At 45.7% G+C, this 144179-nt stretch overlaps 6 protein-coding genes across 6 annotated transcripts in view; 4 read left to right on the top strand and 2 right to left on the bottom strand.

Moving 5' to 3' along the window:
* LOC149461838 (uncharacterized) overlaps nucleotides 1-9959 on the bottom strand; it is an 11904-nt gene extending 1945 nt beyond the window's left edge. The window contains exons 1-2 of the mRNA XM_089677652.1: nucleotides 9429-9959; nucleotides 1-89 (exon numbers count right to left, since the gene is read on the bottom strand). The exon at nucleotides 1-89 is cut by the window's left edge and continues 1945 nt beyond it. Coding sequence (XP_089533778.1) covers nucleotides 1-89; nucleotides 9429-9922 — 583 coding nt within the window. The 5' untranslated portion in view covers nucleotides 9923-9959. The remainder of the gene's footprint in view (nucleotides 90-9428) is intronic.
* Nucleotides 9960-35872: 25913 nt separating this feature from the next.
* On the top strand, nucleotides 35873-41942 carry LOC149461837 (uncharacterized). The gene has a single exon (XM_089677716.1). The coding sequence runs from the start codon at nucleotides 35873-35875 to the stop codon at nucleotides 36767-36769; it is 897 nt and encodes a 298-aa protein (XP_089533842.1). The 3' UTR covers nucleotides 36770-41942.
* Nucleotides 41943-52486: 10544 nt separating this feature from the next.
* LOC149461836 (endogenous murine leukemia virus Env polyprotein from Emv-2 locus-like) lies at nucleotides 52487-56185 on the top strand. Its single transcript, XM_089677630.1, has 2 exons — nucleotides 52487-52955; nucleotides 53242-56185. Exon 2 carries the CDS (start codon nucleotides 53405-53407, stop codon nucleotides 54827-54829), a length of 1425 nt encoding a protein of 474 aa, XP_089533756.1. The 5' UTR covers nucleotides 52487-52955; nucleotides 53242-53404; the 3' UTR covers nucleotides 54830-56185.
* Nucleotides 56186-64633: 8448 nt separating this feature from the next.
* LOC149461835 (uncharacterized) lies at nucleotides 64634-102548 on the top strand. Its single transcript, XM_089677715.1, has 2 exons — nucleotides 64634-65679; nucleotides 101481-102548. Exons 1-2 carry the CDS (start codon nucleotides 64634-64636, stop codon nucleotides 102085-102087), a joined length of 1653 nt encoding a protein of 550 aa, XP_089533841.1. The 3' UTR covers nucleotides 102088-102548.
* An 8416-nt stretch (nucleotides 102549-110964) lies between these two features.
* Nucleotides 110965-113478, bottom strand: LOC149461834 (uncharacterized). Its single transcript, XM_089677632.1, has one exon. It carries the CDS (start codon nucleotides 112749-112751, stop codon nucleotides 111519-111521), a length of 1233 nt encoding a protein of 410 aa, XP_089533758.1. The 5' UTR covers nucleotides 112752-113478; the 3' UTR covers nucleotides 110965-111518.
* A 2124-nt stretch (nucleotides 113479-115602) lies between these two features.
* On the top strand, nucleotides 115603-133108 carry LOC149461833 (uncharacterized). Its single transcript, XM_089677714.1, has 4 exons — nucleotides 115603-115720; nucleotides 125540-125637; nucleotides 125717-125927; nucleotides 128411-133108. Exons 1-4 carry the CDS (start codon nucleotides 115603-115605, stop codon nucleotides 129313-129315), a joined length of 1332 nt encoding a protein of 443 aa, XP_089533840.1. The 3' UTR covers nucleotides 129316-133108.
* Nucleotides 133109-144179: the final 11071 nt, after the last annotated feature.

Here is a 144179-nt window from a genome sequence, read left to right as displayed (position 1 = left end):
CCTTATGTGAAAAACATTTCCCGCACTCAGGACAAGAATATGGTTTTTCCCCCGTGTGAGATCTTTTATGAATATTTAGATGGGATTTAAAATGGAAATCCTTCTCGCACTCAGTACAGGAGAACCTCTTCCCTGTTGGAAGGCCAGCCCGGTCCCGCACAGTCTGAGGTTCTTCAGGATACGAGGAATCCGATGGTCCATCTACACTGGGTGGTGCCGGATGGACATTGGAGGGAGCCGGGTTTTCTCCTGGACTATACTGTGTGATGTCCTCATCTTCTACTTTCCAGTCTGGAGACAAAGTGAGACAATCCTCGGAGGTTTTCCTCATCTCCCGGCCATGGACTAAAATACAAAGACGATTACTAGACAGGAGCTGATTGGTTCCCCCAAACCAGGACTCCGCCCACATCAGGCAGCTTGGTCTCTGAGGAGCTTACAATTCCACCCTCAAGGGAACTAGGAAATGGCTCCTCTGATCTCCTACCAGGTCATTTCTTTATTCATGGACCTTAGTCAGAGAGTGAGGAAACAACCAGAACTGTCTTTTATAGGAGGGACAGTGATGAGGGGATTATAGGACGAGGGTCCCCACCCCCTCTATCACTCATCGCCATCTTCCCAACACAAGAAGTACATAGTGTGGGGGTCAGCAGTATGTAATATACAATATAAATTATACAGTGTAAGGGTCAGGACTCATAATATTGGTATTCAGTAATCAGTGGAAGATTAAATGTTTACTGTAGACAAGTTGCAGAGATCCCACACCGCTGCCTCCCATCTCCTGAGACTGCACTCAGTGACTTGGGTCTGAGACTATACAGACATATCCCTCCACCCGGCACAGCCAGGAAAGAACCCTGGGAGAATTGATCTGTCAGAGATATTACTAGACCCGGGCATGGGGATAAAGATACAAGACTCACACCCCAGGTGTCTAGGTCTAGTAACACTTATGGTGAAAATCAACATTTTTCTGCCAGCTGAACCCCAGAACCTCCATAAATCCAGTCTAGATACATAAATTGTGTCTGCAGCACAGAGAAGGAAGATTATCCGAGAGAAATCCAGGAATACAGGACGGGGAACACAGCTCAGGAAAGTGACCAGGGGATTACAGGCTGATATCACCCAGTCCCCGCCCTACTCTGGACCAATCAGTGAGCAGTATGGGTGGAGGAATGGATTTAGTGTTCATGACCCACCTGTGCTGATCTCTGTAGGAGTGTCCTCCTCTATAAATGTCCCCGTTATTCCATCCTCCTCCATAGACTGCTGATCATCCCTCACATACGCCTCTTCTTCTTCTGCTTTCACCTCAAATTCTATATCGATTGGATCTCCACTCTAAATCAAGGAAATGAGAGAAAATATCATCTGTATAATATCAGCTCACATTAAATATTCAAACATCTTCTCTACAAGTCCATGTTCTAGATGCTCCATCCCACCAACCTTGTAATAGTGAGGGATGGTGTGACCTTCCTGTGTGGAATCCCGGGAATACAGAGGACGGAGACATCTCTCTGGTGGGTTCCTGGTATTTGGTGGCTCCATCATATCCTTGTGTCCTTCTGAAAACTCCTCCATCACTCCATACTCCTCATCCTCCTCTTTATACTCTTCTTTAACATCAATATTATCATCCCCGAGGATTCCACTCTAAACATTCAAAAAGAAATTCAATGTAACAAACACCCTTGAGGAACAATCACTAATAGTTATGATTTATACACATCTACCTGATGATGGTGAGGGATGGTGTGACCTTCCTGTGTGGAATCCCGGGAATACAGAGGACGGGGACATCTCTCTGGTGGGTTCCCATGACTGGATCCATCTGTAGGAAACACACACACTGACTGAATCCATTGTTTCTATGTGTTTATCAGATGATGGGGGATCTAGGTGGATCCTCCGTACTGCTCTCTCCTTTACAATAAAGTCTCCTCTTACCCGGTGATGTGAGGGGCGGCTGATTGTCCATCATGACGTCCTTGTAGAGATCCTTGTGTCCTTCTAAATACTCCCACTCCTCCATGGAGAAATAGACAGTGACACCCTGACACCTTATAGGAACCTGACACACACAATGATACAGTCACCATCCAGACACATCCCTTGTCTGTTACTGGAGAATGTCCCAGAATTCCCGGCACCGCTCACCTCTCCTGTCAGCAGCTCAGTGATCTCTCTGGTGACTTCTAGAATCTTCTTCTTCTTTCTCTCTTCTATCAGGGAGGGAGGTGGAGGCAATGTGATGTCATATGATCTCCAGACTTCACAGGAGGAAAACTCTACATCTGAACACAAAGAGTCACATCAAATGATATTCCCAGAATCCTCCTCACCTCTCCATTCAGGTCTCCATTTTATTAAAGCCCCACTTCAGGCTGAGGTATAATTCCCCCCCACAGGACCCCCACACTACGCAGGGTATAGGCTTGTTGCAGCATTCTGATGTCATTACATACAACGCAGGGCCAACAGTCCCACTTTACATGTGAGGATACCAAGGGGCCCCCACATCCTAAGAGCATCAGAAAAAATCAGATGGAGGGACATTGGGGGGAGGAGCTGTGAGGTCAGTGTGATGTCATAGGATTCTCTGCCTCTGGATGGAGGGACATTGAGGGGGAGGAGATGTGAGGTCAGTGTGATGTCATAGGATTCTCTGACTCTGGATGGAGGGACATTGGGAGGAGGAGCTGTGAGGTCAGTGTGATGTCATAGGATTCTCTGATGGAGGGACATTGGGAGGAGGAGCTGTGAGGTCAGTGTGATGTCATAGGATTCTCTGACTCCGGTTGGAGGGTAATTGGGAGGAGAAGCTGTGAGGTCAGTGTGATGTCATACGATTCTCTGACTCTGGATGGAGGGACATTGGGAGGAGGGGCTGTGAGGTCAGTGTGATGTCATAGGATTCCCTGACTCTTGTTGGAGGGACATTGGGAGGAGGAGCTGTGAGGTCAGTGTGATGTCATAGGATTCTCTGACTCTGGATGGAAGGACATTGGGGGGAGGAGGAGCTGTGAGGTCAGTGTGATGTCATAGGACATATAGACTCTGGATGGAGGGACATTTGGATGGGGAGATTTGAGGGGTCCTCTATATGAGACTCTCATGAAAACCAAATCATTGTTCCTGGGTGCGTCCTACCTCTCCTAAACTGAAGAGTGAACTTTGACCTTTACCATCCAGAAATCTGTCCGGAATCTGTGGAAGTAAGCTGTCATGTGATCAGGTGACGTGCGGAGGAACGGAGTGTAAATAGCAGACCATTGTCTCCACAGCCCCTAATGGTGGGGATGGATTTGGCGGCGTGCTGGTGCCAAGTTTCCTCCCCCCAGGGTCACTGCAGGTGTGGAGAAAAGCTGTGTAAGAGGATATGGAGGAGAGATGAGGAGGAGATCCAGGAATCAGGAGAAAGGTCAGGGCAAGCAACAGACGAGCGCATCCAAGAGACCAAGCCGGGGTCACTACACAGAAAATCAATCCAAGGAAACAACAGGCAGGACGAGGAATAGCAAGAAGGAGCTGAGAGACAAATGAGAATATTGCTCAGCCAATGGGAGATGATCTCAGCATGACTTCCATCATGAAGGAGATGAGGGGGAGGGGAGGAAGTCACTGAAGGTGACCATAGATCCATGAAAATTCAGCTGGTTCAGCAGGGATCGCTCACATTTCCATCCATGTGTGGCCACTGCCGGATAAAAGCCACTCCCCCAGCGGCTGCAGCCAATAGCTTCAGTGCTGATCCGTGTATTCTGAGAGCGGAGGAGTCCCCCCATTGTCAGAATACAAGAGTGCAGCGGGGAGGATTCCCCCCTCCACCTCCAATGTGTGGATGGGGGAATCGCTTCTGTTTTTATGGTCATCCCGCTGGCTGAACGATAAAACTGAACCATGTAGGCCAGCTTTGGGGGCAAATATATTATCATCAACTCCTCCCCCTGAAGGGGTTCATCTACGTATTACCTTCTCTGCCGCCAGATCCAGGTATGTGGACTCTCTGCGTCCTCCTTACTCATGTTTCCCCTGGAACTCCTGTCTGTACCTGACATCACTTCCTGTCTGTACCTGACATCACTTCCTGTCTGTCTTCCATAGAGACTTCCTGTCTGGGTAGAAGTGAGATCCCCACCTTGTGGAGCTCAGAGGATCTGCAGCCCCGAGAAGCGTCCGGTAGTGTGACCCCGGCCTTGTGCTGGGTGTGTATGGACTGTAGATCCTTATAGAGGGGTCACCTCCACTCCCACCAAGGGGGACAGAAATATATGACTCCTCGGGGGAGGGGTTTTGGCCCCTTTGATTTTGCAGTAACATTGATTGCAGATATAGTCCTGTAGAACATCTGGTATATGGACACAAAGCCCCCAGCCCAGAGTAAAGGGTGGAGAGTGATTGAAGTAGATGCAAAGTGGAAGCGGTGGACTTGCAGAGAACACTATACTGAGCACACAATATTGTCTGTCTCCATGGATTTGCACAGGATTTGAGATGATTTCCTATAGCAGCAAATCTGATGAGATGAATGAAGTGGGTGTAAAGTGGAAGCAGTGGATGTGCAGAGAATAGGATTTGGAGCCCCGAGCTCTTTATCTCTGAATGTCTCCACATATTTGTAGTGTATTTGTGATGATTTCTGTGCACACACAATAGGACAGCGCTGTGACACATAATGCTCTTCTAGATGACAGGGAATCCTTCCCTTTGTTACAGCAGCAGTCCGCTAGAAGGTTTTTGTAGGTTTGGAGTTGTTACACATAGCGCGGGTTTTATCCATTTATACTGATGACATCATTGCCCAAATCTGGGGGTCACCAGCCATTTCCACCCTTTACTCCCAGCTGGGGTTATTATTATTATTATACAGGATTTATGGCACCAACAGTCTGTGCAGCGCTGTACAATATAAGGGGGGCGGTACAATTACAATACATTTCAGTACAGAAGGAATAGGAGGGCCCGGCTCGTGGAGCTTACAATATGAAGGAAGGGGGAGGGGATACAAAAGGTGATAGCTGCGGGGGATGATCTGGTGGAGGTGATTCAAGTACAGTTCTTAGGTGGAGGTGGGGTAGGCTTCCCTGAATAAGTGAGTTTTCAAAGATCAACTAAAGGCAGAGAGGGTGAGGGGCCGACCATACATACAGTGGTAGGGAGTTCCAGAGGATGGGAGAGGCTCTGGAGAAGTCCTGGAGTTGAGTGTAGGAGGAGGTGACAAGGGAGCTAGAGAGCAAGATATCTTGGGAGGAGAGGAGCCAGTGATATCTGTGGATGAGGTCGGTGATGTAGCTAGGGGCAGTGTTATGGATGGCTTTGTAAGCTGTGGTTAGTAATTTGAATTTTATATGTTGGGTTAGTGGAAGACAATGAAGGGATTGGCAGAGAGGGGTGGAGAACACTGAGCAGAGGCCAGTGAAGGGATTGGCAGAGAGGGGCAGCAGTCACTGATCGGTTGGTAAGGTGTATGAGTCTAGCAGCAGTCGCTGATCGGTCGGTAAGGTGTATGAGTCTAGCAGCAGTCGCTGATCGGTTGGTAAGGTGTATGAGTCTAGCGGCAGTCGCTGATCGGTCGGTAAGGTGTATGAGTCTAGCAGCAGTCGCTGATCGGTCGGTAAGGTGTATGAGTCTAGCGGCAGTCGCTGATCGGTCGGTAAGGTGTATGAGTCTAGCAGCAGTCGCTGATCGGTCGGTAAGGTGTATGAGTCTAGCGGCAGTCGCTGATCGGTTGGTAAGGTGTATGAGTCTAGCAGCAGTCTCTGATCGGTCGGTAAGGTGTATGAGTCTAGCAGCAGTCACTGATCGGTTGGTAAGGTGTACGATTCGAGCAGCAGTCGCTGATCGGTTGGTAAGGTGTATGAGTCTAGCAGCAGTCGCTGATCGGTTGGTAAGGTGTATGAGTCTAGCAGCAGTCGCTGATCGGTCGGTAAGGTGTATGAGTCTAGCAGCAGTCGCTGATCGGTCGGTAAGGTGTATGAGTCTAGCAGCAGTCGCTGATCGGTCGGTAAGGTGTATGAGTCTAGCAGCAGTCGCTGATCGGTTGGTAAGGTGTATGAGTCTAGCAGCAGTCGCTGATCGGTTGGTAAGGTGTATGAGTCTAGCGGCAGTCACTGATCGGTTGGTAAGGTGTATGAGTCTAGCAGCAGTCGCTGATCGGTTGGTAAGGTGTATGAGTCTAGCAGCAGTCGCTGATCGGTTGGTAAGGTGTATGAGTCTAGCAGCAGTCGCTGATCGGTTGGTAAGGTGTATGAGTCTAGCGGCAGTCACTGATCGGTTGGTAAGGTGTATGAGTCTAGCAGCAGTCGCTGATCGGTTGGTAAGGTGTATGAGTCTAGCAGCAGTCGCTGATCGGTTGGTAAGGTGTATGAGTCTAGCAGCAGCATTTATAATAGACTGAAGGGGGATAGCCTGTGTAACGGTAGACCAGTGAGGAGGGAGTTGCAGTAATGGAGGCGGGATATAACCAAGGCGTGGATAAGTTGTTTTGTGGTGTCATTGGTCAGGAAGGAGCGGATTTAGGAAGTGTTTCGGGGATTGAGGTGGCAGGATTTAGCCAGTGATTGGATGTGGGGCCCAAAGGAGAGGTCAGAGTCTAGGATTACGCCTAGCACCCTGACATGAGGGGAAGGACCAATGGCAGTGCTGTTGATCTTGATGGTAAAGTCATGAGTGCGGGATCGGGGGGAGGTAATATTACAGCTCAGTTTTGGAAAGATTGAGTCTAAGGTAGTGATGTGACATCCATGCTGATATGTCGCTCAGTAGATTTGTGATACGGGAGGGGGTGAGCTGGGGAGTGGAGACATAGATCTGGGTGTCATCAGCATAGAGGTGGTATTGGAAGCCATGAGAGGTTATCAGTTGGCCCAGGGAGGAGGTATAGAGAGAGAAAAGGAGGGGCCCAAGGACAGAACCTCGGGGTACCGCAACGGAAAGAGGATCGGAGGAGGAGGAGTTGTATGTGACACTAAAAGTGTGCTGAGAAAGGTAAGAGGAGAACCAGGAGAGAGCAGAGTCATGGAGGCCAATGGAGTGGAGTGTACTGAGGAGGAGCGGGTGGTGCACTGTGTCAATCTATAGTCACTCGATTCTGAAGAACAGCTTTACGGGTTCCTTGGAGGTTGAGCAACAGTTCCTGCAAAGCCATAGAAGTATGATTCAGACTTTTATCCATACTACATGCTAAACCATTAACAGTTCTACTAACATTTATAGGGAACGTTGATCCCGGGAATATCCGATTGTATCTCCGGGGATCAGGGAGGAATTTTTTCCCCTGCAGGAGCAGATTGGATCGTGCTTTGCTGGGTTTTTAGCTTCCTTTGTATCAACTGTGGGTGTCGGATTATAACTTTTTTTTGTTAATGGTTGAACTGGATGGACTTTTGTCTTTTTTCAGCCAGACTAACTATGTAACTATGTTCCTGTGTTATATAATGGTAATGCTGGTCCTCCTACAATAGATCCAACTAAACTAGTGTATTCAGCTTTGGAAAGCAGTGTGATGTCTGATATACAATCTTCTGATCCAATCTCGGTCCTCCTTCTTGATCTTAGATCCTTCTCCATAGCTTTAGGATGCTCAGGCAATATCATACTCAGACGGCTCCAAGTACAAGGCCCTCCAGTAATATTCCTGGAATATATGAATATGTGGGATTTCCACAAGAAAACAACCATCCTAAAGGTAGTGTGACCTGTGACTGTGGCTGGGCTGTGATAGAACATGATGACAGCTCATTGGGTTATGTACTGAACTACATGTTCTATTAGACGTACAGAAAATCCTGTCCTGAGGAGATCGGGTTGTGTGATGTGGGCCATATGGAAATCTGAGATCCCAACACCGGGGAATCCCTTCAGAATCACATGTCATATTGTAACACATCTCCTGGGGGAACATTCAACGTTTTCATACCAGTCATATATTCCCAGCCTTTATATGGACCTGGACAGTTCTGACAGTCCTCATACAATGACATAGATGGTCCATCATCCATTCTTACATCAGTATCATTAGTCATTACTCTGAAAATGTCCAACAAAACTGAGGGTGGGGTGGGAATGGCCATCAAACATGTAACTAAATGATCGGCAGCATCTCTGACAGATGGAAATTGGGAACATTCATCACTCTCCTTGCCATATAAACCCAGACATTCTGATTGCTTTAACAGTTCACGTGGATGTCTGTGTGGGGGCAAGGGTCAGTCTTATGGGGCTGCAACATCCCCCCTGGTAAGGTGACCCCCATGTTGTGGACATGTGGCCTGGTATGGATCAGGAGGGGGGACACACTACAGCCCCCCCCTCTGCACTCTGTATGGTGGGCTGTATATGATATACTGCTGACCCCCGCACTATGCGCCGTTATTGAAGGGTGTGAGGTGTCACCGAGGAGCAATGTTCTATATTGAAGTTTGCCGTCATTGCACCGACACACACAATAGTTTTTCTTCAATAAATGTTTTATTATAATTTTACATTTAACAAGATTGAAGCATAAAAATCAGGAAATAGTAAAGGAAGGAATCCGATTGGTCAGGAAGATCCCTTGTCTGGAATGTGGGGGCGGAGTCATTATTGGTGTACAATACAATACACAACGTGTTCCATTATTATAACAAAGTAACAAACTAATCTTCAGGTCCAAAATTAGCATTTTAACATTTGTGCAGAAACAGCTCTGGCAGTGAGAGGGTTAATGTGGGCTAGATGGGACCACTCTGCTGGGGTGACATTAGAGCTCCCCCTAGCTGCAGCCTGGTAATAACATTGCTGGGAGGTCTATTCATTTCTCTGCTCCATACTTCCCGTCTTTATAGAAACGTCTCCTGACATTTGGGGGTCTATTCATAGAATGTTTGTATAGCAATTCCCTCAGTGAGAGTTCATGTCCATTCCTCCTGTGTGAATGGGGGAACCAATGTTATTAGGATCACATCTGAGCTGCTGGAATGTCTTCCATTGATGGAAAATACATTGAAAACTTCTTCTCCTGATATCAATGGCCGACCCGGTCCCACACTTCATCCATGTCTTTGGGGACCTCTGATCTCCTTATGAACTGTTTCTTCCATGATGAAGATCAGCCATGGAGTATATCTGAGGTGTATATCAGGGTGTGCTTCTTCTCCACATGAGAGCTGGGATGTCCAGCAACATTCATCTAGAAGACATTTCCCGCACTCAAGGCACTAATACACCTCCAGGGTTGTGTGGGACCTCTGATGTACAGGAAGACAGGACTTCAGTGAGGAACATTTCCCTCTCAGGGCAGGAAAGTGGCTTCTTCCTGTGTGACATCTCTGATGAATGCAAAGATTTGACTTCACTGAAAAACATTTCCCGCACTCAAGACAGGAACACAGATCTCTTCCATGTGAGATCTCTGATGTCTGTTAAGATTGGACTTCTGTGAAAAACATTTCCCGCACTCATGACAGGAATACGGCTTTTCCCCCGTGTGAGATCTCTGATGACTGGAAAGATGAGACTTCTGTGAAAAACATTTCCCACACTCTGGACAGGAATATGGCTTCTCCCCCATGTGATATCTCTGATGTTTGTAAAGATCGTACTTTCGTGAAAAGCATTTCCCGCACTCAAGACAGGAATACGGCTTCTCTCCTGTGTGAGTTATTTTATGCACATTAAGATGGGATTTAAAATGGAAACCCTTCCCGCACTCAGGACAGGAGAAGCTCTTCCCTGTTGGAAGGCCGGCCCGGTCCCGCACAGTCTGAGGTTCCTCAGGATACAAGGAATCCGATGGTCCATCTATACTGGGTGGTGCCGGATGGACATTGGAGGGAGCCGGGTTTTCTCCTGGACTATACTGTGTGATGTCCTCATCTTCTACTTTCCAGTCTGGAGACAAAGTGAGACAATCCTCGGAGGTTTTCCTCATCTCCCGGCCATGGACTAAAAGACAAAGACAAAGAGGATTACTAGACAGGAGCTGACTGGTTCCCCCAAACCAGGACTCCGCCCACATCAGGCAGCTTGATCTCTGAGGAGCTTACAATTCCACCCTCAAGGGAACTAGGAAATGGCTCCTCTGATCTCCTACCAGGTCATTTCTTTATTCATGGGCCTTAGTCAGAGAGTGAGGAAACAACCAGAACTGTCTTTTATAGGAGGGACAGTGATGAGGGGATTATAGGACGAGGGTCCCCACCCCCTCTATCACTCATCGCCATCTTCCCAACACAAGAAGTACTGCACTTCCTTATTTACTCCATGATTTAGTCATGAAGAACAGCGGGGCTGAGCCCCACCAGAGGTCAGAGAGTGAGGATGGGGCGAGAACAACCAAGATGAAGACTGGACTGACCCTGAAGACCACCATCATTGGGGTATTGACTCCTCCCTCATTATCACTTTCTGTTTAAGGGTCCAAAGTTGGAGGATGTTATCACATTACTATCACCATGTAAAAGTCTGTGCTCCAATCACATCATCCGAAATAAAATGTCCAGCTGGGAGGAAATAGGTGTAACATGACAGAATCCATATTATGTGTATATATAGCAGTGGGGGGAGGGGGAGAGCAGAAGTCTGGAGTATGAAATGTATAACATACAGTATATAGTGCAGGGTCAGGAGTATGTATTGTACAACATAGAGTATATAGTGCAGGGGTCAGGAGTATGTAATGTACAACATAGAGTATATAGTGCAGGGGTCAGGAGTATGTAATGTACAACATAGAGTATATAGTGCAGGGGTCAGGAGTATGTAATGTACAACATAGAGTATATAGTGCAGGGGTCAGGAGTATGTAATGTACAATGTAGAGTATATAGTGCAGGGGTCAGGAGTATGTAATGTACAACATAGAGTATATAGTGCAGGGGTCAGGAGTATGTAATGTACAACAGAGTATATAGTGCAGGGGTCAGGAGTATGTAATGTACAATGTAGAGTATATAGTGCAGGGGTCAGGAGTATGTAATGTACAACATAGAGTATATAGTGCAGGGGTCAGGAGTATGTAATGTACAACATAGAGTATATAGTGCAGGGGTCAGGAGTATGTAATGTACAACATAGAGTATATAGTGCAGGGGTCAGGAGTATGTAATGTACAACAGAGTATATAGTGCAGGGGTCAGAAGTATGTAATGTACAATGTAGAGTATATAGTGCAGGGGTCAGGAGTATGTAATGTACAACATAGAGTATATAGTGCAGGGGTCAGGAGTATGTAATGTACAACAGAGTATATAGTGCAGGGGTCAGGAGTATGTAATGTACAATGTAGAGTATATAGTGCAGGGGTCAGGAGTATGTAATGTACAACATAGAGTATATAGTGCAGGGGTCAGGAGTATGTAATGTACAACATAGAGTATATAGTGCAGGGGTCAGGAGTATGTAATGTACAACATAGAGTATATAGTGCAGGGGTCAGGAGTATGTAATGTACAACAGAGTATATAGTGCAGGGGTCAGGAGTATGTAATGTACAATGTAGAGTATATAGTGCAGGGGTCAGGAGTATGTAATGTACAACATAGAGTATATAGTGCAGGGGTCAGGAGTATGTAATGTACAATGTAGAGTATATAGTGCAGGGGTCAGGAGTATGTAATGTACAACATAGAGTATATAGTGCAGGGGTCAGGAGTATGTAATGTACAACAGAGTATATAGTGCAGGGGTTAGGAGTATGTAATGTACAACATAGAGTATATAGTGCAGGGGTCAGGAGTATGTAATGTACAACATAGAGTATATTGTGTATTTAGTGTTCATGACCCACCTGTGCTGATCTCTGTAGGAGTGTCCTCCTCTATAAATGTCCCCGTTATTCCATCCTCCTCCATAGACTGCTGATCATCCCTCACATACGCCTCTTCTTCTTCTGCTTTTATCTCAACTTTTATATTTATCAGATCTTCACCCTAAACCAAGAAAATTAGAAATTTCACATAATATATAAATATAAGCTAACATGAAAAATACAAATATTATCTCCACAAGTCCATGTTCTAGATTCTCCATCCCACCTACCTTGTAATAGTGAGGGATGGTGTGACCTTCCTGTGTGGAATCCCGGGAATACAGAGGACGGGGACATCTCTCTGGTGGGTTCCTGTATCTGGATGACTCCACCATGGTGTCCTGGTACAGATCTTTGTGTTCTCATAGAAGCTCTGACTCCTCCATCCCCCCATCCTCATCCTCCTCCTCTTTCATCTCTCCTTTAACCTCAACTTTAGGATCTCTCAGGTTTCCACTCTGAATATATAATAAAAATGCCATCAATGGTAACAATGCAGATAATGTACAGATCCTAATGATACTATCAGTGATTGGAGAATGTCCCAGAATTCCCAGCACCGCTCACCTCTCCTGTCAGCAGCTCCATCATTTTCTTGGTGACTTCTAGAATCTTCTGCATGTTGTGTCTCTCAGGGTTTAGGGAGTCACATGGAGGCACTGTGATGGTCATATGATCACCTGACTTCAGAAGAGGAAATCTCTGTATTGAGGAACCAATAGGAATATCATGTTAGACTCCCAGAATCCTCCTCACCTCTCCGGTCAGGTCTGTGTTTATTAATAGAGATGAGAGTGATGTCATGTGACCTCCCAGAATCCTCCTCACCTCTCCGGTCAGGTCTGTGTTTTATTAATAGAGATGAGAGTGATGTCATGTGACCTCCCAGAATCCTCCTCACCTTTCCGGTCAGCTCTGTGGTTTATTAATAGAGATGAGAGTGATGTCATGTGACCTCCCAGAATCCTCCTCACCTCTCCGGTCAGGTCTGTGTTTATTAATAGAGATCAGAGTGATGTCATGTGACCTCCCAGAATCCTCCTCACCTCTCCGGTCAGGTCTGTGTTTTATTAATAGAGATAAGAGTGATGTCATGTGACCTCCCAGAATCCTCCTCACCTCTCCGGTCAGCAGGTAGATGATCTCCAGGGTGAGGTTTAGTATCTTCTCAGTCATGTGACTCCGGTCCTCCTCCATCCTCATTGGTGCCATCATGTGATCTATACAGGTCTCCTTGTAGACGGATAACTTTGGGAAATGAAAGTAAGAATGATTTGGATGGTATTGGTCACACAATAATAGGATGTGGATGTGAGGGGGGAATAGGAGGGTTGGTGGACATTGAAGAACTACTCCCCCCATGGGAAGACATTTAGTTTGGGCTGTTTAGTGTTTACTACAATTTTGGGGTCCGGGGCCCCTTTTCTCTGTTGGGTTTGTTTGGTCTCTGAACTGGTTTTGATGAGTATTAGATCTGCAGACAAGGAATGATAAATCTGATCCTTCCTATGACTAGTTTGCTCTGAGGCAGTGCTGTGAGGTCAATGTCGGCTCATCATGCAGGGATGGTCACTTTACATCACCCGACGCCCGGGACATGTAGTTCTGGGGGCCGGGCAAGTATTGTGTTTAACCTTTATCCCTGCTGAGGGCAAGCCGCAGGGCTCTCCTTTCAGGTGCCAGCCTCTGCCACCCCGTGTGTGTGAACCTCTCCTGTACCTACTATGCTTCTCTGGCTCTGCTTGCCCATCTGTGGGCACAGTTCAGCGGGTGTCGGAGGGTAGAGGGGACAGATGTCAGGGCTCTGTCCTCAACAGAGGTGTTAGGAGACCTGGCACCCCTGCCAATACCTTGCATGGCCGCAGAAGTTCACATCGGCTCAAATTTGGTGGCAAATGGCCTTTATAAGGAAACCCTGCACTACTCTCAGGTTCTGATTGATCTCTGGCTGCCCAGTACCTTGTTCCTGTTCCACTGTGAATTGTGATTTCCTGTTCCTGTGCTACTGTGATCTGTGATTTCCTGTTACCGACTTGGCTTGCTCCTGGACCTGTCTTCTCTGCTTAAACCCTGACCTGACCTCGGCTGGCTAACGGATATTTTCTCTTGCTCCTCTGTGTATGACCTCGGCTATCCCATCTGACTACATCTGTTCTGATCTCCACCCGGTACTGGATCTTGGCTTTGAACCGGCTATCCAGTAATCCTGTTCCCCGGAAGGGCTTTCATACCTCACACAGGCGCCACCTGTCTGCAGACCTCATCTCAGTGCATCAGCTGTGCTCCTGGGTGGACCACCAACAAGCACTCCTATAGGCGACCTGTGCCACTTTGGTCCTGATTCCTGCTGTCCCACTCTCAGGGGAGTCTGGAACTTAGCCACAAGGGAAGCCCTCTCTCCATTGGCGTCTCTCACCAGGTACGTGACAGTATCAACCAGCCATTATGTCTGAGGCAGAGAGAGGTGCTTCCGCATTAGAAGCCCTGTGCCAACAGATGACGGCACTTACGCAAGCGGTCAAGGACCTGCAGGAACGATATTTTCAGCTGGAGGGACGTCTTCATTTGCTCACTACCACTGCACCTTCTGCAGACCAGAATCCATTGCCTAGTCCTATCTCTATAGTGGCACCAGCCAGTTCGCCTTCCACTGTTACACCCACTTTGGTACTACCCAGGGTTACCATTCCGGAATGCTTCATGGGGACCGATGTAAATTCTGAGCCTTCAAGAATGCTTGATAGTTGTATTTCGCACTGCAACCCAGGACCTTCTCACTTGAGGCAGTTAAAGTGGGGTTCATCATTTCTGTCATATCTGACGAACCGCAATAATGGGCACACAGCTTACTGGAACAAAAGAACCAGCACTAAACTCAGTGATCACATTCTTTGAAGCCATGGCAGCTCTTTATGATGACCCCCAGAGGACCTCTACTGCTGAATCCACCCTTCATGCTCTACAACAAGGCCGACGGCATGTGGAGGACTACATTGTGAAATTCTGCAAATGGTCCGCCAATACCGGGTTGAATGACGCAGCCCTAAAATACCAGTTCCATCTAGGTCTGTCTGAGTCCCTCAAGGACGAATTAGCTAGGGTGGAAGCTCCCTCCTCCTTGGAGAACCTTATTCAACTCGCTACCCAATTGGATTGACGGCTACGGGAGAGATGTTCTAAATGTACCCAGACGTTTTGCCAAGGGTTCTGCCAAGGGTTCCAAGACCAGTGGATTCTGTCTCTATTTCTCTGCCTATCGGCACTCCTGAAGTAGAACCCATGCTAATTGGCCTTCTCCGACCTGCCTTAACTCCAGAGGAAAGATTACGCGGACGGCAAGGCAACCTATGCCTTTACTGCGGGGCTGTCATGGATCCACACCGCACACACATGCCCACACACAGTGCAATTGCGTACAGATTGGCAATGAACTTAAACCGAGCATATATAGACACTGTAATACAATAATCTCTCCGGAGATATGAGCCGGAGCTTAACCACTTGCCTACCAGGCACTTATACCCCCTTCCTTACCAGGCCAATTTTCAGCTTTCAGCGCTGCTGCACTTTGATTGACAATTGCGCGGTCATGCAACATTTTACCCATATGAAATTTTGATCATTTTTTTCTCACAAATAGAGCTTTCTTTTGGTGGTATTTAATCGCCACTGGGCGCTTTACTTTTTGTGCTATAAATTAAAAAATGTGCAAAAAATTTGAAAAAAAAAAAAGTTTATTTGTTTCTTTTATAAAATTTTTCAAACAGGTATTTTTTCTCCTTCACTGATTTGCGTTGATGAGGCAGCACTGATGGGCACTGATAGGCGGCACTGATGGGCACTGATAGGCAGCACTAAAGGGCACTGATAGGCAGTACTAATGAGGTGGCACGGATAGGCGGCACTGATAGACAGCACTAATTAGGGGTCACGGATAGGCGGCACTGATATGCAGCACTGATAGGCGGCACTGATGATGGGTACTGATAGACGGCACTGACTGGCATCACTTCTGGGCACTGACTGGCAGCACTGACTGGCACAACCCCTGGGCACTGACTGGTGGCACTGACTGGCAGCACTGCTGGGCTGCACTGGTGGGTGGCACTGGTGGGCAGCACTGGTGGGTGGGCAGAGGTGGGTGGCACTGGTGGGCACAGGTGGGTGGCACTGGTGGGCACAGGTGGGTGGGCACAGGTGGGTGGCACTGCTGGGCACATGTAGGTGGCACTTCTGGGCACAGGTAGGTGGCACTGCAGAGTGGCACAGGTGGGTGCACTGCTGGGCACAGGTGGGGGCACTGCTGGGCACAGGTGGGGGCACTGCTGGGAATGGGTGGGCGGGGCTAGTGGGCGCACTGCTGGGCGGAACTTGCGGGTGTCACTGCTGGGCACCAATCATCAGGGCACTGATCATCAGTGCCCTGATGATCGGTGCCGATCCCCGCTCTGACAACTGCCGGTTCTCGGCAGTACTTTCCTCACGATCTGACAGCGTGAGGAAAGTGCAGCCGAGAACCGGCACTTGCATTTCCCTGTGATCAGCGTGTCATTGGACACCGCTGATCACGTGGTAAAAGGCCGGTGGGATCGGCCTTTCACCACATCACGTGATCAGCTGTGTCCGTAGGACACAGCGATCACGGAGATCGCCGGGTGCGCGCCCCCTGGGGCGCGCAGGAGAGCGCGTTCTGGGAGGACGTCATATGACGTCCACTCAGAACTGGCCGGCCGCGGTGAAGCCGTCATTCGGCTATGCGCGGTCGGCAAGAGGTTAAGTACCCAGAAGTCACTTATTAATTTTATGATTTAATATCCCGAAAGTGGGCAGTGCATAAAATATGTACAAAGTCTAAAAATTTTCAAATAATACAGAACATACAAAAAGACACACAATTGGCTATTCACTATAACATTAAAGGGAAAAAAAACAGAAATAAAACTTTTACCAAGAGTTATCCTGTGAATGGAGCAAGTCAGAGAAAGTCTGCGATTCACCAGTCAAATAGAACCGGCTCCATACGAATCACACCGTCCATATCTCAGGGTCCTCAATTTATTGAAATATGGACATAGGCTGGACATTGGCCCTTGGCCAATCAACCTTGGGGGGGGTATTCCTGTACTAGCCCACAGGACATTCTGGGTACTGAAGTGCCTAAAGTTGATTGGACCAGGAATGGTTTGAATCACCAAGTCAGGGATAGAATTTCCGACACCAGCACATCAATCCGATCGTGACAGTACCAATCTGTTCAGCTGTTGCAATCAGGCACCATATAACCGTTTTCTGTGTTTCTCTGGGATTCTACAGAGGCTGCAAATACAGTTTTACATGCAGATTTTGCTTACAGTGTGTCCAATCAGAAGAAAGTATTTTCATCTCTCTGCAACTAATATTGAATCTTTTATGAGAGATTAAATATATTCCTCTGATCTGTGGATATAAATCACAGCTAGCAGACAAAGCGGAGCCCTCTCCTGGTCTCCTGCTTTTTCCCAAAGCCGAAATGGCTGGAGCTCTTCTTTTAGTTTTCAAGAAGGTGGCAATCTCTGGCTACATAGGTGACAACGTTTTATTGACATCTAGGTGTCACCTCTAGCCTTTGAGCTGCTCTGTCCTTTTAGATGCTAATTGGTGAACATATGTCTCTGACTGAATACTGAACACTTATCTTTAATAACATGGACTGAAACTAAATTTACAATGACATATTTCTACTGATCACATCTCAACTACTTGAATCTTACATTTATGTCATGGGGCCATGGGCCATTTCTTACACAACTGCCCAGTGCAACCAAGTAAGTCCAGCCAGCCTCATCCTTCATATATCCAGTTATCCGGAACCTTGACCACCTATGTCATTCTACCCATGTCATTACAGGTGGCTGAAAAGGAAGTCAAGTTGTGGGCAATCATTGATTCGGGAGCTTGTAGTTGTTTCTTGGACATCCACCTTGCCCAGAACCTAGGTATTCCTCTTTGTCCTAAAACACAAAGGCTTGATGTACTCCTAGCAGATGGCACCACTCCTAGCTCAGGACCCATTATCCAAGAAACCATTCCCATCCTAGCCACAACTGACTCTGTCCATCAGGAATTCATTTGCTTCAACGTCCTGAGATCTCCCATGTTTCCAGCCATCCTAGAAATACCTTGGTTGCAAGCTCACAATCCACAAATCAACTGGCTCAAGAAAGAAGTCACCTTCCCATCAAATTACTGCCTTCAGCACTGCGGCACTCCCACACCCACCAATTTCCCTGTGTACCTCTCAGTTCAGCCTACATCAGATACCAGTCAATCTGTTCCCCCTGCCTACCACCATTTCCTTGATGTATTTGATAAAGAGAAAGCTGACACTTTACCATCTCATTGATCACATGATTGCCCTATTGAGCTGCTTCCAGGGGCAGAAATACCCTTTGGGCAAAGCCTCCCACTATCCGAAATAGAACTGGAAGCTCTCCAGCAATATATTGATGAGAACCTTGCCAAAGGATTCATCCATCCCTCTTCCTCACCTGCCAGGGCAGGTATTTTTTTCATTGAAAAAAAGGATCAGTCTCTCCGTCCCTGTACCGATTATAGGGAACTCAACAAGATCACCATTAAAAATTGGTACCCACTCCCTCTTGCTCCTAAGTCATTTCAGAGGTTTCGGACAGCCCGAGTGTTCACCAAGCTAGATTTATGAGGAGCCTACAATTTAGTTCAGATTAGGGAGGGCAATGGGTGGAAGACCAGTTTCAGAACACGCTTTGGGCACTTTGAGTACCTAGTGATGTCGTTTGGATTGTGCAACTCCCCTGCAACATTCCAACACTTTGTGGATGATATCTTCAGGGAATATCTCAGTCTCTTCTTGATCGTCTACCTGGATGATATCCTGATTTTCTCCAACTCATTGGAACTCCACTGAGACCATGTTAAAAGGGTACTGACTACACTGAGGATGCATGGTGTGTATGCTAAGGTGGGAAAGTGCGAATTTGAGAAGAAGTCCATCCAGGTCCTTGGGCTCATAATCTCTACTGAAGGAATCTCTATGGATCCTCAGAAAATCTAAGCCATATTGGATTGGCCTGCACCTAGTGACAAAAAAGTGGTCCAAAGATTTGTGGGCTTTGCCAACATTTATCGGAAGTTCATCAAGGGCTTCTCAACCATTATAGCCCCCATTTCCCAACTCACTCGCCAGCATGCATGTTTTCTCTGGAGCCAGGAAGCACAGACAGCCTTTGAGCAGTTAAAAAAGCAGTTCACTTCTGCTCCTGTATTACAACACCCAGAGCCAACACTTCCCTTCATCCTGGAGGTGGACGCATAGGAATTGGCTGCAGGAGCCAAGGCCCAAAACCTCTGCTCCATCCGGTAGCTTTTTGCTCTAAGAAACTAAGCCAAGCTGAAAGGCACTACGATGTAGGCAACAGGGAACGTTTGGCGATCAAAATGGCATTCAAAGAATGGAGGTACCTTTTGGAAGGAGCTAGTCACCCAATCATGATCTTCACAAATCATAATTATCTAGAATATTTAAGATCTGCCAAGCGCCTAAGATTACGGCAAGCTAGATAGACCCAATATTTCTCCAGGTTCAATTTTCACATCACCTACCAACCAGGATCCAAGAACAGGAAGGCAAATGCTCTATCACGTATGTTCCTGGATTCAGTTTAAACTTTGCCTCCTGATACCATCCTGTCGGCCCAACATTTTTGTTGAACCAGCCCAGTCTGAAGCTTTTGAGTGAACAGGCATCTGCATTGTGCGCCGAACCTGAGCAGAACTCATTAAGAAGGCTGGACGGCTTTCTGTGGTACCAGGATAAGATCTTTGTACCCCATGAGGTAAGATCCCAAGTTTTCAAGACATTCCATGACCATCAACTGGCTGGTCACTTTGGAGCCCGAAAAAGAATGGATATGGTCCAGCAATCGTTTTGGTGGCCCAACTTAAGTCAGGACTGCAGAACTTATGTAAAATCCTGCACAGTATGTCTACATAGCAAGGGAGACAAAGCCAAGGCATGGAGGTTGCTGTGGCCCCTATCCATTCCTAATCGTCCCTGGGAACAATGGACTTTATTGTAGACTTGCCATCTTCTGAGGGGTTTACTACCATCCTAGTAGTGATATATTGGCTATCCAAGATGACCCATTTTCTGCCAATGATAGGAACTCCGTTGGCGCTTGAGACAGCACATGTCTTTATTAAGGAAATTGTTAAGCTACACGAACTGCCCAGCAATATCGTGTCAGACCGAGGGGTTCAATTTACCTCCAGGTTCTGGAGAGCCTTATGTAAAACCCTGAAAGTGGAACTCTGCCTATCATTGGCCTACCACCCTCAAAGTAATGGGCAAACTGAACAAACTAACCAAACGTTGGAACAATATCTACAATGTTTCTCCGCCTTTTCCCAGGATGACTGGACATCTCTACTCCCATTAGCATAATTTGCATACAATAATTCCGTCCATTCCACTACGAATCAGTCGCAATTTTGGGCCAATTACGGGTTCCACCCTTCTTGCCTGCCGGATACCATACTCAAAACCTCGGTACCTGCAGTTCAGGACAGGATCAGCAGGATACAGGACAACTATTGAGCTCTCCAGGAATCCATACAAAGATTGCAAACTGACTACAAAAGATACTATGACAAGAAACGGAGGGGAAATCCTTCTCTGAAGGTTGGAGACTAGATTGAAGATTGGTTATCAACAGCCAACCTAAAACTTCCTTGCCCATCGTGGAAGTTAAGACCAAGATACATTGGGCCCTTTCAGATCAAACGAGTAATCAATCCAGTGGCATATGAGCTATCTCTTCCCGAATCATATGGGATTCCCCCAGTCTTCCATGTTTTTATGCTCAAGCCGGCAGTTCATGATCCATTTCTGGGAAGAGTGGAACCTCCTCCACCGCCAATAACAGTTGGGGAGGATGCAAAATACGAGATAGAATCAATCCTGGACTGCAAGAAGTGAGGAAGGCAGATCCGGTACTTGATCACATGGAAGGGGTAACTCCTGAAGAAGGCTCCTGGGAACCAAAGACAACATACATGCCCCCAGACTTCTCCAGGAGTTCTACTCCAAATATCCAGACAAGATGGCCCAAGTAGGCATCCGGAGGCTGCCCTTTAGGGGGGGGCACTGTCAGGGCTCTGTCCTTGGCAGAGGTGTTAGGTGACCTGACACCCCTGCCAGTACCTTGCATGGCCGCAGAAGTTAACATCGGCTCAAATTTGGCAGCAAACAGACTTTATAAGGAAGCCCTGCACTACTCTCTGGCTCCCCAGTATCTTGTTCCTGTACTACTGTGATCTGTGATTTTGTCAGGGATCCCGGCCGCTCAGCGTCGCGCGCATGCGCAGATCGCCGACTCTTCCTGGCCGGCGAATACAGAGATCGCGGCGGCGGCCGCGCATGCGCAGTAGCAATCGCGGCCGCACCAATGGAAACTCAGGGCGCCCTATTTAAATCTGCCCTGTGCATTTCCAAAGTGCCGCAAGGTCTTGTTCCTGTTCCTGTGTTCCTGCTAGTACGTTTCCTTGTTGCCAAACTCTGCCTGTTCTGATTACGCTGACCCTCTCCTGCTCTGACCCCGGCTCGTTCCTGACCATCCCTCTGCCTGACCCTCTGTACCACGCTGCCCGCTACCTGCTGAACCTGGCTTGTGACCCCGACCATTCTCCGCTTGCTCCCTCTGTACCACGCTGCCCGCACGATACCGACCCGGCTAGTCTGACCTCGCTCACTCCTAGCAGTCGTCCATCCATCCCGCTCGGATCGGGATCTGTCATCCCATCCATCCCACTCGGATCAGGGTCGGTCATCCCCTTCACAGCAGACTCATCCCGGGCCCATACCCTCAGCGGGACCCCTCTGCCACCGCCGGGGGTGCCCAGGGACGCGACCTGGTTCCAGTCTTGCAAGTCCATCCCCACCATCAGGGGCTCTGGTGAAAAGGCAGACTGGGACTTAGACTCCGCGTCCTGGGAAACCCCGTGCCGTGGACCACTAGAGATCCCGTTGGGCGGAGCCTGACAGTACCTTTGCGGCCATGACTGAGTCTGGAAGGGGAACTCTCCCCCTGGATGATCTGTGCCAACACATTGCCACCCTCACAGAGGGGGTTAGGCTCCTCCAGGAGGGCTATACAGAATTAGGTGACCGTATGCAGATCTTAGCCACCCCTACCGGGCAGGCTAAAGAGCGCCCTGGGGAAACACTAGTTCTGACATCTGCACCGGAGCCCCGAGTTCCCTTACCGGAACATTTTTTCGGGGATCGAGGTAGATTCAGGAGGTTTCGTATTTCCTGCCAGTTATACTTCGACCTCCAGCCTCGAACGTTCTCATCAGAAACCATAAGGGTCGGGTTCATTATTTCTTTATTACAAGAGGAACCCCAAGCCTGGGCCCACCGACTACTAGAGAACCGAGACCCTCAGTTAGGTTCAGTAACAGCATTTTTTAAAGCAATGGCGCTCTTATGACGACCCAGATACGGCCGCGACGGCCGAAATGTCCCTACGTACCCTAAGGCAAGGTAATCGGGCAGTGGAGGAATACGCTGCCGAATTCAGGCGTTGGGGTGGTGACACCAAATGGAATGAGGCGGCCCTGTCTCACCAATTTCGCATGGGGTTAACCGAACCACTGAAGGATGAGCTGGCCCGAGTTGACATGCCCGAAACTCTTGAGGGCCTAATAACCTTATCTATCCAGATTGACCGCCGGTTGCGGGAACGTAGGAGGGAAAGGTCCAGCCAAGAGCAGAGATCAGCCAGGCGACTTCCAGTCCAGACCAAGTCTCCACGGGTCAACCGGAACCAGGAATTCACGGATACGTCAAATCTCAGGTCAGCAGGAGGGGTTCGGTCTCCACTAACGTCTGAGGAGCGCCAGAGGCGTCAGGTAAACCGGCTTTGTTTTTATTGTGGGGAGGCGGGCCATATAGTACATACCTGCCCTGCCAAGAGGAGGAGGTTTCCTGCGATATTTTCCACAGTTACTCCTAAGGATAGGAACAACACCAGTTATCTAGCAGTATCTATCTCCTTGCAGCTGCCAGGGAGAACTGTGGTAACTACCGCAATTATAGACTCTGGAGCATGTAGTTGCTTCATAGATCTGGATTTCGCAGCTCAGCAGCAGATTCCTTTACAGTCAAAGGAGACGGGGTTAAATATCTTCTTAGCTGACGGGTCCCAAATTAGGTCAGGGGTAGTGGACCGTGAAACTCCACCTATTTTTACTACGTGGCCAACCATCACCAGGAGCTTCTCCGCCTGGATGCCATCGCATCCCCCCTGTTTCCGGTGATTTTGGGCCTCCCTTGGTTACAAGCCCATGACCCGCAGATTAATTGGAAGTCTGGCTCAGTTCACTTCACGTCATCCTATTGCCAGCAGCATTGCCTCCCTAGTGCGTCTCCAGCACCGCAGGCTTTGCTCTGTCTGGATATGGAGGCAGAATTGGCTCAAGCCATTCCTTTAGCCTACCATAGTTATTTAGATGTATTCAGTAAGCGGGGGGCAGAGGTCCTGCCCCCGCACCGAACATATGACTGCCCGATCGATTTGCTCCCAGGCTCGGAGATACCTTTTGGGCGAATATTTCCGTTAACTGAACGGGAATTAGGGGTTCTAAAGGAGTATATTGACGAGAGTCTCCGCAAGGGGTTTATTCGGCCCTCCACTTCGCCAGCTGGGGCTGGTATCTTTTTTGTGGAAAAAAAAGACAAATCCCTACGACCCTGTGTAGACTACCGAGACCTGAACAAAGTAACTGTCAAGAATCGTTACCCGCTACCTCTAGTCCCTGAGCTCTTTCAGAGATTAAAGTCAGCTTCTATCTTTACTAAACTGGACCTGAGGGGAGCATACAATCTAGTCCGCATCAGAGAGGGGGATGAGTGGAAAACAGCATTCCGCACTAGATTCGGGCATTTTGAATACTTGGTCATGCCCTTCGGCCTATGCAACGCGCCCGCCACTTTCCAACACTTCATTAATGATGTATTTAGGGACTATCTGGACATCTTTGTTGTCGTATACCTAGACGACATCTTGATCTTTTCCCCATCCTTAGAGGTCCATAGGGGGCATGTGAGGTACGTTTTGGAACGACTCCGCCAACACGGTCTATATGCTAAGGCAGACAAGTGCTGCTTTGAGCAGCATAGCATTTCCTTTTTGGGTCTGACCATTTCCACTACAGGTATAGCCATGGATCCCCAAAAGGTGTCAGCTATCTTAGATTGGCCCATACCCACTGACAAGAAGGCGGTCCAACGGTTCATAGGCTTCGCAAACTTCTATAGAAAGTTCATTAAGAACTTTTCAGGCTTAGTTTCCCCGATTACTCAGTTAACCAGACAGGGGGTCTGTTTCCAGTGGACACCAGAAGCGCAGGAAGCGTTTACGACTTTAAAAAGGTTATTCACTGAGGCCCCTATCCTGAGCCATCCTGACTCATCTATGTCCTATATCCTGGAGGTGGATGCGTCTGAAAACGCAGTGGGGGCGATTTTGTCGCAGAGGAAGGGCATTAAAGAGCTCATGCACCCGGTGGCCTTTTTCTCTAGAAAACTGACTTCCGCAGAAAGGAATTACGATATTGGGGACCGGGAGCTTCTAGCAATCAAGGTGGCACTAGAGGAATGGAGGTATTTATTAGAAGGGGCGGTACACCCAATATTGATATTCACAGATCACAAAAACCTGGAATATTTGAGGACAGCAAAGCGCTTGAGACCACGTCAGGCTAGGTGGGCACTTTTTTTTTCACGATTTGCTTTTCACATTACCTATAGACCAGGATCAAAGAATACTAAGCCCGACGCGCTTTCCCGTATGTTCGGGGACCCTGAAGAGACGCCCCGACCTGACACAATCTTGTCCTCAGGGAACTTTTTGATCCTACAATCTGAGCTCAGCTCCAAACTGCAGACCGCATCCATAGGCATGCCAGGCACACCCGGTATTTCCTTACTGAATCGGGAGGGGCTTCTTTGGAAAGAAGGCCAGATTGTAGTTCCCGAGGAGACCCGTACTTTGGTACTTGGATACTGCCACGACCACCCGTTAGCGGGACATTTTGGAATACGCAAGACCCTGGAACTATTGCAACGCACCTTTTGGTGGCCCACTATGGCCAGGGATTGCGAGAAATATGTTAAGACTTGCACCGTGTGTCAGAGGAATAAAACTACCAGAAACAAGGCCTGGGGCCTATTACGCCCACTACCAATACCTGACAGACCTTGGAGCATGATCTCCGTTGACTTTATTGTAGAGCTTCCACCCTCCCAGGAACACACAGCAATCTTTGTGATTGTAGACCGGTTATCCAAGATGGCTCATTTTGTACCCTTAAAGGACACACCGACAGCCCATGAGATCGCACAGGTTTTTATCAGGGAGGTGGTGAGACTCCACGGAATCCCCAAGGATATTGTGTCAGATAGGGGGGTTCAGTTTACGTCTAGATTTTGGAAAGCTCTATGTGAGACGCTTGGAATTAAACTGTCATTGTCCTCTGCATATCACCCACAAACAAATGGCCAGACAGAACGAACAAATCAGACACTTGAGCAGTACCTCAGATGCTACACTACCTTCCTCCAAGACGACTGGTTGACCCTCCTGCCGCTAGCGGAGTTCGCCTATAATAACGCGAGTCATTCTGCTACAGGCCAGGCTCCTTTTTTCACAAATTATGGGTTCCACCCCACTTTTTTACCGGATTTGATTCCGGAAGTCACGGTCCCGGCCATGCAGGACATCCTGGACTTTTTATCCTCTAATAGCAAATTGCTCCAAGAGGCGATGGCAAAGGCCCAGGAGAGCAATAAGAGGGCTTTTGATAAAAAAAGAAGAGGGGAGTTGAGTTTGCGGCCGGAGGACCAGGTTTGGTTGTCCACCACAAATTTAAAGATGTCCTGCCCATCGAAGAAATTAGCTCCCAAATTCCTGGGCCCATTTCGGGTCAAACGCAGGATCAATGAGGTAGCATACGAGCTCACACTGCCTGAATCTATGAAGATTCATCCGGTCTTCCACGTATCTCTACTGAAACCAGCAACTCCAGACCCTTTCCCGGATCGAAGGTCTAAACCACCGGAGGCAGTAAACGTGGATGGGGAGGAGGAATTTGAAGTTGAGGCTATCCTGGATTGTAGGAAAAGGGGAGGCCAGACTCAGTTTCTGGTGAAATGGAAAGGGTATGGGGCGGAAGAAAATTCGTGGGAGCCAGCCCAAAATGTGCACGCCCCAAGACTTGTGCAGAAATTTTTTCGGAACCAGGCAGTAGGAAGGGGTCGGTTGGGCATCCGGAGGCTGCCCGTAGGAGGGGGGCAATGTCAGGGATCCCGGCCGCTCAGCGTCACGCGCATGCGCAGATCGCCGACTCTTCCTGGCCGGCGAATACAGAGATCGCGGCCGCGCATGCGTAGTAGCAATAGTGGCCGCACCAATGGAAACTCAGGGCGCCCTATTTAAATCTGCCCTGTGGATTTCCAAAGTGCCGCAAGGTCTTGTTCCTGTTCCTGTGTTCCTGCTAGTACGTTTCCTTGTTGCCAAACTCTGCCTGTTCTGATTACGCTGACCCTCTCCTGCTCTGACCCCGGCTCGTTCCTGACCATCCCTCTGCCTGACCCTCTGTACCACGCTGCCCGCTACCTGCTGAACCTGGCTTGTGACCCCGACCATTCTCCGCTTGCTCCCCCTGTACCACGCTGCCCGCACGATACCGACCCGGCTAGTCTGACCTCGCTCACTCCTAACAGTCGTCCATCCATCCCGCTCGGATCGGGATCTGTCATCCCATCCATCCCGCTCGGATCGGGGTCTGTCATCCCCTTCCCAGCAGACTCATCCCGGGCACATACGCTCAGCGGGACCCCTCTGCCACCACCGGGGGTGCCCAGGGACGCGACCTGGTTCCAGTCTTGCACCAAGTCCATCCCCACCATCAGGGGCTCTAGTGAAAAGGCAGACTGGGACTTAGACTCCGCGTCCTGGGAAACCCCGTGCCGTGGACCACTAGAGATCCCGTTGGGCGGAGCCTGACAGCAGGAAAATGAATTCAGGCAACAGGCAGAAACGTGGCAGGGAAATAGCAAACAGAGGACAAAGAGATATATCTTCACCGTACTTCACTAATAATGTAGTGCCGTATGGTAGATAGGGAAGCACTCTTCTATACAGAGACCAGGCTTTGAGGGACACTGGGGACAGTAGTATCGGGTGTCAGATCGAATTCTATGTTTGGAGCATACCCGACATCTCTTTTGAGGATTGCAGTCTGTTTCGGTAGGGGGGACGATATTGGGGAAATGTCTTTCATGCAATCGGCTCACTGCATCAGACCGAATTTGTTCAGGTACGGGTCTTCCTTGATAGATGAGGGATGTGATAATCTCTTCCTGATATTGTAAGAAGGTGACAGGTCTTTGTGTGGACTTCTGGAAAACGATGTAGGAATAGTACAGGGCCATATGGAAAGGTAGAAGGATACTTTTTTATACCAGTAGATTGATCTTCTGTTGGGTATGTAGGGCTGTAACATTTGATCATTTAAATCCACTCCCCCCATGAACAGGTTGTATTCGTGTATGCATTGGGGTTTTCAGATGGGACCGCGACTTCCTTGAATTTCCAATGAGCTGCTGTTATGGATAGATGAAAGGACATACACATCCCGTTTGTCTCGCCACTTAAGGGCCAGGATCTCTTTATTTCTCAAGCTAGCTGACTCCCCCGTTTAGCTTGGTGGCAACCAATTGTTGTGGAAAGCCCTTTAGATTGGGTCGAACTGTGCCACAGGCTACAGTGTCCTTGAGATAAAGGTTGCGGAAAAGGGGCAGGCTTGTGTAGAAATTGTCCACGTAAAGGTGGTACCCCTGATTGAAGAGGGGGTATACCAGGTCCCAGACAACTTTTCCGCTACTCCCCATATAGGCTGGGCATTCAGGGGGCTCTAGCTGACTGTCCTTTCCTTCGTAGATACGGAACTTGTACACATACCCTGTGGCCCTTTCGCAGAGTTTGTTCATCTTCACCCCGTATCTGGCCGTTTACTTGGAATGTACTGTTTTATGATCAGCCTCCCAGTGAAATGGATTAGGGATCCATCGATGTTTTTTTCAGGACAATATATTTCTGAAAATTTTTGGTTGAAATAATTGATTAGTGGACGAATTTTATAAAGTTTGTCGTACTCGGGGTGATCTGTGGGGGAGGCACAGGGAATTAACATTGAAATGTAGAAAGTGCAGAATTGCGGGTCCTGGACATAGTGGCAGAAAAGAGCGGCATGTGTTGAATGGGATTTGTCGACCAATAAGCATGCAGTTCATTTTTTTTGTTAGTCCCATATTAAATGTAAGGCCAAGAAACACTTTCAATTCTTCAACTGTGAGGCATTTCCACTCAAATGTTCGAGCATAACAGGAGTTGGGATTTTGGGTGATGAATTGCTGGGTGAACATATTGCATTGGTGCACAACTGAATTCAAAAAATCTTCAGTGAAAAATAAATGGAAATAATCAATGGCTGTAAAATTTTGGGTTTTTGCCTGAATGCCTGGTTTGGTTATGAATGGGGGAATTATAGGTGCTCCTGATCCTGAAGGTAGCCACACAGGGTTTAAAAGAGCATCTGGGACAGCAGTATGGGCCCTAATCCTTGGTGGCTGATGTGACACCCGAGTACTAGAACTTGCACTTACAGTGCTGGTAGTAGCCATGTCAGAGGAACGTATTGAGCTGCTGGGGGTTGCTTGCTGCTCCTTGGAGTTCCTCATTCTTTTTGTTGGAACATCTTCTTCTGAGTCAGAGAGTGAACCGCTGCTGTGTACTGGTTGATATACAGAATCTGAGTCTGACAGTGAGAGTTCTCCGTCACTCTCATCTGTCATACTCAGAATTTGAAATGCCTCCTCGCTTCTACAGTTGTGACCAAAATTATTCAACCCCCACTGAAATTGAGTGTTTTGGCCAGTTTGACATTGCTTTTGATCATTCAGTCATCTTGCTTACATTTACATTAAAGAGGCACTTGTAGGTCAGACAAATATAACATAACAGTTATAATGAAATAACCACAAATGTCTTTTCTGTGCTCACAGCATTATCAGTTTTATTCAACCCCCAAGTGACATTCAATCTTAGTACTTAGTACAGCATCCTTTTACAGTTATAACAGCTTTTAAACGTGAAGCATAGCTTGACACAAGTGTCTTGCAGCGATCTACGGGTATCTTCGCCCATTCTTCATGGGCAAAGGCCTCCAGTTCAGTCACATTCTTAGGCTTGCGCACTGCAACTGCTTTCTTTAAGTCCCACCAGAGGTTCTCAATCGGATTTAAGTCTGGTGACTGCGATGGCCACTCCAAAATGTTCCAGCCTTTCCTCTGCAACCATGCTCTAGTGGACTTGGAGGTATGCTTGGGATCATTGTCCTGTTGAAAGGTCCAACGTCTCCCAAGCCTCAGGTGTGTGACGGACTGCATCACGTTTCCATCCAATATCTCCTGGTACTGAAGAGAATTCATGGTACCTTGCACACGCTGAAGCTTCCCTGTACCTGCAGAAGCAAAACAGCCCCAAAGCATGATTGACCCTCCACCATGCTTCACAGTAGGCAAGGTGTTCTTTTCATCATAGGCCTTGTTCTTCCTCCTCCAAACATAGCGTTGATCCATGGGCCCAAACAGTTCTAATTTTGTTTCATCAGTCCACAGAACACTATCCCACAACTTTTGTGGTTTGTCCACATGGCTTTTGGCATACTGCAGTCGACTCTTCTTATTCTTTGGAGACAGCAAGGGGGTACGCCTGGGAGTTCTGGCACGGAGGCCTTCATTACGCAGTGTGCGTCTTATTGTCTGGGCTGAAACTTCTGTACCCACATCTGACAAATCTTTTCTCAGTTCCTCAGCAGTCACACGGGGACTTCTCTCCACTCTACGCTTCAGGTAGCGCACAGCAGTCGAAGTCAGCATCTTCTTTCTGCCACGACCAGGTAGCGTTTCAACAGTGCCCTTTGCCTTGAATTTGCGAATGATGCTTCCTAAGGTGTCTCTTGGTATGTTTAACATCTTTGCAATCTTCTTATAGCCATTGCCCTTCCTGTGAAGAGAAATCACCTCTTCTCTTGTCTTCCTGGACCATTCTCTTGCCTTCACCATGTTTGTAACCACACCAGTAAATGTCTAGAAGGAGCTGAGTATCACAGTCATTTTAAAGCTGCCTAATTGGTGCTTATTATGCTTGATTGCTGCTCGGTGACATCCACAGGTGTTTTCAATACCTGATGGAAAGCACCTGTATGAACCTCTGTTCTTCAGAGTGGTAGTCTTTAAGGGGTTGAATAATTGTGGCAATGAAGAAACCACATAAGAACCATTTACTACTGTATTACATAAACAATTGATGTCATTTTAGTTGCATTTGGGTAGTTACAACGTCCTTGTAGGATTTGATTCTGAATACAATTCCAAATGTACACTATAGTCCCTAAACCCCTTTACAGCATTGGGGGTTGAATAATTTTGGTCACAACTGTATATGATCTTTTGGCCATATGTTTGACACGGATCAGGAGCCACTGGTATGGCAGTGATCAGGATGATGGTGTTGCAGTGAGGGACAGATATCTGGCTGCAGATGGTTCACACTAGTCACTGTTGGGCAACAATCAGAGATACAGTGAGCTGGCAGGCAATGTTTTGTGAGTGTGTGTAAACTGTGTGCCAAGGGTGAAATCTACTCACAGTTAGCTGTACTGGATCTCTCTCCTCACAGACGATGGCAGTGAACAGGATCCACTGGTGTGGCGGAGATCAGGGACACTGTAAGGTGATCAGGGACACTGTAAGGTGATCAGGGACACTGATTGGGCCACTGTATGGTGATCAGGGACACTGCTGGACCACTTGTGTGGCGATCAGGGACACTGCTGGGCCACTGCGGTGATCAAGGACACTGCTGGGCCACTTGTGTGGCAATCAGGGATACTGCTGGGCCACTGCGGTGATCAGGGACACTGCTGGGCCACTTGTGTGGCGATCAGGGACACTGCGGCAATCAGGGACACTGTGGCGATCAGGGACACTGCTGGACCACTTGTGCGGCGATCATGGACACTGCTGGGCCACTGCGATGATCAGGACACTGCTGGGCCACTTGTGTGGCGATCAGAAACACTGCTGGGCAACTGCGGTGATCAGGGACACTGCGGTGATCAAGGACACTGCTGGACCACTTGTCCGGCGATCAGGGACACTGCTGGCCACTTGTGTGGTGATCAGGGACACTGCTGGGCCACTTGTGTGGTGATCAGGGCCACTGCTGGACCACTTGTGCGGCAATCAGGGACACTGCGGTGATCAGGGACACTGCTGGGACACTGCGGCGATCAGGGACACTGCTGGACCATTTCTGCGGCAATCAGGGACACTGCTGGGCCACTGCGATGATCAGGACACTGCTGGGCCACTTGTGTGGCAATCAGAAACACTGCTGGACTACTGCGATGATCAGGGACACTGCGGTGATCAGGGGCACTGCTGGACCACTTGTCTGGCAATCAGGGACACTGCTGGGCCACTTGTGTGGTGATCAGGAACACTGCTGGGCCAATGCGGTGATCAGGGACACTGCTGGGCCAATTGTGTGGTGATCAGGAACACTGCTGGGCCAATGCGGTGATCAGGGACACTGCTGGGCCACTTGTGTGGTGGTCAGGGACACTGCTGGGCCACTGCAGCAATCAGGAACACTGCTGGGACACTAGGTGGCGATCAGGGACACTGACAATCAGGGACACTGCTGGGCCACTTGTTGGGCGATCAGGGCCACTTGTGGGCAATCAGGACCACTTGTGGGCAATCAAAGCCACTTGTGGGCAATCAGGGCCACTTGTGGGCGATCAGGGACATTTGTGGGTGGACAGGGACACGTGGGGCAATCAGGGCCACTTGTGGGTGATCAGGGACATTTGTGGGTGATCAGGGACACGTGGGGCAATCAGGGACACTTGTGGGCGATCAGGGCCACTTATGGGGGCGATCAGGGCCACTTATGGGCAATCAAAGCCACTTGTTGGGGTGATCAGGGACACGTGGGGCAATCAGGGCCACTTGTTGGGGTGATCAGGGACACTTGTGGGTGATCAGGGCCACTTGTGGGCGATCAGGGCCACTTTAGGGGTGATCAGGTGTCACTGAGGTGGAGGGCAGTTAGCTACTACCTATTCTTCGCTCCTTCTCCTCTCACAGACAACTCCGTGTGAGGAGGAGGCGGAAGTCGCACCATGCGGCTTTTGTTTACACTTAAGATGTGTCCTTATTGGACACAGCTGATCACATGGTATGGGACCGATTTCATTGGTCCCATACCATGTCACGTAATCCACCGTGTCCGTTGGACTCGGCGATCATCGGGCTCGCAGGTGCGCACTCTAGGAGCCGTGCACGAGCCTCAGATACAAGGTGCCGTTTAGAAATGGCAACCCGCTCCTGGAGGTGTCCCATCCTGCCGTTTATAAACAGCGGCCGGATGGGAAGTGGTTAATACTTGGAATAAATTTCCAGTAGAGGTAGTGAGCCAGTGACAAATCACAGAGATCATCACAATAGTACACAATGAATGGCTATGAATGAAAGCCATTCATTGTATACAACTGTCGTGTGATCACTGTGGAAGTCCATGTGTGGACATTTCTACCTATGATAAATGACAGGCTAAACCCACCTGGAGACTTTCTCCACACCTGGAGTGTGCTGAGTTCTTGGAGAACGTCTACACAGTGTTTCCAGATTGGCTTTATCACCCCAACGAGCTCGCTCCAGTTCATGGATGTCATCATTATGTTTGGAGGATCTCACCAGTCAGGAGCCTTTCCTGTCATCCTACATGTTCCCTTCTGAGGATTGTTCTATCCTTCCAAACAAATGTATGAAATCATGGATGAGTCCTCCTTCTATGTGATCTAGAAGATCTTCAATCACAATGTCTTTATGGATGAAGTGGATGGCCCAGTTTATATATTATTTATTGCTTTACAGCTTTATTCCCTCCAGGATTCATTCTTTATTTATAGAACCATTCAAGGAAGTGTTCTTACTGTGAGAGATCTCCACCACCATTCCTCTGTGACCATTACATCCTTGTCATTTATGTCTAACATCCTCATTATGAGTGGATTGATATTTATTTTTATACTTTAGGATGTATTTTTGCATTTTGTTTACCCAAAAAGATCTGTTTTGGAGGTCTCTGTTTTATTATGTATACCTTTGTTTGTATCTTGTGTTCTGTGTCTTTAAGACTTTTCTATCTGTAATAAAATATATTATATAAACAGTTGGTTGCATAAGAGTTAGGTTTATTGTTTCTTACTGTTTTTTAGTTATTTTGGCACTTCCCTGGTATCCCTGTAAGGTAGATATAATGCTGGAATGGTTATTAGGGGACGTTTCTCGGGGCTGCAGTTTTTCTGAAATCCACAAGATGGTGATCTCATTTCTCACCAAACAGGACTTCTCTATGGAATACAGACAGGAAGTGATGTCAGGAACAGAGAGGAAGTTCCAGGTGAGAGGTGAGTTGGGGGGAATCAGATCGGAGACGTTGGTGGAAGTGGCAGCAGAGGAGGTAATAAGATGTTATGTTCTATTTACAGCCAGTAACCCCCCGTCATGTCCGTCCTCTTCCTCCATAGTCACTGTGACGTTTTTATCTCCAGCAGATGATGATACGCTTCAATATTTAGACGGACACAAGGATCTCTACAAGGACGTCATGATGGACAATCAGCCGCCCCTCACATCACCGGGTAAGAGGAGACTTTATTGTAAAGGAGAGAGCAGTACGGAGGATCCACCTAGATCCCCCATCATCTGATAAACACATAGAAAAAATGGATTCAGTCAGTGTGTGTGTTTCCTACAGATGGATCCAGTCATGGGAACCCACCAGAGAGATGTCCCCGTCCTCTGTATTCCCGGGATTCCACACAGGAAGGTCACACCATCCCTCACCATCATCAGGTAGATGAGGAACAATCACTGATAGTATCATTAGGATCTGTACATTATCTGCATTGTTACCATTGATGTCATTTTTATTATATATTCAGAGTGGAATCCTCGATGATTATATTATTGTTGTTAAAGAAGAGTATAAAGAGGAGGATGAGGAGTATGGAGTGATGGAGGAGTTTTCAGAAGGACACAAGGATATGATGGAGCCACCTAATACCAGGAACCCACCAGAGAGATGTCCCCGTCCTCTGTATTCCCGGGATTCCACACAGGATGATCCCACCATCCCTCACTATTACAAGGTTGGTGGGATGGAGAATCTAGAATATGGATTCATAGAGACAATGTGTGGATTTCTTATGTGATGTCACAATAATAAATCTTACATTTTACAGATGATATTTTCTCTCATTTCCTTGATTTAGAGTGGAGATCCAATCGATATAGAATTTGAGGTGAAAGCAGAAGAAGAAGAAGCGTATGTGAGGGATGATCAGCAGTCTATGGAGGAGGATGGAATAACGGGGACATTTATAGAGGAGGACACTCCTACAGAGATCAGCACAGGTGGGTCATGAACACTAAATCCATTCCTCCACCCATACTGCTCACTGATTGGTCCAGAGTAGGGCGGGGACTGGGTGATATCAGCCTGTAATCCCCTGGTCACTTTCCTGAGCTGTGTTCCCCGTCCTGTATTCCTGGATTTCTCTCGGATAATCTTCCTTCTCTGTGCTGCAGACACAATTTATGTATCTAGACTGGATTTATGGAAATTCTGTGGTTCAGCCGGCACAAAAATGTTCATTTCACCATAGATGTTACTAGACCTAGGCACCTGGGGTGTATGCTTTTGATCTTCTGCCCCATGATGGGTCTAGTAAGATTTCTGAGAGAAATTCTCCCAGGGTTCCTTGCTCTGTGGTCTGCTGGCTGTGCCGGGTGGAGGGATATGTCTGTAGTGTCTCAGACCCAAGTCACTGAGTGCAGTCTCAGGAGATGGGAGGCAGCGGTGTGGGATCTCTGCAACTTGTCTACAGTAAACATTTAATATTCCACTGATTACTGAATACCAATATTATGAGTCCTGACCCTTACACTGTATAATTTATATTGTACATTACATCCTCCTGACCCCTGCACTATATACTCTATGTTGTACATTACATACTCCTGACCCCTGCACTATATACTCTATGTTGTACATTACATACTCCTGACCCCTGCACTATATACTCTATGTTGTACATTACATACTCCTGACCCCTGCACTATATACTCTATGTTGTACATTACATACTCCTGACCCCTGCACTATATACTCTGTGTTGTACATTACACAATTCTGATAATGTATATAGTCCTAACATTTGTATCCTATATAATAAGTTGTACACTACATAGTCCTTACTTCTTTTACACCCATATCCTCCCAGCTGGACATTTTATATCGGATGATGTGATTGGAGCACAGACTTTACATGGTGATAATAATGTGATAACATCCTCCTACTTTGGACCCTTAAACAGAAAGTGATAATGAGGGAGGAGTCAATACCTCAATGATGGTGGTCTTCAGGATCAGTCCAGTCTTCATCTTGGTTGTTCTCCCCCCATCCTCACTCTCTGACCTCTGGTGGGGCTCAGCCCCGCTGTTCTTCATGACTAAATCATGGACTAAATAAGGAAGTGCAGTACTTCTTGTGTTGGGAAGATGGCGATGAGTGATAGAGGGGGTGGGGACCCTCGTCCTATAATCCCCTCATCACTGTCCCTCCTATAAAAGACAGTTCTGGTTGTTTCCTCACTCTCTGACTAAGGTCCATGAATAAAGAAATGACCTGGTAGGAGATCAGAGGAGCCATTTCCTAGTTCCCTTGAGGGTGGAATTGTAAGCCCCTCAAAGACCAAGCTGCCTGATGTGGGTGAAGCCCTGGTTTGGGGGAACCAATCAGCTCCTGTCTAGTAATCCTCTTTGTCTTTGTATTTTAGTCCATGGCCGGGAGATGAGGAAAACCTCCGAGGATTGTCTCACTTTGTCTCCAGACTGGAAAGTAGAAGATGAGGACATCACACAGTATAGTCCAGGAGAAAACCCGGCTCCCTCCAATGTCCATCCGGCACCACGCAGTGTAGATGGACCATCGGATTCCTCGTATCCTGAGGAACCTCAGACTGTGAGGGACCAGGCCAGCCTTCCAACAGGGAAGAGCTTCTCCTGTACTGAGTGTGGGAAATGTTTCAGTTATAAATCCCAGCTTAATGTGCATAAAAGATCTCACAGGTGGGAGAAGCCATATTCTTGTCCTGAGTGCTGGAAATGTTTTAGAAGGAAGTCCGATCTTTCCAGACATCAGAGAACTCACACAGGGGAGAAGCCGTATTCCTGTCCTGAGTGTGGGAAATGTTTTACAAGGAAGTCCGATCTTTACAAACATCGGATATCTCACACAGGGGAGAAGCCGTATTCCTGTCCTGAGTGCGGGAAATGTTTTTCACTGAAGTCCCAACTTTACAGACATCAGAGATCTCACACGGGGGAGAAGCCATATTCCTGTTCTGAGTGTGGGAAATGTTTTTTAATGAAGTCCGAACTTTACAGACATCAGAGATCTCACACGGGGGAGAAGCCGTATTCCTGTCCTGAGTGCGGGAAATTTTTTACAAGGAAGTCCGTTCTTTCCAGACATCAGAGATCTCACATGAGGGAGAAGACATATTCCTGTCCTGAGTGCAGGAAATGTTTTTCGCAGAAGTCCCATCTTTACAGACATCAGAGATCTCACACGGGGGAGAAGCCATATTCCTGTCCTGTGTGCGGGAAATGTTTTTCACAGAAGTCCCATCTTTCCACACATCAGAGATCTCACATGGGGAAGAATCCACCTTCCTGTCCTGAGTGAGGGAAATGTTCCTCACTGAAGTCCTGTCTTCCTGTACATCAGGGGTCCCACACAACCCTGGAGGTGTATTAGTGCCTTGAGTGCAGGAAATGTCTTCTAGATGAATGTTGCTGGACATCCCAGCTCTCATGTGGGGAAGAAGCACACCCTGATATACTCCATGGCTGATCTTCATCATGGAAGGAACAGTTGATAAGGAGATGAGAGGCCCCCAAAGACATGGATGAAGTGCAGTAAATGTCGGGGTGCAGAGTGGTCAGTAGATCCTGGAAATGAAGGACACAACTTCAGCCCTTCTTGGGTGTCGGAGTTGCGTTTCCTGATAATGATATAGCGGGTTACAGAGCTAGAAGCCGGGAGAGCCCAGATCTCGTTATCGGGGAACTTTACACAGACAACAAGAACTTCTGAAGTTGATGTCCTTCATTTCAAGGCTCTACAGAACAGTGGTGACCCCGAAGCGTCTCTCTGTCTTCAGTCCATCCTTCTCCCATCCCCCAACAGGAGGGAAGGAGAACTCCGCCCCAAACTAGGGGGGAACTTCCCTCTCATTATTTCCCTTGGCTTTTGTGTGGGTTTGGGTGGTTGGAGGAGTGCGGCACGAGAGGGAACACAGCTTGTTGTTCTATGTCTACATATGGGGTCTGGGTAGAGGGGATCCACCGGAAAATATTTCTACTCTTTAATTTTGTGAAAATCGTTTCAGTTTGAAGGGCGATATTATGTGTGGTTTGTATAAAGGATTGGCCTAATAGTTACCACCCCACTTAGAGAATAGATGAACTAATATAACCAGCATTCATTCAGCCATGTCACAATGTGGGATCTTTTCATACAGTGATTTCCTATGATCATTGGCTCCATCTAGTGGCCATAATGTGGTATTGAACTGTTTTTCCTGATTGAGGCATTTTGGAAATAATACCTCATTATGGCCACTAGAGGGAGCTGATGATTATAGGAAGTCACTGAGTTTAATACCGGAGATCACACCCCCCAACATATTATTATTGTACTATGTGAGGGGCGGTGTCATACAAATACCGGAGATCACACCCCCCCCAACATATTATTATTGTACTATGTGAGGGGCGGTGTCATACAAATACCGGAGATCACACCCCCCCAACATATTATTAATGTGCTATGTGAGGGGCGGTGTCATACAAATACCGGAGATCACACCTCCCCCAACATATTATTAGTGTACTATGTGTGGGGCGGTGTCATACAAATACCGGAGATCACCCCCCCAACATATTATTAGTGTACTATGTGAGGGGCGGTGTCATACAAATACCGGAGATCACACCTCCAACATATTATTAGTGTACTATGTGAGGGGCGGTGTCATACAAATACCGGAGATCACACCCCCCCAACATATTATTAGTGTGCTATGTGAGGGGCGGTGTCATACAAATACCGGAGATCACACCCCCAACATATTATTAGTGTACTATGTGAGGGGCGGTGTCATACAAATACCGGAGATCACACCCCCCAACATATTATTAGTGTGCTATGTGAGGGGCGGTGTCATACAAATACCGGAGATCACACCCCCCAACATATTATTAGTGTACTATGTGAGGGGCGGTGTCATACAAATACCGGAGATCACACCCCCCAACATATTATTAGTGTACTATGTGAGGGGCGGTGTCATACAAATACCGGAGATCACACCCCCCCAACATATCATTAGTGTGCTATGTGAGGGGCGGTGTCATACAAATACCGGAGATCACACCCCCAACATATTATTAGTGTACTATGTGAGGGGCGGTGTCATACAAATACCGGAGATCACACCCCCCAACATATTATTAGTGTGCTATGTGAGGGGCGGTGTCATACAAATACCGGAGATCACACCCCCCAACATATTATTAGTGTACTATGTGAGGGGCGGTGTCATACAAATACCGGAGATCACACCCCAACATATTATTAGTGTGCTATGTGAGGGGCGGTGTCATACAAATACCGGAGATCACCCCACCAACATAATATTAGTGTACTATGTGAGGGGCGGTGTCATACAAATACCGGAGATCACACCCCAACATATTATTAGTGTGCTATGTGAGGGGCGGTGTCATACAAATACCGGAGATCACCCCCCCCAACATATTATTAGTGTACTATGTGAGGGGCGGTGTCATACAAATACCGGAGATCACACCCCCCAACATATTATTAGTGTACTATTAGTGTACTAGTATTACTATAAGGTGTCTGCTAGCAGTGTCCACGTCTGAAAAGTAGAGCGGAATGGGGGGGTGTCTGCTAGCGATGTCCACGTGTGAGTAGAGCAGAGGTGGGGGAGGGTAGAGGTGTCTGCTAGCGGTGTCCACGCGTGAGAAGTAGAGCGGAAGTGGGGGAGGGTAGAGGTGTCTGCTAGCCATGTCTACGTGTGAGTAGAGTGGAAGTGGGGGAAGGTAAAGGTGTCTGCCAGTGGTTGGTGTTCAGTGTAGTGTCTCCCTACATTGGTGATCAGTGTAGTTCCTCCTTACATTGGTGGTCAGTATAGTGTCTCCTTACATTGGTGATCAGTGTAGTTCCTCCTTACATTGGTGGTCAGTGTGGTGTCTCCTTACATTGGTGGTCAGTGTAGTTCCTCCTTACATTGGTGGTCAGTATAGTGTCTCCTTACATTGGTGGTCATTGTTGTTCCTCCTTACATTGGTGGTCAGTGTAGTGTCTCCTTACATTGGTGGTCAGTGTGGTGTCTCCTTACATTGGTGGTCAGTGTAGTGTCTCCTTACATTGGTGATCAGTGTAGTGTCTCCTTACAATGGTGATCAGTGTAGTGTCTCCTTACATTGGTGATCAGTGTAGTGTCTCCTTACATTGGTGATCAGTGTAGTTCCTCCTTACATTGGTGGTCAGTGTAGTGTCTCCTTACATTGGTGATCAGTGTTGTTCCTCCTTACATTGGTGGTCAGTGTAGTGTCTCCTTACATTGGTGGTCAGTGTAGTTCCTCCTTACATTGGTGGTCAGTGTAGTTCCTCCTTACATTGGTGGTCAGTATAGTGTCTCCTTATATTGGTGGTCATTGTGGTTCCTCCCTACATTGGTGGTCAGTGTAGTTCCTCCTTACATTGGTGGTCAGTATAGTGTCTCCTTATATTGGTGGTCATTGTGGTTCCTCCCTACATTGGTGTGTTTTGGTGGTTTTCCCCACCGCACTTATTTCCTTGTTTCTATCTAAGGTTATGAATGTAATAAGTGATCACAACCTTTTGCCTCTACATGAATGGAGCCAATCCTCATGTGGCTAGTACCAGTAATGTTAATACAAAGGAAAACAACTGTATAAAAAGTAAAGATCTGATTTATTTCCACAACAAAGAAGCTGACTACTAATCAATTATGACCAAATAATAGTAGCCGGTATAAATACTAAGTAGTAATATTACAATGCAAATACAGAATGTTACCAATACAAAGAGATGGAAGTTATAGAAAAGAAACAGAGCAATGCTGGTACATTACACAGACATCCTGATGTTCTGAGGTCTGGGCTCCGGAAGAGACAAAGAGAATGTTGGGGGTTTTGCTAAGGGGTTATATACACTCTGCAAAGGACCACCCCTAGACTCACCCACCCAAGTAAATTTACACCTTTTCACATATCTTAACCTCCCATGGGTGGGCTCAGAACACTGCTCAGTTTAACAGGAATTCCCAGCTGCCTTCCATCCGCCTCACCTCAATTGAGTCTTTTTAAATGGCCTTCTTCACAGTTCAAATGTTCACAATAACCTTCATGAAGGTGAACATTATTATAGGCCAAGAAGGAGAAAATTACTATATGCCTAAAATAGCCATCACATTTCCCCCTGAAGTTCTTTGGTGAACTTATGCCCTCCCTCAATTATTTTGTACCCACCCATGACAGCCCAGAAGGTCCAACCCCCCACCACCACTGCGGCCTACTCTTCTTTCTTGATCTGGATGGACCTCCTTATCTATCCTAAGTAAACAAGGAAGTCCTAGTGCCTTCAAGACCTCACATTCAGACCATGAATGCCTGTGATGAGGTGTTTCTTCACCCCTCTGCCTTGGAAGGACGGAACTCCAACATCAATGGCGGGATCCTGTTATCTTTCGTCCCGTAGCTTGGGAACACTTTACGATGTTTGCAATGATTGGATCAGACCACAAAATGGCACAATTCAGCATGGTGAAAGATAGTTGAGGAAGGTCTACCTTTTGTACCCTTGTCTCAAGAGATGACGTGCTGGTTGTTGTTTCTTCAGGTGGTGGTAGGGCAGGCCTCCAGACAATCATACATGGATAAAAAAAAAAAAAGGAGAATGTTATTGGGGGGAAATCAAGCGTGGAGCAGCTATTTGGCCTTTAAGGTTGTTAAGCATAGGGGTCTTAATGTGGTCAAGTGAAGTGGGATCCCCACAGGATGCAGAGTCTAAGCAACAGCCAGTATTTACCAGGGCCCCTGAAGGTGGGGGTGGCTGATGCTGCATGCTATTGTCAGGTCTCAGTCCCTGGGTTCTCCCCACCCACTCACAGAGCCGGGGTGAAACTATATACAGATTGAGGGATGTCTGCAGGAAGCAATTATAAGCCTGTGGATCCCCGTCGGACTCTTGAAGCTGAGTCTTCACGAATGCCACAGCCTTATAATTCACAGCTCATTTATCTAAAAAGTTCTATGCTAATGGAATATTAAACAAGGAAAAAGAAAGAATAAAGAGTAATAAAAGCAAAAGCATAAACAAAATGATATAAAAATAAAAAAGGTACAGATTTAATGATCCTCCAACTACGACTCTTCACTTTAGGTTGGTAAAGAGCAATGAATCTGTATTCATACAAAAAAATTAAAAATGAGAAAAGGTGAAAAAAAAATAATATATACTGTATATATAGTCGCTTTTGAAAAACTATTGGTAACTGCATTAAAACACAAAAACATTGCAGCAATTACTTGACAATAGATAAGTCCTCCGCCATACTAGTAATCAACAGTATATTTGCAGGTCAGGTACACAAAAAAAATGGAGTGAGAGAAAAAAATAATTGATTGAGAAACTTTTAGAATTTAGATAAACCTGACTGAATTTTATTGCTCCAATTTAGAGGCTTCTCCCTAAAACAAACCAAACCAAAAAACAATAAAAATGGGAAAAAAGAAACAAAGAACATCAAGAGTTTCCTTTTCCTTTAACTTTATGTTGTTTTAGGGTCCTCTCTTGAATGTGCAAATTCTTTTGTGTTTGTCTGGGTTGGATCAGACATTTCAGAGAGCAGTTTCTGAGCTATTGGCCTCTCTGTTTCTCAATAGGAGATTCCTTGTTGAGGTACACCTTCTCATAAGTTTGGTGATCATTCTCCTGATGCTGATGCACATTATTAATTGCATCAGGAAGAGCAACAGGGTTACACAAATCAGGTGAGGAGGGTGGAGTAAGATGCCTAGGAAAGCTGTGGCTTTAGGACCTAAAAAAACTCTCACCAGCATACCTTAGCATCTCTCTAATGTGTGTATTACTTGGATTTATCAACTTTGATCCCAAGATAACACCCAAATCGACCATTCCACTCCTAATACATCCTGATCTCCAGCTCCCTTGTTACGTCCTCCCATGATCATCATCAGGACTGCTCCAGAACCTGTGGAACTCCCCTCCCCAGTATGTCCAGCCAGCTCCTACCATGTTCACCACTACGTGATCTTAGAAAACAAATTTATTTAGGGGAACCTCATCTGCCTCCACCTAAAATCTATACCTCAGCCAGCTCCATCAGACCATTCTCCCACAGCTATTACTTTTTGTACCACCCCCTCCCTTTAGATTACAAGCCCCTTGAGCTGAGCCCTCCTATTAACGCCCTGCACAAACTGTTGGTGCTATCTAAAACCTGTGGCCCAAAGTCTAACAATCAAACTTTTACCTCTGCCCCAAATTCCAAAGGAAGTTTCTGAAGGTGTATGGGGGTGTCAGGTTTGAGACCAAGTCTTTTCTCTGTAGTAATAGGGGTATATCCCTGTGTCTGCTATATCTATGCCAAGGATAGGAGATGTATAGTAGACTCCCCGAGGTAGTGTACCCCGCTGTGTACAATGTCACCCATTGAATATAGGGCATCACTAGACATTTGATACCAACAATAATACCATTGCCCCAAGTATTCTATAACATGGTTGGGACAATTTCTCAGCATCTATTAGACGTGACTTTTCTCTGTGCCATCATTGCTGTCTCCTGTAAAGTCCCAAGCATAACAACACCCTCCTTTCTCCAGCACCCATCAGTATCAATCATCTGAGGATGTCCAGACTCATAAACTATCAAAACATGATGGACTCGGGGGTATAACACAGTAAAGTCCGATAGGATAGTACCCAAATTGCCTGCGGTATACGCACGTTGTTCAGTCCCTGCAACAGGACACACAGATGAACAATGCAAGTCAGGCTTTGATAGCCAAGGAATTGGGCCATCCACCAATCCTGATGACTCATAGCAAACGTGGATACTACCCTACCTGTGTCTCTGCAAAGTGGAAATGATCCCACTGAGAAAGAGGCAATCATTCCTCTGAGGTCCTGGGACACCTCAGATTGTACCTGGGTACTGGACAGAACAAGCTGGATTTCCTGAACCCTTCACCACCATGTAGCAGACCTCCCAATTTGGTTCAGAGTACCTCCAGATCCATAGTGTGATATTGCTTGAGGTACACTAGGAGTCTAGGACAGGAATGGCACCTATGGGTGCTACCTGAGGAGATGAGTACCTCCAGATCCATAGTGTGATATTAGTTGAGGTACACTAGGAGTCTTGGACAGGAAGGGCACCTATGGGTGCTACCTGAGGAGAGGAGTACCTCCGGATCCATAGTGGGATATTAGTTGAGGTACACTAGGAGTCTAGGACAGGAAGGGAACCTATGGGTACTACCTGAGGAGATGAGTACCTCCAGATCCATAGTGCAATATTGGTTGAGGTACACTAGGAGTCTAGGACAGGAAGGGCACCTATGGGTATTTCCTGAGGAGATGAGTACCTCCAGATCCATAGTGCGATATTGGTTGAGGTACACTAGGAGTCTAGGACAGGAAGAGCACCTATGGGTATTTCCTGAGGAGATGAGTACCTCCAGATCCATAGTGCGATATTGGTTGAGGTACACGAGGAGTCTAGGATAGGAAGGGCACCTATGGGTGCTGGCTGAGGAGATGAGTACCTCCAGATCCATAGTGCGATATTAGTTGAGGTACACTAGGAGTCTAGGACAGGAAGGACACCTATGGGTACTACCTGAGGAGATGAGTACCTCCAGATCCATAGTGCGATATTCGTTGAGGTACACTAGGAGTCTAGAACAGGAAGGGCACCTATGGGTACTACCTGAGGAGATGAGTACCTCCAGATCCATAGTGTGATATTAGTTGAGGTACACTAGGAGTCTAGGACAGGAAGGGCACCTATGGGTGCTGGCTGAGGAGATGAGTACCTCCAGATCCATAGTGCGATATTAGTTGAGGTACACTAGGAGTCTAGGACAGGAAGGGCACCTATGGGTGCTGGCTGAGGAGACTACAGCATACCCTCATGTATCACAAGGTGAAGGGCTCTTGGAAGGGCCGAGGCACAGTGTTCAAGGATCTACTGCTATTGGGAATAATTGGCCAATAAACAAACAAGAATCCCTTGCCGCGCCAATCACTGAACAGTAGGGGGTACAATTCAAGCTGACAGGAATGCATGGAGACACACAGATACTGGGGACAAATACACAAAAACACATAAAAACAGCCATGCAAACAAACAGAAATCTCCAGTGACAGGTAGAGGTGCACGGTGACACTGGACAGGAAACAGGCTTGAAATACACTTGGGGACACAAAGGCAGGCTGCTAGGAACACTAAGGTGACAAGCCTATTAGGCAAGCCTGAAAAGAGATAGCCTGGCTGGGGGGTGGGGGTGTAGCTAATTGAATTAACAGCAGGAGGTTAACCAGTCCACAACACAAGTCTTGTGGGACAACAAGGATCAGCCAAACCTTACAAGGTAAAGCCATGACACTACATCTACCATCCTACCTACTGATCCTTAGGAATATCTTCACAACACAAATACAATAGATGTAGTAACACTTTTCAGCCTTATAGCCGTCCTAATCAGATTTCCATCTGAAAACTGGCTTTACCTAGTCGCCAATCAGTGGAGCAAAGAAACTCGTTCATACCAGAGCTCCATACATGTCAGATTAGGACATACAAGTGTACAATCCAAACGCACACGTTCCTGCATTACAAATGGCGGTGTGTATAAGTGGGTGCTGCAGCGACCGTCGGCTGGAACTGAACAGAATCAGCGAGGGAGAATGTCACCAGAACACCGAGGATCACCAATATGGGGCCAAAAGTTTTACTGAACAATCACATAGTTACAACAAGGCAATTAGATTGGAACATACAACACCCGCCTAGACCTGAACAGTAACACACAACCTGACCGACAAACTCACACAAACACCATCTAGCTAATAGGGGTGAAACTCATAAACATGGACACGTGAAAACAGACAATACGGGAAAAAGACAATTATTGGAATGACCTTTCTTGTCATTGGAGGTTATGATCGCCTTCTGTTCGGAAAGCCCTGAAAGCCAATGACAGAACCTGGGAGGTGAAACACCAACAATATTTAGTAATAAAACATTACATTTTTCACCTACAAAATAAGCAACCAATGGTTAGGGCTTCACAACACCAACACAATTTACAGTGAGGATTAAAAAAAAATGTTCTTAGATGTTTTCAGAGTGCACTTTTTCTATTACAAAAATTGTTGATGTCAACTAATTATTACCACGTGGATTGTGTTTATGGTATACCAATAATATCCCAAAATAAAATTCCAGACTCACACTCTTACAATTTGTTATCTTAAAGACAAACTTTAGACACCACAGATACCAGCATGTCTTCTCCAATAACCTGGATGTTTTCTTTTTACTTCCATAAAATCCATTTTGGAAGTTTGAGACTCCTTTAATGATTTCTCCTGTTTCAATTGCTTATTCTCAGCCTGTATAGATGCATTCTCTCCCTTCATCTGCTGGAATGGGACCCGTGATCTCTGCCTGTATAGATGCATTCTCTCCCTTCATCTGCTGGAATGGGACCCGTGATCTCTGCCTGTATAGATGCATTCTCTCCCTTCATCTGCTGGAATGGGACCCGTGATCTCTGCCTGTATAGATGCATTCTCTCCCTTCATCTGCTGGAATGGGACCCGTGATCTCTGCCTGTATAGATGCATTCTCTCCCTTCATCTGCTGGAATGGGACCCGTGATCTCTGCCTGTATAGATTCATTCTCTCCCTTCATCTGCTGGAATGGGACCCGTGATCTCTGCCTGTATAGATGCATTCTCTACCTTCATCTGCTGGAATGGGACCCGTGATCTCTGCCTGTATAGATGCATTCTCTCCCTTCATCTGCTGGAATGGGACCCGTGATCTCTGCCTGTATAGATGCATTCTCTACCTTCATCTGCTGGAATGGGACCCGTGATCTCTGCCTGTATAGATGCATTCTCTCCCTTCATCTGCTGGAATGGGACCCGTGATCTCTGCCTGTATAGATGCATTCTCTCCCTTCATCTGCTGGAATGGGACCCGTGATCTCTGCCTGTATAGATTCATTCTCTCCCTTCATCTGCTGGAATGGGACCCGTGATCTCTGCCTGTATAGATGCATTCTCTACCTTCATCTGCTGGAATGGGACCCGTGATCTCTGCCTGTATAGATGCATTCTCTCCCTTCATCTGCTGGAATGGGACCCGTGATCTCTGCCTGTATAGATGCATTCTCTCCCTTCATCTGCTGGAATGGGACCCGTGATCTCTGCCTGTATAGATGCATTCTCTCCCTTCATCTGCTGGAATGGGACCCGTGATCTCTGCCTGTATAGATGCATTCTCTCCCTTCATCTGCTGGAATGGGACCCGTGATCTCTGCCTGTATAGATGCATTCTCTCCCTTCATCTGCTGGAATGGGACCCGTGATCTCTGCCTGTATAGATGCATTCTCTCCCTTCATCTGCTGGAATGGGACCCGTGATCTCGGCCTGTATAGATGCATTCTCTATCTTCATCTGCTGGAATGGGACCCGTGATCTCTGCCTGTGTAGATGCATTCTCTGCCTTCATCTGCTGGAATGGGACCCGTGATCTCTGCCTGTATAGATGCATTCTCTCCCTTCATCTGCTGGAATGGGACCCGTGATCTCGGCCTGTGTAGATGCATTCTCTGCCTTCATCTGCTGGAATGGGACCCGTGATCTCGGCCGTTCATACTGATTACACCTCCGCCATGTACCAAAGCGTGCTGAATACACTTCTACATCACGCCTTATTGTCCTGTATGGATTTTGTTTCACTACCTTTCTAGCAGAAGAGGAACGACAAAATCCAGCAATGTAGCCAAATAATCCCCATGCAGAACATTTGATCTTTTCTAAGGTGGTCCGGCATCTATGAACTAAAGGCTTTGTGTTAGACAGAGAATATTCAGTGACTGACACCTGATTAGCAATGTTTCCTGGCTGTGTACAAGATGAAGGGGCAGCTTTACAATCGCTCCCACCATCCAGAGATTACAGATGTTGTCACATACACGAGGGGCGGAGGATTTCCCACTGAATTCACAAATACATCAGTCTTTTTATCATCTACTCTAACGGGAAAATGAGCGATCTGCTTCTGGCAGTCCACAGAATTCATTCAATTCACTTTCTGCATTCTTCAATCTTTCTACTAACTCATCCATTTCCTCCTGTAATCTCTTGGTATCTCTTGTTAGCTGTTGGTGGCTCGCATCAGAATTAGTTACAGAAATGTTTAAACTATTCAGGTCACTTTTGGGTATTTGAAGAGCTTCCTTAAGGGATTCGTTTTGCAACTTCAGATGTTCATATTGCTTAGCCATCCAACAGGCAGCAAAGATCAGTGGAGCTTACTATAACTTTTCCCGCTAGGCTTTGATTTTGTATCTTCTTCTAACTCCAGTCTGGCCTTTCCCCGACTAACGCCTCTGCTTTCCTCATTCTTTTCCTGTTCCTCACAGTCTTTGGGCCTTACCTTGTGGCTCTCCCCCTTTCATCAACTGATAACAGTCCATATCAGTGCTTGAGAATTGCACTGGCAAGGACTGGGTAACTGCATAATGTCATGGAAATTTTGTATTGTTGGTCGAACTTTAAATGTGTCATATATTCGTGTTATTCATATGTCTCTCGTGTGGCTTAATTAAAGCTCTGAAGGCTGCAATTGGGCCATGCGCATGTACAATGTATGTATTACAGTACTCGGCTTGGTAATGGATGAGATGGCAGATCTGCGCTTATAGACCGGCGTGTATACCACCACGGCATTCCATGCGAATGCTGCTGTCAGTAGACCGTGGGCCTGTATCCACATATCAGCAGCATGGTACCACGTGGGCTTCATAACGCAATGCGCAAGCGGTGTGAACTCCACGTGTAGGCTTGTGCATATCTTACAACCCATTACTAATCTGAACTGTATCTGGGATGGATGTGTTTTAATAAAGATCGTATCGGGCCCATCCAGGTACAGACTGATATTTTTAGGGAGTGCTTGTGCAGAGAATTTTACATACCAATAGAAGCTAGTAGGACAGGAAATATGACCTCAGATGGCTCATAGGGGGGAAGGGGAGGAAGTCTGCTGACCTCAGAAGGTTCATGGGGGAGGACCAGTGATAGATAATAGGAAAGGCTATGCTCCAATTGGAATGTACATCTTCTGTATAGGCAATCCCCATTGCATTGTTCGGTGGGAGGGGTTTGACTTTATTCATGTGGGGGGCATGTGTGTATTTTTAATAAAAACTGAGAGCTGGGTCTAAAGCGGGCCCCTTATGTGGATTGCAACCAGCCTTAGAGTGTCGTGTGATCATTCTAGGGTAACGGAGCTCCATCACCTACAAATCAACAGGACCAAAGTATTTGGATGGGCAGGAATCGTGTAGTTTGGCTGCAGTCGTGGTAAGCGAAATTCACACAGCTTTATGGGGGATTTCTGCGCATCCAACTGCGAGTACTCACGGTAAGGAGAAATTCGTTAAAGCGAATTTCCAAGACAGTTTGGCGAGCCTGGTGGATACTAACGCGTATTCTTGCGTAGCTAACCTAGAACGAGGGGGGAATGGCCATCATGAACTAGCAAAAAGTATGCCGGCACATTTCAGGTCTCTCTGCCATTAAGAGGATCGCTTTTTGCGTGTTCGTGTGGCTGATTTCGCTCTCTGTTAGCTAACAAGAAATACCGCTTGGCAAGGACCTCATTTTTTGTCCTAAACTCTTGATTTGTGGGTGAAAAGACGAGGGTTTGTCTCTGCTGAGAGCAGCAGGAGGGGTGGGTTTTGGTTGGCTGGATTTGGTCAAGTTTAAAAATCTTCCAACCAAAAATTAAACGGGTATATGTTTTAGTGGGTAAAAGTTGTTGCATAGTGTTAGGTAAGTATTTGTGGGCTGTAGGTACTGTGGTGATTGCTTTACCCCCTCCACGTGAGGTAATTATTACAGTGCTGAAAGGCTTAGGTTAATTGTTAACTGTTGTAAGATCTCTGTGTGTATGTGATCTGTACAATGTTTTGTGGTACTACTGCTCCCAGCAAGCATGCAGCAGGGGGTCCTTTCTGTTACATGTGCATGTTAGTGTGATATGTTGGTGTTTTATGTCCGTTCTGTGATTGTGCCCAAATTGTGTTGTATGTGTGCTTCATATTGTTGTGTAATTGTCCAGTGTATGTTCTGTCCAAACGTCTGTTTTATGTAAGAGGCAATTTTGAGGCTAGAGGCTGCCGTGTGCTTCCCTGTGGGGGGTCATTCTAGCGTTACCATGTGCTTCCCTGTGGGGGGTCATTCTAGTATCTGCCATGTGCTCCTCTGTGGGGGGTCATTTTCTTGACTAAACCACATGGACTCCTTTTGTTTGGTGGCCATTTCGTTGGCTACCATATGTGCAGTAATCTCTATGCAATGTGCATGAAGTTTCCTATATGCATTTGACCCATATTGTGTTTTTAATCCAAATTTTTTACAGTTTCATTTGTTTGCTTTTAGCTTTAAATTTGCGTATTGCCAGCCAATTTAAAGTGTATTAAGCGAGGTTTCCCTTCACGTGTTCCACATTTAATGAGCGCGGTGTAGTCTGGGTTTTTGCACATAGATTTCTTGTATAGTGATTATGTTTTTCTTGTGTTTTTCCTGTTAAAAGTAGTTCCTTATTGTAAAGCGGGTTTGTTTTAAGCTGCTGTGTCGCGTGTTTCACGTCCAGCAGACTTTTTGTGTAAACGGTTCTAGGTGGTTGCAGTAAAGATTGCGTGTGTAGCGCAGATCGTTTAGCGGTGCTGATAGGAGTGATTTTTGCGTCAGCAACAAGGTTACTTTTGGCGCAGTTTTTCGGTTTACCTCTGTGTAATTGTTTTACTGTGAAACGTCCCGTGTTTTTCATAAGGATCCACTTTGTCCTTTTTAACAGTTTTTCAGGTTGAAAAGAGTTTTTTTTTTCTGTGTGTATTAGGAAAGTTTTTTTCTTTACACAAATTTCCTAAAGGTCAGTTAGTAGGTTTCTGCCCAACCAGTGACCCCTAAGTAACATCCAAGAACCCCTCTTTTTGTTTTGACTTGTGTTAGCTTCTGTGTGCAGGGAGAGAAAAGCCACTTTCATCATTGTGCGGTGTGGCCTGCCAAACACAGTGGGTGATGAGAGCCACATAAATTACGCTGTGCGAGTGGGCGGTCCAGGGAAGTCCTGGTCACCACAAACACTTCGGGTGGTCAGGATCACACAAATTGCGCTGTGGGAGTGGGAGGTGTGCTCTCAGTCTGACCGCCACTTGATGCGCTTCGGGTGATCGATAAGTATCACATAAATTACGCTGTGCTGGGAAAGTGGTGGAATCAGGCCTCTCGGTAGGATCCCACCGAGTGCTCCAGGGGGTAAACAGGTACCCGGACGCGGGATATATACCAGTGACTAGTCACGATGGGCAGTAGTCAGTCCATGAAGAGAGAGGGGGAAGCAGCCCTCTTCAGGGTAAGGACAGCTGCACAACTGATGAAGGTGAGTTTGGGGGGGAAGTCTACAGAACCCCTCAAAAGGTGGAATAAATGGTCGAAGGGTACCAGATGGGAAATTCCCCGGGAAGGTACATTTGACGCATGGAGGTGGGAAAAATTCATCTCTGAATTTGAACCACGGATGCAGGCGTCAGAACTAGAGATCGCACAGCTATGGCTTCACAGGTCAATCCGATTAGGGAAGCAGGGCATACATAAACTGGTGTCTGTCCGGAAGAACCAGGTGATGTATACCTGGCCTCCAGAGGGAATAAAACAGGAGGATCCAGTGTCAGAGGTGGAGGAAGCTCTTTCAGGGCTGACTCTACTAAGGCAGGCAGGATCAGGGTCTGCTGGGGTTCTCCAACAACCAACAGTGGCTGAGATAAGTATAACTGCACCTGTCTCTTCTGTTAGTGACGTCACTCTTGACATACCTTCTGTGTCTTCTGTCTCTATGCCTCAGCCTCTGCCTCTACCTCTCCCTTCTCCCTGCTTCACCCCAGCTCCTTCTGTTTCCAACTATGAAGCCTACTCAACAACCGATTTGCAGACTATCTGTGAATCAAGGGGAATAGACACCCGGTTAAAAAACAGGGCGGATTGCATCAAAGCGCTACGAACCACTGATCAGACCCCTGCCCCCCAGCTATACCCTGATCTGAGGGACCTCAAACCTGAAGGTGCAGTAAGCGAGGTGGTTAATCTAAGCCCACCGATGAAGCTGGGCCAGCCCTTGCACTCTTCCCGGACCGAGGCCTATCCAGTCAGGGTGCAGCAATTTGAAGGTCCTCCCAATGCACGGGGGGAACGGACTTTAGGGGAACGGGTAGTTTGGCATGTCCCTTTCACCCCGGCAGAGATCCGCATTATTCTGGCTGAGCTCCCGGACTATCGAGTCAATCCGAGAGGATTTGCTCGAATGTTTGGACAAAACCAGTTCAGCTATGGTATGAGCGGGTCAGATTGTGCACAGATCCTACGGGCAAAGGTGGGCATGGAAGTGGCCAGTACAGTGATTGCAGGGTGCTCTATAACCACGCATGAGGAGATGACTTCAGGGGACAAAGAGTTCTGTACACAGCTAAAGGCAAAGCTTCCAGAAATGTATGGTGCTACCTCTACTACGGACATGATGAAGCTCACCCAGGGTCCTAATGAGGAAAGCGCCTGCTTCTGGCGCCGTCTCAAGCAGACGGCACTGGATGCGGATCTGGAAGTTGGACCTGATGCTCCAACTGAAGGGGTAAAGGTGACCGCGACGCACATTCTGTTGCGGGCCAAATTTTTGGAAGGCATCAATATTAAAATTCGGGAAAGGCTGGTTCTGGCCCGACCCGAATGTAATGAGATGTCTATCCCTGCTATCCTTTCCACTCTTGCGGCAATAGAGAGGGAAATGGATAGAAGAAAACAAGACAAGGCCAAAGTTCTTATGTCCCAGACCCCACACGAAAAACCAAGGGATCTGGGTCACAGGAAGGATAGGCCCCCACCCAGGTGCTTCCAGTGCCACCAAACGGGGCACATGAGGAGGAGCTGTCCCCAATTACCTAAAGGTCGGTGGCAGTTCATTCCTGATGAGTCCTCCGCCCCTATGACCACCATGGTAAGTAACTCCTATGAATTCTCATAGGAAGTTGACAAATCGGTGTCGGCCCAGATCCATCTTTTTCTAGAGGAATTAAAATATCCCCTCCCTTGCCTCACTGACACCGGTGCAGCAAGAACGGTCCTGCAAAAACAGGACATCCAAGGCAAGGTACCCCTCTCAGGGGAAAGCCCTCCTAACCCCTACTAACCTCACTATCAAACGATGCACTATTCTTAACCCAGCTTCTCTTCTTCCTGTGTCGGAAGATGAGAAGGGGGGGGAGGACAGAAATGACAGTGCTGAATTTTGCAACACGACTAACAATACTAACACCTCTTCTGCTAACATGTCTTCTTTGTCCACTACTAATCTCTCTTCCAAAGGACACGACTGCATTTCTTTGGTGGAACTGGAGTCAGCGGCGACACACCCCATATCACCCCGAGAGTAGCGGTAAGGTTGAACGTCTTCCGATACCCAAAAACCTAGGCCTGAGTGTCTCCCCATTGCCCCCTATTCCATCCGGAATGCCCCTCGGCAACCACATGGGCTGTCACCCTACGAGGTGTTGTTTGGGGGACCTCCCAAAACAGGGTTGTACTTTCCTCAACAGTTGTCGTCTTTGCATTCACAGCTTACAGGTTATGTGCAATCTCTGCAACGGGAGCTGCAGAAGATACACCATCGGGTTCGCGAATCGCTCCCCGATCAATAACAGGTGTTCTTTCTATTGAGCCAGGTGATTGGGTCGTCCTAAAGAAACATCAAAGAACCGGACTCGAGCCACGGTTCACCGGACCATACCAAGTCCAGCTGACGACACCTACCTCACTCAAACTCAAGGGACGAGACAACTGGGTGCACGCAAGCCACTGCAAGAAGCTTTTCAGCTACACCAGAGAATGAGGGGTGTCATTTTCCTTTTTCTTTTTGTTTGTATGTCATACATGTGTGTGAACGGAGGAAAAGACGGCAGATACCCCAACCTTTTATTTAAAATGCACCTGCGTTTAGCTAGAACCGCCAACAAAACCAACTGTTGGGTATGCTCTAAGCCCCCACCCAGTCATCACATGTCCGCAATGGCCGCTGTTCATGCCCTATATGACATCCGCGTCGGCATGAAAAAGCAAGGGACCCCTGGTCAGCCCCCACGTAGACATTTGTCGGTAGAACTTAATGACACATTTTTGTCAGGTAACATCAGTTTCAGCACCAATATTAGCTCTAGCTCCTGTAGGACCCTCGTCAGTCCATTATGGGTAACTGGACAGCTAGGCAGCCCTCAGGTGTGCTTTAACATCAGCTTTGGCACAGGTAACAAGTTTGTTGGGACTACCACCTGTGAGGGAGGTATAACTGTCAATCTGACTAACCAGACTTCCCTTCTGAGTAACCACACTGACCGACCAGACCACGTGTGTTGGAAGGACGGATGTGATGTGCAGACTGAGGGAGCAATCCCCCAGTCTGTGCAACTGTTGCTCAGTGCCAGAGGCCGAACGAGGAACTCCTCCTGTTCTGCTCTGACAGGTCCATACTATTTTCTGTGTGGTTCGGCAGCCTATAGAACATTTCCCCAGAACGCGAAAGGTTTGTGTGCCCTCATAAAGCTAGTCCCCGCATCCTATGTAGTGATGGACCATGAAGAGTTGATGGTCCACAAGAAGGTAAGGATGGCAGGGAGAGTTCGCAGGGAACTGTTCTCTGAGGGCGACCAGGCATGGGCTTGGTTCCCCTCATGGACAGGATGGGGAATAGAACTTATGAAGCGCCTGAACAATTTTTCTGTCATCGTGGATAGTATGTTTAACGAGACCGTAGAGGCTGTCAGAGAAATTGCCCAAGAACAACGGCAGATGGGAATTTTAGTGCTTCAGGAGAAGATGGCCCTTGATTATCTTTTAGCCGCCAAAGGGGGGTTCTGTGAGTTCATCAGAGAGGATTGTTGTACTTGGATAGAAGACACCGATGACAAGGTCCAGGCCCATATGGACAAAGTTAGTGAACTACAGGGAAAAGCTAGAGCTATAGCTAGTGAGGGTTGGAATCCGTTCAAGGGTTTGGGAGGATTGGGAGATTTCCTGTTCTCCATCGGATCTTGGTTGAAGGAAGTGGGAGTGTATATCCTGATGCTTCTCTTTTTCATCTGCCTTTTATATGCCGCGGTGAGATGTTCCTGTTGCCTCATCGACCGTGTAAACCAAGCTCGGGCAGACGACCACATCTCCATGCCCGCTCCTGGGATCCCACTCCAACCACTGATCGGAGGAAGACCTCACCAACCAACCACCTTCTCTACAGATTACGTCCTGGCTTCCCTCTAATTTATCTCTCTGAAGACCACATTCTCCAAGACCTTCAAGCAAGCTTCAAGCCTCATCATGGTTTGTGTCTGCGATTTGGAAAACTGTCTGGGACGAGACCAGCCTTGTGTGGCCCCGTCTGCAGGGGCAATTTGAGAATCTGTTGCTGGATCTCCCCAGACCACCGTGGGATCACAAGCTTTATTCATACCACAAGTCTGTTTGTGGTTTTTGCAAGAGCCTTCCTGTAGTGAAGGTTCCAACGCTCTTGAGGATCATCGCTTCAATCAAGCCTGTTTGCGTCGAGTCTGCGTCGGGTCTTGTTGTTTCAGGTACCCCGTGGAGCTTTATTCTCAGGGACAACTACAGGAACTCTTTGAAGTTTGAGACTACACCCATCAAGCTGAAGAAGATCAAGAAGGGACACGAGGAGAATATGATAAAACAGGAGGGAATGTCATGGAAATTTTGTATTGTTGGTCGAACTTTAAATGTGTCATATATTCGTGTTATTCATATGTCTCTCGTGTGGCTTAATTAAAGCTCTGAAGGCTGCAATTGGGCCATGCGCATGTACAATGTATGTATTACAGTACTCGGCTTGGTAATGGATGAGATGGCAGATCTGCGCTTATAGACCGGCGTGTATACCACCACGGCATTCCATGCGAATGCTGCTGTCAGTAGACCGTGGGCCTGTATCCACATATCAGCAGCATGGTACCACGTGGGCTTCATAACGCAATGCGCAAGCGGTGTGAACTCCACGTGTAGGCTTGTGCATATCTTACAACCCATTACTAATCTGAACTGTATCTGGGATGGATGTGTTTTAATAAAGATCGTATCGGGCCCATCCAGGTACAGACTGATATTTTTAGGGAGTGCTTGTGCAGAGAATTTTACATACCAATAGAAGCTAGTAGGACAGGAAATATGACCTCAGATGGCTCATAGGGGGGAAGGGGAGGAAGTCTGCTGACCTCAGAAGGTTCATGGGGGAGGACCAGTGATAGATAATAGGAAAGGCTATGCTCCAATTGGAATGTACATCTTCTGTATAGGCAATCCCCATTGCATTGTTCGGTGGGAGGGGTTTGACTTTATTCATGTGGGGGGCATGTGTGTATTTTTAATAAAAACTGAGAGCTGGGTCTAAAGCGGGCCCCTTATGTGGATTGCAACCAGCCTTAGAGTGTCGTGTGATCATTCTAGGGTAACGGAGCTCCATCACCTACAAATCAACAGGACCAAAGTATTTGGATGGGCAGGAATCGTGTAGTTTGGCTGCAGTCGTGGTAAGCGAAATTCACACAGCTTTATGGGGGATTTCTGCGCATCCAACTGCGAGTACTCACGGTAAGGAGAAATTCGTTAAAGCGAATTTCCAAGACAATAAGGCCCCAGTCCTGAGGGTTGCTCATTGTCCCCTTGTTCATCATTGCCACAATTCTGGGGATTAGACTTTTGTGACTGTTCCTTCATACATCTACTTTCAAGTGTTGTTTGGAATGATTTCTCTTTAGATTCCATATTACAAACATTCCCTGCCTCCCTACTCATTGACTCTAACAGCCATATACTCCAAGCCTCTCCTTCATTTGGGCATGTCATCTATTTACGATGATCATACCAGAGGTGTTCCCAAGTCTTAGGTTTAAAAGTTTCCTCTTTTAGAAAACGTCATTCCAGTCCAGCGCTCCCAATCATGTATGTAGCAATATGTTATATGCTGTGTATGGCCTCTAGGGGTCTCACTACTTAGATACTGGTACAACTGTGTTATTGCCTCTCTTTGGTTGTAGTTCTAGGGCAGACACATGTATAATGGCAGCTAGGAGCACCTAATAAATGTCTCCTGTTAACTACAGTGTGTGAGCATCTGAGCAGGATCCACTAACAGAACATGGTGGCAGCTGGGCACTGAACCTCTGAATAGCAAGTCTTCTGTCTACAAATACAGATTGTGTGACACTGGAACTGTACAGAGAATCAGCAACTGTAAGTACAGAGTCCCTATCAGACTGCACTATGGAGAGTGGCCTGAAACCCCCTCAGAGACTGGATGTCACTTCTTCCAATCTCTCACAGACATGGAGACACTGGAAGGAAGAGTTTACTCTGTATGTGGACCTGACAGTGGCACCCAGAGATGAGCAGAGGGAAGTAAAGCTGTTTTATTACTTGATTGGGGAAAAAGGCAGAGAACTAGCCGAGACCCTGTTCACAGACGGCATGGCACTGACAGACATACTGCAAGCATTTGATAAGCACTGTGACCCCAAAAAGAATGAGACGGTGGAGAGATACAAGTTCTTCTCAAGGAATAAGGAGATTGGGGACAGTGTGGACAGATATGTGACAGAGCTGAGGAGACTGGCTGCAACCTGTGGATTTGGGGACATCAGGGACTCCCTTATCCGAGACAGGATAGTGTGTGGCATCAGAGACTCTCACCTCAGAGAAAGATTACTGAGGGAGGAAGAGCTGGCGCTGGAGAAATGTATACAAATCTGCAGGGCTGCAGAGCTGACTAAAGACAGGCTGAAGATGATGGAGGGCACCAGTGATGCCTCAGTACATGCAGTATCTGTGAAAGGCAGAGCAAGGTCCAGGCTCCCTGTGAGCTCAGTCCAGTGTAAATACTGTGGCAAAAGACATGAAAGAGACAAAGAGAAATGTCCAGCGTATGGGGAGTCCTGCAGGACTTGTGGCAAGATGAACCACTTTTCAGCTGTGTGCAGATTCAAAACCAGCAAACAGTACAGACAAGTCCACACAGTGACCCAGGACACAGACGAGGACAGCACAGAGGACGATCACATTCCTTTGCTGGGAGTTAAAGCAGTTCAGGCTATGGACTTAATAAAGGTGCAGTCCCATAACATCATGGCTCTGGAAGTTTCTGACAATACTCAAAATCCTACACAAAAGGCAGAATACATTTTGGATTTTCACCACATAAAAACAGAGTATGCTGATTTATTTGAAGGTGATGGGTGCCTGGAAGGTAAATACAAACTAGAAATTGATCACACAATACAGGCTACCAGACTGCCTACAAGAAGAGTGCCTGTAGCCTTAATGCAACCGCTTAAAGAGGAACTGCAGGATTTGCACAGCAGAGGTATGATAGCACCAGTACAGGAAAGCACTGCAGGATCTGCACAGCAGAGGTATGATAGCACCAGTACAGGAAAGCACTGCAGGATCTGCACAGCAGAGGTATGATAGCACCAGTACAGGAAAGCACTGCAGGATCTGCACAGCAGAGGTATGATAGCACCAGTACAGGAAAGCACTGCAGGATTTGCACAGCAGAGGTATGATAGCACCAGTACAGGAAAGCACAGACTGGATCAGCAGTTTGGTGATAGTGAAAAAACCATCAGGCAAGTTAAGAATATGCATTGATCCTAAGCCACTGAACAAGGCCCTTAAAAGAAATCACTATCCAATGCCAACAATAGAAGATATTCTACCAGATCTATCAAAGGCTAAAATATTTTCGGTATGTGATGTGAAAAATGGGTTCTGGCACGTGGAACTGGATAAAGAATCAAGTTTATTAACAGCATTTTCTTCCCCATTTGGACGCTATAAGTGGCTTAGAATGCCAATGGGAGTAAGCCCGGCTCCAGAAGTGTTCCAACAAAAATTGATGCAAGCTTTGGAAGGACTGTCTGGAGTAAAAATAATAGCAGACGATATACTAATAGTTGGGGAAGGTGATGATCTAGAATCCGCAACAAAGGATCACGATAAAAAGATGATACAATTCTTAGACAGATGTAGAAAAAAATAAATCAAACTGAACCTGGAAAAATTCAAACTAAAAATGACAGAAGTACCATATATTGGACATCTTACCTCAAATGGTGTTAAAGTCGATCCAGAGAAGGTGAGGGCGATACAGGACATGCCGACACCTACAGATATACGTGGAGTACAACGATTCCTGGGCATGGTGAATTATCTTTCCAAATTTTGCAAGCATTTATCAGACATGTGTGAGCCACTGAGACAGCTAACTCACAAAGACGTACTCTGGGAATGGACAGAAAGCCATGAAACTGCTTTTCAGTCAGTGAAAAATGCTATTGCAGACGCAGCAACGCTAAAATATTTTGATCCAGATCAAGCAGTGGTAGTACAATGTGATGCCTCAGAAACCGGCCTTGGAGCCACACTAATGCAGGATAAACAGCCAATCACATATGCAAGCAGAGCGTTAACTCTAACAGAGCAAGGATATGCTCAAATCGAGAAGGAACTACTAGCCGTAGTATTTGGGTTAGAGAAATTTCACCAGTACACCTACGGTCCACAAGTGGTGGGGCATTCAGATCACAAGCCTTTAGAAAGTATTACAAAGAAGCCACTACTGAATGCCCCAAAAAGACTGCAGCGTATGCTGTTAAGGCTTCAGAAATAGGATTTTAACATTTGTTACTGTCCAGGGAAGGATTTACTGATTGCAGATGCCCTAAGCAGAGCTTACTTACCCATCACAAATGAAGAAGAAAAAGACATTGAAAGCATCAATATGTGTGAATATCTGTCTGTCTCAAAAGACTGACTGAAACAAATACAAACCGGCACAGCGGAAGATAAAACTCTACAGATCCTAAAGACTGTCATCTTGAAGGGATGGCCAAAACACAAGCAGCATGCTCCAATGGAGGTTTCTCCATTTTTTCACATAAGAGATGAACTCTCTGTGCAGCATGGAATCATCTTTAAAGGAGAAAGAGCTGTCATACCACAATCACTTAGAAGAGACATTATAGAAAGATTGCACTCGACTCACTTAGGTGTAGAAGGATGTCTACGTCGTGCACGAGAATATGTTTATTGGCCTGGAATGAATGACCACATAAAAAACTTTATAGCACAGTGTGAAATATGTGCATCGTGCAATGATAAGCAACCGAAAGAGACATTGCAACCACATCCAATTCCAAACAGACCATGGTCAAAAGTAGGAACAGATCTGTTCACGTGGAACGACAAGGAATATCTGGTAACTGTGGACTATTTTTCCAACTTCTGGGAGATAGACTACTTACAGGACACAAGGGCCAAAACAGTAATTAAAAAACTCAAGGCCCATTTTGCCAGATATGGCATTCCGGATATTGTGTTCTCTGACAACGCCGCTCAATTTACATCGGAAGAATTCAAAAAATTCAGGGAGAGGTGGGAATTTGAGCACCAGACATCATCTCCTGGATATCCACAGAGTAATGGTAAAGCCGAGTCAGCATTAAAAACAGCCAAAAGACTCCTGCAAAAGGCAAAACAGGCAGGTACAGAGATATACCTGTCTATACTGGACCACAGAAACACACCCACACAAGGCCTAGACACCAGTCCAGCACAGCGGCCTATGAGTAGACGTACAAGGACTCTCCTACCAACTGCAGGTCAACTACTAAAGCCAAAGCTTGTGGGCAATGTTAAAGCCAAACTAACGAAGAATCAAGATAGGCAAGCTTTCTATTATAATAAATCTGCAAAAGATCTGCCTGTTCTCCAGAGCAATGAAAATGTATGGATTCAGCCAATAGGCAAATATGACAAACACTGGAAAAAAGCGAAGGTTGTACAGAAATTGGGACCACGGTCCTATGAAATTATAACAGAGGAAGGAAGAAGATGGAGGAGAAATCGGAGACATCTGAGAAAAACACAAGAAGGAGATGATACAGGGCCCTGGGAACAGTATATGGACACTCAAAGCGATGAGACTATGAATACCAGCAACAAAGAAACAGGGACTGCTGAGGAGCATAGGGAGGTCTCTAGGCAGAGAGAGACAGTCCCAGAAAATAGACTGCCAGAATCAGAAGAACACCAAGATTTCTGTGAAGAAACCTCATATGTTACGCGAGCTGGCAGAACAATCAGAAAGCCGGCTCACCTCAAGGATTATATCTAACTTATAGCTATGTTCTACTTCACCATTTTGTGTTTGTTATATTTCATTGTTCTTTTATTTAAAAGAGAAAGGATGTAGCAATATGTTATATGCTGTGTATGGCCTCTAGGGGTCTCACTACTTAGATACTGGTACAACTGTGTTATTGACTCTCTTTGGTTGTAGTTCTAGAAGGGGACACATGTTTAATGGCAGCTAGGAGCACCTAATAAATGTCTGCTACTATCTACTGTGTGTGAGCATCTGAGCAGGATCAACTAACAGAACACACACGTCATTCACAACCCGGACACGTCATTCACAACTTGGACACGTCATTCAAAACCCGCACACATCATTCACAACCCGCACACGTCATTCACAACCCAGACACGTCATTCACAACCCGGACACGTCATTCACAACTTGGACACGTCATTCAAAACCCGCACACGTCATTCACAACCCGCACACGTCATTCACAACCCAGACACGTCATTCACAACCCGGACACGTCATTCAAAACCCGCACACGTCATTCACAACCCGCACACGTCATTCACAACCCAGACACGTCATTCACAACCCGGACACGTCATTCAAAACCCGCACACGTCATTCACAACCCGCACACGTCATTCACAACCCGCACACTTCATTCACAACCCGCACACGTCATTCACAACCCGCACACGTCATTCACAACCCAGACACATCATTCACAACCTAGACACATCATTCACAACCCGCACACGTCATTCACAACTGAGACACATCATTCACAACTGAGACACATCATTCGCAACCCAGACACGTCATTCACAACCCGCACCCATCATTCACAACCCACACAGGTGGCAACCCTATGTGGTACGGTACCGCTGAGTGAAACCCTGGGTTTGAAGTTCACAGTCAAACTTTCTTTAGGTTCAAATGTTCTACTGCAAACCGAATAGGGGGGTGTTCAGCCCATCACTAGTCCCATGATGTACTCCAAAAAATAGATTTTACATGTAAATCAAAACCCCTAATTTTTCATGGAACCCCTAGAAACCTTTGGAAGAAAAATGGCTGCTAAAGGCTGGACTAGGCAGTCATATATTTCTGGCCCCCTTGGTGGGAGTGGAGGTGACCCCTCTATAAGGATCTACAGTCCATACACACCCAGCACAAGCTGGGGTCACACTACCAGACGCTTCTCGGGGCTGCAGTTCCTCTGAGCTCCACAAGGTGGGGATCTCACTTCTACCCACACAGGAAGTCTCTATGGAAGACAGACAGGAAGTGATGTCAGGTACAGACAGGAAGTGATGTCAGGTACAGACAGGAGGTGAGGTCAGGCAAAGACAGGAAGTTACATGAATAAGGAAGTAGAGAGGAGACATTCCTGGATCTGGCGGCAGAGGAGGTAATACGTAGATGAACCCCTTCAGGGGGAGGAGTTGATGATAATATATTTGCTCCCAAAGCTGGCCTACATGGTTCAGTTTTATCGTTCAGCCAGCGGGATGAGCATAAAAACTGAAGTGATTCCCCCATCCACACATTGGAGGTGGATGGGGGAATCCTCCCCGCTGCACTCTTGTATTCTGACAATGGGGGGACTCCTCCGCTCTCAGAATACACAGATCAGCACTGAAGCTATTGGCTGCAGCTGCTGGGGGAGTGGCTTTTATCCGGCAGTGGCCACACATGGATGGAAATGTGAGCGATCCCTGCTGAACCAGCTGAATTTCCATGGATCTATGGTCACCTTCAGTGACTTTCTCCCCTCCCCCTCATCTCCTTCATGATGGAAGTCATGCTGAGATCATCTCCCATTGGCTGAGCAATGTCCCTCCATCCAAAGTCAGAGAATCCTATGACATCACCCTGACCTCACAGCTCCTCCCCCCAATGTCCCTCCATCCAGAGTCAGAGAATCCTATGACATCACACTGACCTCACAGTTCCTCCTCCCAATGTCCCTCCATCCAGAGTCAGAGAATCCTATGACATCACACTGACCTCACAGCTCCTCCTCCCAATGTCCCTCCATCCAGAGTCAGAGAATCCTATGACATCACACTGACCTCACAGCTCCTCCTCCCAATGTCCCTCCATCCAGAGTCAGAGAATCTTATGACATCACACTGACCTCACAGCCCCTCCTCCCGATGTCCCTCCATTTGGCTCCTTTCTTTTTATTCTATGGTATTAGGATGTGGGAGAACCCTTGGCATCCTCATAAGCAAACCAGAACTGTTGGTCCTGCATTGTGTATAATGACGTCAGAATTCCTTATACCCTGCGTAGTGTGGGGGTCCTGTGGGGGGGAATTATACCTCAGCCTGAAGTGGGGCTTTAATAAAATGGAGACCTGAATGGAGAGGTGAGGAGGATTCTGGGAATATCATTTGATGTGACTATTTGTGTTCAGATGTAGAGTTTTCCTCCTGTGAAGTCTGGAGATCATATGACATCACATTGCCTCCACCTCCCTCCCTGATAGAAGAGAGAAAGAAGAAGAAGATTCTAGAAGTCACCAGAGAGATCACTGAGCTGCTGACAGGAGAGGTGAGCGGTGCCGGGAATTCTGGGACATTCTCCAGTAACAGACAAGGGATGTGTCTGGATGGTGACTGTATCATTGTGTGTGTCAGGTTCCTATAAGGTGTCAGGGTGTCACTGTCTATTTCTCCATGGAGGAGTGGGAGTATTTAGAAGGACACAAGGATCTCTACAAGGACGTCATGATGGACAATCAGCCGCCCCTCACATCACCGGGTAAGAGGAGACTTTATTGTAAAGGAGAGAGCAGTACGGAGGATCCACCTAGATCCCCCATCATCTGATAAACACATAGAAACAATGGATTCAGTCAGTGTGTGTGTTTCCTACAGATGGATCCAGTCATGGGAACCCACCAGAGAGATGTCCCCGTCCTCTGTATTCCCGGGATTCCACACAGGAAGGTCACACCATCCCTCACCACCATCAGGTAGATGATGACAATTATTGGTAGTTGTGATTTATACACAGCATGTTTGTTACAATGAATGTTTTATTATATCTTTCAGAGTGGAATCCTCGGGGATGATAATATTGATGTTAAAGAAGAGTATAAAGAGGAGGATGAGGAGTATGGAGTGATGGAGGAGTTTTCAGAAGGACACAAGGAGATGATGGAGCCACCTAATACCAGGAACCCACCAGAGAGATGTCCCCATCCTCTGTATTCCCGGGATTCCACACAGGAAGGTCACACCATCCCTCACTACTACAAGGTTGGTGGGATGGAGCATCTAGAGCATTGACTTGTAAAGATGATGTGTGGATTTTTTATGTGATATTCTCTCTCATTTCCTTGATTTAGAGTGGAGATCCAATCGATATAGAATTTGAGGTGAAAGCAGAAGAAGAAGAGGCGTATGTGAGGGATGATCAGCAGTCTATGGAGGAGGATGGAATAACGGGGACATTTATAGAGGAGGACACTCCTACAGAGATCAGCACAGGTGGGTCATGAACACTAAATCCATTCCTCCACCCATACTGCTCACTGATTGGTCCAGAGTAGGGCGGGGACTGGGTGATATCAGCCTGTAATCCCCTGGTCACTTTCCTGAGCTGTGTTCCCCGTCCTGTATTCCTGGATTTCTCTCGGATAATCTTCCTTCTCTGTGCTGCAGACACAATTTATGTATCAGTTCTGGTTGTTTCCTCACTCTCTGACTAAGGTCCATGAATAAAGAAATGACCTGGTAGGAGATCAGAGGAGCCATTTCCTAGTTCCCTTGAGGGTGGAATTGTAAGCTCCTCAGAGACCAAGCTGCCTGATGTGGGTGGAGTCCTGGTTTGGGGGAACCAATCAGCTCCTGTTTAGTAATCCTCTTTGTCTTTGTATTTTAGTCCATGGCCGGGAGATGAGGAAAACCTCCGAGGATTGTCTCACTTTGTCTCCAGACTGGAAAGTAGAAGATGAGGACATCACACAGTATAGTCCAGGAGAAAACCCGGCTCCCTCCAATGTCCATCCGGCACCACCCAGTGTAGATGGACCATCAGATTCCTCGTATCCAGAGGAACCTCAGACTGTGCGGGACCGGGCCGGCCTTCCAACAGGGAAGAGCTTCTCCTGTACTGAGTGCGGGAAGGGTTTCCGTTCTAAATCCTATCTTAATGTGCATAAAAGATCTCACACGGGGGAGAAGCCACATTCCTGTCCTCAGTGCGGGAAATGTTTTTCAGTGATGTCCAATCTTTACAGACATCAGAGATCTCATACGGGGGAAAAGCCATATTCCTGTCCTGAGTGCGGGAAATCTTTTTCTAGTAAGTCAAATCTTTACACACATCGAAGATGTCACACAGGTGAGAAGCCGTATTCCTGTCCTGAGTGTGGGAAATGTTATTTATCAAACTTCCATCTTTTCAGACATCAGAGATCTCACACGGGAGAGAAGCCATATTCCTGCCCTGAGTGCGGGAAATGTTTTTCAGAGAAGAACAGTCTTTACACACATCAGAGATCTCACACGGGGGAGAAGCCATATTCTTGTCCTGAGTGTGGGAAATGTTTTTCACAGAATTCCAGTCTGCACAAACATAAGAGATCTCACACAGGGGAGAAGCCATATTCCTGTCCTGAGTGCGGGAAATGTTTTTCAGAGCATTCCAGTTTGTACAAACATCAGAGAACTCACACAGGGGAGAAGCCATATTCCTGTCCTGAGTGCGGGAAATGTTTTTCCGAGAAGTCCATTCTACACAAACATCAAAGATTTCACACAGGGGAGAAGCCGTATTCCTGTCCTGAGTGTGGGAAATGTTTTTCAAGGTCATCAAATCTTTACACACATCAGAGATCTCACACTGGGGAGAAGCTGTATTCCTGTTCTGAGTGCGGGAAATGTTTTATAGAAAAATCAAAACTTGTCAGACATCAAAGATCTCACACGGGGGAGAAGCCGTTTTCCTGTCCTGAGTGTGGGAAATGTTTTTCAGAGAAGTCCAGTCTGCACAAACATCAGAGATCTCACACGGGGGAGAAGCCACTTTCCTGTCCTGAGTGAGGGAAATGTTCCTCACTGAAGTCCTGTCTTCCTGTACATCAGGGGTCCCACACAAACCTGGAGGTGTATTAGTGCCTTGAGTGCGGGAAATGTCTTCTAGATGAATGTTGCTGGACATCCCAGCTCTCATGTGGGGAAGAAGCACCCCCTGATATACACCTCAGATATACTCCATGGCTGATCTTCATCATGGAAGAAACTAGAGATGAGCGAATTATTCAAAAATTCGATTCGGCTGATTCGCCGAATTTCAGGAAGAAATTCGATTCGATGCGAATTAATTCGCTACGAAGTTAACTTATAAAAAGGGTTTCTAGGCTTCAGAGAGCCTTTAAATTAGTGCAGAACACTGTACCTTTAATTTAAATGCCCTTGGAGATGAGGAAGGAGAAGGAGAAGGATGAGAAGAAGGAGAAGGATGAGAAGAAGGAGAAGGATGAGGAGAAGAAGGAGAAGGATGAGGAGAAGAAGGAGAAGGATGAGAAGAAGGAGAAGGATGAGAAGAAGGAGAAGGATGAGAAGAAGGAGAAGGATGAGGAGAAGGATGAGAAGAAGGAGAAGGATGAGAAGAAGAAGGATGAGAAGAAGGAGAAGGATGAGAAGAAGGATGAGAAGAAGGAGAAGGATGAGAAGAAGGACAGTTCTGTGACAGTTTCTGTCTATTTCTGACAGTTCTGGGACATTCCCTCCATACAGCGGTTGAAACATTGTATCTATTTGTTTCCATAAATGGATCCATTTATGGAAACAAATAGATACAATGTTTCAACCGCTGTATGGAGTGAATGTCACAGAACTGTCAGAAATAGCGGAGCTCTGCAGATACACTTAGAGGAGCTCTGCAGATACACTTAGAGGAGCTCTGCACATACACTTAGAGGAGCTCTGCACATACACTTTTTGCCGGCTTGGAATTATTCTTATTTTCATCCTACTTCTTCTTCTTCTTCTTCATCCTCAGAAGAAGAAGAAGAGGATGAGGATGAAGAAGTAGGATGAAAATAAAAATAATTCCAAGCCGGCAAAAAGTGTATCTGCAGAGCTCCTCTATTCTGCAGATACACTTAGAGGAGCTCTGCAGATACACTTTTTGCCGGCTTGGAATTCTTCTTATTTTCATCCTACTTCTTCTTCATCCTCATCCTCTTCTTCTGAGGATGAGGATGAAGAAGAAGAAGTAGGATGAAAATAAGAATTCCAAACCGGCAAAAAGTGTATGTGCAGAGTTCCTCTATTTCTGACAGTTCTCTGACAGCTCCTTCACATGTACAGCGGTTGAAACATCTGTATCCTAAATGGAAACTAATAGATACAATGTTTCAACCGCTGTACATGTGAAGGAACTGTCAGAGAAATGTCAGAAATAGCGGAGCTCTCTGCAGGGACACTTTTGCCGGCTGATCGGGAAAAATCCGATTCACGCACCCGAAGTAGGCAAATATTCGGATTCGACGCGAATCAAATTTTTCCTGAAATTCGTATTGAATTCCGGTTCGCCTGGTTCGATTCGCTCATCTCTAGAAGAAACAGTTCATAAGGAGATCAGAGGCCCCCAAAGACATGGATGAAGTGTGGGACCGGGATGGCCATTGATGGCAGGAGAAGAATAAAAATGGAGTCCAGCCCTGTGATTGGCTGAGTAAATTTTGTGGTGGGAGATTTCACAAACACTTGGAGGTCTATGGAGAACAATGTTGAACGGATGTGACCAGCATTCTCCAGCTGGGAGGAGTTTTGGCCATATTTTATTTCTTATGATCATTGGCTCCATCTAGTGGCCATAATATCATATTGGGCTAGTTTTACTGATGGAAAAATCACCTCATTGTGGCCTCTAGATGGAGCCGGCGATAATAGGAAATCTCTGTGTTACTTGAGGTCACACTCCCGCACTCGGAGGTCAAACTCCCGTACTCTGAGGTCACACTCCCGCACCCTAAGGTCACACTCCCGCACTCTGAGGTCACACTCCCGCACTCTGAGGTCACACTCCCGCACCCTGAGGTCACACTCCTGCACTCTGAGGTCACACTCCTGCACCCTGAGGTCACACTCCCGCACCCTGAGGTCACACTCCCGCACCCTGAGGTCACACTCCCGCACTCTGAGGTCACACTCCCGCACTCTGAGGTCACACTCCCGCACTCTGAGGTCACACTCCCACACCCTGAGGTCACACTCCCGCACCCTGAGGTCACACTCCCGCACTCTGAGACCCATAAAACTTTATTTTGGTGGTATTTATTCACTGCTGGAATTTTTATTTTTTTTTGCTATATAAATGAAAATGTCCAAAAAGTTTGTAAAAAAAGTGTTTCTCTTATAAAATATTGCAAATAAATAATCTTTCTTCATAAATTGTGGCCAAAATGTATTCAGATATCTTTTTAGTAAAAAAAAAACCCAAATTAGTTTATAACCAAAAATTATAATTTTTTTAAAAAAAATTACATTTTTATTTTTTTATATTATTATGTTTTTTACACCCATAAAGGCTGTAAAAGCAATAATTTCTCCTTCTCTCCAGCTGCATTCCTGCAGCCATTAAGAAATACTGTGAGAGCTGTGATTGGTCACAGCTTGTCACATGGAACAAGTCTGTTGGAATAGCCCTGTACCATGTGACCTCGGTGATCACTCACAGATTTCACTAGTAGTAAGCAATGATATCAGGAAGTGACATTCTCCTTACTACTGTTCATGTGATCACTTGTCTTCAGTTCACTGGTCTTCCCAGTGAATGGCTGTGCAGGGAGGGGAGATGTCAAGACAAGTCTGATGATTGGAGGAGAGCAGACTGAGCTCCCAGCAAAGCTACAAAACTGACCACGCTGAGCTCTCATGCCTAGTGTGGTCAGTTTTAATTGGGAATCAGAGGGACTGGCAGGATCACCGGGGATCTCACACAAAGGAAATAATACAGAGAGAAGAGGAGACATCTTCATACCAGGACATGGGACAGCCGGCACAGATCAGGAATAGGACTTGTTGGAGGAACATATTCTTTGAAGGAGAAGTTCAAGCAAAGCTCTTTTGTCTGTACTTCTCCTGTGGATCAGAGGAGTGCAGTTCATTCTGAACTCCTGTGACCCGTTTTCAGGTGAAGCCCGCTGTCAGCTGATGTCACTCAGGAGGTCCAGACTGGGGAAAGATCCCGAGATCAGAGTCTGGACCAGCCGCACCCTCCCCCTCCACAGCCCAGTGAGTGTGTGGGGGGGGGGCAGGGCAGAGAGCTGTGATTCCAGATCATCATATACTAAGCAGGATTTGGATCCCGGTGGAGAACTTTCACCCCAAGAAAAAATGAGGGTGAGGTCAGCAGAGGAGCCCCATAGTAAAGGAGGAAACTCTGAAATGTTTTCTTCAGAAGGTCGGTGTTTACTGGACAAGTGAATGTAAAATACACCATCAACGCGTTTCATGGCTTCAAAGTGTCACTTCATCAGGACAGGTGTAAGAAGACGATATAAAAATAGGGAATGAAGTAACAGTCCAGTATATGGTATTATAAAGACCCGAGTCACATACAATTCATGGACAGGACTGAGATTTATAGCATTCAGGATTTGTATGATGTTAGACAAGGTGAAGAGATATATGGAGAGGATGATCAATACATGGAGAAATCAATCTATTCTATCATAGAAGGGAATCAATAGATCAATCAATGACATCAACCAATCAATAAGATCCATTTCATGGGATAGATTTATCATTCTGTGCACTGGTTATGTTGGAGGATCAAACCGTGATCACTGGATATTGGAAACATTCCTATTGATCTGATGATTGCTGGCATGGATTCCTGATTGATTATTGCTGGGAATAAAGTCCAATAAACACGCAGATTTGATGGGATTATTGATAGAAAAATCTCTTCATATTCCATGGAATAAATATGTGTAGAATAGTTTGGATTTGATGGAATAAATCTCTATAAAAAGACTTTGTGGGGTTTGTTGGTTCTTTTCTATTCCTCTCTAGGTCTGGATTTCAGGAAGAAGAAACAATTCCTCCAATTTCTAGTGGATGGTGAGGAGGGGAGAGATTTGGGGGAGTTTTGTACATACAGGAGGTAATAGAGAGAATCCGGCTAGTAATTGATGAGAGGAGATTTCACTGGAGATTTCACTGGAGAGAATTCAGGGCTGGGGGCACTGCTGGGGCCTGGAGGGTTCTGATTGGTCCACCAGTACATGTGTTGTATTAATCTGGGGGTGTGCACTGCTGGGGCCTGCAGGGTTCTGATTGGATCACCAGTACATGTGTTATATTAATCTGGGGGTGTGCACTGCTGGGGCCTGGAGGGTTCTGATTGGACCACCAGTACACGTGTCATATTAATCTGGGGGTGTGCACTGCTGGGGCCTGGAGGGTTCTGATTGGACCACCAGTACACGTGTCATATTAATCTGGGGGTGTGCACTGCTGGGCCCTGGAGGGTTCTGATTGGACCACCAGTACGTGTGTCATATTAATCTGGGGGTGTGCACTGCTGGGCTGGAGGGTTCTGATTGGACCACCAGTACATGTGCCATATAAATCTGGGGGTGTGCATAAATCTCCCACTTTTGGTCTAAGTTCATTGCCAATGTGTATGCAATTGCACTGCGTGTTGGCAGATTGCATGGAGATTGTAAAGTAGCAGATCTGCCAGATGGAGATCTGTGTGTGTGTGGTGGCCCAGAAGATCAGTCTGCGACAAACTGTTGGGTGGTGGCAAGCTACCGTTTGTGGTGTGTCTGGTGTGGGGGTGTGTGGACAGTGGAAGAGTGATTAACACCGGGGTTCTAGCTTGTAGGATAGCTGGAGGAATCCTGGAAGGGTGTGCCGATTGCTAGACTGCTCCCCAACCCTTAGAGTGCACAAGATTGTATGTAAGATTCGTATCTGCCTGTGTGTGGTCAGCCAGCTGGATAGGAGAGTCTCCCTCTAGTGGTGACCAGAGGTAGTGCGGGCTGCGAAATTGTATCATGGCTAGCCTTATATGCTCAGAGTCCCCCTCACTCCCTCTGTACCCCAGTCACACATGTGCACGCCTCGGTTATCTAGTCGCTGTGGGCGTGTTTTTATCCCTGACACACCCTCATACTGATGGCCTGGTGGAGCTTCCCCAGTCCTCTAAGGGGCACTCTCCATTCGAGTTACTCTATGGGAATCATCCTCGGGAGCTCCTAGACATAGCCAAGGAAACCTGGGAGGGGGAGCAGACACCCCACAAAAGTGTCATTGAGCATATCATATGCAGGACAGGATTACAGCGATCACGTCTATTGTAGAAGAACACGAAGTTCACACCCAGGAAGCCCAACAAAGAATATACAATGGGGTTTTCTCATCTGGTGACCGGGTCCTGGTGTTGGTTCCCACTGTTGAAAGCAAGTTCCTGGCTAAGTAAAATGGTTCTTTGAAGTGGTTAAAAGAGTTGGGGAATTACAAAGTATATGAATTGGATAATAGAAATCCTGAGCAGATATACCATGTACACCTGTTATACCCCTGGAAGGATAGGGTGGCACTGACTGTGGGGTCTGCCCCTGGAACTCCTGGGAGTACTGAGTCCCCTCTAGTCCCTGAAGTCACAATTCCAGACAGACTGTCTCATTCCAAAAGCAGGGAGCTAGAGAGTTCCTGATAAGGAACAGAGACACATTTTCAGAGTTACCTGGTATGACTTCAGTGGTTTAGGATGATATTATTACTGAACCTGGGGTCCATGACAAACTCAAATCATACCGACTCCTGAAGCCAGGAGAAAGGACATCAGTGACAAAGTCAAGAGGATGCTGGAGCTAGACATCATTGAGGGGTCTAATAGTGACTGGTCTAGTCCTATCATTTTAGTCCCAAAACCAGACGGTACTTTGAGGTCCTGTAATGACTTCAGAAAGATTAATTTAGTGACACAATTTACCATGTACCCTATCCTCAGGTAGATGAGCTCAGGGACAGGCTTGGGAAGGCCCGTTTCCTGACCACTATGAACTTGACAAAAGCATACTGGCAAATCCTCCTGACTGAATGTGCCAGTGAAAAAACTGCATTTGTGACCCCCTCAGGGTTCATATAATATAAAGAAATGCCTTTTGGTTTACAAAATGCCCCATCAACACTTCAGAGGGCTATGAACAGGACCCTAGGACCTCCTCAACAGTATGCAGCAGTCTATCTGGATGACATAGTGATACATAGCACTGAATGGGAATCTCACTTGCCCCTTGTCCAGGTGGTCTTGGATTCTCTCTTCAAGGAAGGTTTTATGGCAAATGCTGTATATTTGGTCTACACTATTGGACAAGACGTCATAAAACAAAATAGATGCCATCCAAGAATGGCCATGTCCTGCAAACAAAAAGCATATCTGAACCTTCCTTGGTATTGTGGGGTACTATAGAAGGTCTATCCAAAATTTAGCAACTCTATCAGCTCTACTGGCTGACCTTACAAAAGGGAAAGACTTGGTAATGGTAAGATGGTACCCATTGGCAGAAGAGTCTTCCCAAGTCCTGAAGAGGGCCCCCTTGTGCACACCCAGTGCTGTACATCCCTGATTTTTCCAAGGATTTATGTGGTTTAAATGGATGCATCTGATGTATCGTAATGAACATGGAAAGAAATATGCAGTAATTGACAAGAAATGTTTAGCCATAAAGTGGGCCTTGGATGCTCTAAGATACTATTTGTTAGGGTGAGTTTGACCTGATAGCTGACCATGATCCCCTCAATGGATGGCCCAAAAGAAGGAGACAAGTAGACGGGTGAACTGGTGGTTTTTGGCTCCTCAAGATTATTCCTTCATGGTAAAACACAGACCAGGGGCTAAGATGGGAAATGTAGATGCCTGGTCCCGGGTTCACTCCTGTTGGGCCACAGCTGTGCCAACCCTGGGGATGAAACAAGGGGGGATATGTAGCAGAGTGTCTCAGCGGGAGCTGGGAAAATCCTCTTCTGGGTTCACACATCTCCCAAGCTCCTCTCATACACTTCTAGGGATCTCTGATCCTTGGTCCAGCTCAGGTTTCACGCCTCTCCCTGGGTGTAATTTATACTCACCAGAAACATGCAGTCAGAGCTCTCATACCTGGGAACAGACAAGTCATGTCTGGGAGAGATGGAAGGTTGGTGGAAGCTGTAAAACTGCATCTTTGGAGACTGACAAGCACTAGGCTTGCTCACCCTGATAGTACAAGAAATGGCCGCTGCCCCAGTCTATAACTGGCCTTCACAGCAAGGAGCACTTGAACGGGCAACGCATGTCACACAACAAAAGAGAAACGTTCCCGGCTCAACTTGCCAGCCATCCTGCAAACAAACCAAATTACCCCGTCTAACAGTATGCGTTAAAAACAGGGGTTTAGTTAGCACACATTTGCAATCACATTGTAAGCTACAGAGCCATGTCACGGCACCCCGTTATTCTGTAGTCCTAACTCTACAAATTTTGTGAGCCCCCATAGTAGAGGCATTTGTATTTAATAGCTAGACCAAGGGCAGGTGGACCTGAGGAATTCCACCCCTCCTTAAAGGTACCGGAGCGCACCGGACACCCAGCTTATAGCACAATGGTAGCCAAGGTGTCCAGTGTGTCTTCTCCCCAACAATTCAACAGAACAAAGAAGGGCCACTGCCCCAGTACCCTGATAGTCAGGAATCGTGTTTGTGTAGTTAGTGCCGGGACACGGCTAGGATTTTGGTTTTGAGGTTTTTGCCGTTACTTTGTGGAACATTGTACAGCACCTGTAATCAGCACCAATAAACACTGCACTGTGTGACACTACATCACTGGACTGGTATCTGTCCCTAAAAGTGTGCCCATCCCAGGGAGCTTTGTACCTGCTACCCATCCCCAGCTCACGATTCAGAAACATTGAACTGCAATTTCCACTGCTCTGACCAGTCTTCCAGCAACACCAAATCCTGTTCCATGTTACAGGTACCTCCAAGTTCTATATGTAGTCTCGGGGGTCCCTGTGGAAGTCCATGTGTGGACATTTCTACCTATGATAAATGACAGGTTAAACCCACCTGGAGACCTGGGGACACTGTGCAAGTTCTATATGTAGTCTCGGGGGTCCCTGTGGAAGTCCATGTGTGGACATTTCTACCTATGATAAATGACAGGCTAAACCCACCTGGAGACTTTCTCCACACCTGGAGTGTGCTGAGTTCTTGGAGAACGTCTACACAGTGTTTCCAGATTGGCTTTATCACCCCAACGAGCTCACTCCAGTTCATGGATGTCATCATTATGTTTGGAGGATCTCACCAGTCAGGAGCCTTTCCTGTCATCCTACATGTTCCCTTCTGAGGATTGTTCTATCCTTCCAAACAAATGTATGAAATCATGGATGAGTCCTCCTTCTATGTGATCTAGAAGATCTTCAATCACAATGTCTTTATGGATGAAGTGGATGGCCCAGTTTATATATTATTTATTGCTTTACAGCTTTATTCCCTCCAGGATTCATTCTATATTTATAGAACCATTCAAGGAAGTGTTCTTACTGTGAGAGATCTCCACCACCATTCCTCTGTGACCATTACATCCTTGTCATTTATGTCTAACATCTTCATTATGAGTGGATTGATAGATATTCTTATACTTTAGGATGTATTTTTGCATTTTCTTCAACAAAAGGATCAGGTTTGGTGGTATCTGTTTTAATAGCTATACATTGGTTTTTGTGTTCTGTGTTTTTAAGACTTTTCTATATGTAATAAAATATCTTTATTAAACATAAGAGCTATTTATTATTATTATTATTATTATTTTTTAACTTTCCTGGTAGCCCTGTAAGGTAGATGGGTCCTGTAGCCATGTAAGGTAGGTAGGGTCCTAGGGCCCCTTCTCTTCTCCATCTACACCTCCTCCCTTGGCCAACTCATACACTCTCACAGCTTCAACTACCACATCTATGCCGACGACACGCAAATCTATCTCTCGACCCCCCACCTCACCCCCTCAGTCTCTGCCCGAATCACAAGCTTACTAAATGACATATCAGATTGGATGACGCTCCACTTCCTTAAACTGAACCTCTCCAAAACTGAGCTCCTAGTCTTCCCCCCAGCCCGGACCCCACCACTGACTTCTCCATCACGTCCAACAATGCCACCATCAGGCCCACCCTGCAGGCCAGAGTACTTGGTGTCATTCTTGACTCCAACCTATCCTTCCAGCCCCAAGTCCAATCACTAACAAACTCGTGCAGACTCCACCTCCTCAACATCGCCAAAATCCGCACGTTCCTAACCCCAGAAACCACTAAACAGCTCATCCACTCCCTCATCATATCACGACTCGACTACTGCAACTCCCTCCTCACTGGCCTGCCTCGCTGCTGGCTATCCCCGCTTCAGTCCATCCTGAATATGGCTTCCAGACTCATCCACCTTTCCAACCGCTCCGTTTCCGCCACCCCCCTCTGCCAATCCCTCCACTGGCTTCCGATTGCACAACGGATCAAATTCAAAATCCTAACACTGACGTACAAAGCTGTCCACCATACTGCCCCGAACTACATCACTGACCTAATATCCAAGTACCGCCCAACACGCACACTCCGCTCCTCACAAGACCTCCTTCTCTCTAGTTCCCTGGTCTCCTCCTCCCATGCCTGCCTCCAGGACTTCTCCAGGGTGTCACCCATCCTCTGGAACTCCCTTCCCCAATCCATCAGACTATCACCTACTTTCCTATCTTTTAGGTGTACCCTGAAAACCCATCTCTTCAGGGAAGCCTACCCCACCCCCTGCTAATTGCCGACCTCCTCAACTCCTCCTACCACTTCATCCCCCACAGATATTCCTCCTGTACCACCATCCCCTCCCTCCTAGATTGTAAACTCCAAGGAGCAGGGCCCTCGAACCTCTCGTGTATCACATTGTATTGTTACTGTACTGTCGCATGTATTGTCTCCCATTGTAATGTACAGCTCTGAGCGAACTATTGGCGCTTTATAAATACTGTACAATAATAATAATAATATTATACAGGAATGGATATTCTGAGATGTTTCTGCAGTTCCTCTGAAATCCACAAGGTGGTGATCTCACTTATACCCAAACAGAAGATCTCTATGGAATACAGACAGGAAGTGATGTCAGGTTCAGATAGGAAGTGATGTCAGGTACAGACAGGAAGTTCCATACAGTACGAAGCAGCAAGGAGACGGTGGAAGAGGGAGTAATAAGATGTTATTTCCTATTTACACCCAGTAACCCCCCATCATGTCCATCCTCTACCTCCATAGTCATGTCCATCCTCTTCCTCCATAGTCATGTCCGTCCTCTTCCTCCATAGTCATGTCCGTCCTCTTCCTCCATAGTCGTCCTCTTCCTCCATAGTCACGTCCATCCTCTTCCTCCATAGTCATGTCCGTCCTCTTCCTCCATAGTCACGTCCATCCTCTTCCTCCATAGTCATGTCCGTCCTCTTCCTCCATAGTCACTGTGACGTCTTTTATCTCCAGCAGATGATGATACACACATATATAGTATGGGAACCCAGATGAACCCCTTCAGGGGCAAAACATTCCCCCACTTCCGGGGCCGGAAAATTCTCCTCATTGTGGAGATAAATTCTAGTAATATGGTCCTCTAAGGGTTCTGATGGATGAAGGGGAACTGAGGGGTCTCTTTGGGGGTACAGAGGATGCAGGACTTTGGGGCCCCTTGGAGGGTAGTGGAGTTCAAGTTCTCTGAGGGGGTAGAGTAGCTGAAGGACTTTGGGTCCTTGATAGGAGATCTCTGAGAGAAGAGGAGGTACTATGGCTCAGGGAGTCGCTGAGTTAGGGAGGGGGCTGTTGGCCTATAATGGTCCTCCTACCTGAACTTACTTTCAGACCTCCTTACAGAACTCCAGCCAAGAAAAGAAGGCAATATGAGAAATAGAAAAAAAAAAGCGCCACAAACTAAATAGAACAAAAGCTGCACTCCTAACCAAAAAAGGTAAAAGTGTGAATAAATCAAAGAGTGCGCTAAATATAAGTAAATACAAAAATTATTAGTTTAAAATAATAATGTCCGTGATAGAAAACATTTTCTATAAAAGTCCATCCACCATAACAAAGTAATTAAACAGTTCTGAAATCTTGTTTAAATCAAACATTGTGCAAAAACAATCCACCACCGAATGAAATGGGTCCACTCACCAGAGCTCCATGCTGACCAGATTATAAGTCAGCAAAGACAGCGTTTGCTCTGGGAGCGATGATCAGCAGAAGTCATCCAAACTGGGAGCAATATACTGCAAGCAGCCAGTCAGCACAATATGGGACAGCCTCAACAGCAGGTAGTCATCACGTCTCCATCACGTCTCCATACCATTTCATTCGGTGGTGGTTTGTTTTTGCACGGTGTTTGATTTATACAAGATTTCAGAACTGTTTAATTACTTTGTTATGGTGGATGGACTTTTATAGAAAATGTTTTCTATCACGGACATTATTATTTTAAACAAAAAATTTTTGTTTTTACTTATATTTAGCGCACTCTTTGATTTATTCACAAGAAAAGAAGGCAACCTTCACCTTCTTACCATCTCACCGGTCAAATAATATTGTCCAAGTGGAATGAAGGTCAGTTCTTCACCCCTTGGTGGGCACTTGTTTCTAAAGGAGGTCTGTATGCTCAGCATAGACTAACAGGTAGTCAGGGGTCAGTGCTATACATCTTCCGGAGACAGTCCCATACGTTCCCATGACACAGGCTCTGGCAGTGCCCGGTGCTGGAATTCAGAGTCCCAGGAACCCACCACCACTCTGTACAATGTCCTGGATATTACAGTATATTTGGCAACCAAAGGTCTTCCCCCTGTAGTCCCCCTCCTACCCACACTGAGCTGCCATTGGAGGGAGGAGAACAGAGTCCTCCCCCAAAGCTCTCTCTGCTCCACCAGCAGCATCCTCCTGTTATCCAATACAATCCCTTCTCTTCCTGCAGAGAGTGACAGTGACATCACTCCTGTCAGTCAGCAGGCTGCCGGAGATTGGGGCCTTGCAGCCAGATATCGGGCAATTATCCTGATTATCCAGCAACTCCAGTCAAAAGTCATCAAGTTCCCCTTCCTGGACATCATGATGAGCCGACATTGACCTCACAGCACTGCCTCAGAGCAAACTAGTCATAGGAAGGATCATATTTATCATTCCTTGTCTGCAGATCTAATACTCATCAAAACCAGTTCAGAGACCAAACAAACCCAACAGAGAAAAGGGGTATTTTGATTCAGCAAGCCGAGGACCCAGGACCTTGAAAATGTACTAAACTTTAAGCAGTCCCAGCGATGTGGAAAGTTTTAAAAAAACTATTTGTCCAAGGGACTAAATCGGGGTCCCAAACTACTTGTCCCTCATGACAATCTACTTGTCCTGATAAAAATAATAATTGAACCCAAACCATATATAAATCCGGTGTTTATTGTTCTACTATTCCTGAATGAGACGTTTTATCACTAAGGACTGTCAATGGATGGATGTCCCGTTATAGCATGAAATCACTTTGCCAGGGTGGAGAATATTATTATTATTATACAGTATTTATATAGTGCCAACATTTATTTTTCAACTCAAAACAGCGCAAAACTCACAAAAAACAATCTGTAAAATACCCAACCTATAAGTAATATTAGTGCAGATATTACAATTTATATATAAGTGTCAAAAACAAAATAATTTGTGACACATACAAAAAACAAGAAAAGTCCAGTGACATGTCCAAAAAAAACGTCCCGTGATAAAAAACAAACTTATATTCTCATAAATTTCTTCAGTGCCAATAATAGTCCTTCCACCATCCACCAGTGTAAAACCAACATGAACCGCACTCACCAGATGTTTGGTGAGTATAACGCCTTTCAGGATTATTAAGGGCTCCTGGACCCCCTTTTTAACCTCCAAATATTGCCTCCTCTAGAACATAGAAACCTCCTCCGGTTACTCCCCTCACCGACTCCACTAAAATTCAGGAAGAAGAAAAACCAAATAGTGTGATACCGTTATAACTTTCAATCTTAGTAAGCTTTAAACCAGACCACTCACATTTTAAAAGATATTAACCAGCATTTTATTGTGTATAAACGATTTTATAAACGATTTTATAAACTATTTTATTTCCGGGACGGCCAGCCGGAAATACGTCAACGCGTTTCGCCCCACCCACAGGGCGTTTCTTGAGAACACCGACCAACGTCATTTCCGGTGAGTGGAATGCACGCCGAGCGGTGCGTTCCAGGGGCCATCTTGCCTAGTGGAGGAAGCTGCATCTGAGGTCTGTCATCCTGCTGTGTTACCTGGCTGTGGGGTCTTATTATCAGATCTGTGGAAAATCGTTTATACACAATAAAATGCTGGTTAATATCTTTTGAAATGTGAGTGGTCTGGTTTAAAGCTTACTAAGATTGAAAGTTATAACGGTATCACACTATTTGGTTTTTCTTCTTCCTGATTTTTGGTGGAGTCGGTGAGGGGAGTAATCGGAGGAGGTTTCTATGTTCTAGAGGAGGCAATATTTGGAGGTTAAAAAGGGGGTCCAGGAGCCCTAATATCCCTGAAAGGCGTTATACTCACCAAACATCTGGTGAGTGCGGTTCATGTTGGTTTTACGCTGGTGGATGGTGGAAGGACTATTATTGGCTCTGAAGAAATTTATGAGAATATAAGTTTGTTTTTTATCACGGGACATTTTTTTTGGACATGTCACTGGACTTTTCTTGTTTTTTGTATGTGTCACAAATTATTTTGTTTTTGACACTTATATATAAATTGTAATATCTGCACTAATATTACTTATAGGTTGGGTATTTTACAGATTGTTTTTTGTGTGTTTTGCGCTGTTTTGAGTTGAAAAATAATTTTTGTGGTTTTATACCTATGTGCAGCAGCATCTCACGTGGATAAGTGTGTGGGGAAGTAGGTCCTGGGCGCTGAGGTCTTTTTTTATTTTATATAGCGCCAATAGTTCGCTCAGCGCTGTACATTACAATGGGAGACAATACATGAGACAGTACAGTAACAATACAATGTGACACACGAGGGGTTCGAGGGCCCTGCTCCTTGGAGCTTACAATCTAGGAGAAAGGAGATAGTGGTACAGGAGGAGATAGCTGTGGGGGATGGAGTGGTAGGAAGATGCACATGGAAGCACTTGGGTGCTCAGTACAAGCACATGCTGAGCAGACAAATCAAGCTCCAGTGTCCTCCAGGATTGGATCATTTTGTTTTCTGTTCAGCCCACTGATTGGATGAACAATATGAGTAATGTATGGACTGCCTTAATGAGCCGACCTTAAAGAAGGATTTCATTCCAACCAGCAACTGTTGGGACAATGAACATCTTAGTCAGGTCTAAGTACAAACACAACATAGAGAGTGCAGGGGCCAGGAGTAAGTACAAAACACAACATAGAGAGTGCAGGGGCCAGGAGTAAGTACAAAACACAACATAGAGAGTGCAGGGGCCAGGAGTAAGTACAAACACAACATAGAGAGTGCAGGGGCCAGGAGTAAGTACAAACACAACATAGAGAGTGCAGGGGCCAGGAGTAAGTACAAACACAACATATAGAGTGCAGGGGCCAGGAGTAAGTACAAACACAACATATAGAGTGCAGGGGCCAGGAGTAAGTACAAACACAACATAGAGAGTGCAGGGGCCAGGAGTAAGTACAAACACAACATAGAGAGTGCAGAGGCCAGGAGTAAGTACAAACACAACATAGAGAGTGCAGGGGCCAGGAGTAAGTACAAACACAACATAGAGAGTGCAGGGGCCAGGAGTAAGTACAAACACAACATATAGAGTGCAGGGGCCAGGAGTAAGTACAAACACAACATATAGAGTGCAGGGGCCAGGAGTAAGTACAAACACAACATAGAGAGTGCAGGGGCCAGGAGGAAGTACAAAACACAACATAGAGAGTGCAGGGGCCAGGAGTAAGTACAAACACAACATAGAGGGTGCAGGGGCCAGGAGTAAGTACAAACACAACATAGAGAGTGCAGGGGCCAGGAGTAAGTACAAAACACAACATACAGAGTGCAGGGGCCAGGAGTAAGTACAAACACAACATAGAGAGTGCAGGGGCCAGGAGTAAGTACAAACACAACATATAGAGTGCAGGGGCCAGGAGTAAGTACAAACACAACATAGAGAGTGCAGGGGCCAGGAGTAAGTACAAACACAACATATAGAGTGCAGGGGCCAGGAGTAAGTACAAACACAACATATAGAGTGCAGGGGCCAGGAGTAAGTACAAAACACAACATAGAGAGTGCAGAGGCCAGGAGTAAGTACAAACACAACATAGAGAGTGCAGGGGCCAGGAGTAAGTACAAACACAACATAGAGAGTGCAGGGGCCAGGAGTAAGTACAAACACAACATATAGAGTGCAGGGGCCAGGAGTAAGTACAAACACAACATAGAGAGTGCAGGGGCCAGGAGTAAGTACAAACACAACATAGAGAGTGCAGGGGCCAGGAGTAAGTACAAACACAACATAGAGAGTGCAGGGGCCAGGAGTAAGTACAAACACAACATAGAGAGTGCAGGGGCCAGGAGTAAGTACAAACACAACATAGAGAGTGCAGGGGCCAGGAGTAAGTACAAACACAACATATAGAGTGCAGGGGCCAGGAGTAAGTACAAACACAACATATAGAGTGCAGGGGCCAGGAGTAAGTACAAACACAACATAGAGAGTGCAGGGGCCAGGAGTAAGTACAAACACAACATAGAGAGTGCAGGGGCCAGGAGTAAGTACAGAAACACAACATAGAGAGTGCAGGGGCCAGGAGTAAGTACAAACACAACATAGAGAGTGCAGGGGCCAGGAGTAAGTACAAACACAACATAGAGAGTGCAGGGGCCAGGAGTAAGTACAAACACAACATAGAGAGTGCAGGGGCCAGGAGTAAGTACAAACACAACATATAGAGTGCAGGGGCCAGGAGTAAGTACAAACACAACATAGAGAGTGCAGGGGCCAGGAGTAAGTACAAACACAACATATAGAGTGCAGTAGTCAGGATGAACACCATGTTCACATAAGAGTCCCCCCTTCCATCAAAGTCCCCATCTTTACCCCTTACATCAGTGTCCAGCGGAGTCCCCCCTTATATCAGTGTCCAGCAGAGTCCCCCCTTACATCAGTGTCCAGCAGAGTGCCCCCTTATGTCAGTGTCCAGCGGAGTGCCCCCCTTACGTCAGTGTCCAGCAGAGTCCCCCCTTACGTCAGTGTCCAGCGGAGTGCCCCCCTTATGTCAGTGTCCAGCAGAGTACCCCCTTACTTCAGTGTCCAGCAGAGTGCCCCCCTTATGTCAGTGTCCAGCGGAGTGCCCCCCTTACGTCAGTGTCCAGCAGAGTCCCCCCTTACGTCAATGTCCAGCGGAGTACCCCCTTACTTCAGTGTCCAGTGGAGTGCCCCCCTTTTGTCAGTGTCAAGCAGAATCCCCTCTTACGTCAGTGTCCAGCGGAGTGCCCCCCTTACATCATTGTTCAGCAGAGTCCCCCCTTCTGTCAGTGTCCAGCAGAATGCCCCCCTTACGTCAGAGCTCAGCGGAGTCCCCCCCATTACATCAGAGCTCAGCAGAGTCCACCCCCCCTTACGTCAGAGCTCAGTGGAGTCCACCCCCCTTACGTCAGAGCTCAGCGGAGTCCAACCCCCATTACATCAGAGCGCAGCAGAGTCCACCCCCCCTTACGTCAGAGCTCAGTGGAGTCCACACCCCTTACATCAGAGCTCAGCGGAGTCCACCCCCCCATATGTCAGAGCTCAGCAGAGTTGCTCCCCTTACGTCAGAGCTCAGCAGAGTCCACCCCCCTAATGTCAGAGCTCAGAGGAGCCGCCCCATGTCAGAGCTCAGCGGAATCCCCCCCCTCATGTCAGAGCTCAGTGGAGTCCCCCCTCTTACATCAGAGCTCAGCAGAGTCAACCCCCCCTTACGTCAGAGCACAGCGGAGTCCCTCCTTATGTCAGAGCTCAGCGGAGTCCCCCCTTATGCCAGAGCTCAGCGGAGTCCCCCCCTTATGTCAGAGCTCAGCGGAGTCCCCCCCTTACGTCAGAGCTCAGCGGAGTCCCCCCTTACGTCAGAGCTCAGCGGAGTCCCTCCCTTACGTCAGAGCTCAGCAGAGTCCCCCCCTTACATCAGAGCTCAGCGGAGTCTCCCTTCTTACGTCAGAGCTCAGCCGAGTCCCCCCCTTACATCAGAGCTCAGCGGAGTCCCCCCCCTTATGTCAGAGCCCATCGGAGTCCCCTCTTACATCAGAGCTCAGCTGCTAACTGGACATGGAATAGTGAAGTGTGAAGCTGCTGGAAGAACAGGGAGGGGGGAGGTAGATAAGGAGAGAAGGGAAGGAGGTGGGGAAAGCTCCATGGTAGAGCAGAGATCGCTCACCCCCAGGCTGCTCTCTGCAGGCTCAGACATCGCCAATTGTACACCAGATGGATCTTCAAATATCCCGCCAATGGGAGCGGTCACAGAGCAGAGGGGCGGGAAAAGGAGGAGCAAAACAGAATCTCTCTCCTCCCCTGTCTATGCGGGGAGGGGGGAAGTGTGCTGTCTGAACAAGTGTCACAGACACTGAGCGTGCCCAGCTGCCCCCCCCCCCCCCCCCCCCGGAGTCTACCAATCACTTTCTTAAGTAAGCCTGCTGCTTGCCTGCAACAGGGATAAATGTAAGAAAACAACCTGCACTGCGCCCGGAACTACATGTCCCGAGAGTCGGGGGATAGGATTTGTAACTCCCTGAGTCCAAACTAAATGTCTTCCCATGGGGGGAGTAGTTCTTCAATGTCCAGCAACCCTCCTATTCCCCCCTCACATCCACATCCTATTATTGTGTGACCAATACCATCCAAATCATTCTTACTTTCATTTCCCAAAGTTATCCGTCTACAAGGAGACCTGTATAGATCACATGATGGCACCAATGAGGATGGAGGAGGACCGGAGTCACATGACTGAGAAGATACTAAACCTGACCCTGGAGATCATCTACCTGCTGACCGGAGAGGTGAGGAGGATTCTGGGAGGTCACATGACATCACTCTTATCTCTATTAATAAAACACAGACCTGACCGGAGAGGTGAGGAGGATTCTGGGAGGTCACATGACATCACTCATCTCTATTAATAAAACACAGACCTGACCGGAGAGGTGAGGAGGATTCTGGGAGGTCACATGACATCACTCATCTCTATTAATAACACACAGAGCTGACCGGAGAGGTGAGGAGGATTCTGGGAGGTCACATGACATCACTCGTATCTCTATTAATAAAACACAGACCTGACCGGAGAGGTGAGGAGGATTCTGGGAGGTCACATGACAACACTCATATCTATTAATAAAACACAGACCTGACCGGAGAGGTGAGGAGGATTCTGGGAGGTCACATGACATCACTCTTATCTCTATTAATAAAACACAGACCTGACCGGAGAGGTGAGAAGGATTCTGGGAGGTCACATGACATTACTCATATCTATTAATAAAACAGACCTGACCGGAGAGGTGAGGAGGATTCTGGGAGGTCACATGACATCACTCTCATCTCTATTAATAAACACAGACCTGACCGGAGAGGTGAGGAGGATTCTGGGAGGTCACATGACATCACTCTTATCTCTATTAATAAAACACAGAGCTGACCGGAGAGGTGAGGAGGATTCTGGGAGGTCACATGACGTCACTCTTATCTCTATTAATAACACACAGACCTGACCGGAGAGGTGAGGAGGATTCTGGGAGGTCACATGACGTCACTCTTATCTCTATTAATAACACACAGACCTGACCGGAGAGGTGAGGAGGATTCTGGGAGGTCACATGACATCGCTTATATTTCTATTAATAAAACACAGACCTGACCGGAGAGGTGAGGAGGATTCTGGGAGGTCACATGACATCACTCTGATCTCTATTAATAAAAAACAGACCTGACCGGAGAGATGAGGAGGATTCTGGGAGGTCACATGACATCACTCTTATCTCTATTAATAAAACACAGACCTGACCGGAGAGGTGAGGAGGATTCTGGGAGTCTAACATGATATTGCTATTGGTTCCTCAATACAGAGATTTCCTCTTCTGAAGTCAGGTGATCATATGACCATCACAGTACCTCCATGTGACTCCCTAAACCCTGAGAGACACAACATGCAGAAGATTCTAGAAGTCACCAAGAAGATGATGGAGCTGCTGACAGGAGAGGTGAGCGGTGCCGGGAATTCTGGGACATTCTCCAGTAACAGACAAGGGATGTGTCTGGATGGTGACTGTATCATTGTGTGTGTCAGGTTCCTATAAGGTGTCAGGGTGTCACTGTCTATTTCTCCATGGAGGAGTGGGAGTATTTAGAAGGACACAAGGATCTCTACAAGGACGTCATGATGGACAATCAGCCGCCCCTCACATCACCGGGTAAGAGGAGACTTTATTGTAAAGGAGAGAGCAGTACGGAGGATCCACCTAGATCCCCCATCATCTGATAAACACATAGAAACAATGGATTCAGTCAGTGTGTGTGTTTCCTACAGATGGATCCAGTCATGGGAACCCACCAGAGAGATGTCCCCGTCCTCTGTATTCCCGGGATTCCACACAGGAAGGTCACACCATCCCTCACCATCATCAGGTAGATGAGGAACAATCACTGATAGTATCATTAGGATCTGTACATTATCTGCATTGTTACCATTGATGCCATTTTTATTATATTTTCAGAGTGGAAACCTGAGAGATTCTAAAGTTGAGGTCAAAGAAGAGATAAATGAGGAGGGGGATGAGGATGGGGGGATGGAGGAGTCAGAGATTCAAGAAGGACACAAAGATCTGTACCAGGACACCATGGTGGAGTCATCCAGCTACAGGAACCCACCAGAGAGATGTCCCCGTCCTCTGTATTCCCGGGATTCCACACAGGAAGATCACAGCATCCCTCATTGTTACAAGGTTGGTTGGACTGAGCATCTAGAACAGCAATGGGCAAACTACGGCCCGGCGGACCTTTTAATCCGGCCCGCGGAGCTAGGCTCCCGCTAGGCTCCTCTCACAGTCCGCCGTGTAGCATGAAAATCTGTCTCCTATGAGGATCTGTCCCCCTCGACGTATCTGCGCATGTGCCGGAGATCGCCGATCGGCTGCTAATGCCTGAAACTGGCACATGCGCAGATATATCGAGGGGGACAGATCCTCATAGGAGACAGATTTTCATGCTACACCGGAACGGCGCGGGAACACGGCGAGAGGAACGCGCGGAGCAAAGGTAAGTGAATTGACACAGGGGGGACTTGGGGACTTAATATGGGGGATGAATTACTATATGGGGGATGAATTACTATGGGGGATGAATTACTATATGGGGGATGAATTACTATATGGGGGATGAATTACTATGGGGGATGAATTACTATGGGGGATGAATTACTATAGGGGGGATGAATTACTATGGGGGATGAATTACTATGGGGGATGAATTACTATGGGGGGTGAATTACTATAGGGGGGATGAATTACTATGGGGGATGAATTACTATATGGGGGATGAATTACTATATGGGGGATGAATTACTATGGGGGATGAATTACTATATGGGGGATGAATTACTATAGGGGGGATGAATTACTATGGGGGATGAATTACTATATGGGGGATGAATTACTATAGGGGGGATGAATTACTATGGGGGATGAATTACTATGGGGGATGAATTACTATATGGGGGATGAATTACTATGGGGGATGAATTACTATGGGGGATGAATTACTATATGGGGGATGAATTACTATATGGGGGATGAATTACTATGGGGGGTGAATTACTATAGGGGGGATGAATTACTATAGGGGGGATGAATTACTATGGGGGATGAATTACTATATGGGGGATGAATTACTATGGGGGATGAATTACTATATGGGGGATGAATTACTATGGGGGATGAATTACTATGGGGGATGAATTACTATATGGGGGATGAATTACTATGGGGGATGAATTACTATGGGGATGAATTACTATAGGGGGGATGAATTACTATGGGGGATGAATTACTATATGGTGGATGAATTACTATGGGGGATGAATTACTATATGGGGGATGAATTACTATATGGGGGATGAATTACTATATGGGGGATTAATTACTATGCTTACTATGGGGGAATATTACTATACTTACTATGGATGACACATACACATCATTCATCTACTCTTGGTCCGGCCCCCGGGTCCAATATATGAACCCATTGCGGCCCTCAAGTCAAAAAGTTTGCCCACCCCTGATCTAGAACATACATTTGAGGAGAAAATATGTGGATTTTTCATGTGAGCTTATATTTATATATTTTTGGTGAAATTTCTAATTTCCTTGGTTTAGAGTGGAGATCCAATCGATATAGAATTTGAGGTGAAAGCAGAAGAAGAGGTGTATGTGAGGGATGATCAGCAGTCTATGGAGGAGGATGGAATAACGGGGACATTTATAGAGGAGGACACTTCTACAGAGATCAGCACAGGTGGGTCATGAACACTAAATCCATTCCTCCACCCATACTGCTCACTGATTGGTCCAGAGTAGGGCGGGGACTGGGTGATATCAGCCTGTAATCCCCTGGTCACTTTCCTGAGCTGTGTTCCCCGTCCTGTATTCCTGGATTTCTCTCGGATAATCTTCCTTCTCTGTGCTGCAGACACAATTTATGTATCTAGACTGGATTTATGGAGGTTCTGGGGTTCAGCTGGCAGCATTATGTGACCTAGGCTCCTGGGATGTGATTTGGGTCTCCTTCCCCATGCCCGGGTCTAGTAAGATCCCTGACCCTTCAATTCTCCCAGGGTTCCTTGCTCTGTGGTCTGCTGGCTGTGCCGGGTGGAGGGATATGTCTGTAGTGTCTCAGACCCAAGTCACTGAGTGCAGTCTCAGGAGATGGGGGGCAGCGGTGTGGGATCTCTGCAACTTGTCTACAGTAAACATTTAACCACTTGACCTCCAGAGGATTTACCCCCTTCCTGACCACGCCTCTTTTTGCTACTCTGCGCTGCACTAATTCAACTGATAATTGCGCGGTCATGCAATGCTGCACCCAAACAAAATTATGTCTTTTTTCACACAAATAGAGCTTTCTTTTGGTGGTATTTTATCACCTGTGCGTTTTTTTTATGTGCAATATACAAAAAAAGACCAAACATTTTGAAGAAAAATAATATTTTTTACTTTTGGCTATAAAAAATATATAGTAAATGCAAAGTTAGTTATAGATTTAGGCCAAAATGTATTCTGCTCCATGTTTTTGTAAAAAAAATCCCAATAAGTGTATATTGATTGCTTTGTGTGGCAGTTATAGCGTCTACAAACTATGGGAGAGATACTGTAATTTACGCCATTTTTTTCCTATACAGCGCTGTACTAGTTTAACTGACAATTGCGCAGTCATGCAATAAGGTACATAGATGAAATTTATGTCCTTTATTTCACACAAATAGAGCTTTTGGTGGTATTTGATCACGTGTGCACTTTTTATTTTTGACGCTATAAACAGAAAGTTTTGAGAAAAAAAAATGTTTTTTTAAAAAAACAATATTTTCTCATTTCTGTCATCAATATCCCAAAAAACTAAAATTTCATCATAAATTTAGGCCAAAATGTATTCTGCTCCATGTTTTTGGTTAAAATAATCCCAATAAGTGTATATTGATTGGTTTGTGTGATAGTTATAGCGTCTACAAACTATGGGAGAGATAATGGAATTTACAGCATTTACTTTCTGACTGCCATCACATTTCTTGAGGTGCTAAAATACCAGGATAGTACAAACACCCCCAAATGACCCCTTTTCGGAAAGTAGACACCCTAATCTATCTGCTGAGAGGCATATTGAGTCCATGGAAGATTTTTTTTTTCCCACAAGTTTCTAGAAAATTACAAAAAGTTGTCATTTAAATTATATATTTCTCACACAAGCCATGGGTATATGTAGAATTACACCCTAAAATATATTCTGATACTTCTACCGAGTATGGGGATACCACATGTGTGAGACTTTTTCGGAGCCTAGCCACATACAGGAGCCTGAAATCCAATGACCACTTTGAAAGCCTGAAGGTGCGTAACTTCCTCATTACACTTCCTCACTACCTATCACAGTTTCAAAGGCCCTGACATGCCAGGATAGCACCCCCCCCCCCAAATGACCCCTTTTTGGAAAGTAGACACCCCAAGAAATTTAAAAAGAGGCATGGTGAGTATTTTTTCTCACAAGCTTTTGAAATATAAAAAAAAGAAAACAATTTTTTTTGTTTTTTTTCTTCATTTTCCAAAAACTTGTGGCAACGAGTTCTGAAAAATACTCATCATGCTTCTTATCAAATTCCTTGGGGTGTCTACTTTCCATAAAGTGGTCATTTGGGGGGGGGGGTTGTTGCTATCCTGGCATTTCAGGACCTCTAAATCTGTTATAGGTAGTCAGGAAGTGTAAGGTGGTCTTTGGATTTTGGGGTCCTGTACTTGGCTGGACTGCCAAAATGTCTCTCACATGTGGTACCCCCATACTCGGGAGAAGTAGCAGAATGTATTTTGGGGAGTAATTCCACATATACCCATGTCATGTGTGAGCAATAAATCATTTAAGTGACAATTTTGTGTAAACTTTTTTTTTGTCATTTTCCAAAAACTTGTGGTAAAAAAATAAATTCTTCTATTGATTCAACATTCCTCTCAGCAAATAGTTTGGGTGTCTACTTTCCAAAAAGGGGTCATTTTGGGGGGTGGGGGTGTTTTATGCCCAGCATTAGAAGTTTATGCCGCACATCACTCACTCTTCTAACCACCTGAAGACCAAGCCTTTTCTGACACTTTTTGTTCACATGAAAAAAAATCAATATTTTTTGCTAGGAAATTAATTTAAACCCCCAAACATTATATTTTTTTTAAAGCAAACACCCTAGTGAATAAAATGGTTGGTGTTGTAATTTTTTCTGTCACATAGTACTTGCGCAGCGATGTTTAAAACACAATTTTGTTTATTAAAAAATACACTTTTTTTACTTTTAATGCACAAAAATACAATATATTGGCCAATTATTTGGTAAAATATAAAAGATGATGGTATGCCGAGTAAATAGATACCAAACCTGACCTGCTTTAAAACTGTGCATGCCCTGTGCAATGGTGACAAACTGCATATGTTTTTAATATCCATAGGTAACGTTTTAAAGCCTTTACAAGCTACCATTGTAGATTTACAGAGGAGGTCTAGTGTTAGAATTACTGCCCTTCATCTGACGTTTGTGGCGATACCTCACATGCATGGTGCAACTGCTGTTTACATACCGGCACAGGGTCAAGGCTCACAAACGCAGGTGCGGGGGGGCGAGGGTACTTTCTTTCTTTTTTTTTTTAAGTTATTTTGATTTTTTATCACTTTTAATGCTATCACAGGGAATGCAAATATCCCCTATAACCTCAATGGGCATTGTCATAGATTCTTTTTTGAGAAATCTGGGGTCTATCAGACTCTGGATATCTCCTCTGCCCTTACATTATCTAATCAAACCAACATCGGTGTGATCAGATGCTTTCCCAATTTACAAATGGCGCTGTTTATATTCTGCGAAAATGAAGTGATGAAATGCTCGTAGATTACGATTTCCTAGATTATAGAGATGATTGGCACCATTTTAGTCTCCAATCAGCTCTATGGTCAGCTGGCAGAAACACCGGCTGCATTCTCAGGTTCTCCTGATGGCACGGGACTGCCCGAGAAAGCCTTGGAAGGCAGTGGGGGAGGGGGGCATCATATCCCGCTGCTTGTAAAAGCAATCCTGCAGCTAATTATCCATTAGAATTGCTTTTACATGAAAGCTGATCACCAGCTGAAAAAAATTATACCAGGATGATGCCTGCAGATGTAGGCATCATCCTGGTATAACCATTCAAAGTCCAGGGATGTACCAGTACGTCGCTGGTCCTTGTTGGGTATATATGATATGTTCTTTTTTTTGTATGCAGCCTGTGGACTGAATGAAAAAAAGAGAAGGAATCTCTGCCTCCCCCAAAAAAAATGTGTGGTATGCCCACCATTAAAATATACTGCCCTGCATCCACCCACTTCTAATGGTGGGCACACATTAGGTCACACGGTGCCACATGTGCCAGTTCCAAGATTGTACAAATGTCTAAATAGTGGCACACTTGAATACAAATTGTCCACGTATAAGTGGTACCCCATATGGAAAAAGGGATGACACCAAGTCCCAAACTATCTTGTCACTGCTCCCCATGTAGTCTGGGCATCCGGGGGCTCCACGTGACTATCTTTTCCCTCATAAATCTGAAACTTATAAGTATAGCCTGTTGCCCTCTCACAGGTCTTCTACATCTTGACCCCATATCTGGCACGCTTGCTGGGGAGAAATTGTTTGAATGCAAGGTGGTCAGAAAAATTAATGAGGGATTCATCAACGCAGATGTTTTGCTGGGGAGTATAGACATCTGCAAATTTTTAGTTAAGGTGATTTGCGAGGGGCTGAATTTTGTGGAGCCGGTCAAATTCAGGGTTACCCCGAGGATGACAGAGTGTATTGTCGCTGAAATGCATAAAACACATTATACTCATATCTATGCCTGGCCATGGCAGCAGAGAACACGGCATATGATGAATCGGGTCTGCGGACCAATACAACCGCAATTCATTTCTTTTAGTAATGCCCATGTTAGGGGTTAGGCCCCCCAGAAATATAAATTCAAAAACCGTAATGGGTTTCCATGCGAATAGTCTGGCAAGGTTTGAATTTTAGTTGGCGGCGATAAATTGTTGTGCATATAAAATGCTTTGATCCACAATCAATGCATACAGATCTTCTGTGAAAAATACAGTCAGGTCCATAAATATTGGGACATCGACACAATTCTAACATTTTTGGCTCTATACACCACCACAATGGATTTGAAATGAAACAAACAAGATGTGCTATAACTGCAGACTGTCAGCTTTAATTTGAGGGTATTTACATTCAAGTCAGGTGAACGGTGTAGGAATTACAACAGTTTGTATATGTGCCTCCCACTTATTAAGGGACCAAAAGTAATGGGACAATTGGCTTCTCAGCCGTTCCATGGCCAGGTGTGTGTTATTTCCTCATTATCCCAATTACAATGAGCAGATAAAAGGTCCAGAGTTCATTTCAAGTGTGCTATTTGCATTTGGAATCTGTTGCTGTCAACTCTCAAGATGAGATCCAAAGAGCTGTCACTATCAGTGAAGCAAGCCATCATTAGGCTGAAAAAACAAAACAAACCCATCAGAGAGATAGCAAAAACATTAGGCGTGGCCAAAACAACTGTTTGGAACATTCTTAAAAAGAAGGAATGCACCGGTGAGCTCAGCAACACCAAAAGACCCGGAAGACCACAGAAAACAACTGTGGTGGAAGACCGAAGAATTATTTCCCTGGTGAAGAAAACACCCTTCACAACAGTTGGCCAGATCAAGAACACTCTCCAGGAGGTAGGTGTATGTGTGTCAAAGTCAATAATCAAGAGAAGACTTCACCAGAGTGAATACAGAAGGTTCACCACAAGATGTAAACCATTGGTGAGCCTCAAACACAGAAAGGCCAGATTAGAGTTTGCCAAACGACATGTAAAAAAGCCTTCAAAGTTCTGGAACAACATCCTATGGACAGATGAGACCAAGATCAACTTGTACCAGAGTGATGGGAAGAGAGAGTATGGAGAAGGAAAGGAACTGCTCATGGTCCTAAGCATACCACCTCATCAGTGAAGCATGGTGGTGGTAGTGTCATGGCGTGGGCATGTATGGCTGCCAATGGAACTGGTTCTCTTGTATTTATTGATGATGTGACTGCTGACAAAAGCAGCCGGATGAATTCTGAAGTGTTTCGGGCAATATTATCTGCTCATATTCAGCCAAATGCTTCAGAACTCATTGGACGCCGCTTCACAGTGCAGATGGACAATGACCCAAAGCATACCGCAAAAGCAACCAAAGAGTTTTTTAAGGGAAAGAAGTGGAATGTTATGCAATGGCCAAGTCAATCACCTGACCTGAATCCGATTGAGCATGCATTTCACTTGCTGAAGACAAAACTGAAGGGAAAATGCCCCAAGAACAAGCAGGAACTGAAGACAGTTGCAGTAGAGGCCTGGCAGAGCATCACCAGGGATGAAACCCAGCGTCTGGTGATGTCTATGCGTTCCACACTTCAGGCTGTCATTGACTGCAAAGGATTTGCAACCAAGTATTAAAAAGTGAAAGTTTGATTTATGATTATTATTCTGTCCCATTACTTTTGGTTCCTTAATAAGTGGGAGGCACATATGCAAACTGTTGTAATTCCTACACCGTTCACCTGATTTGGATGTAAATACCCTCAAATTAAAGCTGACAGTCTGCAGTTAAAGCTCATCTTGTTCGTTTCATTTCAAATCCACTGTGGTGGTGTATAGAGCCAAAAATGTTAGAATTGTGTCGATGTCCCAATATTTATGGACCTGACTGTAGATCCAAAAAATCAAGGGGAGGAGTTAAATTTGCTCTTTCCACCTGAATTCTGGGTTGGGCAGCTCTATGGGCCTGTGTGTGAATTCTTGGTGGCAGCGGGACAATACTTGTGCTCACCACCCCACCAGCTTGTACTGCACTTATGGGACTCCCCACGTCACCAAGTCATACTGCAGTGCTGGTATTATTATTATTATACAGGATTTATATGGCTCCAACAGTTTGTTCAGCACTTTACAATATAACAGGAGACAATACAGCAACAATACAGTCCAATACAAGACGGTTAGGAGGGCCCTGATCCTGGGAACTTACAATCTAAGAGAAATGTGAAAGGATGTACTAGGCCACTGGTGCTCGCCAGTTCACCAAAAGGTAGCGCGGCACTAGTACTGGCACTCTGCTGCACATGAGAGTCATCAAAATGTACCAGCAAGTACTAGCAGAGATCAGGCCTGATTCTGCGAACACTGCGGTTTTGTGTGCAATGTATCAAGTGACTGTGACCTACTGACACTGCACTTGCTGGGGGAGAAGGGGGGGTAAGCGTAGGGGCTAAACGCAGGTGCTGGCAGGTGCCGGGGCTGATCTTGCTAACGCTGCATTTTTGGGGACACTATACTAATGTGATAAAAAAAACAATATTGGTGAAGCGCTTCACATGGAAAACTAAATAAGTAGGTACAATGATATAAAAATACATATAAAGTGACCGCACTGTATTGAAAGGTATTGATAACTAGTGCTAAATAATCCCCCAAAAAACATATAAGTGCCAAGTGTTGAAAGTGCAAAACATTTCATGCGTCTGCTGACTAGATGGTGCCAAAATACAATATATGCACAATAAACATAATACACCATAACATTGCACACTAACTGAAAGTGACAGGTGCTCAGTATGAGGATGAATATTCATTGAAAGTGACAGGAGCTCAGTATGAGGATGAATATTCATTTAAAGTGACAGGAGCTCAGTATGAGGATGAATATTCATTGGAAGTGACAGGAGCTCAGTATGAGGATGAATATTCATTGAAAGTGACAGGTGCTCAGTATGAGGATGAATATTCATTGAAAGTGACAGGAGCTCAGTATGAGGATGAATATTCATTGAAAGTGACAGGAGCTCAGTATGAGGATGAATATTCATTGAAAGTGACAGGAGCTCAGTATGAGGATGAATATTCATTGAAAGTGACAGGAGCTCAGTATGAGGATGAATATTCATTGAAAGTGACAGGTGCTCAGTATGAGGATGAATATTCATTGAAAGTGACAGGTGCTCAGTATGAGGATGAATATTCATTGAAAGTGACAGGTGCTCAGTATGAGGATGAATATTCATTGAAAGTGACAGGAGCTCAGTATGAGGATGAATATTCATTGAAAGTGACAGGAGCTCAGTATGAGGATGAATATTCATTGAAAGTGACAGGAGCTCAGTATGAGGATGAATATTCATTGAAAGTGACAGGTGCTCAGTATGAGGATGAATATTCATTGAAAGTGACAGGTGCTCAGTATGAGGATGAATATTCATTGAAAGTGACAGGTGCTCAGTATGAGGATGAATATTCATTGAAAGTGACAGGAGCTCAGTATGAGGATGAATATTCATTGAAAGTGACAGGAGCTCAGTATGAGGATGAATATTCATTGAAAGTGACAGGAGCTCAGTATGAGGATGAATATTCATTGAAAGTGACAGGAGCTCAGTATGAGGATGAATATTCATTGAAAGTGACAGGAGCTCAGTATGAGGATGAATATTCATTGAAAGTGACAGGAGCTCAGTATGAGGATGAATATTCATTGGAAGTGACAGGTGCTCAGTATGAGGATGAATATTCATTGAAAGTGACAGGAGCTCAGTATGAGGATGAATATTCATTGGAAGTGACAGGTGCTCAGTATGAGGATGAATATTCATTGAAAGTGACAGGAGCTCAGTATGAGGATGAATATTCATTGAAAGTGACAGGAGCTCAGTATGAGGATGAATATTCATTGGAAGTGACAGGTGCTCAGTATGAGGATGAATATTCATTGAAAGTGACAGGAGCTCAGTATGAGGATGAATATTCATTGAAAGTGACAGGAGCTCAGTATGAGGATGAATATTCATTGAAAGTGACAGGTGCTCAGTATGAGGATGAATATTCATGGAAAGTGAAATCCACAATAAAGTGCAATAACAAAGTGCTTGACATTTCATGTGCAAACAAACACCACGATGTCAGTGCTTCAATTCTTCACTCCAAACATGATGCGTGTTAGCATGCCACACGTGTATATCGTAATCCAAAAGTGGCTCAAGTGCCTCCTCACCTTAACCATGTGGTCTCCCATGTGCTGTGGGTGTACTGCAAGGTGCTGGGTGTCCAAAGATGGCGTCTGCCGGATGTGCATAATTGGAAGTACGTCACCGCGCTCTACACGTTACTCCACGATGTCACGTGGCTTCATCAGGATCCTGACACCCACAGCACATGGGAGACCTGCTGGATGAGATCTGCTATACTGTGAGTGTTCTCTTTTGGCTTGTTATCATCTGCTATATGGAATAAATGGCATCTCACTATGGAGGCTCTTTGTCTACCTCTCTATAGCCTTGTGATTATCCCGGGGGTACTACCATCTGAGGGCATGAGTGACCTGGCAGAGGAGATGGAGTGCTACTACAGAAGTATTATTACAGAGATCCCCAGTCTGGTGGAGTTATAATACCTAAAGCATTGTGGCCCTTAGGGGTCGCATGGTTAAGGTGAGGAGGCACTTGAGCCACTTTTGGATCACGATATACAGGTGTGGCATGCTAACACGCATCATGTTTGGAGTGAAGAATTGAAGCACTGACATCGTGGTGTTTGTTTGCACATGAAATGTCAAGAACTTTGTTATTGCACTTTATTGTGGATTTCACTTTCAATGAATATTCATCCTCATACTGAGCACCTGTCACTTTCAATGAATATTCATCCTCATACTGAGCTCCTGTCACTTTCAATGAATATTCATCCTCATACTGAGCACCTGTCACTTCAATGAATATTCATCCTCATACTGAGCACCTGTCACTTTCAATGAATATTCATCCTCATACTGAGCTCCTGTCACTTTCAATGAATATTCCTCCTCATACTGAGCTCCTGTCACTTCCAGTTAGTGTGCAATGTTATGGTGTATTATCTTTATTGTGCATATATTAGATTTTGGCACCATCTAGTCAGCAGACACATGACCTGTTTTGCACTTTCAACACTTGGCACTTACATATATTTTTGGGGGGATTATTTAGCACTAGTTATCAATACCTTTCAATACAGTGCGGTCACTTTATATGTATTTTTATATCATTGTAAATATTTAGTTTTTCATGTGAAGCTCTTCACCAATATTGTTTTTTTATGTCATCCATCCTGTGGTATTGGGGATAGGTGGTAGCAGCTGCATATATTTGGGGTTGTGTTTGTTCATACCAGTGGAGCGCAGGGGATTATTTTTTTATTTACTATACTAATGTGAACGCTGGTATAGTGCTGATCTGATCAAAGATATTGATCCGTTTAGACACTATACTAGCAATGGAGGTTTCTTGTGTATGAGAATCTTCCTGGCAATCAAGGTGTTAAATGTGATGACTGGTGTACTGAGGGGCAATCTGACGCCATCTGGGAGGGGCGTAAAAACCACGGGAGCGCCAATCAGTTATATATATATGTGATTTTGTGCACCCATGCCGCCCTGTAGCAGTATTTCTGCTATAGGGCGGTCAGGAAGCCGTTACAGAAGCTGTTTGTGATATGGCGCTGTGTTACTTTAACTGACAATTGCGCGGTCATGCAACGCTGCACTTAAATTTACATATCTTTTTCCCCACAAATTGGGCTTTCTTTTGGTGGTATTTGATCGACTGTGCATTTTTTTATTTTTTTGCGATATAAAAAAAGACTAACAATTTTGAGAAAAAAACAATATTTTGGACTTTTTGCTATAAAACACGTCCAGTAAAAAAAGTAAAAATCAAATTTAGTCATAAATTTTGGCCAAAATGTATTCTGCTCCGTGTCTTTGCTAAAAAAAAGTCCCAATCCGTGTAAATTAATTGGTTTACATGAAAGTTATAGTGTTTACAAATGGCGGTATATATACTGGATTTTCTTTTCATATACTAATAATAGTGGAAATCAGCGATTTATGACGGCGATCAGCGACATATGGAGAGACTGCAGGACTGAGGCGGACATTCTGACACTGGAGGGGAACTGACTTGGGGTCACTGACATCCACAGTGACACTAATAAAGTGATCAGAGCAAAAAAAAACCACTGACACTGTACTAATAGCACTGGGGAGGAAGGGGTTAACCTCTGGAGACAAAGAGTTAACTGTGTGAGGGGAGTGTTTTACTAGGGGGTGGGGTCTGTTACTAGGGGGCGGGGTGTGTATACCTCTCTGTTACACACTATCCCAGAAGGCTGAGCTCAGTGATCCTAGAACAGTGTGCTGAAAGCTGACAGGGAGGAGAGCACCATTGAATACAATGCACCCTTCCTCTCTGGCAATTGCCAGGCTCTGGTGGGTAATCACCGGCCGGGACCCAGTGATTGACATCCGCAGTCATGATCGGTGCCACGGGTACGGCGGTCACACACCTCACGCGCGCTCCCTACCCCGGAATGCAGGATTATGTATATACACATGATCCTGCACACAGGGGCCGCCTTGTAGCAGTATATTTACTGTGGGTGGTCCCCTAGTGGTTAAGCTTCCACTGATTACTGAATACCAATATTATGAGTCCTGACCCTTACACTGGATAATTTATATTGTACGTTACATACTCCTGACCCCTGCACTATATACTCTATGTTGTACATTACATACTCCTGACCCCTGCACTATATACTCTGTTGTACATTACATACTCCTGACCCCTGCACTATATACTCTATGTTGTACATTACATAATCCTTACCCCTGCACTAAATACTCTATGCTGCACATTACATACTCCTGACCCCTGCACTATTTACTCTCTGTTGTATATTCCATACTCCTGACCCCTGCACTATTTACTCTCTGTTGTACATTCCATACTCCTGACCCCTGCACTATATACTCTATGTTGTACATTACATACTCCTGACCCCTGCACTATATACTCTATGTTGTACATTACATACTCCTGACCCCTGCACTATATACTCTATGTTGTACATTACATACTCCTGACCCCTGCACTATATACTCTATGTTGTACATTACATACTCCTGACCCCTGCACTATATACTCTATGTTGTACATTACATCCTCCTGACCCCTGCACTATATACTCTGTAGTACATTACATACTCCTGACCCCTGCACTATATACTCTATGTTGTACATTCCATACTCCTGACCCCTGCACTATATACTCTATGTTGTACATTACATACCCCTGACCCCTGCACTATATACTCTATGTTGTACATTTCATACTCCTGACTCCTGTACTATACACTCTGTAGTACATTACATACTCCTGACCCCTGCACTATATACTCCATGTTGTATATTACATACTCCTGACCCCTGCACTATATACTCTGTGTTGTACATTACATACTCCTGACCCCGGCACTATATACTCTATGTTGTAAATTCCATACTTCTGACCCCTGCACTATATACTCTATGTTCATTACATACTGCTAAACCCCGGAACTATGTACTTTGTTGTACATTACATACTTCTGTCCCCTGCACCATATACTCTGTTGTACATTACAAACTCCTGAACCCTGCACTATATATTTTTTTGTACATTACATACTCCTTACCCCTGCACTATATACTATATGCTGTACATTACATAGTCCTGACCCCTGCACTATATACTCTATGTTGTACATTACATACTCCTGACCCCTGCACTATATACTCTGTAGTACATTACATACTCCTGACCCCTGCACTATATACTCGTTAGTACATTACATACTCCTGACCACTGCACTATATACTCTTTTGTACATTACATACTCCTGACCCCTGCACTATATACTCTGTTGTACATTACATACTCCTGACCCCTGCACTATGTACTCTGTGTTGTACATTACATATTCCTGACCCCATGCACTATGTACTCTATGTTGTACATTACATACTCCTGATCCCTGCACTATATACTCTATGTTGTACATTCCATATTCCTTACCCCATGCACTATGTACTCTATGTTGTACATTACATACTCCTGATCCCTGCACTATATACTCTATGTTGTACATTCCATAGTCCTGACCCCTTCACTATATACTCTATGTTGTACATTACATACTCCTGACCCCTGCACTTTATACTCTATGCTTTACATTACATACTCCTGACTCCTGCACTATATACTCTATGCTGTACATTACATACTCCTGACCCCTGCAATATAAACTCTATGCTGTACATTACATACTCCTGACCCCTGCACTATATACTCTATGTTGTACATTACATACTCCTGACCCCTGCACTATATACTCTATGTTGTACATTACATACTCCTGACCCCTGCACTATATACTCTGTTGTACATTACATACTCCTGACCCCTGCACTATATACTCTATGTTGTACATTACATACTCCTGACCCCTGCACTATATACTCTGTTGTTCAATACATACTCCTGACCCCTGCACTTTATGCTCTATGTTGTACATTACATCCTCCTTATCCCTGCACTATATACTCTGTGTTGTACATTACATACTCCTGACCCCTGCACTATATACTCTATGTTGTATATTACATACTCCTGACCCCTGTACTATATACTCCATGTTGTACATTACATACTCTGACCCCTGCACTATATACTCTATGTTGTACATTACATACTCCTGACCCCTGCACTATATACTCTATGTTGTACATTACATACTCCTGACCCCTGCACTATATACTCCATGTTGTACATTACATCCTCCTGACCCCTGCACTATATACTCTATGTTGTACATTACATACTCCTGACCCCTGCACTATATACTCTATGTTGTACATTACATACTCCTGACCCCTGCACTATATTCTCTGTGTTGTACATTACATACTCCTGACCCCTGCACTATATACTCTGTTGTACATTACATACTCTTGACCCCTGCACTATATACTCTGTTGTACATTACATACTCCTGACCCCTGCACTATATACTCTATGTTGTACATTACATACTCCTGACCCCTGCACTATATACTCTATGTTGTACATTACATACTCCTGACCCCTGCACTATATACTCTGTGTTGTACATTCCATAGACCTGACTTCTGCTCCCCCCCTCCCCCCACTGCTATATATACACATAATATGGATTCTCTTGTTCCCCCATTTCCTCCCAGCTGGACATTTTATATCGGATGATGTGATTGGAGCACAGACTTTTACATGGTGATAATAATGTGATAACATCCTCCAACTTTGGACCCTTAAACAGAAAGTGATAATGAGGGAGGAGTCAATACCCCAATGATGGTGGTCTTCAGGATCAGTCCAGTCTTCATCTTGGTTGTTCTCCCCCCATCCTCACTCTCTGACCTCTGGTGGGGCTCAGCCCCGCTGTTCTTCATGACTAAATCATGGAGTAAATAAGGAAGTGCAGTACTTCTTGTGTTGGGAAGATGGCGATGAGTGATAGAGGGGGTGGGGACCCTCGTCCTATAATCCCCTCATCACTGTCCCTCCTATAAAAGACAGTTCTGGTTGTTTCCTCACTCTCTGACTAAGGTCCACGAATAAAGAAATGACCTGGTAGGAGATCAGAGGAGCCATTTCCTAGTTCCCTTGAGGGTGGAATTGAAAGCTCCTCAGAGCCCAAGCTGCCTGATGTGGGCGGAGTCCTGGTTTGGGGGAACCAATCAGCTCCTGTCTAGTAATCCTCTTTGTCTTTGTATTTTAGTCCATGGCCGGGCGATGAGGAAAACCTCCGAGGATTGTCTCACTTTGTCTCCAGACTGGAAAGTAGAAGATGAGGACATCACACAGTATAGTCCAGGAGAAAACCCAGCTCCCTCCAATGTCCATCCGGCACCACCCAGTGTAGATGGACCATCGGATTCCTCGTATCCTGAGGAACCTCAGACTGTGCGGGACCGGGCCAGCCTTCCAACAGGGAAGAGCTTCTCCTGTACTGAGTGCGGGAAGGGTTTCAGTTCTAAATCCAAATTTAATGTGCATAAAAGATCTCACACGGGGGAGAAGCCATATTCCTGTCTTAAGTGCGGGAAATGTTTTTCAGTGATGTCCAGTCTTTACACACATCAAAGATCTCACTCGGGGGAGAAGCCATATTCCTGTCCTGAGTGCGGGAAATTTTTTTCAGTGAAGTTCAATCTTTCCATTCATCAGAGATCTCACACAGGGGAGAAGCCATATTCCTGTCTTGAGTGTGGGAAATGTTTTTCAGTTAAGTCCAATTTTTATAGACATAATAGATCTCATACGAGGGAGAAGCCGTATTCCTGTCCTGAGTGCGGGAACTGCTTTTCAGAGAAGTCCATTCTTCATAAACATCAGAAATGTCACACGGGGGGGAAATCATTTTCCTGTCCTGAGTGTGGAAAATATTTTTCAGCTAAGGCCAATCTTTATAGACATCAGAGATCTCACACGGGGGAGAAGCCGTATTCCTGTCCTGAGTGCGGGAAATGTTTTTCACAGAAGTCCCATCTTTCTAAACATCAGAGATCTCACACGGGGGAAAAGCCACTTTCCTGTCCTGAGTGAGGGAAATGTTCCTCACTGAAGTCCTGTCTTCCTGTACATCAGGGGCCCCACACCACCCTGGAGGTGTATTAGTGCCTTGAGTGCGGGAAATGTCTTCTAGATGAATGTTGCTGGACATCCCAGCTCTCATGTGGGGAAGAAGCACACCCTGATATACACCTTAGATATACTCCATGGCTGATCTTCATCATGGAAGAAACAGTTCATAAGGAGATCAGAGGTCCCCAAAGACATGGATGAAGTGTGGGACCGGGTTGGCTATTGATGGCAGGAGAAGAATAAAAATGGAGTCCTGACTTAGAGCACTGAATAAAAATGATGGTTTTTCTTTTACTATTTCCATATGTTTGGAATTTAATATTTTATTTTTTAATTGGCTCTGAATATTACACATTGTTATTGTCTTTTCTATACACACTTCATCTCTTATATCTGTAATAATAAAGTATATATTTATCAGACATGTTTAGTATTATAATGGCTCTGTAATCCAATTGTTTTGTTGTTATGACATTATGGCACTTGTAGTCCTCCAGGTGAATGGCAATAAGCTATATCTAGTTTGATGACATCATGTTGTTATGTATACATTGTATATTATAATCCCAGTTGGCACACTCCCTATAATTGGCAGAGTATTATTATTCATTTTATACACAGTTGTGTTGAAAATAATAGCCATCAGACATCACTAACCGGATCAATCACTGTTTTTGGTGGAAATGATATTTCTACATGGCAAATAATTTCCTAGCAGGTGTAGTAGAGTCATAGAAATCCAACAGACCCCACAGTCATGACATGCATGCTGCTGATTCTGTGTCATTGAATCACTCATTGAAAGGGGCGTGTTCAAAATAATAGCCGTGTGGAGTTCTATTAGTGAGGTCATTCATTCTTTGATAAACAGGTGGCAATTATTGCCCTTATTTAAGGAAGGAAGGCAGCAAATGTTGTACATGCTGGTTACAGTGCATTTCTCTCTGAAATTCTGAGGAATATGGGTCGTTCCAGACATTGTTCAGAAGAACAGCGTACCTTGATTAAAAAGTTGATTGGAGAGGGGAAAACATATAAAGAAGTGCAGAAAATGATCGGCTGCTCAGCTAAAATGATGGCAAATGCTTTAAAATGGCAACCAAAACCTGAAAGACGTGGAAGAAAGCGAAAAACTACCATTGGAATGGATAGAAGAATAGCCAAAATGGGGCGGACTCAGCCAACAATCAGCTCCAGGAAGATGAAAGAAGGCGTGACGTTCCCTGTGAGGACTCAGCCAACAATCAGCTCCAGGAAGATGAAAGAAGGTGTGACGTTCCCTGTGAGGACTGTTACAATTAGAAGACGCCGATGTGAAGCCAAGCTATCTGCAAGAAGTCCCCGCAAAGTCCCACTGTTGGGAAAAAGACATGTGCTGAAGAGGTTACAATCTGCCAAAGAGCACATTGACCGGCCTAAAGAGAAATGACGCAACATTTTGTGGACTGATGAAAGTAAGATTGTTCTTTTTGGGTCTAGTGGGTGGAGACAGTTTGTCAGACGTCCCCCAAACACTGAATTCAAGCCACAGTACACTGTGAAGACCGTGAAGCATGGTGGTGCAAGCATCATGATATGGGGATGTTTCTCATACTAGGGTGTTGGGCCTGATCACAGGGGCCAGAAGTTGGGTGACTCCATGCAACACAGATGTACAGCAGTTCTCAGAAACAGTGCGACTACAACCAAATATTCATGAAGTCATTCAAAGGAAAGCAAAATCTTCAAACATTTCTCAGTTTATATAGTGAATGTTGGAGTTTGTAAAGAAAAATACAAACACTGCAATTTTTTTTTGAACCGTCTAATATTTACTTTTCTTCCATTTTTTTAGAGGAACAACATAAATTTGATGTATTTTTCTTCATGTTTTGATTTGGAATAGAATGTGTCGTGTTCCCAATGCATTTGTGTGGATGAAAATAAAAGTATTAGAAGGATTTTCAGCTTTATTCACTTTTTTCAACTCACTGCTATTATTTTGAACACAACTGTATAAATGCATCAGGATTCTTTTTGTCCTTTCTGTACCTGTATAGGTACATCATGTGGTACTAATATGTTTCCTGCATATGGCACTATCTGGGATGATTTAAGGGCTTCATGTTCATCTATAAATTTACATACATCCCCTTTAATCTGGTCCACAATGTGGAATTTATCAGATCCGTGTGTATGGCAAAGCGATGCACTACATTGCTACCAATGTAAATCTGATACCGGGGCTCATTGATTACCAGGAATAAATGATTGGCCGTTTTACCCCCAACTGAAATGGATAACATGCATTTGGCAATAATATTCTGACTTTTGGAGTCATTATCCAGATCATGGATCCAGTTATCCTGAGGGTTGGGATACCTGACTACTTTAGGATTAGACATTTGTTTTAGTAGATCTCTACTAATGTAACTATTTCCCGGTGTAAAGCCAGTTTAGCCTTTTTAGTACTTCCCAGGTCATTGACTTTGAAGGGAAAGAACACATCCTCATTCACCTTTCCAATCCTTGCTAGGAATTGTGTATATTACTGAACCCAGTAGAGTCAGTATCTTCTCTATGGAGGTGAATAGAACGTCCCCTTCCAGGCAGACATCTCTGACTCTTTCAGGGGACACACATATGGTGTTCTCCTCCTGTCCACATAAGGTGGAGGTAGGTGTTGCCTGTAAGAAGGAAACATCTGGAATTTGGCTGTTCCTGAAATGGACCTCAATAGAGTCCGGTCTTTCCTCCATCACGTGGCAGTTACACGGATTGTGATAGGATTGGGAGTGCTCATAATTAATTGGCACATTGACCTGTGACCATATAACCTCACTGATAAAATCAATGACAGGGTTTCATCTCTGAAGGAGATCTATAGCAATAATTAGGGGTCATAGGGCAAACCAACTAGCAGTGTAGGATGGCAGATTCTTTTATTTCCCACTATGAAATGTAGCCAAGCCGTACCTGATACCTTCATGGCTGTACCGGATACACTCACAGGTTTTGCTGGGAAACTTTTCACCTTTATATTTCCCTGAAGAGAAGTCTTGGATTTGTTGGAAATCTTTCTGAGTTCTAATAGTTGCTTGGCTCCCCGTGTCTAATAAAGCCATGATCTTTGGTAAATGATGATGTCATTCCACTTCAATGGAATACCTTTTGTCAATGTCCTGTAATGGGCAGAGGTACCTTGGGTGAGAAGTGAAGGTGTCTTTATGCTTTGTCTCATCCGCTGACCCCCCCTTCTTCTTCACATGGAAGCTCCTTGGATGGCTTGTCACGTTTTCATTGTGGAGGATTCTGTGGGCTGTAATACAGAAACACAAACATTCTGCCCCCCCTTACCTTTTGGCATAGGACAGGTTCAATCCTTCTCAGACATACAGACACTTGGCTTCATTTGTGCTCTCTTGTTTATCGGGACATTACAGGCATTATCATTGTTTGATGCTTTAACCTGTTCATTCCTGCTTCCTACTGAGGACGATTTTCTGCAGGATTGGGATTCCCGAAAAAAGGATTCTTAGTGTTAGCAGTGAAGAAATTGGTTATTTCCCCATTTGTTCTGCTAATACACTGAACTGACCTGCATCTGCTCCAGGCTTCATATAGATTACTTCTACTTTTCCAATGGACTTTTGGGTTTGGAGTTTTGGAATTGGATGTCTGGGATCTGACAGAACTTTCTGTTTCAGAACCAGATTGGACCTTTTTCTGGTTGGACCTGTAATTCCGGTAATAACCTCCCTGATTTCTCCTGTCGCTTAGTAAATTGATGCTTTTTGTCTGAGTTGTCAGTGACGGGGACCTTCTTGAAATCCAGATTGGGTTTAGACGTCTTCTGACTGAGAGGTCTGGAGCTTCAACAACTTCAGCATAACTCCTTTTTGGGGATTCAAACTTTCTGAGATCCTTTTTAATCTGAGTCTCAGCTATGTTTTCTGTGGGCTTTGTAAATCTCCTGCCCTGAGACTCTTCCCCATGCTGTAATCCAGCGTAGAGGGCGATCCTCTCTGTCAGTAGCCAATCCAGAGTTTTTCTGGGATTGTAATCTCGGGCCACAATCATTTCTTTTTTATTTGGGAAAGCATCATAAAACAATTGGACACATTCAGGGCTGTCATAATCAGGATCTTTTCCAGCCAGGCTGTAGGCATTCTTGAGAACTGACAAAAACTCTCGGGACTTTGATTTGGCCGACATTTTAAAGTCAAAATGTCTCTTTTATCAGCAGTAGCTGAGCGGTAGGGACCAAATTCTGCTTTTATTTCTGATACCACTTCAGACCATCTTATTACACCCGTGTCTCTGAGGCAAGTCAAGAAATTCCTGTGCTTTGGCTGAGACACCCATGGGACAAATTCAGTTTTCTGTTTGTCAGAATTCAAACTTCGGGTCATCATCGCCTCCTCGTAGGTTTCTGTGTGATCAATTATAGAAGGGATCCTTTCTTAGTAAAGAGGCCCACAGTTTCTGTTAGGAATGGTATGACTTTGGTGGTATCATACACAGGCCTCTGGGATTTTCTCTCACTTTTGGGGTGTTTATTAAGAGATGGGTCTTAATTTAGGAAGATAACGTTCCCTACTGGAAGGCATTTCATCCTCATCTGGGGGGTCACTGTAGTTACTCTCAGATTCTGAAGCCTCTGATTTTAATGGGATTACAATTTTAGGGCTCATAGAATGGTCTGGGTGTAAGCTGCTAAAGGGTTCAATGACATTTGTAGTCTGCCAAGTAGAAGGTTTAACCCTTGTACTGCTGGCTTTTAGCTCCTGTGTCTCCGGTACCAATTGCTGATTTGCGCGGTTCTGGCCATCTACCTCATGCTGGAGATGGGTATTCGCAATGCTCAGCTTTTCACATTCTCATTTCTAAAGTTGATTTTATCCCTTTACAGTCAGACAAATCCTCAGAGATCTGATCTAGATTCTTAACCATCTCCCATCCGGCCGTTGTATATAAACAGCCAGATGGTGGCAGTGTCATGTTTCACATGACTGTCATATGCCTTTAAGTGTTTTCTATATTTTTTCTCTGCTCCTCCCTTTCCTTTGGTTTAGTTAATGTTGTATAGATAGCCCTCCCCCTTTCCCAGGAATGCATTGCAGCTCTAGCCTCATGTCATGGAGCAGGAAACATTATGATCTTTTGACCTATCGAATGTTCATTGTTGTAAGATTCTCTCAGTTTATGGAATAAACTTCACAAGATCTACAAGATGTCTTATTGATTGAGTCACTGACTGTGGTATCCAGCTGAGGTTGAAGTTATAGCTATCTCATCACAACTTTAAGTTACAGAGATCACACTATCAATGCTTAGATTGGAGAGACAGAACAGGCAGTGCAGGGGCAGCTGGCTGTTTATAAACAGCCTCCCCGCCCCCTGCTTGTTCGCGCTCCCTGGGAGCAACGCGATCCGGTGCCCGCTGTGTCCTCCAGACACAGTGGAACACCGATCGTCGTATGGGACCTCTGTGTGAGGTGCCAATCATGTGATCACTGATTGGCCAATCAGTGAGCACATGCAGAGTAGTAAGCAAGATGTCACTTCTGACATCATTGCTTACTATGTGTGAAATCTGTGAATGATCACAGAGGTCACATAGTACAGGGCTATTCACAACAGCCTTGTACCATGTGACAAGCTGTGACCAATCACAGCTCACAGTATTTATCAATGGCTGCAAGAATGCAGCCAGAGTGAAGGAGAATTGATTGCTTTTACAGCCTTTATGGGTGTAAAATAATCAGTGTAAAAAAAAAAATCTTCATTATCCCCCACAAGTAGTACAGTGTCACCATGGTGACGCTGTAATACTAGGGTGACAGTAGGTAAAAAAAACCCATAAATAATAATTTAAAAATGTAAAAAAAAATGTTTAAAAGTTATAATTTTTGGTTATAAACTAATTTGGGTCTTTTTTTTTACTAAAAAGGTAACGGAATCAATTTTGGCCAAGATTTATGATGAAATATTATTTGGTTTTAGTGGTTAGTAAATCGTTTGTGAGTTTTAGGAGAGCAGTTTCTGTGGAGTGTTATGGGTGAAATCCAGACTGAAGGGGATCCAGAAGGTTATATTCAATAAGGTGGCAGCCCAGTCGGTTGTAGACTAGACGTTCAAGGAGTTTGGGGGCAAAAGGGAGTAAGGAGATGGGTCTTAGGTTGCCAAGATTGGTGGGGTTCAGTGAGGCTTTTTTAAGTATGGAGGTGACTAGCGCATGTTTTAGAGAGTTGAGGAAGATGCCAGTAGAAAGGGAGAGATTGAAGATATGAGTTAAAGAATGAAGGATAGAGCCAGAGGGTGACCGTAGTATTCACGAGGGAACAGGGTCCAGGGGGCAGGTGGTTAGGTGGGCTTTAGAAAACAGTTTACCAACCTCCTCTATAGTAGCTGGGTTACACAAGGGAAGTATAGATTGTGCAGGTGGACAAGGAGTGTAGGGTGAGGAAGATGTCTGGTGGACAAGGAGTGTAGGGTGAGGGAGATGTCTGGTGCACAAGGAGTGTAGGGTGAGGGAGATGTCTGGTGGACAAGGAGTGTAGGGTAAGGGAGATGTCTGGTGGACAAGGAGTGTAGGGTGAGGAAGATGTCTGGTGGACAAGGAGTGTAGGGTGAGGGAGATGTCTGGTGGACAAGGAGTGTAGGGTAAGGGAGATGTCTGGTGGACAAGGAGTGTAGGGTGAGGAAGATGTCTGGTGGACAAGGAGTGTAGGGTGAGATATCTGTACAGTGGAGATCTCATCACAAATTGTATCATTCTTATTTTTGAAGTGATTAGCGATCTCCTGGGCAGTGAGTGAGTTAGGGGGTGGAGGTAGAGAAGGATGAAGTAGAGAGTTAAAGGTAGAAAAGAGTTGACGGGGATTGCATGAGAGGGTGTTAATGAGAGTGATAAAATAGGTCTGTTTGGCAGTGTGGAGACAAGAATTGTATTTTTGAAGGGCAGATTTATATTGGTCGAAGTCTTGCTGGGTCCTAGTCTTACGCCATAAAAGCTCAAGAGCACGGCTACGTGTTTTGAGGCATCTGGTATTGCTTGTTTGCCAGGGCTGTAGCAGTCGGGGCCTAATTCTGTGTGTAGTGAGGGGGGCCAATGTGTCCACGGTGGATGACAGTGAACTATTGTATACAGAAGTGGCCATGTTGTGGCAGGACATGACTGAGATTTTGTCATAGAGACAATCTGTTGCCAAAAAAAGAAGTGAAGGATTAAGATAACGAAGGTTTCTACGGGTAACTGGTAGTTGGAAGACAAGGAGGAGGAAGCCAGGGAGAAAGTGAAGCTGATAAGGGATCAGAGAGAGGAAGAGGGAAGTTGGTGAGGATGCAAGGAGTGCATAGGTAGGAGAATACAAGGTGGAGGCAGTTACCATTGGAGTGAGTAGAAGCATGCGTCCATTGTTTTAGGTCAAAAGAAGTGGTTATGCTCAGAAGTTTAGAGGTAGCAGAAGTGTTACAATTAACAGGGATGTTGATGTCACCAAGAATGATTGTGGGAATTTCAGAAGAGAGAAAGTAAGGCAGCCTGGCAGGGAAGTCATCAAGGAAGCTGGATATCGGTCCAGGAGGACAATAGATCACAAAAATTCTTAAAGAAACTGGAGAGAACAGACAAATACAGTGAACTTCAAATGAGGAGAGGGACAGAGAGGGAGGTGAATGGAGGACCTGAAAAGTGCTTTGAGGGGATAGGAGGATTCCTACTCCACCTCCTTTCCGTCCACTAGGCCTGGGAGAGAGAGTCCAGAGGAGACCACCATGGGAGAGGGCAGCAGGAGAGGGAGAGTCAGATTCATGAAGTCAGGTTTCTGTAACTGCAAGCAAGTTAAAGGAGTTTGTGATAAAAAGGTCATCTACAGATGTGAGTTTGTTACAGACAGAGCGGGCATTCCAGAGGACACAGGAAATCATCATCATCATCAGGTCACCTGATCTCCCTTGGAATGACTGGTGACTGCATTGGTTTGTGGTGTGAATGGATCTGAACCTCCTTTTGTCACCTCTTCCTTTATATCTCGGTTGAATATACAGATGTTGTTCCGTTCAGCACTTTGTTGGCTGTCTTGGTTGTACATTACTATAATATGTCTGCTGTCCAAGTAAGATGAGTGCACATTGCAGGCCGGAGTCTTCTCTTCATCACCCTGCTGGTCATTGATCATCAACATAATGGAGGAGTTTATTTTTTTAATTACTTTTAATTTTCCTTCATGTTCTTTTTTTCAATTTTGTTGAACAATTACATTTTGTAAAATGCAATAAAAAAATAAAAAGAATCACTTTACATTTAGGGGTCCATTCATAAAAGATGTCATAACAATTTATCTGGCATGAGTGCGTGTCCATTCCTTCTGTGTGACTGGGGGAATGATGGCTGTTATTAGGATATTTGCTGGTCGAATGATCTCCATTGATTTAAAATGGAAAATACCACATGTGCCACTAGATAGAGAGTATTGCTAAAAAACATAGCGCCATCTACAGGCCAAATGTGGTATTTTCCATATTAAATCAATGACTGGTTGAATATTGTTGGTTTATTGGACTTTTGTCCTTCTATGTCTGATGTACTCATACCTGCAGGAGTATGATCTCAGGGATTAGTATGACACCGTGCCTGAAGAAAAAAACTAACTACCTAAAGAACATTTGTTGGACAAACGTGATGATCATTCATCCGCCATGACAAATTCTGAACATACATTAACACAGTGATTTCTTATGATCATCAGCTCCATCTAGTGACCAAAATGGGGGATTTTTCCTAAAATGAACTCAGAGTAAAAATAAAACAAAACTGCATTCTGGCCACTAGATGAAATAAATCAGAGTATGAAATTATTATTATTATCCAGGATTTATGGCGCCAACAGTTTGCTCAGCACTTTACAATATAATGGGAGACAATACAGCAACAATACAGATCAATACAAGAGGGATTGGAGGGCCTGATCCTCAGAGCTTACAATCTAAGAGATAAAATACATCCAATATTCATCACAGCTGGGCGAATGCCGGTCACATCTGTTCAATTAAATATTTTTTACAAATAGAATGCAAAATCTCCCACCACAAAATATACTCAGCCAATGACAGGTCAGGACTCCATTGTTATTCTTCTTCTGCCATCAATGGCCAACCCGGTCCCACACTTCATCCATGTCTTTGGGGACCTCTGATCTCCTTATGAACTGTTTCTTCCATGATGAAGATCAGCCATGGAGTATATCTGAGGTGTATATCAGGGTGTGCTTCTTCCCCACATGATAGCTGGGATGTCCAGCAACATTCATCTAGAAAACATTTCCCACACTCAAGGCACTAATACACCTCCAGGTTGTGTGGGACCCCTGATGTACAGGAAGACAGGACTTCAGTGAGAAACATTTCCCTCACTCATGTCCGGAACGCGGCTTCTTCCCCTTGTGAGATCTCTGATGTCCAGAAAGATAGGACTTCTGTGAAAAACATTTCCCGCACTCAGGACAGGAATACGGTTTCTCCCCTGTGTGCAATTTCCGATGTTTGTAAAGATCAGACTTCTGTAAAAAACTTTTCCCGCACTCAGGACAGGAATATGGCTTTTCCCCTGTGTGAAACCTCTGATGTCTGTAAAGATTGGACTTGTCTGAAAAACATTTCCCACACTCAGGACAGGAATACGGCTTCTCTCCTGAGTGAGATCTCTGATGTGTGTCAAGATGGGACTTAAATGAAAAACATTTCCCACACTCAGAACAGGAAAGTGGCTTCTCCCCTTTGTGAGATCGCTGATGTGTGTAAAAATCTGAAGTGTCTAAAAAACATTTCTTGCACTTAGGACAGGAATACGGCTTCTCAACCGTGTGATATCTCTGATGTCTGTTCAGACTGGACTTCCATGAAAAACATTTCCCGCACTCAGGACAGGAATATGGCTTTTCTCCTGTGTGAGATCTCTGATGTTTGTGATAAAAGGACTTGTCTGAAAAACATTTCCCGCACTCAGGACAGGCGTATGGTTTTTCCCCCTTGTGAATCCTTTCATGTGTGACAAGATCTGATTTTACTACAAAACATTTCCCGCACACAGAACAGGAATACGGCTTCTCCCCCTTGTGAAACCTCTGATGTCTGTAAAGTTGGAACTTTCTTAAAAAACATTTCCCACAGTCAGGACAGGAGTGCGGTTTTTCCCCCGTGTGACGCCTTTGATGGGTGACAACATCTGATTTTAGTACAAAACATTTCCCACACTCAGAACAGGAATATGGCTTCTCACCTGTGTGAAACCTCTGATGTCTGTAAAGTTGGGACTTCCTTAAAAAACATTTCCCGCACTTAGGACAGGAATACGGCTTCTCACCTGTGTGAGATCTTATATGGACATTAAGACCATATTTAGAACGGAAACCTTTTCCACACTCAGTACAGGAGAAGCTCTTCCCTGTTGGAAGGCCGGCCCGGTCCCGCATAGTCTGAGGTTCCTCAGGATACGAGGAATCCGATGGTCCATCTACACTGGGTGGGGCCGGATGGACATTGGAGGGAGGCGGGTTTTCTCCTAGAATATACTGTATGATGTCCTCATCTTCTACTTTCCATTCTGGAGACAAAGTGAGACAATCCTCTGAGGTTTTCCTCATCTCCCGGCCATGGACTAAAATACAAAGACAAAGAGGATTACTAGACAGAAGCTGATTGGTTTCCCCAAACAGGACTCCGCCCACATCAGGCAGCTTGGTCTAGATGGGTGACTTCCATCATGACTTTGTACACGACTTTCCAGAAACATGATGTTACTTCAAAGCAAACATCGAAGGGATTATAAAGTCCCAAGCACATTCCATTCACACCTGAGCATAGCCGAAATGTAAGTTCCCACTGTGACAGACCCAACCGGGACATGGGCTTTTGGAGGGGACTACAGGCTGGCCTCTTGCCTACTGACCATGGCCCTGGTGTCTGAGGGGGCTCTATTCTTTGGTGTGTGCCTGGGGGGACCTTTGGAGTAGCTTACTTGGGACTCAAGTCCATATCTCCCCAAAACACACAGACTCTGAGAACTGGAGGACCAACATACAGATTTGGGGTCCCTGTCCCCAAACTAGAATTGACTGTTTTCAATCCCCCTCCTTCCTAGACTCAGAGACTCTAAGAAGATGTTGATATAATCAGTAAAACAACCTGATGCTGAGGACTCTTGCTGGAATCTGTTTATTAAGGTGTGATGTGTCTTTCTCCCAGTGTGTGCCTCCTAGGTGTGCATTGTTAATGGAGTCACCTATTGTTTGTCTGTTGGGAAGTCCTTCTGGAGGTGCCTACATGATAGGATTAGACCGATGTCAGCTTCACCTCGTTATCTAACCAGTGTGGGATGTTTACCCTGATGGAGGTCCTTCTGGAGGTGCCTACATGAAAGGATTAGACCGATGTCAGCTTCACCTCGTTATCTAACCAGTGTGGGATGTTTATCCTGATGGAGGTCCTTCTGGAGGTGCCTACATGATAGGATTAGACCGATGTCAGCTCCACCTCGTTATCTAACCAGTGTGGGATGTTTATCCTGATGGAGGTCCTTCTGGAGGTGCCTACATGATAGGATTAGACCGATGTCAGCTCCACCTCGTTATCTAACCAGTGTGGGATGTTTATCCTGATGGAGGTCCTTCTGGAGGTGCCTACATGATAGGATTAGACCGATGTCAGCTTCACCTCGTTATCTAACCAGTGTGGGATGTTTATCCTGATGGAGGTCCTTCTGGAGGTGCCCACATGATAGGATTAGACCGATGTCAGCTTCACCTCATTATCTAACCAGTGTGGGATGTTTATCCTGATGGAGGTCCTTCTGGAGGTGCCCACGTGATAGGATTAGACCGATGTCAGCTTCACCTCGTTATCTAACCAGTGTGGGATGTTTATCCTGATGGAGGTCTTTCTGGAGGTGCCCACATGATAGGATTAGACCGATGTCAGCTTCACCTGGTTATCTAACCAGTGTGGGATGTTTATCCTGATGGAGGTCCTTCTGGAGGTGCCTACATGATAGGATTAGACCGATGTCAGCCTCACCTCGTTATCTAACCAGTGTGGGATGTTTATCCTGATGGAGGTCCTTCTGGAGGTGCCCACATGATAGGATTAGACCGATGTCAGCCTCACCTCGTTATCTAACCAGTGTGGGATGTTTATCCTGATGGAGGTCCTTCTGGAGGTGCCCACATGATAGGATTAGACCGATGTCAGCTTCACCTGGTTATCTAACCAGTGTGGGATGTTTATCCTGATGGAGGTCCTTCTGGAGGTGCCTACGTGATAGGATTAGACCAATGTCAGCTCCACCTCGTTATCTAACCAGTGTGGGATGTTTATCCTGATGGAGGTCCTTCTGGAGGTGCCTACATGATAGGATTAGACCGATGTCAGCTTCACCTCGTTATCTAACCAGTGTGGGATGTTTATCCTGATGGAGGTCCTTCTGGAGGTGCCTACATGATAGGATTAGACCGATGTCAGCTTCACCTCGTTATCTAACCAGTGTGGGATGTTTATCCTGATGGAGGTCCTTCTGGAGGTGCCCACATGATAGGATTAGACCGATGTCAGCTTCACCTCGTTATCTAACCAGTGTGGGATGTTTATCCTGATGGAGGTCCTTCTGGAGGTGCCCACGTGATAGGATTAGACCGATGTCAGCTTCACCTCGTTATCTAACCAGTGTGGGATGTTTATCCTGATGGATAATATTTGTGGGGACTGCCCCTATTTCTGGAGTGTATAAAAACTGTATTTCTGTTCAGTAAAGTCGTTCTTGTTTGACATCTAAGCTAGTCTCGTCTAGTCTTGGGTGCAATGCCCGGCTACAATACCTTGGGCCTGTGTCCTGGAGGTGAGGAAGCGGTTCTATGATGGAATCACCCATTCAGGGTGATAGGCATTCTGTCACATTTAGTGACAAGCAGTGGGATGTTTCCTGCAGTCTGGGACATCCAAACCACCACTGGGATCTGAGGTCCGGTTAGCAGAAGAGGAGAGGTATGGACACCAGCCGCCATGGAAGAGGAATACGTAAGGAGGGTGCAAGAGATGTGGATGCAGCACAGAGGACCAGTGCCAGTGCAGGTCCTGCAGGGATGGGATGACTCTGTCCGCTGGCAGCTGTGGAAGGAAGAGCTAGACTGAGAGCAGCGCTGCCAAGGAAAGTCTCCTCTCCATCCAGGACAGGTACTGGTCGCAGTATGAAGTGCGGGTGCTGTTATTGGGTGAACAGCTGCACAAGGAGTGGACAGTTGGGTTAGAAGGCTGGTCCAAGCAGAAATGCTGCTGATTGAGAGCTTCAGAGCCTTCCGCTGGCATGTAGCCCAGGGGTGCCCTCGGACAGAAGACAACAGCCTGATGGAAGGCTTTGGCTATGATGGCTTGGGGCTGTTGTACTGGAGGCTGTCACAGGATCCTGACTTCGGGAATGATCTGGAATAGCATTTGGAGGAAATCATGGATTACAGAGACCAGATGCTGAACATCTCAGAAGTGCGCTGGGCACAGGAAGATATGGAGTTTCTAGGCCTTCAGGAATGGGAGGTGGAACAAGCATATAAAAGACTACTCATCAGTATGGCCAACACCCATGGATGGGATGGATTATGAGTTGCCCACCGAAGTGCTGCAAGCCGGTGCCCTGGATTTTCAGCAATTCCAGAGACTGAGGATTTATTAGACTTTTCTGCTAAGGAGGAACAGCCCAGTTTACACATGAAAAACACACACAAAAATAAGTGGGAATATGTGTTTATGCTGCATTCAGGTGAGAATGGGATAAACTAGGGAGAAAGTTTTTAGAAAGCAAGGATGACCAGGGAGAAGAGGTCAGGGTTAAAAAAAAAAAAAACACATCATGCTTCAGAAGTAGCAGAAAATGTGCAGCAATTAAGAAAAACACAACGTACTGGTGACTTTACATTGAAGTCTATGGAAGTTGTGCTGCATAAGAATTAGGGCAGCACAGTGGCTCAGTGGTTAGCACTTCTGACTGGCAGTACTAGGGTCGCCGGTTCAAATCCCAACCACGGGACCACCTGCCTGGAGTTTACATGTTCTCCCTGGTTTCCTTCCACACTCCAAAGACATGCTGGTAGGTTAATTGGCTCCTGTCTAAGTTGTTCCTTAGTATGTGTATGTATGAATGTAAGTTAGGGACCATAGATTGTACACCCCTTGAGGGTTTTGGACCGATGTGAATGTAAAGCGCTGCGTAAATTGATGGCGCTATATAAAGTACCTGAAATAAATAAAATAATATAAAATTGCAGTGACTCATGGCACAGCCAAGAAAACTAGGAAATGGCTCCTCTGACCTCCTACCAGGTCATTTCTTTATTCATGGACCTTAGTCAGAGAGTGAGGAAACAACCAGAACTGTCTTTTATAGGAGGGACAGTGATGAGGGGATTATAGGACGAGGGTCCCCACCCCCTCTATCACTCATCGCCATCTTCCCAACACAAGAAGTACTGCACTTCCTTATTTACTCCATGATTTAGTCATGAAGAACAGCGGGGCTGAGCCCCACCAGAGGTCAGAGAGTGAGGATGGGGGGAGAACAACCAAGATGAAGACTGGACTGATCCTGAAGACCACCATCATTGGGGTATTGACTCCTCCCTCATTATCACTTCCTGTTTAAGGGTCAAAAGTTGGAGGATGTTATCACATTATTATCACCATGTAAAAGTCTGTGCTCCAATCACATCATCCGATATAAAATGTCCAGCTGGGAGGAAATGGGTGTAAAATAATGTATTGTACAGCTTTTTGTATAGGATACAAATATTAGGGTAGTACAGTATATAGTGCAGGGGTCAGGAGTATGTAATGTGCAATATAAATTATACAGTGTAAGGGTCAGACTGCACTCTGGGGTCTTGACTTGGGTCTGAGACTATACAGTCATATCCCTCCACCCAGAACAGCCAGCAGACCACAGAGCAAGGAACCCTGGGACATTGCTCTCTCAGTAAACTTGCTAGACCCACTAATGGGGAAGCAGATACAAGACACACACCCCAGGTGTCTAGGTCTAGTAACGTTTATGGTGAAAATCAACATTTTGCTGCCAGCTGAACCCCAGAACCTCCATAAATCCAGTCTAGAGACATAAATTGTGTCTGCAGCACAGAGAAGGAAGATTATCCGAGAGAAATCCAGGAATACAGGACGGGGAACACAGCTCAGGAAAGTGACCAGGGGATTACAAGCTGATATCACCCAGTCCCCGCCCTACTCTGGACCAATCAGTGAGCAGTATGGGTGGAGGAATGGATTTAGTGTTCATGACCCACCTGTGCTGATCTCTGTAGGAGTGTCCTCCTCTATAAATGTCCCCGTTATTCCATCCTCCTCCATAGACTGCTGATCATCCCTCACATACGCCTCTTCTTCTTCTGCTTTCACCTCAAATTCTATATTTATCAGATCTTCACTCTAAAACAAGACACAGATCAGCAATAACATCTGTAAAATATAAGCTTTAATATTGTGACATCACTTAAAACGTTCATATCATCTATAAAATATATTAATTCATAGAAAATATCAACACATCACCTTTACAAGTCCATGTTCTAGATTCTCCATCCCACCAACCTTGTAATAGTGAGGGATGGTGTGACCTTCCTGTGTGGAATCCCGGGAATACAGAGGACGGGGACATCTCTCTGGTGGGTTCCCATGACTGGATCCATCTGTAGGAAACACACACACTGACTGAATCCATTGTTTCTATGTGTTTATCAGATGATGGGGGATCTAGGTGGATCCTCCGTACTGCTCTCTCCTTTACAATAAAGTCTCCTCTTACCCGGTGATGTGAGGGGCGGCTGATTGTCCATCATGACGTCCTTGTAGAGATCCTTGTGTCCTTCTAAATACTCCCACTCCTCCATGGAGAAATAGACAGTGACACCCTGACACCTTATAGGAACCTGACACACACAATGATACAGTCACCATCCAGACACATCCCTTGTCTGTTACTGGAGAATGTCCCAGAATTCCCGGCACCGCTCACCTCTCCTGTCAGCAGCTCAGTGATCTCTCTGGTGACTTCTAGAATCTTCTTCTTCTTTCTCTCTTCTATCAGGGAGGGAGGTGGAGGCAATGTGATGTCATATGATCTCCAGACTTCACAGGAGGAAAACTCTACATCTGAACACAAATAGTCACATCAAATGATATTCCCAGAATCCTCCTCACCTCTCCATTCAGGTCTCTATTTTATTAAAGCCCCACTTCAGACTGAGATATATAGCGCATCCAAGAGACCAAGCCGGGGTCACTACACAGAAAATCAATCCAAGGAAACAACAGGCAGGACGAGGAATAGCAAGAAGGAGATGAGAGACAAATGAGAATATTGCTCAGCCAATGGGAGATGATCTCAGCATGAGTTCCATCATGAAGGAGATGAGGGGGAGGGGAGGAAGTCACTGAAGGTGACCATAGATCCATGGAAATTCAGCTGGTTCAGCAGGGATCGCTCACATTTCCATCCATGTGTGGTCACTGCCGGATAAAAACCACTCCCCCAGCGGGTGCAACCAATAGCTTCATTGCTGATCTGTGTATTCTGAGAGTGGAGGAGCCCCCCCATTGTCAGAATCCAATGTGTGGATGGGGGAATCACTTCAGTTTTTATGGTCATCCCGCTGGCTGAATGATAAAACTGAACCATGTAGGCCAGCTTTGGGAGCAAGATATATTAATCATGATTATTTTATATTATTATTATACAAGATTTATGGCGCCAACAGTTTGCTCAGCGCTTTACAATATAACAGGAGACAATACAGCAACAATACATTTCAATACAAGAGAGTTAGGAGGGCCTGATCCTGGGAGCTTACAATCTAGGAGGGAGGGGCTGGTGGTACAAAAGGTAATAACTGTGGGGGATGGACTGGTAGGAGGAGTAGAAGATTTCGTTATTGGCTGAAGGCAGGATAGGCTTCCTTGAAGAGAGAGGTTTTCAGGGATCGCCTAAAAGGGAACATAATAAGTGATAGTCAGATATATTGGGATAGAGAGTTCCAGAGGATTGGGAAGGCTCTGGAGAAGTCCTGGAGACAAGCATGGGAGGAAGAGACAAGGGACCTAGAGAGCAGGAGGTCGAGAGGACAGTTTGGGTGATATTTAGAGATAAGATCGGTGATGTAATTTGGGGCAGAGTTATAAATGGCTTTATATGTTATTGTTAATGTTTTGAATTTTATTTGTTGGCCAATGGGAAGCCAGTGGAGGGATTGGCAGAAAGGGGTGGAGGTCAGTGGAGGGATTGGCAGAGAGGGGTGGAGGACACTGAATGGAGGCCAGTGGAGGGATTGGCAGAGAGGGGTGGAGGACACTGAATGGAGGCCAGTGGAGGGATTGGCAGAGAGGGATGGAGGACACTGAGTGGAGGCCAGTGGAGGGTTTGGCAGATACAGAACGGTTAGTAAGATGGATGAGCCTGGCAGCAGCATTCATGATAGACTGAAGAGGGGATAGCCTGCGATGAGGTCGGCCAATGAGGAGGGAGTTACAATAGTCAAGGCGAGATATAACAAGGGAGTGAATAAGTTGCTTAGTGGTTTCCGAGGTTAGGAACGGGTGTATCTTGGAGATGTTGCGGAGGTGAAGTCTACAATATTTGGACAGTGATTGGAATTGGGGGTGAAAGGACAGATAGGAGTCTAGGATTACACCTAGTACCCTGGCATGAGGGGAGGGACTGATGATTATATTATTGGTCTTGATGGAGAAGTCAGGGGAGGGGGCATGGGCTGGAGGGAATACTAAGAGCTCAGTTTTGGAAAGATTGAGTTTGAGGAAGTGGAGTGACATCCATGGCAAAATGTCTGATGAAAAACAATGGTGAACCATCTGTGCTACCCTGAATAATCTATTGTTCTAGGAATGGGTTGCTGCTACCTGGCTATACACCTGGATAGAATGGGATCAAAATTATAACAAAATTGGTGCTGCTCTCCCACACTTGTACTTATATAAATAATTACATCAAAATGAGGTTTCAGTGACACCCCTAGTGAATCCTCCTGAGTGTAATTATCACAAACCCAATTCTTCATATTATTATACAATCTTATACAGTGATGTTTGATAAACCATATGAAATAAAATATAAATGTGCAAAACACATAAAAACACAATACATAAACCCACTTGTGTCCCTAAACAGGGTGAAATCACAAACATGTACTAAACCACACGTGATAAAACACTTGGCAGACGTGAATGCCCAAAGGTGCAGTGGGATGACAAATGGCACTATTGTGCCTATAGAAACAACCAATAGGGCGGTCAGGATAAATGGACTCTGACTATAGGACAATCTACAAGGATTATAATGAATCCTTCAACATAAATGTGTGACCACCACTCAACAAGTGCCCACATGTACCAAGGTGTAAATTGCCGTGCTCTAGTCCCCAAACTTGGGACTATACTGCTATATAAATAGCAATAAAAAAAAAAATTAAATCAAATATTGAGTGAAGTCACAAATGAAAATCCAGTGACACTCTATGATAAACACATAACTTATATCAATTTATAAAAAAAAGTCCACAAAACACGTGCCACCAATTATTAATAAACAAAAACAAAATTGTCCACATGTGTAATCTTCAATAAGGCTGGATATATAGAAACCTCCAGCCATCAATAGAAATCTGGCAGGTGAACAAAAAGTGTAATCCTTCACCGGTAAGATTGCCCCCCTCACCTTCATGAAGCGACCCCACAGGGTCAAAGTGCTTTTCTGCTATTAAGCACAGCCAACCGCTCAATCCTCCACGTCAGATTCGGTATCACAAACAGTGGTGGTGTCCCCCTTCAGAACTTACAGGTTTCACCTCTCCTGATATCCGGATGGTTTTCATATGATCTAATTGTACCTCAGCTTCCTCATCGGTGTTTATAAAACAAGAAGAATCCTTCCATCATGTGATATTGTTTCATTTATTGATGTAAAAGAATTCTATAAATGCTCACTCACATGAGTTATGAGAAAACAATGCTCACAGATCCTCATATGAACTCCTGGGTGTACTCCTAGGGGTGTATCAAGATGGCCCTTCTGCCGGAAGTGATGTCACCACGTCTCTATCTATTTATATAGCAGTATAGTCCCAAGTTTGGGGACTGGAGCACGGCAATTTACACTTTGGTAAGTGTGGGCACTTGTTGAGTGGTGGTCAAACATTTATGTTGAAGGATTCATTATAGTCCTGTAGATTGTCCTATAGTCAGGGTCCATTTATCCTGACCGTCCTATTGGTTGTTTCTATAGGCACAATAGTGCCATTTGTCAGTCTATTTCCACTGCACCTTTGGGCATTCACTTCTGCCAAGTGTTTTATCACGTGTGGTTTAGTACATGTTTGTGATTTCATCCTGTTTAGGGACACAAGTGGGTTTATGTATTGAGTTATTATGTGTTTTGCACATTTATATTTTATTTCATATGGTTTATCAAACATCACTGTATAAGATTGTATAATAATATGAAGAATTGGGTTTGTGATAATTACACTCAGGAGGATTCACTAGGGGTGTCACGGAAACCTCATTTTGATGTAATTATTTATATAAGTACAAGTGTGGGAGCGCAGCACCAATTGTATTATAATTTTCATGCCGATATGTCACTTAGTAGGTTAGTAATGCGAGAGGAGACTGAAGGGGTGAGGTGAGGAGGAGACTGAAGGGGTGAGGTGAGGAGGAGACTGAAGGGGTGAGGAGACTGAAGGGGTGAGGTGAGGAGGAGACTGAAGGGGTGGGGTGAGGGGTAGAAAGATAAATTTGTGTGTCATCAGCATAGAGATGGTACTTAAAGCCATGGGAGTTTTTCAAGTGACCAAGGGAGGAGGTGTAGATGGAGAAGAGAAGGGGTCCAAGGACAGAACCTTGAGGGACCCCTACAGAGAGAGGGAGTAGAAAGGAGGATATATATATATATATATATATATGAGGAGTTATAGGTAATGCTGAAGGAGCGCTGCAATAGGTAGGAGGAGAACAAGGAGAAAGCAGAGTCTTGGAGGCCAAAAGAGGAGTTTTTTGAGGAGGAGAGGATGGTCAACAGTATCAAAGGCCATGGAGAGGTCAAGTAGTAAGAGTATGGAGTAGTGGTCATTGGTTGGGATTAGTATGGAGTAGTGGCCATTGGTTGGGATGAGTACAGAGTAGTGGCCATTGGTTGGGATCAGTACAGAGTAGTGGCCATTGGTTTTAGCAGTTAGTAGATCATTAGTGAGTTTTAGTAGGGTGGTGTCAGTGGAGTGTAGTGAGTGAAAGCCAGACTGTAAAGGGTGAAGAAGGTTGTTGTCAGTGAGGTGGGAGCTCAGGTGATTGTAGACTAAGCGTTCTAGGAGTTTAGAGGTAAATGGCAGCAGGGAGATGGGTCTTATGTTGTTCAGGTTGGTGGGGTCCAGGGAGGGCTTGTTAAGTATGGGAGTGATGTGCACATGCTTTAGAGGGGAGGGGAAGGCACCATTAGAGAGGGAAAGATTGAAGATGTGAGTGAGGGAGCATAGGATGGAAGAAGAGGGTGACTGTAGTAGTTGTGAGGGGACAGGATACAGGGGGCAGGTGGTGAGACGGGCTTCTGAGAAAACCTTAGTGACCTCTTCGGTAGTAGCGAGGTCAGAAGAGGAAAGTGTTGAGGGAGGTTTAGTATAAGGTATGCTAAGTGGGATGGATGTCTGTGCAGTGGAGATGCCCCTATGAATTGCATCAATCTTGTTTTTGAAATTATTTGCAATCTCATGAGCAGTGAGTGAGGTACTGGGTGGAGGTGGAGAAAGTAGAGAGTTATAAGTAGAGAAGAGACGATGAGGACTGGATGACAAGGTATTGATGAAAGTGACAAAGTCGTCTTGTTTGGCAGCATGGAGGGAGGAATTGTATGTGAAGAAAGCAGATTTATATCGGGTGAATGCTTGCTGGGATTTGGTTTTACACCACAATCGCTCCAGCGCACGACTATGTCACTTAAGATGTCCGGTGTGGTCAGTTTGCCAAGGTTGTAATGGTCGGGGCCTGATGCTTCGTGTGGTTAGAGGACCAAGTGAGTCTAATGCAGATGACAGTGAACTGTTATAGACAGCAGCGGCCAGGTCAGGGCAGGACAGGGGAGAGATTCTGTCATAGAGTTGGTCAGTTGCAGAGTGGAAAGGAGCCGGGTTCAAGTTGTGAAGGTTTCTGCGGGTAATTGTTTGCTGCTTGGAGGGATAGGTGTTTGAAGACGAGGAGACTGTGAAGGTGATGAGATTGTGATCAGAGAGAGGAAAGGGGGTGTTTGTGAGGTTGTAGGGAGTGCAAAGATGGGAGAAAACAAGGTCTAATGTATTCCCATCAGAGTGAGTGGAGGACGGCGTCCGTCAGAGTGAGTGGAGGATGGTATACATTGTGTTAGGGCAAAGATCAACTGATCCCCCTGAAGGGATTCATATACAGATTACCTCCTCTGCTTCCACTTTGCATCTACTTCAATCACTCTCCACCCTTTACTGTCCGCTGGGGGGCTTTGTATCCATATAGCAGATGTTCTAGAGGACCAAATCTGCAATCAATGTTACTGCAAAATCAAGCCTCTATGGAAGACAGGAAGTGATGTCAGGTATAGACAGGAAGTGATGTCAGGTAAAGGCAGGAAGTGATGTCAGGTAAAGGCAGGAAGTGATGTCAGGTAAAGGCAGGAAGTGATGTCAGGTACAGGCAGGGAGATCCATGAATGAGGAAGCGGAGAGTTGACATTCCTGGATCTGGTGGCAGAGGAGGTAATATGTAGATGAACCCCTTCAGGGGGAGGAGTTGATGATAATATATTTGCTCCCAAAGCTGGCCTACATGGTTCAGTTTTATCGTTCAGCCAGCGGGATGATCATAAAAACTGAAGTGATTCCCCCATCCACACATTGGAGGTGGATGGGGGAATCCTCCCCGCTGCACTCTTGTATTCTGACAATGGGGGGACTCCTCCGCTCTCAGAATACACAGATCAGCACTGAAGCTATTGGCTGCAGCCGCTGGGGGAGTGGCTTTTATCCGGCAGTGACCACACATGGATGGAAATGTGAGCGATCCCTGCTGAACCAGCTGAATTTCCATGGATCTATGGTCACCTTCAGTGACTTCCTCCCCTCCCCCTCATCTCCTTCATGATGGAAGTCATGCTGAGATCATCTCCCATTGGCTGAGCAATATTCTCATTTGTCTCTCAGCTCCTTCTTGCTATTCCTCGTCCTGCCTGTTGTTTCCTTGGATTGATTTTCTGTGTAGTGACCCCGGCTTGGTCTCTTGGATGCGCTCGTCTGTTGCTTGCCCTGACCTTTCTCCTGATTCCTGGATCTCCTCCTCATCTCTCCTCCATATCCTCTTACACAGCTTTTCTCCACACCTGCAGTGACCCTGGGGGGAGGAAACATCACACTGACCTCACTGCTCCTCCCCCCAATGTCCCTCCATCCGGAATCAGAGAATCCAATGACATCACACTGACCTCACAGCTCCTCCTCCCAATGTCCCCTATCCAGAGTCAGAGAATCCTATGACATCACACTGACCTCACAGCATCTCCTCCCAATGTCCCTCCATCCAGAGTCAGAGAATCCTATGACATCACATTGACCTCGCAGCTCCTCCCCCAATGTCCCTCCATCTTGTCTTTTTCCCTGATGCTCTTAGGATGTGGGGCCCCTTGGTATCCTCACATGTAAAGTGGGACTGTTGGTCCTGCGTTGTATGTAATGACATCAGAATGCTGCAACAAGCCTATACCCTGCGTAGTGTGGGGGTCCTGTGGGGGGAATTATACCTCAGCCTGAAGTGGGGCTTTAATAAAATGGAGACCTGAATGGAGAGGTGAGGAGGATTCTGGGAATATCATTTGATGGGACTATTTGTGTTCAGATGTAGAGTTTTCCTCCTGTGAAGTCTGGAGATCATATGACATCACATTGCCTCCACCTCCCTCCCTGATAGAAGAGAGAAAGAAGAAGAAGATTCTAGAAGTCACCAGAGAGATCACTGAGCTGCTGACAGGAGAGGTGAGCGGTGCCGGGAATTCTGGGACATTCTCCAGTAACAGACAAGGGATGTGTCTGGATGGTGACTGTATCATTGTGTGTGTCAGGTTCCTATAAGGTGTCAGGGTGTCACTGTCTATTTCTCCATGGAGGAGTGGGAGTATTTAGAAGGACACAAGGATCTCTACAAGGACGTCATGATGGACAATCAGCCGCCCCTCACATCACCGGGTAAGAGGAGACTTTATTGTAAAGGAGAGAGCAGTACGGAGGATCCACCTAGATCCCCCATCATCTGATAAACACATAGAAACAATGGATTCAGTCAGTGTGTGTGTTTCCTACAGATGGATCCAGTCATGGGAACCCACCAGAGAGATGTCCCCGTCCTCTGTATTCCCGGCATTCCACACAGGAAGGTCACACCATCCCTCACCATCATCAGGTAGATGATGACAATTATTGGTAGTTGTGATTTATACACAGCATGTTTGTTACAATGAATGTTTTATTATATCTTTCAGAGTGGAATCCTCGGGGATGATAATATTGATGTTAAAGAAGAGTATAAAGAGGAGGATGAGGAGTATGGAGTGATGGAGGAGTTTTCAGAAGGACACAAGGATATGATGGAGCCACCTAATACCAGGAACCCACCAGAGAGATGTCCCCGTCCTCTGTATTCCCGGGATTCCACACAGGAAGGTCACACCATCCCTCCCCATTGCAAGGTTGGTGGGATGGAGCATCTAGAACATGGACTTGTAAAGACAATGTGTGGATATTTTATGTGACCTTATATTTTACAGATGATATTTTCTCTCATTTCCTTGATTTAGAGTGGAGATCCAATCGATATAGAATTTGAGGTGAAAGCAGAAGAAGAAGAGGCGTATGTGAGGGATGATCAGCAGTCTATGGAGGAGGATGGAATAACGGGGACATTTATAGAGGAGGACACTCCTACAGAGATCAGCACAGGTGGGTCATCATGAACACTAAATCCATTCCTCCACCCATACTGCTCACTGATTGGTCCAGAGTAGGGCGGGGACTGGGTGATATCAGCCTGTAATCCCCTGGTCACTTTCCTGAGCTGTGTTCCCCGTCCTGTATTCCTGGATTTCTCTCGGATAATCTTCCTTCTCTGTGCTGCAGACACAATTTATGTATCTAGACTGGATTTATGGAGGTTCTGGGGTTCAGCTGGCAGCAAAATGTTCATTTTCACCATAGACGTTACTAGACCTAGGCACCTGGGGTGTGTGCTTTGGGTCTTCTGCCCCATCACCGGGTCTAGTAAGATCTCTGACAGAACAATTCTCCCAGGGTTCCTTGCTCTGTAGTCTGCTGGCTGTGCCGGGTGGAGGGATATGTCTGTAGTGTCTCAGACCCAAGTCACTGAGTGCAGTCTCAGGAGATGGGAGGCAGCGGTGTGGGATCTCTGCAACTTGTCTACAGTAAACATTTAATCTTCCACTGATTGCTGAATACCAATATTATGAGTCCTGACCCTTTCATTTTATAATTTATATTGTACATTACGTACTCCTGACCCCTGCACTATATACTCTATGTTGTACATTCCATACTCCTGACCCCTGCACTATATACTCTATGTTGTACATTCCATACTCCTGACCCCTGCACTATATACTCTATGTTGTACATTACATACTCCTGACCCCTGCACTATATACTCTATGTTGTACATTACATACTCTTGACCCCTGCACTATATACTCTATGTTGTACATTACATACTCCTGACCCCTGCACTATATACTCCATGTTGTACATTACATACTCCTGACCCCTGCACTATATACTCCATGTTGTACATTACATTCTCCTGACCCCTGCACTATATACTCCATGTTCTGCATTACATCCTCTTGACCCCTGCACTATATACTCCATGTTGTACATTACATACTCCTGACCCCTGCACTATATACTCTATGTTGTACATTCCATACTCCTGACCCCTGCATTACATACTCTGTGTTGTATATTACATACTCCTGACCCCTGCACTATATACTCTATGGTGTACATTACATACTCCTGACCCCTGCACCATATACTCTATGTTGTACATTACATACTCCTGACCCCTGCACTATATACTCTGTTGTACATTACATACTCCTGACCCCTGCACTATATACTCTGTGTTGTACATTACATACTCCTGACCCCTGCTCTATATACCCTATGTTGTACATTACATACTCCTGACCCCTGCACTATATACTCTATGTTGTACATTACATCCTCCTGACCCCTTCACTATATACTATATGTTGTACATTACATACTCCTGACCCCTGCACTATATACTCCATGTTGTACATTACATACTCCTGACCCCTGCACTATATACTCCATGTTGTACATTACATACTCCTGACCCCTGCACTATATACTCTATGTTGTACATTACATACTCCTGACCCCTGCACTATATACTCTGTTGTATATTACATAATCCTGATCCCTGCACTATATACTCTATGTTGTACATTACATACTCCTGACCCCTGCACTATATGCTCTATGTTGTACATTACATAGCCCTGACTTCTGCTCTCCCCCTTCCCCCACTGCTATATATACACATAATATGGTTTCTCTTTTGTTCCCCCCATTTCCTCCCAGCTAGGCATTTTATATCGGATGATGTGATTGGAGCACAGACTTTTACATGGTGATAATAATGTGATAACATCCTCCAACTTTGAACCCTTAAACAGAAAGTGATAATGGGGGAGGAGTCAATACCCCAATGATGGTGGTCTTCAGGATCAGTCCAGTCTTCATCTTGGTTGTTCTCCCCCCATCCTCACTCTCTGACCTCTGGTGGGGCTCAGCCCCGCTGTTCTTCATGACTAAATCATGGACTAAATAAGGAAGTGCAGTACTTCTTGTGTTGGGAAGATGGCGATGAGTGATAGAGGGGGTGGGGACCCTCGTCCTATAATCCCCTCATCACTGTCCTTCCTATAAAAGACAGTTCTGGTTGCTTCCTCACTCTCTGACTAAGGTCCATGAATAAAGAAATGACCTGGTAGGAGATCAGAGGAGCCATTTCCTAGTTCCCTTGAGGGTGGAATTGTGCGCTCCTCAGAGACCAAGCTGCCTGATGTGGGCGGAGTCCTGGTTTGGGGGAACCAATCAGCTCCTGTCTAGTAATCCTCTTTGTCTTTGTATTTTAGTCCATGGCCGGGAGATGAGGAAAACCTCTGAGGATTGTCTCACTTTGTCTCCAGACTGGAAAGTAGAAGATGAGGACATCACACAGTATAGTCCAGGAGAAAACCCAGCTCCCTCCAATGTCCATCCGGCACCACCCAGTGTAGATGGACCATCCGATTCCTTGTATCCTGAGGAACCTCAGACTGTGCGGGACCGGGCCGGCCTTCCAACAGGGAAGAGGTTCTCCTGTACTGAGTGCGGGAAATGTTTCAGTTATAAATCCAGTCTTAATGTGCACAAAAGATCTCACACGGGGGAGAAGCCGTATTCCTGTCCTGAGTGCGGGAAATGTTTTTCAGTGAAGTCCTATCTTTACTCACATCAGATAACTCACACAGGTGAGAAACCATATTCCTGTCCTGAGTGTGGGAAATGTTTTTCAAGGAAGTTCATTCTTTACACCCATCAGAGATCTCACACGGGGGAGAAGCCGTATTTCTGTCTTGAGTGCGGGAAATGTTTTTCACAGAAGTCCAATCTTTATATACATCAGCGATATCATACAGGTGAGAAGCCATATTCCTGTCCTGAGTGCGGGAAGGATTTTTGTTCTAAATCTAGTCTTAATATGCATAAAAGATCTCACACGGGGGAGAAGCCGTATTCTTGTCCTGAGTGTGGGAAAAGTTTTTCACAGAAGTCCGATCTGCACATACATCAGAGATCTCACACGGGGGAGAAGCCATATTCTTGTCCGGAGTGTGGGAAATGTTTTTTAATGAAGTCCCATCTTTCCACACATCAGAAATCTCACACGGGGAAGAAGCCATATTCCTGTCCTGAGTTTGGGAAATGTTTTTCAGAGATGTTCAGACTTTACACACATCAGAGATCTCACCCGGGAGAAGCCACTTTCCTGTCCTGAGTGAGGGAAATGTTCCTCACTGAAGTCCTGTCTTCCTGTACATCATGGATCCCACACAACCCTGGAGGTGTATTAGTGCCCTGAGTGCGGGAAATGTCTTCTAGATGAATGTTGCTGGACAACCCAGCTCCCATGTGGGGAAGAAGCACACCCTGATATACACCTCAGATATACTCCATGGCTGATCTTCATCATGGAAGAAACAGTTCATAAGGAGATCAGAGGTCCCCAAAGACATGGATGAAGTGTGGGACCGAGTTGGCCATTGATGTCAGGAGAAGAATAAAAATAGAGTCCAGCCCTGTGATTGGCTGAGTACATTTTGTGGTGGGAGATTTCATAAACACTTGGAGGTCTATGGAGAACAATGTTGAACAGATGTGACCGGCATTCTCCAGCTGGGAGGAGTTTTGGACATATTTTATTTCTTATGATCATTGGCTCCATCTAGTGGCCATAATATTATATTGGGCTAGTTTTACTGATGGAGATATTTCAGAAATATCACCTCATTGTGGCCCCTAGATGGAGCCGGCGATCATAGGAAATCACTGTGTTACTTAACATAGGGCAGGATGTTGTCACAGCTGGAGGAATGATTGTCTCATTGGTCCAATGAATGTTCTATAAATAGAGCCCTTGGGGGGTGCATGCATGGCTGGCTCCTGGATGGACGCGCTTTGAGTTCAGCTCCATCCACCCGCCAGATACAGTGCGGCTCATCCTGACACCGAGTGCTCTAACCTGCACCGATCAGCAGATAAAGGGTGTACAACCCTCGGTAGCCATGCCTCGCCGCCGAAAAACCCCTGGACAGCCAGGGAAATGAACCCAATTCTTCCCTGCTGTCACAACAGGGATCCAAGATGGCGCCGGCTGCATGGACACAGGACACAGCAGCCATGAGGGGGACAGCAGATCCCAGCAGCCGGACATCAGACTCTTTTCTCCACTATAACCTTCGGACCCGGGTGAGCTATCTCCCCCCTGTCACCCACCACAAGCAGTCCAGCCAAATTTAGACCCCGTCTAGATTCAAACTCACTATCTGCCTGTCAGCCTCTCATTCCTCCATCACCTCAGCACATCACAGAACCATCCCTGATAGAATCTTTCCCTGCCTCAGCCCAGCCTATCACAGAAATGTGTATGAAGAACATGTGTCTATCCCTGCGACAAACACTACATAACGATATGACAGGATCACTATCCCAGATCTCAAATGTGGTCCAGCAACAAGATCACAGATTACGTCATATTGAGACGAGAATGGGAGGTATAAGTACAGCACACAACCATTTAATTGACGCACATGATGACCACGCTTCTGAAATCGAGCAAATAAACCTGAAACTAGCGGATTTAGAAGATCGCTCAAGACGCAACAATATAAAATTCAGAGGTATCCCTGAAAATATCGCCAACGATACACTACTATCATCTATCCAACAATTCACAAAGCATCTCATTCCATCTCTCTCAGATATGGCGCTCGCCATAGATCGAGCACATAGAATACCCAAACCTGCATTCCTATCAGCGTCCATCCCCAGAGATGTCCTGGTTCACATTCACTTCTACCAGATCAAGGAGAAAGTAATGACAGCAGCCAGAACCCCCCCCCCCCCCCCGCCCGCTCCCGCCATCACATACAAACATCAGACTATATACGGATTTGTCAAAGGCCACTCTCCTTAACTGCAAAAAGATGGTGAACATTACCAAAGCCTTACAAAATCACGGAATAGGCTATCAATGGGGATTCCCCACAAAACTGACCGTCAGACATCAGGGCAGAACACATACAATCAAAAACCTAGAGGCAGGCATCAACCTATTGAAGACATGGAACATAATACCTGTGGAACCCCACCAATCCACCTCTACCAATCTGCAACAAATGGAGGCAGAGTGAACCTGACTTACTACACTCTATACAATCCAACCACACCACCTCGGACGCTATACCTCAACCTATTATTCTCTGGCAATGGCCCCAACCACACCACCTCGGACACTATACCTCAACCTATTATTCTCTGGCAATGGCCCCAACCACACCACCTCGGACGCTATACCTCCACCTATTATTCTCTGGCAATGGCCCCAAACACACCACCTCGGACGCTATACCTCAACCTATTATTCTCTGGCAATGGCCCCAACCACACCACCTCGGACGCTATACCTCAACCTATTATTCTCTGGCAATGGCCCCAACCACACCACCTCGGACGCTATACCTCAACCTATTATTCTCTGGCAATGGCCCCAACCACACCACCTCGGACACTATACCTCAACCTATTATTCTCTGGCAATGGCCCCTTACAGAATATTCTTACATTACGAGACTCTGTTTGGCATAACCTTTTCTACGGTCTATGCTTGTTCACACCCCCCTGTTTTGAAGTAGCACTCCCTGCTACTCATGTTACTTGCATTTTCCACAAGTCTTTTTTATTCCTGTTTACTTTCACCCCCCCTGCACCATCAGTCGATCATCCGAACCAACTGTTCACCTGAAACCAACCAAACAACATGGAAAATACCACACGCATCATCAAGCAAACCAATACCGCTCTACCAAACACATAGAAATTTCTCTTGTCCTACCAAGTCTCTCCATTCTATGTCAATTCGCCCAGAAATGACTCCTCTACTCCACCAACCCAACCAACGAACTACAAAATGATTGACATAACATCACTTAATGTTCGGGGTCTAAACTCCCCCTTTAAGAGATGGATGCTCCAAAAGGAAGCCCGTACGCTTCATGCTGATATACTTTTCATACAAGAATCACATTTCACAACCACCAAGACCCCTAAACTACAACTGCACCGATTCTTCCATATTTATATGGCCAATAACTCTAAGAAGAAAAATGGGGTTATTATAGCCATAAAAGACTCTATACAATTCCACCACATCTCAGAAATAGCAGATCCTCGAGGTCGCTACCATATCCTAATCTGCAAAGTTAACAATATACCATATACCCTAGTAAATGTTTATGGATCCAACAACAACCAAATGCAATTCTACCACAATCTCCATTCCAGCATCTCTTCTCACAAACAAGGCGGACTTCTCATTGGCGGAGACTTCAACGTCATCAGCAACCCACTCCTGGACTCTTCCACCAACAAACGCTCCCCAAAACATTACTTTAATTGTTTCTTACATGACCATGATCCATACGACATCTGGAGATGCCATCACAGCAATGAAAGAGACTACACCTACTACTCCCCATCTCACCTATCCTACTCTAGAATCGACTTCTTTGTTACAGACAAATAGACCCTACAACATATAACGTCATCCAAAATTGGCACCATAACCTGGTCTGATCACGCTCCAATCAACATAACTCTTGACGACAAGCAACATTCCTCAATCCCCCCGTAGCTGGAGACTGAATTCCTCGATATTGAAGAACCCAGACAACCAAAAACACTTGCTAGAAGCTCACAAAGTATTTTTTGAATTTAACCTTTTCCTGTCCGGACACTTTCACCCCCTTCCTGTCCAGGCCAATTTTCAGCTTTCAGCGCTATCACATTGTGAATGACAATTACTCAGGCATACAACACTGTATCTAAATGAAATTATTATCATTTTTTTTTCAAACAAATAGAGCTTTAATTTGGTGGTATTTAATCATCACTTGAGGTTTTTATTTTTTGCTAAAAAAATGAAAAAAGACTGAAAATGTTGAAAAATAACATGTTCTTCTTAGTATTTGATAATAAATTTTGCAAATAAATATACTTTCTTCATAAACTTAGGCCAAGATCCATTGTGCTACTTTTTTTGGTAGACATAACCCAAATCAGTGTGTATTATTTAGTCTTTGTGAAAGTTATAGTCCATAGACATTTTCTATATTTTTTAAAATGTATCAATCCTGATGTACAGACTACCTATATAATTTCTTGGGGCCCTAAAATGCCAGGACAGTACAAATACCCCCCAAATGACCCCTTTTTGGAAAGTAGACAGTCTGAGGTATTTAATGAGAGGCATGGGGAGTTTTTGAAGTTGTCATTTTTTTGCCAGTTTTTGAAGGAAATGATGAAAGTAAACACAATTTTTTTTTCCACAAAGTTGCCATTTAACAAGTTCTTTCTCTCACACGGCATAGGCATACTTGCAATTACACCCCAAAACACATTCTGCTACTCTTCCTGAGTATGGCAATACCACATGTGTAAAACTTTTTCACAGCCTAACCCCATAGAAGGGCCCCACATCCAATAAGCACCCTTAGGCGTTCTAGGGGCAAAAATTTCACATCTAATTTCTTGACTGTCTATCACAGTTTTGGAGGTCCTGGGGCACCAGAACAATTGAATTACCTACAAAATGACCCCATTTTAGAAAGAAAACACCTCAAGGTATGTTTTAAGAGGCATGGGGAGTCCTCTGAAGACTTCATTTTTTGCCACGTTTTTGGAAAATGTAAAAAGAAAATGAAAATGTATTTTTTTTACGCAAAGTTGTCAATCTATAAGATATTTCTATTACACAGCATAAGCATACTTAAAATTATACCTCAAAACGCATTCTTTAACTCCTGCTGAATATGGCGATACCAAATGTGTGAGACTTTTTCACAGTCTGGCCACATAGAGGGGCTCCACATCCAATAAGCACCTTTTGGAGTTCTAAGGGCAAAAATTACACATCTAATTTCTTGACTACCTATTGCGGTTTTGGAGGACATGGAGCATCAGGAAATTGAATTACCCACAAAATGACCCCATTTTGGAAAGCAAACACCCCAAGGTATGTTTTAAGAGGCATGGGTAGTCCTCTGAAGACTTCATTTTTTGCCACAAGTTTTTGAAAAATGTGAAAAGAAAATGAAAATGTATTTTTTTTTACGCAAAGTTGTCAATCTATGAGATATTTCTATTACACGGCATAGGCATACTTAAAATTACACCACAAAATGCATTCTTTAACTCCTGCTGAATATGGCGATACCAAATGCGTGAGACGTTTTCACAGTCTGGCCACATAGAGGGGCTCTGCATCCAATAAGCACCTGTTAGCGTTCTAAGGACAAAAATTACACATCTAATTTCTTGACTACCTATTGCCGTTTTGGAGGTCCTGGAGCATCAGGACAATGGAATTATCCACAAAAAGACCCCATTTTGGAAAGCAATTACCCCAAGGTATGTTTTAAGAGGCATGGGGAGTTCTCTGAAGACTTCATTTTTTGCCACAAGTTTTTGAAAAATGTGAAAAGAAAATGAAAATGTATTTTTTTTTACGCAAAGTTGTCAATCTATGAGATATTTCTATTACACGGCATAGGCATACTTAAAATTACACCACAAAATGCATTCTTTAACTCCTGCTGAATATGGCGATACCAAATGTGTGAGACTTTTTCACAGTCTGGCCACATAGAGGGTCTCCACATCCAATAAGCACCTGTTAGCGTTCTAAGGGCAAAAATTACACATCTAATTTCTTGACTACCTATTGCTGTTTTAGAGGTCCTGGAGCATCAGGACAATGGAATTACCCACAAAATGACCCCATTTTGGAAAGCAAACACCCCAAGGTATGTTTTAGGAGGCATGGGGAGTCTTCTTAAGACTTCATTTTTTGCCATAAGTTTTTGGAATATGGAAAAGAAAATGAAAATGTATTTTTTTCTACGCAAAGTTGTCAATATAGAAGATATTTCTAATACACTGCATAGTCATACTTAAAATTACACCCCAAAAACACATTCTCTAACTCTTCCTGAGTATAACGATACCACACATGTAAGACTTTTTCACAGCCTAGCCAAATAGAGGGGCCCCACATGCAATAAGCACCGTTAGGCATACTAAGGGCAAAAATTACACATCTAATTTATTGACTACGTATCACAATTTTGGAGGTCCTGGAGCAGCAAAGTCTTCTGAAGACTTAATTTTTTACACAGATTTTTATAAAATGTGAAAAAAAAGTAGTTTTTTTTTTTTTAATGCAATGTTACCAATAATAACATATTTCTAACACACTGCAGAGGCATTCTTAGAATAACACATCAAAACACATTCTGCTACTTTTCCTGAGTATGGGGATACCACATGTGTAAGACATTTTCAGTGTTTGGACTGATTACTGGTCATTGCAACCTGTGTATCATTATACATTATATATCAATAAAGCATAGTGTAGCTTCACCTACGGCCTGTTCCTAAAAGCTTAACCTACTAGTACGTGGCTGTCCACATAGCACTATGTTCATTCACCAAGAAGTTGAACAAAAGATAAACCAAAGAGTACCTGTGGTTTCATTGCAGAGGATGGGTGGCACCAGTGTCTTGCAGGAAGGTAGCCAGTGGGATGTGCAGATGGGTCAGTACCGGTGTCATGCATAGACGTGGTGAGCAAACAGGCAAAGCAGTGGTCCAGGAAGAAGACAGGAATATGGTCCATAAAAAGGCCACAGTCAATACAGACAGCAAGCAAAGACGTGGTAAAAGGATTGGTCCAGGCAGAAACATTAATCTTAGGGCCTTGGTTAGGTAAGACTGGACAAAGGGGTAGAGGCTTCATCCCACCCAAATCTCTTCAAAGCCTCTGGTCTCCAGACCCTGATCCGGGAATTAAAAAACCCAAAGAAAACAAAAAAGTTTTCTCTTCTCGGAAACACTACTCTGGATCCCCTCACATACGTGAGACCCCTGTGTTGTCTTGAATTCCACTACTAAAGTGGGAGGGCAAAAGATCAGTCCAGGAGGCAGGCAGAGGCATGGTCGATTAACAGGCCGAGGTCAGTTCAGGCAGCAGGCAGAGGCATGGTCCATTAACAGGCTGAGGTCAGTTCAGGCAGCAAGCAGAGGCATGGCCGATTAACAGGCCGAGGTCAGTTCAGGCAGCAAGCAGAGGCATGGTCGATTAACAGGCCGAGGTCAGTTCAGGCAGCAGGCAGAGGCATGGTCCATTAACAGGCCGAGGTCAGTTCAGGCAGCAAGCAGAGGCATGGCCGATTAACAGGCCGAGGTCAGTTCAGGCAGCAAGCAGAAGCATGGTCCATTAACAGGCCGAGGTCAGTTCAGGCAGCAAGCAGAGGCATGGTCAATAAACAGGCCGAGGTCAGTTCAGGCAGCAGGCAGAGGCATGGTCCATTAACAGGCCGAGGTCAGTTCAGGCAGCAAGCAGAGGCATGGTCAATAAACAGGCCGAGGTCAGTTCAGGCAGCAAGCAGAGGCATGATCGAGTAACAGGCTGAGGTCAGTTCAGGCAGCAAACAGAGGCATGGTCCATTAACAGGCCGAGGTCAGTTCAGATGGAAGGCAGGAAAATGAATTCAGGCAACAGGCAGAAACGTGGCAGGGAAATAGCAAACAGAGGACAAACAGAAATATCTTCACCGTACTTCACTAATAATGTAGTGCGGTATGGTAGATACGGAAGCACTCTTCTATATAGAGACCAGGCTTTGAGGGACACTGGGGACAGTAGTATCGGGTGTTAGATCGAATTCCATGTTTGGAACATACCCGACATCTCTTTTGAGGATTGCGGTCTGTTTCGGTAGGGGGGACGATATTGGGGAAATGTCTTTCATGCAATCGGCTCACTGCATCAGACCGAATTTGTTCAGGTACGGGTCTTCCTTGATAGATGAGGGATGTGATAATCTCTTCCTGATATTGTAAGAAGGTGACAGGTCTTTGTGTGGACTTCTGGAAAACGATGTAGGAATTGTACAGGGCCATATGGAAAGGTAGAAGGATACTTTTTTATACCAGTAGATTGATCTTCTGTTGGGTATGTAGGGCTGTAACATTTGATCATTTAAATCCACTCCCCCCATGAACAGGTTGTATTCGTGTATGCATTGGGGTTTTCAGATGGGACCGCGACTTCCTTGAATTTCCAATGAGCTGCTGTTATGGACAGATGAAAGGACATACACATCCCGTTTGTCTCTCCACTTAAGGGCCAGGATCTCTTTATTTCTCAAGCTAGCTGACTCCCCCCTGTTTAGCTTGGTGGCAACCAATTGTTGTGGAAAGCCCTTCAGATTGGGTCGAACTGTGCCACAGGCTACAGTGTCCTTGAGATAAAGGTGGCGGAAAAGGGGCAGACTTGTGTAGAAATTGTCCACGTAAAGGTGGTACCCCTGATTGAAGAGGGGGTATACCAGGTCCCAGACAACGTTTCCGCTACTCCCCATATAGGCTGGGCATTCAGGGGGCTCTAGCTGACTGTCCTTTCCTTCGTAGATATGGAACTTGTACACATACCCTGTGGCCCTTTCGCAGAGTTTGTTCATCTTCACCCCGTATCTGGCCGTTTACTTGGAATGTACTGTTTTATGATCAGCCTCCCAGTGAAATGGATTAGGGATTCATCGACACAGATGTTTTTTTCAGGACAATATATTTCTGAAAATTTTTGGTTGAAATAATTGATTAGTGGACGAATTTTATAAAGTTTGTCGTACTTGGGGTGATCTCTGGGGGGGAACAGGGAATTAACGTTGAAATGTAGAAAGTACTTAATTGTTTTATAGCGGGTCCTGGACATAGTGGCAGAAAAGAGCGGCATGTGTTGAATGCGATTTGTCGACCATTTTTTTTGTTAGTCCCATATTAAATGTAAGGCCAAGAAACATTTTAAATTCTTCAACTGTGAGGCATTTCCACTCAAATGTTTGAGCATAACAGGAGTTGGGATTTTGGGTGATGAATTGCTGGGTGAACATATTGCATTGGTGCACAACTGAATTCAAAAAATCTTCAGTGAAAAATAAATTGAAATAATCAATGGTTGTAAAATTTTGGGTTTCTGCCTGAATGCCTGGTTGGGCTATGAATGGGGGAATTATAGGTGCTCCTGATCCTGAAGGTAGCCACACAGGGTTTAAAAGAGCATCTGGGACAGCGGTATGGGCCCTAATCCTTGGTGGCTGACGTGACACCCGAGTACTAGAACTTGCACTTACAGTGCTGGTAGTAGCCATGTCAGAGGAACGTATTGAGCTGCTGGTGGTTGCTTGCTGCTCCTTGGAGTTCCTCATTCTTTTTGTTGGAACATCTTCTTCTGAGTCAGAGAGTGAACCGCTGCTGTGTACTGGTTGATATACAGAATCTGAGTCTGACAGTGAGAGTTCTCCGTCACTCTCATCTGTCATACTCAGAATTTGAAATGCTTCCTCGCTTCTATATGATCTTTTGGCCATATTTTTGACACGGATCAGGAGCCACTGGTATGGCAGTGATCAGGATGATGGTGTTGCAGTGAGGGACAGATATCTGGCTGCAGATGGTTCACACTAGTCACTGTTGGGCAAAGATCAGAGATACCGTGAGCTGGCAGGCAATGTTTTGTGAGTGTGTGTAAACTGTGGGCCAAGGGTGAAATCTACTCACAGTTAGCTGTACTGGATCTCTCTCCTCACAGACAATGGCAGTGAACAGGATCCACTGGTGTGGCGGAGATCAGGGACACTGTATGAACAGGGACACTGTAAGGTTATCAGGGACACTGATTGGGCCACTGTATGGTGATCAGGGACACTGCTGGACCACTTGTGTGGCGATCAGGGACACTGCTGGGCCACTGTGGTGATCAGGGACACTGCTGGGCCACTTGTGTGGCAATCAGGGACACTGCTGGGCCACTGCGGTGATCAGGGACACTGCTGGGCCACTGCGGTGATCAGGGACACTGCTGGGCCACTTGTGTGGTGATCAGGAGCACTGCGGCAATCAGGGACACTGTGGCGATCAGGGAAACTGCTGGACCACTTGTGCGGCGATCATGGACATTGCTGGGCCACTGTGATAATCAGGACACTGCTGGGCCACTTGTGTGGCGATCAGAAACACTGCTAGGAACTGCGGTGATCAGGGACACTGCGGTGATGAGGGGCATTGCTGGACCACTTGTCCGGTGATCAGGGACACTGCTGGCCACTTGTGTGGTGATCAGGGACACTGCTGGGCCACTGCAGCAATCAGGGACACTGCGGTGATCAGGGACACTGCGGCAATCAGGGACACTGTGGCGATCAGGGACACTGCTGGACCACTTGTGCGGAGATCATGGGCACTGCTGGGACACTGTGACAATCAGGGACACTGCTGGGCCACTTGTGTGGTGATCAGAAACACTGCTGGTCTACTGCAGTGATCAGGGACACTGCGGTGATCAGGGGCACTGCTGGACCACTTGTCCGGCGATCAGGGACACTGCTGGGCCACTTGTGTGGTGATCAGGAACACTGCTGGGCCACTTGTGTGGTGATCAGGAACACTGCTGGGCCAATGCGGTGATCAGGGACACTGCTGGGCCACTTGTGTGGTGGTCAGGGACACTGCTGGGCCACTGCGGCGATCAGGGACACTGCTGGGCCACTGCAGCAATCAGGGCCACTGCAGCGATCAGGGACACTGCTGGACCACTTGTGCTGCAATCAGGGACACTGCAGTGATCAGGGACACTGCTGGGCCACTGCGGCGATCAGGGACACTGCTGGGCAACTGCGGCAATCAGGGACACTGCGGTGATCAGGGACACTGCTGGACCACTTGTGTGGCAATCAGGGGCACTGTGGTGATCAGGGACACTGCTGGACCACTTGTGCGGCAATCAGGGACACTGCGGCGATCAGGGACACTGCTGGACCACTTGTGCGGCAATCAGGGACACTGCGGCGATCAGGGACACTGCTGGACCACTTGTGCAGCAATCAGGGACACTGCGGCGATCAGGGACACTGCTGGGCCACTGCGGCAATCAGGGACACTGCTGGGACACTTGTGTGGCAATCAGGTACACTGCTTGGCCACTGCGGCGATCAGGGACACTGCGGCGATCAGGGACACTGCTGGGCAACTGCGGCAATCAGGGACACTGCGGTGATCAGGGACACTGCTGGACCACTTGTGTGGCAATCAGGGGCACTGTGGTGATCAGGGACACTGCTGGACCACTTGTCCGGCAATCAGGGACACTGCGGCGATCAGGGACACTGCTGGACCACTTGTGCGGCAATCAGGGACACTGCGGCGATCAGGGACACTGCTGGACCACTTGTGCGGCAATCAGGGACACTGCGGCGATCAGGGACACTGCTGGACCACTTGTGCGGCAATCAGGGACACTGCAGCGATCAGGGACACTGCTGGGCCACTGCGGTAATCAGGGACACTGCTGGGACACTTGTGTGGCAATCAGGGACACTGCTGGGCCACTTGTGTGGCGATCAGGGACACTGCTTGGCCACTGCGGCGATCAGGGACACTGCGATGATCAGGGACACTGTGGTGATCAGGAACACTGCTGGGCCACTATGTGGCGATCAGGGACACTGACAATCAGGGAAACTGCTGGGCCACTTGTTGGGCGATCAGGGCCACTTGTGGGCAATCAGGACCACTTTTGGGCAATCAAGGCCACTTGTGGGCAATCAGGGCCACTTGTGGGCGATCAGGGACACTTGTGGGCGATCAGGGACACTTGTGGGTGATCAGGGACACTTGTGGGTGATCAGGGCTACTTGTGGGCGATCAGGGACACTTGTGGGGGTGATCAGGTGTCACTGAGGTGGAGGGCAGTTAGCTACTACCTCTTCTTTGCTCTTCTCCTCTCACAGACAACTCCGTGTGAGGAGAAGGAGGCGGAAGCCGCACCATGTGGCTTTTGTTTACACTTTAGACTGTGTCCTTATTGGACACAGCTGATCACATGGTATGGGACCTATTTCATTGGTCCTATACCATGTCACGTAATCCACCATGTCTGTCGGACTCGGCGATCATCGGGTTCGCGGGTGTGCGCTCTAGGAGCCGCGCACGAGCCTCAGATACAAGGTGCCGTTTAGAAACAGCAATCCGCTCCTGGAGGTGTCCCATCCTGCCGTTCATAAACAGCGGCCGGACGGGAAGTGGTTAAGGAAAAGAATAAGAAGCATGAAGGCTATTTCCTGGCACTAGTACTAGAATATAATAAAGAATGTAAAATAATACAGAAACATTGGACAAGTTTAAAAGCAGATAAATATTTGTGCAATACTGCAGACACATGACTACAGCACCAGAGATAGGTCATCCAAATCCCCCCCCCTTTTGGCTATACTTAAAGAAAAACATAACACCAATTTTGGAGTAAATGGCCAACATGGCCTTTTATTAACAAATATTTTAACACACCAACCATTCCTTATAACAGAAACATACAGAGTTGTTGTTGGTCTTCGAAGGCCCCCCACAAAAATGATCTGAAATGCACCTGCGGACAACCATATTCCACTAGGCCTCCAGCCGCAACCAACCAGCTCAGAGACAACCATACCGTCTGCAGTGCAGCACCACCACCTTCCAGTTAAACCTCGGTTAACTGGGAATGTCCCCGGGCCCCCCATACCACCGATGGGTCACACACCATTGTTGTTTACCTTCCAAGATAAGAACCGCCTCCAAAGACCAACAACCGCCCAAGACCGAAATAACCCCCCTTTCCCCCCCCCCCCGAGGAACACAATACTCTCCAAAATAGGGAGGGCGGGAGGGAAGCTCACTCACCAACGTCCAGCTCCGACTGATGCCCCCGCACCGGGACACCCCACCCTAAGGTGCGGCAGAGCCCACCCACGCTCTCCCTCTACCAACCAACACCCCCAGCTATACTTTTTCACACCCCCTGGCACATAATTAACCCTTTCTATTCTCCTTCCCACTCTAGGCCTAGTCATGCCTGCCCTGCGCTAATTTTCTTTTTTCCTTTCCACTACAGGCATTTCTATATGAATAATAAAAAATATGGTTAGCTAGCATCACAATAGAAATCATTCATATATATGTGGAGAGAATAGAATAATAAGACATTTGTGAGCCTTTATGGCTTCTAAATAATATTTGTGAGCTGTGGACATGTCATGTGGATATGGCATTGTATTTCATGAGAATGCTTTCAGGTTACAATAATATGGCAGCAGCAACCAGGTTCATATAAATGGAAAGTTACCATGACAAATGTAAACACAAGGGGGAATATAAAAGTGTTGATTCCTCCCCCATAGAGTCACGTGATATAGTGACGTAACACATAGGGAGGAGCCGATGATGTCACGCCACTCTGACCGAAACAAACAGAACACTGTATTGTGAAACACTGAGGGAGTCTGAATGCTGAAGGGGCAGTGCATGTGCTTTTCTGTGTGTACCGGTTTAGTGCACGTTATAATGCGAGTGTATTTTTTGTAGAATTGTTTTTAATAAAGGCCGGTATTTAGATGGAAAGCACTATGATGGCTCATTTTCTTGAGCTACTATGAGGTAATTGGAGGACATCTATCTGTGGGAAATACCTGGATGGAGGTGGATTGAGAAATCTGTGCTCCATGGAGGGCATCTGGTCAGGAAGGAGCATTAGATCTAAAAGTATAAAGCATATTGTCTGGACTAATAAAAAGAATAATCCAACACAGCAAAACACTTTTCTCCTGCGTTGGGAATGGACTCGGTGGAACCAGTAAGGATGTTCTGAAACATGCAATGCTTGCTGCCCTCAACAGACCAGGGTGGTCCAACTTCACTGAATGCAAACAGAAAAACAAAAAGGGCGCACCGACCTAGTACATTATCGTTTAAAATATTTATTGGAAAAACAAGGTAAGAGGAGTGCAGACTCTTGAAGTGTTGGCTCTGAGCAAGAGGTTGTGGCCTCAAAGCGCGTTAGCCAGTTGGTCATCCAGAGTTCCATCGTATGGACTCAGATGCTGCTTGGATATAATATCTTGTCCGGTGTGATATGCCTGTGTTTTTATGTTCATTCTGAGTATAATACTTACCTTGTTTTTCCAATAAATATTTTAAACAATAATGCACTAGGTCAGGGCACCCTTTTTGTTTTTCTATTTGCATTTAATAAAAAGAATAAACTGAGCATGTGGTTAATAAAAGGACATTGGAATACATGCTGGATTTGCACATTTATGATAATTTGATACATTTAGTTATCTTTATGAAATGCAGTTTGAAGGTAGAAGGCTGAATATCGAGTGACACTGAATTTGTAACTTTAATATTATTATGTATATGGGAAGACAATTAACCGTGGCCAGCAGTACATTTATTGTTTTTTCTTTGATCTTGCAGGACTTTTGTAGGTTATATTACTGTATCTTCAACACATATTTAATACTGCTGTTATCTCCAGTACTGTTCTATGTGTGTGATTTGTATTTCTTAGATCTGTGTCTGGCGATACAGAGACTAGTGGTTGGAGCGCCTTCAGATCCAAGTCCGGTATGTCCTCATCTGTCCACAGAGGGGAATTGGGATGAAGGATGGAGATCACCCCCCTCTGTCCTCATCCATCCACAGAAGAGAATTTGGATGAAGGATAGAGATCACCCCACTGTCCTCATCCGTTAACAAGGGAGAATTGGGATGAAGGATGGAGATCACTCCCCCCCACTGTCCTCATCCATGCACAGAGGAGAATTGGGATGAAGAATGGAGACACCCCCACACAGATCTTATCTGTCCACAGAGAAGAATTGGTATGAAGGATGGAGATCACCCCCCAATGTCCTCATCCATGCACAGAGGAGAATTGGGATGAAGGATGGAGATCGCCCCCCACTGTCCTCATCCATCCACAGAAGAAAATAGGGGTGAATGCTCAAGATCGCCCCCACTGTCCTCATCCTTTAACAGAGGAGAATTGGGATGAAGAATGGAGATTGCCTCACACTGTCCTCATCCCTCCACACAGGAGAATTGGGATGAAGGATGGATATTGCCCCTCCCCCACTGTCCTCATCCGTCCACAGAGGAGAATTGGGATGAAGGATGGAGATCGGCCCCCACTGTCCTCATCCATCC

Source organism: Staurois parvus, unplaced genomic scaffold (genome assembly GCF_062004578.1).
Source record: "Staurois parvus isolate SC_StPar_1 unplaced genomic scaffold, SC_StPar_1.0 ptg000191l, whole genome shotgun sequence".
Lineage (NCBI taxonomy): Eukaryota > Metazoa > Chordata > Amphibia > Anura > Ranidae > Staurois > Staurois parvus.
This window is presented reverse-complemented; position numbering and strand designations above follow the sequence as displayed.

Excerpts from the sequence above, each read along its gene's own strand:
- LOC149461837 (XM_089677716.1), top strand. The coding sequence starts at position 35,873 with ATGAGGAAAACCTCCGAGGATTGTCTCACTTTGTCTCCAGACTGGAAA.
- LOC149461836 (XM_089677630.1), top strand. The coding sequence starts at position 53,405 with ATGAGGGGTGTCATTTTCCTTTTTCTTTTTGTTTGTATGTCATACATG.
- LOC149461835 (XM_089677715.1), top strand. The coding sequence starts at position 64,634 with ATGAGGAAAACCTCCGAGGATTGTCTCACTTTGTCTCCAGACTGGAAA. Across the intron at positions 65,680-101,480 it reads TCTCACACGGGGGAGAAGCC|CTTCTCCTGTACTGAGTGCG; the intron begins GTTTTCCTGTCC and ends AACAGGGAAGAG.
- LOC149461834 (XM_089677632.1), bottom strand. The coding sequence starts at position 112,751 with ATGAGGAAAACCTCAGAGGATTGTCTCACTTTGTCTCCAGAATGGAAA.
- LOC149461833 (XM_089677714.1), top strand. The coding sequence starts at position 115,603 with ATGGATTACAGAGACCAGATGCTGAACATCTCAGAAGTGCGCTGGGCA. Across the intron at positions 115,721-125,539 it reads ATATAAAAGACTACTCATCA|ATGGATCCAGTCATGGGAAC; the intron begins GTATGGCCAACA and ends TGTTTCCTACAG. Across the intron at positions 125,928-128,410 it reads CCCTCCCCATTGCAAGGTTG|TCCATGGCCGGGAGATGAGG; the intron begins GTGGGATGGAGC and ends TTTGTATTTTAG.